Consider the following 130141-nt stretch of genomic DNA (forward strand, 5'->3'; position numbering starts at 1 on the left):
CATTGAAGCCAGGATTGATTGCTTTCCACTCACTGCCTCTACATTTAAAATGTTCATGCAGTTACAACTGCCTACTTGTAACAGTAAGTTTCCCATGAAAAGGTTAACTCATTCTTGTTTAGTCAGCACTGACTCGAATTTCAATTACTAGGTAGAATGTCAACTACTATTCTTCATCACTAACTACTGCTTAGGGTTGGGCTGGTAAAAAAGCACAAAGAAGCTCCATTTTACCCACTCCCCAGCAAACCCTCAGGGGACTGCAAGGCTGATTGCTTTCTGACTGCCATCATGGGGACTGAAGAATTCTCTGGCTGTGAGCAACGATTTTGATAGCCTTAGCCAGAGATAGACATTGTTTGAGATTTGCATGTTCTATTGTTATAAGAAGTGCTTATTCTTCCTTTGGTTTCTGGGCTATACTGTACAGCTATGCTGTTAGCATGGTACGCCATTCAGAAACAGCATAGCTGAAATGGGATGGTTAGGAGCTGGTCTGTGGTTGTACCACAGCTGCTGTTTGGCTTGCTAATGAGTGCACATGAACTTCTGAGGCTGAAGAAGTGTTATTTGCAACCACTATCCACAGGCTAGTAAGGTCCTGCTTGGAGTTACGTCTTCCTCCTTCTAATTTAGCTCACCTTAAAATAACATAAATGTGGCTTTAAACCTAAAAAATTGGTACACAGAGCTTACAGGAACAAGTAGCGTGGAAGCCCAAACAGGAACTGATTTTCACTTGGCAACATTATGTAGCAACACAGTCAATCGAACATAGTCCAACAATTCAATATTATTAGCAGGAGAAGGGGAGAATCTGATAAAGATTCTCAAAGTAACTTGGGGTCTGTAAGACAAGAAGTGTTTCTGTGTCTCATTTTTATCTCTGCTCATCTGACATGGCTTTACATAACTCTAATTTTTTTAACAGCTGAGCTACTTCTTATCTGAATACAATAGATTTTAGTTCTTAAGAGCAAGTTCATGACTTCACATTTGTGTTGGAACATACCTGTAAATAGTGATGTCTGCTTCTCAGAAGTGCATCTACCATGGCAGACTCAAACTTTAGGTACTTTTAGAGGTCCAGATATTAGTCAACTCTTCTTCATCCTTTTACAGATTTTTTTTCTCTGTGCCATGGAAGGTTATTCACACAGTAGGAGTATGTATAATCTATTATTTTTTTATGATGGCACCTTGATCGCACATGTTGGTGCTGGACCTTTGCAAAGAAACTAGAGAGAAGAGCATTTGGGTGTGATCCAGAATTTAAATCTCAACTGCCCTTTAAACAGGGAAGATGGCAAAACCAGTAGCCATATAAGGCACTGGGCTGTCTCCCAAAGTACACAGTGAGTATTGGAGAAGGGCCTCGAAGAGACCAAAGTCTCTCTGGTCTGGATTCATGTCCTAACTTGAACTTTAGACCCATAACATACTATAACCTTTGGGCCCCCTGTGTAGTAAGAAGAGTGAGATGCTTTTGCAATTATTCCTCTCACCTGATTTAGGTCCCTCTTGCTAGATGAGATACATTTGAGCATGTACTTCTTCATGCATGAGAAAGCACAAGCACCCTGAAATTACCTTATTTAAAAGCAAACCCAAAAAGCTGAAGAGTGTAGTTTGAAAAAAAAATGCATTATATCTAGAGAAGTGATCGTCTAAAGATTTCTTAGATTACAGCATTATTATCAGGAGGGATTATAGATCGGGATGTATGAAACAAATCAGAACCTCACAGCAATTGTTCTTTTTTCGTTTGGTCTCCTTCAGAAACACTTTTCTATTCCACTTCAATAAAGGATTTTGTTTTCCTCTTCAGCTAATTTCTCTTCCTTATTTCATTAATATGTGTCTCCATTGATGTCCTCAGTAGCTTTTTTTCTCCATTGAGAACCAGAAGACTGTCTGCTGTTAAACACATGCACAAAAAGATCTGAGCCACCCAAGGAGTTTACCTTTCTTTCTGATGCACTGACATTTAAAAGCTACATCCTATAACAAAGCAGAAAAACTGTGGCAGTCCGGTTACACACAGTTTTGGTGGAGTAAACACTCGATTATTCAACAATGAGTCATTTCTGCAGTAACCTCATTCTGTCATGACTATATCACATCTGCTAACTCTCCAAAGCAAAAATCATAACCTATACTGGTCTAAAACATGAACACAGCCTCTTGGTTCATACGTAACACTCTACTCCACCAAAGAAGCCAGGAGCTATAAGTTTAGAAGGGCAAAGAACTTGTTCTCAAAGATAGAAAGTCATAGAGAACAACAAAGATAATTATGAAAAAAGCTTGCCTGTTCTTTAGCCCTTCTCACAGTGTCTGGCTTCTCCATTATTCTTCAAGTCCCCCTTTGTTCTCCTATAAAGCCTTTGTGGTTTTTGGAGTATACTGTGTTTGGAACCTACCATACTTGGGGCTAGGGTTGTTCTGCTACCCTCTGAGTTGACACCCTGCCTTCTGCCGTATTGCTTTTGTTGACTCCAATCAGTGCAGAGGTAAGCCTGAGTGGAGTAGAACCTCCTCTCCATAATGCCCTGCTGTCCTCAAACCAGCTTCCACTGATGGAATGAGAACACTGGAGGCAGAATATGGCTCCTGGATCTTAATTCTGTTCAAAATGATGTGATACAAAAGAAGGCTTCTGACTGCTAGACAACAGTATTTTTGCTACACTGCTTTAACACCGGAATTTTAATTAAATGTATTTAACATTTCTTGTAACAGAAATCTCACCAGTTTTGATGGAAAAGAGAGGAAACAACAAATAAGGCTTGTGTGATGACAAGATAGTAAATTGGGAAATGGTGTAAGTGAAATATAGCCAACGTTCAGTAAATTCCTTTTTATAAGTGGCTATACCCAAGAGCACCTTTTGTATGTTAAAACTAAGCAGTGCTAGCCTGTTGAAGTGCATATGGACTACTAGTTAAAATGAACTATGATAGATGATAGTTGAATTTACTTCCTTTTTATTTATATATTGAAAACACAGGACATAAATGCAGGGAGGATGATGCAGTATTTTTGCAGAGTGTGCCATTTGGGGTATACTGTCCAAATACATGCTGCTGTTGTCAGCTGCGGAAGTGGTTGAGGACTTCAGTCAAATGAGGGCTCCAGTGTGCTTGGTGCAGTAAAGATACATACTGAATGCGCACTCTGTTATATAGCACTTTGGTCTGCCAGTAAGGAAATAATTTTCACACATCATGATTACTCCACTTATCCTTGTTCCACTCTAGTATCTATGCTTGCCTCACAATAAATGGTCTAAGGAGAGGATGGAAAAATTATTTTGCTGGATCCATTGCATTCCTGTCATGTATACACATGATGGTGGTCTGAGCTTTTGTAATGAAAAGAGTTTAAAAGAATTAAGGAGTCTCAATATTATAATCTATCCTTTGAAATTAGTTTCCCACCCGATAAGCTAGAAGTTTGTTTAAAGTAAGAGCAAATAATGGCAGCTGCTGTTTCATTTGTAAGATCAATGTTTGAGATAGTGTATATAAGAAAGCCACGAATTCATAGATGCATAATGCATAATTGTTTTCAGAAGTTCAGTTATTCATATTTATAATGTTGACCTGAAAGGCTGCAACAATTTCTCCATTAGTCATAGCAGTGTTGGCTGGACATGATAATTCAGTGGTCAGTGTGGCTACTGTGCTGCTAGCAAGCTACAGTGTACTAAATAATGCAACTTCAACCTTTCATGAAACTTAAAGGGGAAAAAAAATTCTGAATAAAAGTAGAAAAGTAAAGAAAAGGCCACGGGTATAGAGGTTTAACCACGACTTACTTAAGTATACCTGCTAATTGCTTAAATAATAGATAATTCATACAAATAATTGAATAATTAGCTTCCAAAGCCTATTTAATAATGAATTTTTTTTTTTTTTCACATTAGAAATGCTAAGTTCAATCTATGTTCCATTTGCTTTTTCCCCAGATTGGAAATAAAATGCTAATGTAGCGAAGACATACTCACAGGTCTGCACAATAAAATGTTATGGATAGCCCACCACTTGTCATGAAAAACATTATTACTTTGTCTTGTCAATGAAAAGTCCTCTCTCCCCCAACCACGTACATGGTAAAATATTAGTCACATTATATATATATCAGCACTACTGAAAGATTAGAAATTAGTACCTCCTACTCAAGATCAAGACTTAAAAACATCCTTTGTCTGTTGCAAAAATACATTTTGAGGGGGAAACACCAACTGTTGTGGAGGTTCAACTTTTATTTGACAACTCCTATTCTTTTTTCCTCCCACTTTCCAAAAGAAGTGCGTATATACATAGACATTTGCCATTTGGGTGATATGTTCTTTTTCCAAGTATGAAAGAGATGAAACACAGCCAGCATCTACTGTAAGCAACCTTTAGTTTGTTTTGCAGCATAAAAAGTTCTTTCAGTGGCAATATATGAACTCTCATTATAAACTTGTTTTCGTCATTGCAGGAAATGAGTTTGTAGCCAGGTAGTATTTTCCTTAATGACCTATGCTTGAGTCTTAACACATAAAATAACCCTCTGGAGGTACTATCTAAGCACTGTAAACTTAAAAAGGGCAAATGGTTGAGCATTTCATACTCTCTGGCCACAAGTGAACCCCAAAGCGTGGAAGGGAATTCAACATGTGCTTCGGCATATAAAGAATTTCCATTCCCTGTTTAAGACAACGAAAAAAAATCATCATTTGTCCTTACTAAATCCATGCCTGATATGAAATCTGTCCCATGTTCTAATTCAGGAGAGGAAACACCTTTCCTTTGAATGATAGAAAAATTAGATTGGAAAGGACCCCAGGGGTTTATCTAGTCCAATCTCGTGCTTGAAGTAGGGCCACCTTTAAGGCTGGATCAGGTTGCACAGGGTTTATATTGATGAGTTTTTAAAGTCTCCAACACTGGTGATTCCACAGTAATTCTGCTATTGGAAATATTCTCTGCCCTACCAAGGCTGGTAAAAGTGCAGTATGCACCTTCATAAGTGTATGTGGTCTGTGTTTTTGCCTTTTTTTTTTTTTTTTTTTGTGCACTGGTCTGATTAGAGTCAAATTCAGATCTAGTGGGAGTAAGTGCAGCCCCCATTTTTCAAAAAGCTTCCACTGACTGCAAGAACTTTTCTTCCTTCCTCATTTACATGAGACCTAGACAGATCTGATCATACTGAGGATATCAGTGCATTCTCTCCCCTGTGAAGCTTGTTCCTCTTAACACTGAAGTTGAGGATAGGCATAGGATCAGACTCAGGACATCTGGTGAAGTCTAGTTCTGTACTGAGGTCAGTGACGAAAGCTAGACTGGCTACTAAGTTACTAGACAGGCACCAAAGAAATAAGATTTACTGAGATTACTATCTCTCCTAATAAGTCACCTTAGCAATGTCACCCCTCTTTCAAATGCTGCTGGAATGGCCATGCAAAACAAAAAGCTTTCTACTACCTCTTTCCTTTTAATTCTTCAAGCTCTACTTCTAATAGGAATAACCAGAAATAAGATTTCAGTTGCCCTTTTAAAAACTGAACTCCAGACCAAATCTTTAATTGCATCATTTTAAAGGCTATACAGTAGTGTTAAGCTACATAGTAATTAATTCAGAAAGTATCTGAAAGTCTGTGCTGAGAACAGCATCTCTCACCTTGTAGAGTCAGCTGTACTGAGCAAGAAATTGTGGTTTGTGCCTCTACAGAAAACATTCCATTTGCATCTTCTTAGAGCTACCTGGGGAGGAAAAATAATGTTGTGAAGACCAGGAAATTTCTTAAAGTGCTTTACCTGGAGGTCAGTGGAATCCCATTTATAAATGATGAATGCATGAATTTTGATGCTAAAATTGTGAAGACTTACAAAGTTTGATATTACTGTACTTTTCTGTGGACAGTGACTTTTTTGAAGTGGTAAACATATTTTCCAAGAATATTGTAGGCATTTGTAACATGTATGTTTGTGCCAATAAATCTTGTTTTAAGAAACTGCTTTTTGCATCATTTGTGTTCCAAATATACACAGTTTAAAGACAGTTAAGCAGCTTCAGCTTTCACTCCCTCTCAGTGTTAAGTGCTAAAGACTTCTGAAAATTAAGATTTTCTAAATCATACTGAGTTTTTATATATTCAGTCTAATAGAAAAGAAAAAAACACCTATGTTGTAGAAACAATAATGAACTATACAAAAAGCAGGAGGGGACAGTGGTACAACTATCAAAAATTGTGAAATGGAGCAGATGGGAGAATGCCTGAAGTACCTTTTACCTTATTCTTAACTTTCTTAGTGATAACATCCTTCCCTTTTAATAGGGCACAGTTAATGCAGGGAGTTCATTGCCATGAGATACTGTTAGTTCATAAATTTGGTCTGCTTTGGACACGATTTTTTAAATGAAGAAAGAAGGATTCTCTGTGAGAGGGATACAAGCTCTCTTGCGGGTCATCTTCTGCACTAACTTGAAACAGCTGATGCTGGCCACTGGTGTGATGGCCCAATGGGGTATGGTAACTGTTGCCATCGATATTGATAGTGAGTAATTAAGCCCTTTGAAGGGACAAGAGTTGGAAGCTGCTTTTCTCCGCCTCCTAGTGATTACACCTACATTTTTGAATATATAAGCATTACTGTAACTCCTAGGCAGCTCTGCACCTTCATGCATATAGGGCATTATTTGACAGCTCTTCTAATTTTGTTGCAAAGCAACTCAGCACATGTAAAGGGCACATGCAAACACACCAAAGCCAGGTGATATCAAGATGCCTTCTTGTATGATAGTGCTTTATTAGTAAAACTATATGTTTTTCCTTGGTAACTCGTAGCATTAAACTAACATTAACATTAAATTAACTAATGCCAGGTAACTCCTGGCATTAAACTGGGGTCACTTCGAGTCTATAAGGAGGAACTGGGAAAAAGCAATCATTGATTTCAGACAGTGCATATTCTGGTCTACAAGAAATAGCAAATAAGGACTGAGAAAGTGAATTGTGTTGACTGGTGCATATGAATGTGGTCTTGAAGAACAAAAGGAAACTGATGAAAGTGAAAATGAGGCTTATGCTAATAATTAAGAGAGTACAATGGGCTAATATTCCATTAGCACTCTTATAGTCACGTTGCGTAGTTGGCTCAGTTTTTGTTGAAACAAAATGTCCCAATTTCTGACTTCTGAGCTTACAAAGAATTCTAGCAAATGATAAAACCAAGTGAAAACGAAATTATGTGTAATGTAATGGAGAGATTAAGGTGAATATGGCAGGATCAGGAAGATTATATGAAAAATCTAATGTATTTTTGCATTCTGTTCAGATAGTAGATTTGCATAATTCATGGAAGTTCAGCCAGCAAAAGGAAGGACTGCTTCTTAGGGGCTGCTAAGTTAAGTGGGGTGAAGAGCTCCGGGGCTTGCATATACTTTGGAAAGTCAATGGAAGGAAATTCAAAGGAAAAACAAACCTTCAAGTGACTGTCTTTGCTTATCCTTTGTGAGCTGAAGTACACGGAGGTAAGTGAATGAATAAAATGTTTTTAAGGGTTCCTGATGGATCTAAAATTTTTTTTTAAAGTCTCACATGACTAAAGATGGTCAGAACTGCAATCTGAGAAGAAAAGCAAGTAATCTTGAGACTGCTAGAGCTCTATATGAGAGAGGTAGGCGGTGATGATGACTATTATGAAACCAAACCATGTTTTTTTTTTGCTTTCCTAGGTGTTTCAAATCTAAGGGAACATAACCTTGTAATACCACCTGTGGTTTGTGCAGCTATCATCAAAAGCTTTTACCATATTGCAGTAGACATATTAAATATATTTTCCTGTGGGGATTTCCTGGTACCAAATACACTGAGTTATTACACTTTTAAGGCAGCTTTTAGAATGATTCTGCAGAAATAACACCCTTGCCTTCTCCCTTACCATCTGCACAGTTTAATTATAATTTAACAGCTGTTAGCTGAACTGCTTTACAAAGGCAAGTAAGCCTGGCTTTTCTACCTTCTGTTTGCCATAATGCAGCTTTACTCTGTTGAATGTAGTCAGTGGGTTTGATAATTAAACTTCTAGTGCTTATCAAATAACTGGCAGGTTGTTCTTTTTGCTAGAAGATGTACAATACAGCAACATGTTATTTACATATTCTCTGGATTAGCCTAGAAAACACCTGCTCCACAGCCTGGGAAGTCTTCTCACTACCATACAGCACATGCCTCTCTGATATAATCTGTACTAAGACATAATGCCAGTGGACTGAAAAAGCTGCATAGATCAAGGGTGTTGCCGGTATCATATAGCTCTGCACCAACCCACGCTTTGTTAAACTTCCTTCTTTATGATCTAAGAAAGCTACGGAGGAGAGAAGACAAAATTTCTGCCCAGTCTGTGTCAAATGACTGGGGAGGGGGGAGGAGTTCCTTTTCTCAGTTCAGAATCCAGTGAGATAGTTTAACTGAATAGGATGCAGAAACCAGGCATCTGAAACTAATGGCACAAGGAACACTAGGTTTAATAGTGTTTGAGGAGCTGGGAAAATAAACCAGTTTTATATAGCTTTCTAAAAAGAGCCTTGAAATATGGGATTATTACAATGTACATATTGTACTGAAAAAGAATAAGGCCATGTCCTTTCAAACAACTTTGGGGACACCTACAAGTTCCAGTTGCAAAGGTCGATCTTTTTTATCACCAGGAACTGTCTGGATCAGTTTTGCCAACCTGCCACCTGCTTATCAGGCACCATTTGATAACCACATGTACTCATGGCCCCCTTTGGTCCCCTAGAAAGCTCAGTCTGAACTTAGTTCCTGAACTGGCTATAAAACTCTTTCTAATGTCCTAGTTACTATCCAAGAAAATATCTAGTTCTTACTCTTTTGTTTGCTAATTTTCTTCGGTTTGACTAACCCATATTCTCCTTAGTCATCCTGACAGTCCATCTCTGCACAATTGCCAGCTCCATCACTTATGATCAGAGCAGCAGTCAGTGCTCTGGTCCAAGTAAAAGCTCATGAAATGCTGTATATGGTGGCACAAACATTTTGTTGTCTTTATGAAAGAAACCTGAATCATCCTCCTACAATATTAGTACTTCTCTCAACTGATTTACCTTCCCACCCCCAAGGCACCCATCCTAATTATCCTGTGTTACACCTGTTGCTTTTTTCATATTTTAGGACCAACAAAATTATCATTGGTGAAACAATAGTAAGCAATATCCTCAAGGATTAACTTGATCCAAATTTTGCTGCCTCTTCCACCAAAACAAATCCTATTGATACATCCAATGCTTAGCCAGATGACAGCTAGGTGGCCTGAGACATTGCCTATGGCAGGCAATCAACTAATACTTTGATTTCAGTCTTTTGTTTCACTCAAAAGTCTCAAAGTTTGAGTGACTTTCCCCCCCAACCGAGAGGTGCTAGTATACCAAAAGTAAAACCGTTGCTTACTGCAACTACTAGCTTAATCAGTTCTTGACTACTCAGACGTCTCTGTTCCCTTTGAACTCGTATGCCAGTAAAAATGCTATTATTTTTGAGATGCCTAGGTTTGGCAGCTAGGTGGAAAAATACAGTAGCACTCTCTGAGGAGAAAAGGCATCTCTAGGCAAAAGCAGTATCCTCAAGGTCTGTCTTTAATCTAGATTAAGAGCCAGCCCACATGCTCTTCACAGCTGAGGCTAGAACTTGAAGCCCTATGAAGTGAGAAAGCCAAGCTAGCTGTATAAGCAGCATTGCTGCATTTCAATGGTGCTGTGCCCATTATGAGTTTCCCTTGGCTGTACATAGACTTATTGGATCCCACATACGATATTGAAGTGTCTTCTGACACTATTAAGACAATGCTGTCTTACAAGTATTCCTGTGTCTAGATTTTATTAAAAAATGGTCTTTGGGAATTTAGATCATTAATACATTGTTAAGTGCAGTGTGAACTCTTCTTCAGCCTTATATAGCTGTACAACACATCATACTTACATGATGTGTGTCTGAAAAGGAAACAGCAAAAAGACACATAATCATTGAACAGGAGCCCTTCAGCACATAGCCTGTCTGCTCCTATTTGACTAAAACACGAGGGAGGAATCAAACTGCAACCCACCTAAACTGGCAGCTTCTATTACTGATTGTTTTCTCTTTGCAGACCATAGCAGAATCTGTGGGAGCTTCCAGTAGAGATTTGTGGAACTGCTCTCCCCCTTCTTAAAATGTGCTGACAAGAGGGCACATCTCTAAATACCTGCAATGCCAGTAAGCAGGTTGTCTTTTAAACTGTTTTTAATAAATAAATAAATAAATATTTGAAAAGAAGTCTTGCCTTGTAAAACTGCCTTAATGGGAAAAAAAAAAAAAAAAAAAAAAAAAAAAAAAAGAAAGAAAGAAAAAAAAAAAAAGGAACAAAGAGGTTCAGGTTTTAGCTGGCCAAAAGTGCAGTTGCCTGCTTGCTGCAGTGCCCCAAGGGAGGTTGTGCCAGGCTTGGGAGGCATCTAGCCAGCAGAGCTGTGACCAGATCACAACAGAAGCAGCCAGTGCAGGCAGCATCACCCTGTGATGGCACAGGCACTGTTATTCTAGGGAATTTATTTCATGAATGGTGCCAACATAGACTAACAGTGTCAGGCTCAATCTTAAATGCAAAACAAGTTCGCTCACAGTTTCATAAGCATTCTCAAACTTAACAAAATTTTGCCTTTGTGGTTTTGGCATTGTCTCATTCTCCCTCTCTGCTTCATCCCACCTGTTCTCTGTTTCATGACATTGAATAACATATTGTTCTCCCTCATGTCTACAAGTGCTATTACTCCTCAAATAATTTCATTTAACTCTTATGTTCACCACTTCCTCTATGGAAAAAATAAATTGGAAGATTTGTGTCTATCCAAAATAGTTGCACACTTCAACTAAGCCATCAAGGTCTTTGTATTCTCCTGATGCTTCTGAGGCTGCCTCCTTAAAAAACTCTTTCAATTCTTGTGTAAAAAACAAGTCTACAGTATAAATGTGCCTTTGTCTTAAAAGGAAAGGCTCTAAGTTTCTCATGTGTTTTAGGTCTTTCTTGTACTCTTGAAAGCACCAGAAAAAACTGCATCAACGTGGAGAAGTACCTGTTGATCCCTTCATGAAACATCTTTTAAGTCAGGAGCCAATCTGAAGCATGTTGCCTGCAGTTGTCTGTACAAAGGCTCCCTGTGTCATGTGTTGCATGGGGGTGACATCACCAGTTGAATAGAGCTACTGAACCGGTTACAGATGTAGCCTGACAGTCATAGAACAAACATGACTCATTTAGGAACATTCCTTACCTTCCCTTTTAATGACTGTTTTCACAAAAGTCACTAACTAGAACTGAGGGGAAAACAAAGAGTTCTTCAGTCAGCTCTACACAGCGTTCTCAAATGCCACTTACTTCACTGCAGGAGTACATTTGACACACACTGTATGTTTCAAACAATTTTCCCTCCACAATTACATCTCCTCTGATGATGTCCAAGCTCTCATAATGCAATCATCTCTAGCAGCAGATACTAACATGCCAGTATCAACAATACTAATGAAAGAACAGATCTATGTCCTGAATTTAAAAGCAAAAAGCTTTAAAAATAGAAAAAGTGAGTGTGTTAAGGAGATGTCATCATCCTTGGTGATGATAATAATAATAGTGTTAAGATGAGAATAGGGTTCTGCAAATAAGGAGATTTGGGTCTATCTAGTCTGATCAAAGATGAAGGCTTGATCATGTGACTTAACACCCAAGAGTGCTCATCTTCCACACTCAGTTTTCTTAACAAGATGCTAAGAAATTAATTCCCACTAGGTCTTTGCTTCTCCACCTTGTGGTATATCAATAATCACTTTGGTAAAGCTCTTTTTGAGAAAGCAGATAATAGAAATTATGTCAGGGTAAACTTTGAAAATCTGAACTTTATTTGAGACATATTTTAGCAGTATGAAATCTCAACTCCACTAATGCCAACAACACCACCACTAAAAAAATCTTGATTATATAAGTGGAACTGAGGCTTCATCTCAGATTAAGCTATTACAGCATGCAAATAGCAGCATAATTTTCTGAATATGCAATACACTAGTCCACATACTAGGTCTTCTGTTGTTTTGATTTGATTGTAGTGGACTGATCCTACATAATTAACTGGCAGTGGCATTCTAAGTTGGAAACAATGGAGTGCATTCACTTCACCAGTAACTGCTGTGTCTAGATGGGCACAGTGCAGTTTTCGAGTATATTTTTTAATGGTCTCCCTAAACAATTCTTTGGACTTTAATCCATCACATGGCTGGGGAAAGGGTTTGATGAAATAGATTTGGCTGTCACTGATATTTGCCCTAACTCCGTGTGAATTACAAGGTGCACCATCTCAAGATTTGTGGCATGGTTAGTTGTAATGGCCTCATGACATGTTGTGGAGTGTCACATCTCCGGTCTCAAGCACTGATCTGTGTTTCTAAAGGACCTGAGTCCAACTCTAATGATCAAGTTTGCAGTGAGGTAACGGCTTTTAGATAGTGACACAATGCACTTTGATCGCATTTTAGAGCTTGAGAAGAGGAGGTGTTGTCTCAGTAGACAGTCAGTGTGCGACAAGAAAAGTTGATTCATTGGTTATTAGGTTCCAGTAAAGTATAAAATCTGTAATTTAAAAAACTCTCCTTTTCTTGGTTTGCTTTCTGAAGTGCCTTGAAGATTAGCACAGGCATCCTCTCTGACTATGCTGTAACACCTCAGATTTTGCTGGTGTTCAGACCTATCTTGTTACTTCTAGAGGTAAAGACAAGGAAGGGCTTAAATTGGCCTGACTGATTTAAAAATTCTTCGACTTGCAGATAAGAGCAAACTGACAACTTGGTTTTAAAGTTATTCCATTTTTAGTTTTGGTAAAGTTGCTTAAATGCCACAATAGGTAACTTATTTTATATATATACATATATATATAAGGAGGGGAAAAAATTCTGCTGAAACTCAAATTTGCCTGCCATGCTGCAAGAAGAGATGGACTTGGACTAATTCAGGCTAGAAGAGCAGAGATAACAAAACTTAGCAACTCATTACAAGTCGTTACATTTAGTCAAAACACATGTTGCTTCTATTGCTCTTCTTAAGATGAGATAGATCTTGCTAGTAGACCCTAGAAAGGACCATATGTAGACTAACAAAGTGAAAGTATAAAGTTTTTCTGCAAAGAGAAATTATCCAATTTCTAGTAGTTGCAGGAGAACACATAAGGAAATAGTTCAGCAAACTTGTCAGGCACCAGTACTCAGGAAGATACCAGTTGCAAGGACTGCAGCAGGGACCAGCTTGTCCCAACCTGCTTTGTGCTATCCAGCTGGAGGAATGCTCCAGCAGAATGGGCTAAATGCGTTAGCACTGACTGAGGTCCTTGGGTGGGCTTTGCATCTACACTGAAGCTGACTTGGATATGCCTTCATAGGCTGTCCTTACAGTGCAGATTTACTCTAAGGTTGTCCCAAGTCACTGTTTTCCCTGCACTGTATTAACTTTAAAAAGAACAAGAATGCTATTACTGCATGAGAGCAATCAGCCTTCCTAGCTAAGTGCTGCTTTCTTCAGTGTTAAATGAAGCCAGCAAAAGCTACCAGCGTTATTAACAACAATAGCTGTTTGGTAATGCACTGTGAAAGAGAAGGGTTGGAAACACAAAATAATAATTCTAAATTACCCAGATCAATAAAAGGGCTGAAAGGCAGCTGGATATGTTTTTCAGACCCACTGGAAAAAAAGAAAAAAAAAAAAATCCTAGTGCTCACCCAGTTTTCTGCCCAGACACCAAGAAACCATGAACCCTACAGCGTTTTTGTAATTGCGTACAGGAGGTATATCTCATGTGTCTGGATTTTTAGCAAGGTAAGATTTCCTTCTTTTTTTTTTTTTTTCCCCTCTAACTACACCTTTTTTTTCCTGAAATATATTTCCTTAGCTTTCCTGTAGCACAGTGCTTTAAGATGACAGACGCATTTCCTCTAATGAGCAACAATTAGCTAATATTACTTGGGATTACTAATTTCTGCTTCCCATTTATGACCTTTAACTTTTCTCCTTTAAGGAACATAAGGTGTGGGGGTTTTGTTGTTGGTTTGGTTTTTTTTTTTGTTTTTTTTTTTTTTTTCCTTTTGACTGAATTAAACTGCTTGTTTAATTTCTTTTATTGTTTAGTTACACAATAGAAGCATTGAATTCCAAAGTACTCCTACTGCTAATGGAGTATCACGTGTTACAAGTGGACAGAATGTGTCTTATTATGATAATGCATACTATATTTTAGTGTTTTTCCTATGTAAATAAGGCTCATATGATCACTTTGATTCTGTTTGCTTGCTTGCCTCTCCCCATTTACCCAATAAATTTATTTTCTGGTGTCTACAAATGTCACAGATAGGAAGAAGTCCCAAGGATATTTGGGCCACATAATTTCCAGGAAATTATATACCAGGGAAACCAGGTAGATGATGAAAGTATCCCTAGAGCTGCGCTGAGGAAAAGGGCTGTAGTTAAGCTCATACCAATTAAACACCAGATAATCCACGAAGATGGGAAATATTTCTGCTGCCTTTGTTTCTGTTACTGTCTTCTTTAGAGCAAGTTCTTGAAGCTATTTAAGTCAAAGGGATTTATCATAATAGAATTTGTATCAATTCTTCACTATGCGGCTTTGTGGATCAGTGACAGGGTGTAAAGTGAGCTCTCCTTTTTCTTTTAATTTATTAAAGTTAAAAGAATTTCTGATTGCTTATCAGAAATTTCTGATTTATTTATTGACATGATCTGTAAAATTTTATTTACTGAAGTATCGCAAAGTGACTTTGTCTGGGAGGGACTTCTGCAGTGCCTGAAAGGCTTATTAAAATCACCACTTTGTTTTCCAATAGTGTGGCCAGGTATGTCAGGCTGCTGTTCAGGGCAGATGCTCTTGCTGAAGCAAACTCAGCCAGCCAGTATACACCCTCTCCTGAAAACAAAACCAAGCTTCCACTGACTTCAGTAGTTGCAATGTTCAGTTCAAAACAGCTCATGTCTGCATGAGAAGCTAGAAAACTAACTGAGGCAAAAAACCAGTAATGGGAAACCCAATCTGAAAATGAAGTGGTTTTAATTAAGAGACAGTCTTTCAAATGATACAGAAAGAGGCTCGCTCTTATTTAAAATTTGGCTCTGCCTTCCTCACCAACTGTAAATCACAGATCTCTAATTCGTATTCTTAGAAGGAATGCCTGATTGTCTGGCTTAAGTTATGCCTATGACTGGAATGAGGAGAGCTGTAGGTGTGTTGAAACAGATTCTAGCTGTTAGTTAGCTAGCTACTTAGTATCCAACTTCTTACAAATGTTTCTGTTATCTGCTAATGTTATAATATGTTTCTTAAAATTGAGAACAAAGTAAGGAAGAAGTGTGGCTCTGGATTCATAGTAGCTAAAAACAGCAGCGTGACTCAGTGGATCATTTTTGGGAGTTTACCTGGGAACAGGAAAGAGTGTAGATCCAATCCTGTACCAAGACTTACTTCAACATTTTACGTAATGATATTTAATAAAAATGGCATAAATGCTCATGGATGAGGAAGCCAGTACCCATATCTTGTCCCTCTGTCCTTATTCTATTTTTAAAGAAAGGTGTGTCTCTCACTCCATTTTTGTAAGAGACTGATAATGCTTCACTCTACTGAAGTGAGACCAAAAGGTGATCATAAATGTCATGGAGGTCAGTAAACTGACACAGGTCAGTAAATACAGAGTTTAAACCAATACCAAGAGCGTGACAGAAATCAGTGGTTGCAGGGAGCCAAGAGTTAGGATACACTGTGTTACAGGCCTGGCAACAGGTCATAGACCCAGATGCTTAGGGATATGTTGATGAATCCAGGTGTCTCAAGGACATCTGCTATATGTGGCCATGTTTAATCCAGAGAGAAGTGTGCCTCAGGCATCAAAAGTTGTGGAAATGTTATTCTGCTGTCTCATTGCCTTGAAAAGAGCTTTCCCATGCCCTGTCCGTGTCATGCATGGACTTGGAAATGTACTTGCTCACCAAGGGATCAGATTTAGCTGTTTAACAGGCAGAAAACTAAGAAAGCTTTCTGACAGGTCAACAAATTGAACTGGCTTGAGTACCACAGTGGGCAAAGGGAATGATCAAGACCATACCCCCATGAGTACATGGTAGCAAGGTGGTAGTGGTGGCAGGGATGGGGTGAAGAGCAACACTGTCCCACCTTGATGAAAGCAAAATGTTAGATCAGCTCAGAAACCTTGTGAAAGCTGTCTTTGGCATCCAAGTCTGGACGGATTTGAATGCTGAACCCCAGCCTGATGTAGTCTCTTTCAGGGCAGAAGAAGGTGTGTAAATCCAACACAGTATGCAGGAATGAGAAGACATTTTTTTTTGTTTGTTTGGCTTCTCTTACTAGTTCTCTTATGCTAGTCTAATAATATGATCATTTCATTTTAAGAGTCTAACTCTGTACTTCCATGTACAATAGGTCTTGGACCCTCTGTTCCAACCCAAAAGTGTTCTTCCATCCTGTTTTGTCTTGGCTTTTGTGCACGAGCAGCCGTGATGTGATCCAACCAAAAACTTCTTCATGGGATGTTTTTGGTCAAATTAGTTCCCTAATCTGGCTGATGGTACAGCTGCATAATCTCTAACTCAGTGGAGGTGGTATGACTGACCCTTTTGATGGATGTGTCAGGTCTTTGGTCACCTTAGGTAGACTGTGAAATCACAAACTAGCTCTATGAGTTACACAGGAAACTTAAAACCCCCTTTCAACACTGTGGATTCAACTTCAGGCTCTCTTCAGCCTTCTGTGAGGCTGACTGCAAAAGATCAATTGCTTATACACACTAAACAGCAGGGTCACAGACTTGTAGTGCTCGGAGCAGTATTTTGCTTCTGAAATCACATTAACAGACTTGGGAGTCAGCACTTGTAGTTACAGTGATGAGATACATGCCTTCCATTTTGTATCCTTCTAGTAATTTTAAAACCAAACAATTCCAGGCTTCTTTACATGTCACTTTTCAAGATATTTGGAACTTCAAATTACACTGAAGTTACCAACAGAAACTGAATTTAATAAAAATAACTAGAAAACAGAAAGAATGGGGACAGAATGGAAAACTGCATTCCCCAGAACTCTTTAGGAATATCTTTAGGAAGGGTTTTCTGACAGCCATACACCTTTGCAAAGGACTTCTGAGCTGCTGCACTTCTCAGGAACTTGCTGTTCAGTTGGGAGTTCTTTATCTTGGTTAAATTTCTTTACAATTGTAATCAAAGACTTTCCAATACTGTATGGATATTGCTATCTTTCTGCTTGTTAAAGTTTTACAGTTTTCTCCTATGCTGTGTAGTGCTTTTAGAAAAACCTGTCCATATATTCACTGGTAATGAGGAAACTGGTTTTTTTCCTTCTCTCATCCTTTGTACAGACAGTAACGGTGATGCCTTTTCCTCATTAGCAAAAAAACCTTTCCGGATCTTTGCAAGAATCAATGACTGTCAGCATCATTGTAAATGATGAGGAATTAGACTTAGGAAATGAAGAATTGAACGTGGGCTCCAGCTGCAAAATATTGATTTTTTTTTTTTTTTTTTTGAACCATATACAGTTCCATCAGTGCTGTGGTACAACTTGTAACAGATCACATCTGCAAATGGACAAGTGGATAGCAAAACATAGTTACTTGAAAAAGATAAGCTCTATTTTTTAACAGTAAGCAAACCCAAGCAAGTGATCACCAGGCACATTTTCAGGAAGTCTCAAATGATTTTTTTTTTTTTTTAAACATTGAAAGACTTGATTTCACCCCCCACCACTTATATGGATACTGTCAATATGTTGCTGCTTATCAGAACCAATTAAAACACTTCTGTTGAGCAAAAATTGTTTTTTTAAAATATGCTGGGAAAAGATTCAGCATTCGGTGTGTGTGTCTGGCAGGAGAAGTTCTGCTGATTTGGAAAAGTGTGAGAGGCAGGGTGAGTTTCATTAAAAAAAAAAAAAAAAACAAACAAAAAAACCCCAAAAAACAACCAAAACCTTTTCTAAATTACTTTTTCAAATAAAATCCTTGCGGTAAAAAATAGACAAACAAACAAACAAACAAAAACCACACAAAAGAGGTGGGCAAGAAAAAAAGGCCTAGCTCTACCAATCCATCTTTTGTGATTTCAGAAAAAAAGCTAGGCAGGAATGAGATTCAATAGCATGAGGTGGCTATGTATTAGCAGTGCAGTTTGAGAATGCTATAATAGTTGTACAGTTCAAAGAAAACGGCAAGGCCCAAACCTGCCTGCTTATGAATGGACCCTGCTTACGGAGATCTGCCATCTTCCATGCTGTTTCACACAGAACGGTATTTGCTTTGAGAAATCAAAGGGGGAAGCCAGGTAGAATTTAAAGCACGACAGTGCCCCACCTCACCAACCAAAAACTCCTTTGGATGAATGTTACTGTGAGATGTGGTGTGTTACATGCTGAAACAGACATACATCAAGAGTTTGCCTTAAACAGGAATGATCTTTTCTCACCATGTTCCAAGAGTTACAACTGAATACAAAAAAATAAACAAAGCTGGAAAAATCCAAAATAATTTTAATGTTTTTGTTATGATCTTTGTGTTCTTTAAAACTTTGTGTACACACACAAGCATATTTTACCCATGCTGTTATTAAAACTCTTATGCTATAGCTGCTTACTAGGTAGAGTGACCTTAAAATCAAAACAAACAATTTTTTCCAGTAGCATTTTGCAACCATTTTCTTTTGCTTTGTTTCTTAGCAGATGAGCCATTTTGTCAGTAGTAATATCCACTCCTCTAGAAGCCACGTGCCTGCCTTCTTGTTATCTCATACTGGTTGCCTGGAATAACTTGTACCTGTATACATGATTGTACCTTTCAGAAAATAAGCACAATAGAAAAATTTGGACTGAACTGGTTCAAGATGTTTTCCCCTGTTTTGGTAAGTGAAATGGAAAGTTACAAACACTAAAAAGTGGCAGGAATAGAACCTAAAAATTATTCCTCTAAGCTTCACCAAAGTAACTTTCAGTATCCTTTTAAAATAAGCAGAAGTCAAGTAATGCCTCTAGTAGTTACTGGGATGGTAAAGGTACTGGCTTTTTCTGGTGGTGGTGATTACTGTTTGCCTGCTAGAACTGGCATGCTCTGCTACAGTGATGAATGTGTCTCCTGTTCTGTTTGTTCTGGAAACTGATCCAGCCCTGGTGCAGAGCTACAGTTTGCCTCCAGCTCCTCATGCTTGCACTCTTATGGGGTGTGTTGGGGGGGTACCTCAAGGTTTTGCCTTGGGTGCAGTACCTTACTTAAAATCTGTGGTAAGAGAGCCCTTAACACACAGCCAGAGATAAGTATTTTTTGGCACATGCCATGAAAACAACATCCCATGGGAACCAACAACGTAATTCTACATCGCTCCAACCCAACCAACCCTAAAGCCGAGAACTTAAACAGAAAAGAATATGAAATTTTGCATATGGAGTCCTAACAGCAACAGTAAGTTGACTACATGGAGAATATCTAATTAGGATTAGTCTCTAAATTAGACTCCTCAGAGGACTGCAAACTAAGAATGGGATCCTGATAAGCTGACTTGAGCATCACAACAAATCCAGTTGCAGAACCTAGTCCTAATGCTTCCGCTGTCCACCCCCTCTCCTCTCCAGGAGTTATTCTACAGTACTTTACTCACAGGCTGTTTCTGTAACAGTCACAGCTTAAATATCTAGGTATCTAATGGACTTATCTGTAACACTGCAGTGAGGGAGGGAAGCAGCATTAACCTCATTTTGCAGATAAACAGTGGAAGCCCTGAAGCCTCTCTACTGTGTTACATCCGATGGAGCAATTGCACGTATGCAGTGAGTGTAAACATGCTGTTGCACCAGAGTGCTATATTCACACCAAGACTGACAGAGCTTTGGCATGTCCTCTATTTCTCCTTTGCATAGCCATGTATGACTATGAAGACGAAGCTCAGAATATGGATACGTTATCGTTAATTTCTCAGCTACTGATTGGTCTGCACAGCCTTGGAACACACGGAGACTGGAGCAGTGCAGCTCAACATGCTGAACTATTTAAGAGGGGGTAATCTCACTGCTGAACTGTAGCAACTCAAATCTCAGGTTCTCTCTCACAGATCAGGATGGTGCAGGGGCCTGAACAATGTCACAAGCAACTTTTAAATTTTTTTACCATATGATGAGAAATGTCAATACTCTCTGAATGTCTCACCTGAACAGAAGGGGAAAAGATTTAATTTTTTGGAATAAACAGGAAAAGTTGGTTCTTGTACAGGGTGTTTCGAAAAGATGTATTTAATTTCAAAGATGCATGGAATTCAAATTGGGTCAATTTTTTCAAATGCCCTGTACATTTTGAAGGGAAAATAGTCATATGGTAATTACTGTATGAGGAACTAGTTTTGCAGAGAACAGCACTCCCCTTTAATGTCTTGGAAACTCTTAGTTTAGCCATTTTTGTAGTAATTCAAACTGATGCTAACTGGATGGTGCTGGAGAAATGCGAAGCTTTATGTTCGCCTGTCCTGTGCTTTGGTTTGTGATCCAGCAACTTGTGAACACTACATGGGGTCAGTTTCGAAACTTCAGGGTGTGCACCCAGCACGGCTGGCAATACCAGGAAACGGGATACGGGCGCTTCTCCCTTATGTAAGCGCACCGGGGCCCCGGCAGGCCATTGGCTGGCCCGGCAGAGCAATCCCCGGAGGCTCCAGCTGCTGCTTCCACACCGCCAGCAGCGCGTCAACATCCCGCTGCCCGGGAGGGCGAGGCTCTGCTGCCTGGGCTGTTTTCCCTCTCCCACCAGGCCGTTAACGGCGGCGGCGCTCGGGAACCTCTCCCAGAGCGGCCTTTTCCTGCCGACAGGGCGTGAGCGCTTCCTGACCCCCTTCGGATGGCACTCGGCGGGCGGCCCGGCCGCCCCTCTTCCACCTTTCCGCCGCCGAGGGGGCCGCGAGGCAGCCGGGCGCTGTGCGGGGACTGTGCGCGCCGCTCCCGGCCAACGCTTCTTCTCTCAGCGGGGTCGAGCGCGCAGCGCGACCGTTAACGGCCGGGCCGCGCGCTGCGCTCCGCCTCGGCTGCCGAGCGCGCGGCCAGCCGCCAACGGTCCCCCCCGCGCCGGCCCAGCGGGCAAGCGCGCGCTGACGTCACGGGTGGCTCCGAAGAGGCGGGGCGGAGCCACTTCCCCCGGCGTGATGTAACCTCTGCCCTCGTCGGCCCTTCGGTCCGGCAGTGGAGGAGCGGCGCAGGCGAAGGGGAGCGGCCGGGGGCTGCGGCGGGAGGCAGCGCGGCGCCGTCGTGCCGGCGGTGAGTGCTCCGCTAGTCGCGCGGGGACGCGTCTGCGGCGGGGAAGGAGATAGGGGGGAGGGGCGGGCTGGCGGGGCTAGCTCGGAGGCGATTGTGGCTGCCGGTGGAAACATGGTGCCACACGTGAGGCTTATGTAAAGTGAGCGGCGTGCGGCGCCGCCAATGGGAGAGGCGTGCGTTCCGCCCTCGCCCCTGTCCCCCGCTGGCGTCACATGCCCGCGGCCAATGGCCGTGCGGGCAGGGCGGGCTCTCCGGGCTCAGTCACGTTTCTGCCTGTATGAAGTCGGTGCCGGGCTGCGCCGGGCTGGCTGGACGCGGTGTGCGTGGTGAGTCGGGCTCCGCTGGGCGCTCTCCCGCGACCGGTCGGGACTCGGGGGCCGCTGGCGGGGCGGGAGGGGGTGGTGCGCGGCAGCCGTAGGGGGCAAGAGGGGCTCCTCCGCCTTCCCCGCTCGCTGGGCCGAGGTTACGTAACCCCCGCGCCGGGGCTCTCCCGTTGCTGGGGAGACGGGATGGGGCCGCCGGTGGGGCGGGCAGGGCCCTAGGGGTCGGGCCCGTCGGGGAGGGGGCGGCTGGGGCTCCTTTCAAGCTGGGGAGGGGGCGGCCGTGACATTGCTCCTCCATCTCAGACCGTAGCGGAGGAAGAGGGCGCCGGCTTTGAATCCCTCCTCAGACCGGGCCGCGGGGTGGGTGCTCTGGAGGGGAGTGTGGCACGTCTCCCGCCCGTCTCAGACCGGGACGGGGTGTCTGGAGGTGGGAGACACAGACCCCTCAACTCAAGCGGGACAGGAGCCGAGTGCTCCGAGGGGCGGCTGTGCCACGCCAACGCCGCTTCCCCTGCCCGTTTGGGGCTTGGCCGGGGTGCCGAGGGACAGTGGTGCCACCAACCTCAGAGCGAGAGCGGGAGCGGGGCGGCTGTGCCCCGCGTCCGGGACGGGGTGGTGGCGCGGCGAGGCGGCGGTCGGGCCGGTGTGGAGGAGGAGGAGTGCGGCGGGGCGGCTGTGGCTTCCCCGCCCCGCGGCCGATGGGGGCCCGGTGGCGGCGGGGCCGGTCCCTCGGCGCTGCCGCGGTGCTCCGCTCTGGCGTCCCTGGCGGCCGCGGCTGCAGGGCGCGGGCTGCGGCCTCATCTGTGTGAAAGGTCAGCTGCGGGGTTGGGAAGGAGTGAAAATAGACGCGGGGAGCACCTTCGGGGAGCACACGTGTCCCGGTCCGGTGAGCATGGACCGCGGCCCCGCACTCCGCCGTTCCCCCGGGGACAGTGCTGTACGCAGCTGTCTGAGTGGCTTTTTTCACATGAGGAACTGTGTGGCAGTGAGTAGCGGAATCTCAGCGTGCTGCTGAGATGGGTGAGCTACAGGTAGAGTAGGCAACAGGTGCGATGGATTTCGTTTTTCTTTTTTCTGTGTTGCCCGTGGTTGCAAGAACGCTTTAGTTTCTTAGATCTTGTGTTTGTGCTGCTGTTGTCATTAGTTGCATGCTATTACCTGCATGATTACAAAACAGTTTATGTAAGTACAGTTTCATGCAAATAGATGAGCAGTATGGTAACAGTCAAACTGATACTTTACAGCTGACTTTTTGTAATAGGTTAGGATAGGGTGCAGCATTTCTCTGTGTACTACAGGAGCTTAAAAAGCCCTCAGAGAGGTCAGTATGAGCTCTCTGGTACATGGAAACTGAAGCACTTTGCAATTGTATTCTAATGAAACAGTAACTTGTCTGAGATAATGCACATGAAGGATATTGAAGAAACATGTTGGCTTATGTTTTTAGGCTGTGAGGTGTCTTTTTCTTTTCCAAATGTAAGACTCTGAGGTTTACTGTCTTGTACATCTGAGATTGAATACCTACCACTTAAGTATTTACAAGTAAAGGGGGAAAGGTGGAAATTCTGTAATGATTATAGTGGTAAGATTGGTCAAGTCAAAAGTAAAGAGCTCGTTTTGTATAGTGAGAAACTTTCAAGTTGTCAGCATCATTTTAACTATGGAGTTTGTTTACAGATCACAGTTAATCTTGGCTAGTTAACGTTTGTCAAAACTGCAGCTGTCTTTTGGAGCTGGATTTTGCTTATTGTCAGGGTGAAATTCCAATTAATCACAATGATGGCAGTGAGGAATATCTATTTGAATGCAAATGATTAGTTTTAGCAATGTGGGGCTGTTGATAAAACTTAAGGATGTCAAGCTGACGGTCTTGATGGTGTGGCCCTATTCCATAAACAGATCCCATTGTATATTAGATGATTTGAGGGGATTGCACTTGATGAAACTCAAACTTTCATACCTTCTAGAGTGCCTCAGTGTCCGTATGTGTCCTTGATCTTCTCAGCCTTGGGCACAGTGCTTTACACAGTGGCTGTTGAATACAAAATTTGTGAGCAGGGCCTAGAATGTGGTTCACGTTAGAGAGAGTGCCCACATTGTTGCGCTGTAACATCAAGTTCCTTCTTGCTTGTCTGTGTTTGCATGCTCTTGTGATTTTTCTTTTTGCCCTTTCTTACTGAAACTTGTATTATTTCTTCAAGGTGAGGAAGTTTCACTAGAGAACTGGACTGTGTTGTTGGTTCATCCAAGGCTTACTGTTAGCCTTCTGACTGGGGCACTGTCCTGAGGTGTGGAGCTCTTGTTCTGGACTGTGGAGGTTACTTACCTTGCTAGTAAGACATAATGGAAAAAAGAGGGCCTTTGGTCTAGAGTAGAAGAAAAAAGCTATTCCCTTCAGTTTGGATGGGTTTTTGTCAGTTTCAGGTGTTTACTTCAAGGCAGAAAGGAGAATGCTTTAGTTGGGTAGTCAGCATAAGTGTCCAACACTGTGCAGTCCAAGAGCGTGGCCTGTCCTGCGCTGTGAAGAAGTGTAGTTCAGCTTGACGTAGTCCAGAAGGTAAAGACATGGAAAGCAGGATTTTGGCTTTTGTGCACTTTCTTCAGGTTCCGCAAGTTTTCTGGTTTCATTTATGATCCAAAGACTACATGGTTTTGCTGGGCTTCTTTTTTATTTGTCTGTTAGTATGACTTGTTGTAGGCTTCCTATATTTATTCTAACACATCAATGCGGTCTGTGAAAATCTAAGTAATCTTCATTTTTATAGCTCACTCTTATTCCTTTTATTTTATTTTTATTCCTTATTCCATGGAGAGGCATTAAAGAGACAGAATATTGTGGCAGCTTTTGGAATAATACCTTTTCCACTTTTTTCCCCACAGTCATGAGATTAAAGTATATATCAACTCAGTTCATCAATTAAGCCTACTTGAGCCTGTCCCTGGACAATGCATTTTTATAGTAATAAATTTCCAATGTGAAGAATCACATTTTTTGAGTAAACTGAGATTTTGATGGTGTTCAGCCATAGTATGAGAATAGAATGAAATGGGGAAACTGATTGCAAGTAGAGTTCTGGATTTTTCCTCTACCTCAGGCTTTATTATGACCAGGAAGTGTTTGGTTTAGATATAGACTGATAAACCAATTTTATTTTTCCTGGCTTCTTGCCACACCCTTTTTTCTCTGACATCTTTACACTATTAAAATGTGCTTTATTGCAGATAAGCATTTTTTGAACCCCTTAAAGTATAAGCAAATGAATGAGTTACTGTGGGATGAGGTATACCTGGTGTGGTTTAAAAGCAAGTAGACTACAACTAGCCAGTAGAACAAGTACATTATCAGTAGTCTAGATCAACTGTACTGTTTTATATAGGATTGCTATAGCTGGCCTATCTTAAAAGGGAACATCATGTTCATAGCAGGGTGTTATATAATACTTGGCATGAATGTCCCATAGACACTGTATTATACTCATAACGTTACCACATCATAATTACTAGATAATCAGGTGTTTCAGAAAAGGGATTTTTGTGTCCAGTTTTGGTTGCATGGCCTGGAATTCCTCTATGAGGATGGTAGGTTACAGAGATTTTTGACTGTCTTGCTGCATTCACACATATCCAGTTACATCCCTATTGTGTGAGTTTTGAAATGCTTCAATATTTATTATGTTAACCCAGCTTGTCAGGCACTGAGCAGCAAATGGGTCAATTAATAGCTGTAGTATTCTTTGTGATGTAGTTTCATTACTCTGAAGGGCTTTGAATTGCTTTAGGGTACAGATGAGGTTTGATGCAGAAAATGGTGGTCTTGAACATAATGCCACTGATGTTTTGTGTACTGTGTATAAGGTATTTGTCACCTCTCCTGCTTTAACTGCTGCCTTAAACTTAACTACTGCTATAGTGGGGGCCAGGCTGTTAATGTTGCATGTGTCATTGGTAGTAAGACAAACCCTTTGGTTGTTAGTTGGTGGTTAGTAAATAGAACTCCACCTTCTGACACATAGAGCTTTTCTGGGGATCATTTCTTTTAGCTACAGGTGGGATACTTCCTTCTCTGAAGTATGTTTAAAGAACATGGGAAAAGAGAAGGCATCTGTCAAAAACAACTTCATGGGCTAATGGTTTTTAATCCCAGCCTGTTGCTGGGATTTCGTATGGCTTTGTGAAATAAGAGTGATAGAGAAGACCAAAATTAAGAAGGATCAGATGGTTTGGGTATGTCTGCAAAGGCTGTGGAGGGGCTGTGAAGCTACTCTTTAGAGCTTGTTCTATTCACACTGACAGTGAGCCAGCAACCATATGTAGTAGGAAAGCAGTCGAACACATGGGAATCCACATGCCAGATCATACGCATGGTGATCTGGTACAGTAGTAAGTGGCTTAGTAGATCACCAGGCATACTTGTGCAGCCTTCTTGTGCTCTGCCTGCCAGCAGTGCTGGAACATGGGTAGATAAGGCTTCTGTGCTTCCAGTTTGTATTTCTAAGGTTATCTTGATGAGGTCTTTATGTCTGAGTGCCTGTGCCAACTTCTACCAGTCCAGTACAGAGTCCTTCTGGTCTTCTCCTGTGTAGCCTCATCTAAGTGTTCCTGCTCTGGCAGGGGGATTGGACTAGATGATCTCTTGAGGTCCTTCCAATCCCTGACATTCTGTGATTCTGTGATTCTCTCCCTCTTGAAGGGTCCCGAGGGACAGCAGCAGTATACTAAGTTTCATGCAAGTTGCACAGCCAGTGCATATTTTCCCTGCTTATCCACATAGACAAGTGTGATTATGTGAGTTTTTGTGTGTGTGTGTTTGAAAGCTATTGTAAGGTCAACTAAAATGTTTGTACGGATGTTTTCAGCTGCTGCTGACGTACTGCTGAAGTAGTGATAATTTTAGAGGAGATTTCTGATTTCTCTGACTTTTGGTGGTCTGATTTAGACAACTTTGTTGGTAGGGCACAATAAGAAGTTAGGCTAAATTTACCTTTCTCTAGATATATGATTGTGGAGTATGGTTTTCCTTTTTCCTTCATTTTCTCCCAGTAGAAAGCAAAACCTTATTGGGTGGTGCTGAAGGGGTAGCAACTCAGCATGCTGTTTACATGACAAGTGGACTGAAATACACAGCAGGTGTGTTTCTTGGGGCAAGAGTACGAAGTTATTCTGCAGATTGTGTGAGTAGGCTGCAGAAGTTTGGTGCAAGCAGTACTGATCTACATCCTGAAAAGATGTGATGGTGGGGAAGAGAGCTCATTTGTATGTCAAAATGTCTGGAAAAGACTTTAAAATTTTGCTTCTGGCTGGTTTTGAGTGTGCCATGTTAATTCTTAATGCTTAATTTTTCATATAGATAGAAATTTCCTTGTATAGATGGCTTTTGAAAGTAGAACTGGCTTTTTAAAAGAAGAACTAAAGCTATACTGCCTTTCAAACTTCCTGTCCTAAAACAGAAGCTGTTAATAACACCTGTAATTTTTCATAGTCAAAGCTTAGTGAGACAAGATGAAGTGGTGAGGATGTCCAGTACTTCTCTTTTTAGTTCATTTTTCTTTCTATGTTCCTTATTATTTGCAGCTTTTGTATCTTAGTCTGTTTTTTGTGCTTGACTTTGTCACGGTTTAACCCTAGCTGGCAACTAAGCATCACACAGCCACTTGCTACCTCCCTCCTGGTGCAATGTGGTAAAGAATCGGAAAATTGAGAAAACTCATGGGTTGAGGCAAGACAGTTTAATGGGTAAAGCAAAAGCCACGCAAGCAAAGCAAAACAAGGAATTCATTCACTCCTTCCATGGGCAGGCAGGTTCAGCCTCTCAGGGAAAGCCGGACTCCGTCATGTGTAACTGTTACTTGGGAAGGCAAACACCATCACTCTGAATGTCCTCCCCTTCCTTCTTTCCCCAGCTGTATATGCTGAGCATGACATCATATGGTCTGGAATATCCCTCTGGTGAGCTGGGGTCAGCTGTCCCAGCTGTGTCTCCTCCCAGCGTTTTGTGCACTCCCCACCTTCTCGCTGGCAGGCCAGTATGAGAAGCTGGAGAGTCCTTGACTGCTCAGCAACAACTAAAATGTCAGCGTGTTATCAATATTATTCTCATACTAAATGCAAAACACAGTGCTATACCAGCTACTAGGAAGAAAATTAACTATATCCCAGTTAAAAGCAGGACGCCTCATGACGAGTGCTTTTGTGTTTCTGCTTAGTTTCTTTAATTGTACAAAGATCTTTAGTATATAAAGCATTTATTTAATTTCAATTACATCTCTACCATGGGTTCCTCTGTGACTTGAGCTCTTATTTCTTGATACTAATATAGCCAACTTAAAGGACAAGTACATCATGCTTGTTAGGTTGCCACGCTTTGTGGAGTGTGTTACTGATGTGGTGGCTGTATTAGTAATACTCAGCTAACTTTTTTGGTGTAGAGTCTTCCAGAGTGGAACTTTTTTTCTGACTGAAGCCTTTAACGGGATGTGAACTGCAGCAATGTCTAAGGAGCAGGATTAGTGTGGAACATTTCTAAGTGTAATACCCATGGTGAAATTCTCCACTTTTATTTAAGGAAGGAGAGCATTAGGCATGCAAATACACTGCTTAATGGAGATGCTGACAAATATTAAAGTTGAAATATGATGTTTTAGATACTTTAAATCTAGTTTCACCTGTGATAAGGGTGAAATATATGACTACATGGGGGGACATGGTAATTTTTTTCTACCTTCTGTGACAACACTCCCTCAAATGTATCCTTTTTGTTATTTTATTTAAAAGGTCAAGAATTGACGCATGCAAATATCAAAGAGTTCTGACTACTCATCTGCTTAATAATATTTCCAGTTCCACTCAGGAACAGTGTTTTCTGTTTACAAAGACAACTATCTCTTTAAATTCACATCCAATACAAAGAATTTTAGTTCACCTTTAAGAAGGTATGTATGGAAGGAAGGATGTCTAGAAATTAGCAAGGGGCAGGTAAAGGAGACTGTGTTTAGCTTCTTCACAGGATGTCTTGGCACAGTCTGCAATAATCTTATCTGCCAGGGGTATATGTCTGTGCTTGCTTTTCTTTTTTTTTTTTCTCTTTATGGCAAATACCCAAGCTGTTGGCAATTAAATTTAGCTCTGGGGCATAGCTTATTATTCAAGGTGAAGGATTAGACTTGAGAAAGACAGTTTCCCTTGGCTCTTGGGGTGATCAGTCCAGATCCACTGTGGAGACTTGAGCACAGGTGGTGGGCTTAACAAAACAATAATTATCTGAAAGGGTAAAATAAGCTTTGCTTCTGGTCTGGCAGAAAAGAGAATAATTCTTGGTAGATGGTGGAGGAGTGGCTCTAACTGCTTTTTTGCGGGGGGGAGTGGGGGAAGAAGTGGAGATTACTTTGGTACTTGGCTTGTTTGTTTGCTTGTTTGTTCTTGGCTATTCACAGGAAAGCAAATGATGAATTGGGAGCTGGCCCAGGTTGGTCAGCACAGCATAGGTGAGATTGACCCGCCATGAGGTGAACTTGCTAAGTTCAACAGCGTACCGGTGCTGTGCTATTCATAGTAAAACTGAGTTGACTTTGTCCTGTTACCTCAGGCTAACTTTTTGCTATTAATTACTCCATGGGGAGAATAGGCAGCTTTAAAAACAACAAAACCAATAGAAAAGTGGAAGGAAATTAAATTACAGTGGTACTGTGGGTGCTTCAGGAATAGAGGTGACTGGTGATATTAGTTTAGGTCCTTTTAGGAATCATCACTTGAGGACTGCAGGTTTATTTTTCCTGTTTGGCCCTCTGGGACATAGCTAGGGATGCTTCTTTTTCCCTTTTTAAATTTTTTTTATCTGCTAAGACTAACTGGGAATTTGTACTTCAGTGGTGAAATGTTTTAAGATTGTAATCTGTGGAAGAAGAAACATAACTTTAATTAAATATATGATCCCAAATTTTATTCTAGATAATGCTCATTTTTCTTAAATTTTCTCAGATGAGTGAATGGTTGATTTTGAAGTATGCTGTGTTGTTATCTGTATTATCTAAACAGTGTGCTAACAATAAATTAAGATAATGGAGATTGAATTTTTGGGATTTCTTACATTTAGAAAAGAAACAGAATTCAGTGAGTAGTTACTCTGTGCATTGCTCGAGGAACCAATTTAGAAGTTAGGTTACAATAATAGTAAATATTTGTATCAGTAAAACTTCTTACATTTGCTCTCATTTTGTATTTGTAGTCTTTATAGCTATTATTCATCTATGAAATATATATTTTACATGGTTGGACTTGTATTACATTATTATATGGATTTATGTTTCGTAAGTAATTTTTTTAATCTTGCTTGTACAACCTCCTTGTTTTTTAATAGGAATATACTGATGACACTTTCAGATTTGGAAAGATCATGATTGGTACATTCCTTAAGGTGAGTGTCTTATGCTGTCATCAAGAAAGTGATTTATAATACCAGATCTTGCTCAGTGAGTCCGAACTGATTTTGTTGTTGTTGTTGTTGTTGTTGTTATTGCTGCTTTGGGTGTTTAATTTGAGCTGTAATGTCTGAATGCTGATAAATAAAAAAAAAAATATTTGGGACATTTATAAATTGTGAAGCAAATGGAAACGGTGTGGCCTCTCTGAATCTTGAGGAAACTGAAATTTATGTACCATCCAGTATCAAGTACTAAACCTGCATTGTTTGCTGGGCAGAAGTTTATTAATAAACTTTTGGTCTTCCAGTTGCTCTTGCAGGTGTTTTGAGAAATTTTAATGATGAGGAAAATTTTAGGGAACAGAAAACAAAGTTGCTAGTGCTGCTCAGATAATCAGGGTGATAGCTCAGGGGGAGAAAGGAAAATGTTATGCTTTGGTTTAGAAAGCAGGTCATAGCTTCCAACAATATTTTTCAGTTGGTTGTGATCTACTTTCTAACAGGCTGATACTACTCTAGTCTCTGAGAAGTTGACCAGATAGCATCAGAGGTACTGACTTATATATGTTTATGTTCAATGTGTGAGAAGCTGATCACAACTCAGGTGCAATGTGTGATGGGTTAAGAAAGCAGAGTAGACAGTCAAAATTATTGTTATTGGAGCAAAAAAAGGAAACAGCTGACACCTTCAACGAGAATGGTGGAGGCATATCATCTGTGATGTAAAGAAATTTGTCCAGGTTGTCTTGTTACATGTGATCTGATGATGGGACAATATTGGCCCAAGACAGGAAAGGGAAGGGTAGCAGTTCTGGATAGTACTGTAATATTGCAATACAGATGAAATAGTAGCTAAGATTTTGAGGATTAATGCTGTAGTGTCTGATTTGTCTAAATGATTGAAAAAAATAAAGTATTTATATGGCTACAAAATGTAGCTGACAGTGTTCTCTTTTGTATGCTACAGGTGTGACTTCAGTTCTCCACAGCAAGTGAACTTGGTTGGGGTCTTGTAATACAGGTGTGTTCACTAAAGCAGGTTGTTCATTCTTTTCTAATATTTGAAGTCTTCTATGCTTGGAATAGATATGTCTCAGTGAAAAAGACCTTTTTGAGATTCCATACATAGATGAACTCTTTTAGTTCTTTGGGATTTAGACATACTCAGTCACCTGTACGTTTCCTCTGATAAATAATAGAAGATCAGAAGATTTGATGGCCTCTAAGTCTACTCAAACTGATAAAATTCCTGTTTTGAATGACTTGTATTTAGTTTCAGATTAAAATCCTTTTGGCTTAGATTTATCTTAGCTTTCAGTTATATTGTATAAAGGCTTTTAATGAGAATTTTAAGTAGTTTACAAGGACTGTTTTTTTCTTAATGTCTTCCTAAATACATTAAGTAGATGAAGCAAATGTTACACCCAATTAAAATGGTACATGCTGCTACTGTGAATACCCTCTTCAAACTTTCTTCATTTTTTTTAATCTATGAAAATGTCATGATGGAGGTCATCAAAGTAGAAAAGTGTTGTGTCACTTCATTAGTAGTCAGGCAGGATCTTACAGCTAATTTCTTGTAGATCTTGATTAGTGAAGACACTTAACTCCATCAAGGAAATACAGATTACGGGGAGATAAATTAATGTTCTTTAAGCCAGGATTTAAGTAGTGCTGAAAGAAATTCCACATTTCTAGTGTCCAAGCTAAAAATTGCAAAATCTGTAAGTAGCTCTAGATAAGGCAATTTTTAACACTTCTCATGGTCAGAGATACAGAGCTTATAATTTAAATTCTGCTTTATCAATTTATGATAGACAGCCATAAAACATAAACCAGTGTACACAGATTTGTATCACAATCTGAGACTTCTAGAACTCATATTGGCTTTGTGACACATTATGCAGAGTGGAATGTTATGAATAAGTTCTTCCTTAAGTCTGGCCAACACAAGTGTACTTTTAACAGTTGGTAGACATACAAAGTCTTAAATTAAGGCATGTTAACATGGGCTGCCTTCCAAAATGGTTGGCTTGTGATCTGAACACTGTTCCAAACGTTCCTTCTGCATGTTCAAATGAAACACTTAAAGTGATGTAATTGTTTACCACACAAATGTCTATCATCTGAACTTCTAATTTTCATTCTACTGTTTTTATACTGTTTTATTGTGTTACATGGCAGTGGAATGTACCAATAGACTTAATTTCCTAGATTTAATAGTTTTCAGATTTTCTTTTTTCTGCTGAAATTCCCAGTGTCTTTCTTGGAAAACTGTTTTTCCTAGGAAGAATAATGGTGTGGATGGACTTTGTTAGTAAGGAAACCTTTTTTTATTTTTTTTTTCCTGTGGCGGTGAGTGGGCCCTGGAGCAGATTGCCCGGAGAGGCTGTGCTATCTCCAGCCTTGGAGATATTCAAGTCATCGGGAAGTGGTTCTGGGTAGCCTGCTCTAGATGACTGCCTGAACAGGGAGCTGGCCAAGATGACCTCCAGAGGTTCCTTTTGACCTCAACCAATTTTTGTAGCAGCCTAGTAAACTCTTTAATGCTCATACCAAGCCTATAGTGATGTAGATAAGTTTAGGTCAGGTGTTGAAGTTGTATTCTAACCAAATTCCTTAAGCACTTGAAGCTCCTGTTGACTACATCAGGCATTTTGCTCTGGAGAGGTTGACCCTTTGTTCTTGGTGTCTGTGTCAGCCCCTGCAGACTATGTACATACTATACACGTACACAGTATGATACAATACCAATCGTGAACTGGAAGGGTTATTTTATCTAGTTTAGAATAGTCTGTTATTTCAAAGCTCTGTAAGACCCTACTTTAGACCGAAAGTATTTGAAATGCAAATTTTTATCTGGTTCCTCTGCTGGATGACAGTTTCATGTTTAACCAACATTTATTTGCGTAGGCATGGCATATCTATGAGCATCTCTCTGCTATCTGTTTGAAGAGGACACTGTTGGGGGGCCCAGGTATTTCTTTTATATTTTATAGTTGTAGAGGTGTCCGGACTCTGTAATGGTCAAAGATTTCCAGTAGAAGAGGATGAGACAAGAATTAAATGCATGTGGGAGACTCTGGACCTAGGCACTTCATGCTTTTGATGCTAGCTGGGAGGGAGCTTGATAAACACTTATACCAACTTTTCACAGAAAAGCAGGTAAGAAAAATGTGCAGTTGTTATGATTCACATTAGTAGATTCTTCTCCCCCACCCCCTAGGGTTTATGCAGAAAATATATTGTTCTGTGTTTGTTTTATCTTGGAACTGTGATTTCAGTCATATATATACTCACTCAGAACTATATTTTAGGTATAAGCTGGGAATTACCTTATTTGAAGCTAAGATGGTTTTAGTCTAAAACCATACTTATTCTTAAATTCAGGTTTTAGTTTCTTCACTGAGGAAACAATCTGGTTGGCAGCATCCTTGCCATGGTTGCAAGGACCCTGGCCTGGTGCTTATGGTGACCTCTTCCTGTATAGGTGCTGCTGTAAATTCATGATGGCACTTGAATGGCTTTGGACCAAGGCTGTGTCTTGGTCAGTTCCTCTGTTGTAATCAGGATCCCCTTTATAAAGATAATACTAACGTTTATTTAACTAACAGTCCTGTGTACAGGATTCTCTTGAACTGAAAGATTAATCCTTATCGACAAAGTGTGAAATGAATGCTGTGCAATTCAAATTTCATGGAAGCACTTGTGATATTCTAGATGTTGTCGGTTATTTCATTGGCGTAAAATTGACTTATACCTCATTCCTTGTTAAGAAAAAGAAGAAATGTTTTTTATGATGACTTGCAGTGAGATGATGAATCTATTAAAGAGTTTTAATTCAAGAAGCCTTACAGGAAATTTTTAAGCATCTTTTGTTATTTTTTCTCATAGTGAAGTCTGAGAATACTGCCATCTTTTTTCTTTTTTTTTTTTTTTTCCCTCCTTCATCCCTAGAAAGTGTCCTACTGAAGGTATTCTGTTAATTGTTCTGTGTCTTGCCACAAAAAAATGAAGCTCTTGGTATTGTTGGTGAAGTTGTACAGTCAGTCACTTCTTGAATTATTGTTTGTTTTTCAACATATTTTCCTAACATTTTGCTGCTATCAAGCATTTAATTACTGTCTAATTGCACAGGGAGAATGCACTCATTGTACATGGTAATTTTCAATTTTCTCTGAAATTGCATGATGAGATTAAATCTCTGCTAGTTATCTGTCATACACGAGAGAATTTTTACCATTTTGCAGAGCAATCATCCAGAAGACATGTGGAAACTCTTCTTGTTGATAAGATCTTCAGTAAAATTGAATCCTGACTATTAGAAAGGTTTCCTATTGGTGTTAGTACAGTTAAGAGTCCCCAAATATTCATGTCTGAAGGATAATCATAAACTCTGGTGGGCCTCTTGCTTCATTTGTGAATATTACTAAGTTCATATTAGTTGCAAATTTAGACTTAAATCTTTAGTTGTTCTCCTCTAACTCAGTTACTGAATTAGATAATTTTGACTCTTGATTTTTAGCTTTTGTTCTTTAAATGTCAGTACTAGACATGATAGTTTTTGTGTGAAAAGAAATCTGGAAAAATCTGTTCTCTGAATGTAACCTGATTTCTGCTGAAGCAAGATTGAGTTTAAATGTCATAGTTTCAAAATCAATTTGCCTCCTTGATGTTCTACAGTCCTTATTAAGAAGGTTTTTCAAAAGCATCAAAACCGTTATTACTTCAAGGGTTTGTCCATACATATTTTGGCATGTTTTTCTGGGGACACTAAGGTCCAGGTTGTTTCCATTGTCTTACTGCAAGATAAAAGGGCTTCTGTAGCTGATGAATAACCAGAAGACATTTTCTGTACATTTAACCTGGCGTATTAATGTCTGCATTTGTCCTTAGTGCTCAGTGGAAGCATGTTGCCCTTTACATACACTGCACCAAGATCTTAGAGAGTTCTGGTCTTTGCCAGAGTGACTTTGGGAGGTTTGCCCTGTATAGAAGAGTGGTGAGTGAGGTGCCTTTTGTGAATGAGGTGCCTTAAAATCATGCTTAACTGGTGCCAATTTAAGATTAAAGATAAGTTTTTACTTAGAGTCAAAATAGATAACCTCCCTTAAAAGTTTAGAAAAATGTAGCAGAAAAAAAAAAAAGCTTAATGTACTTCTCTCAAGATCAAACCTTAAAGAGCTCTTTTTCTGTATCCATGTGACTGTCTGCACTTGCTTACCAATCTGGGTATGAGATGCACTTTCCTCCCTTTAACTGTAGTAACAGGACAGAACATGAGACTGGGAAAGCATGCTAGCTTTTACCTTTTCATTCTTGTTTGGTTATTGATTGGAAATTTATTCAAACATATAAGCAGGATGAATGTGTGCATTTATTATGGCACTTTAACTGAGATTAGTTTCAACGTTAATTAATCTCTCTGGGATGACTGACCTTCTGTGCTCCTGAAGCATTTGCATGGTGCTTGTGTATGCATGCAGATGTTCCACTTAAGGTCTTCCTCTGTTGGAAAGTAAAGTCTAGCCAGATGCATCAGTTCTTCCCTAAAACGACAGGCACGGAGCATGATGTAGGGTCCTTGCTAGTCTGTTCTTTTATTCACAGTTATTCCAATCTGTACAAAAGATCTCCAAATTTATGGCATGTGTTACCATTGCTGCTTTTGGGTATCTTGGTGGTTTTATTTATTACACAAGCTCTTATTTTAGAAACACTCCTATCTTTCCTTGGAAGCTCCTAAAAGTCTATCACAATCTTTTTCTTGTTTCTTCCTATTTGTTGTTCCTGTATTCCTTATCCTGGTATGTGCCTCTGGCACTGAGGCTTTTGAAATTTTGAAACAGAAAAACTTTTGTGCAAGACTGACTTTCAGTGACATTAATCTTCCAGTCCTGCCTAAGAACAGTATTCCACCTCGAGGAGTTGAGCCAATTCTTTTTAGAAAGATACTCCTTAAAAGTTCAAACTTGTATCTTCTCCATTATTGGGATACTCTTTTGTTTCTGTCACTGTTGTCCTTGGGCTCCAAATTCTAGTCACTGTAATGTAGTTGTGTAGTAGGTTGGTGCAAAAAGAATTGCGGTTTTTGCATTGCTGAAATTTGTCGTTTGATATTGGAATACATCCTTAAATAAATGTGGTTAGGATATAAATAATTTTAATGCACTCTTCTCACTGTATGTGGGATTTTTTTGCTATTGACTTGCTGTTTATTGCTGTTTATTGACTTGCTATTACTTGCTGTTTATTTTATATTTATTTTAGACTATAGAAATGATGTTAGACAAAAAGCAAATTTGAGAAATTGTCTTGAGTTCAAAGTGGGTCATAAAGCAGTGGAGACAACTTGCAGCATCAACAATGCATTTGGCTCAGGAGCTGCTAACAAACATATAGTGCAGTGGTGGTTCAAGAAGTTTCATAAATGAGATGAGAGCCTTGAAGATGAGGAGTGTAGTGGTGGCCATTGGAAGTTGACAATGACCAATTGAGAGCAATCATCAAAGCTGATCCTTTTACAACTACACAAGAAGTTGCTGAAGAACTCAACATTGACCACTCTATGGTTGTTTGGCATTTGAGGCAAATTGGAAAGGTGAAAAAACACCATAAGTGGGTGGCTCATGAGGTGACTGAAAATAAAAAAAGAGCGTCACTTTCAAGTGTAGTCTTATTCTGTGCAACAACACCAAACCATTTCTTGATTGGATTGTGATGCGTGACAATATGTGGATTTTATACGACAACCTGTGACAACCAGCTCAGAGGTTGGACCAAGAAGAACCTCTAAAGCACTTCCCAAAGCCAAACTTGCACCAAAAAAAGGTCACTGTTTGGTGATCTGCTGCCAGTTTGATCCAGTCCAGCTTTCTAAGTCCCAGTGAAACCATTCCATCGGAGAAGTCTGCTCAGCAAATCAATGAGATGCACCGAAAACTGCAATGCCTGCACCCGGCACTGGTCAACAGAAGGGGCCCCATTCTTCTCCATGACAATGCCCAACTGCATGTCACACAGCCAGCACTTCAAAAGTGGAATGAATTGGGCTATGAAGTTTTGCCTCATCTGCCTTATTCACCTGGCCTCTTGCCAACTGGCTACCACTTTTTCAAGCATCTCGACTTTTCAGAGGAATGATGCTTCTACAACCAGCAGGATGCAGAAAATGCTTTCCAAGAGTTTGTTTATTCCTGTAGCATAAAAATCCATGCTTCAGGATTCGACAAACTTATTTCTCTTTGTCAAAACTGTGTTGATTGTAATGGTTCCTACTTTGATTAATAAAGATGTGTTTGAACCTAGTTATAATGATTAAAAATTCACAGTCCAAAACTGCAATTACTTTTGTACCAACCCAATAAAGACTGCATAGGTAGTTACTGTGGGAAAAGCTACAAAAGCTCTGGCATTTTGCTAGTTAGAGACAGAAGTAACACAACTTGAGCAGTTCCTGACAAAAGTTTCTGCTAGGTGTCAAGAGGAAGAAAATTCATGTGGTATCTTCTCTAGACCAGTACCTGTTTCTTTTCTGTTGGTGATTCTCTTAATTTGAATTAATTGCTTAAAGTAAAAAAACCCTGAAATCTTGACTGCCATTGAATTACTCAGCTCTTGTTCAGGGAGGCACAGGAAATGCCTCAAAAGTTATTGGGCAGCTTATATATATGTATGTGTATGTATATGTATGCATATCTATACATATGTATGTGTGTTTAGGGAATGATTCTCTCCCACCTAAGGAAGCACTGTTGACGTTTGCTGCATATACCTGGCAGAAGCTAGTGTGTCAGGGAAAGAAGGGAGGAGATGAGACAATAGATGATATTTGGAGGTGGAAAAAATTACTCATCAGTGATTTAACAGCTCAGAATTTCAAACTATAAGACTCTACATGCTAGCTATGGTGCAATTTCATTGAGTCTTAACTTCCAAAGATTACAGAAAAGACTTTGGGGAAATAATTTTCCAAGGAAAGGTTGTTAAAAAAATATTTGCAGACAGCTCTTGAGGCTGAAAATACTATGGCATATGTAATACTTTGGCTTCAGAATTCAAGAGAAGAGGTTTCTTGTCCTTAAAGACTGAAATACAAAATGTTTGCATTAAGACTTGGAAAGCTGTGATACAGTCATTGCTCTTCCCATAGACAGCACAATTTTCCTGATCTGTGTGTTACTGTAATATTGGGCTAATTATCCTTGGAGAATTTAGGGCTGTGCTAAGAGCCTTGTCTGCTGGTAGTTCATGCTTATGAACCTATCAATAGTGATTTATGTAGTTTTCTTTAAGGGATTTACATTTAGCAGTGCAAAGTGGGGTGTTTTGTTGTGGGTTTTTCTGAGAGTGGTTTGTTTTGGTGTTTTGTTTTTTTTTTTTTTTCCCTTCTAAAGAAATCATGTAACATAGTTTACTAGCAGATAATGTTGTTTGGTTATGGCAGTTTGTTTTTCTTTTGTACCTAAAGCAATTTCAAAGTAGCATGTGGTCAGAAAAATAGGTGGAAACATTTACCTTAGGCACAGAATATAGTATGAGGAATGTTAGATCTCAGCTTAAATTCCTACATGTCAGACCTTCTATTCAGGTGATGCTGTCTGTCTTTTTCCAAAATTTTCATTTTAATAATGATGGGGTTAAGTTGTGCAATTCTTGTGTGTAAGGCATTTATATAAGTGGACAAAATGCTGTATATGATTTCCAAGGTTATCTTTAACCTTTACAGGGAAGGTAAAAAGCCATTGCATTGCTAGCTGAGTACTTTGCTGCAGTACCTTTACTCACTGAATTCTCTGTAGAACTTTACAACTTCAGTTCCCTCTGAGAAATAATATTACAATACAGGTGACACCTGAGAAGTGGCTTTGTGAGAGTGGGTTCAGTTGTTTAACCAGACAGATGCTCTTATTTCTGCAATACTTGAAGTAGTAGTAAGAGCATTTCCTGGGTGAGAATGGATTAACAGATTTATAAATCAGTCCTTACCTTTACAGTAACAGGAGGTTTGTCTCATGTGCTGTCCATATAGGTATTCTCAGTGCCACCATCTATATTAATTCTTGAGCCCTTTGACGTTTTCAGTCGCACTCAAACAAAATGAGTCATGGTTAGCCCTGTGTTGGTAAGCATGGGCTGTGATGCTGCAGGCAGGATTCATAGCATGGGTACTGCTAACCAGCTGGGCTCATTAGGAGCATGTGTGGTGATAGCAGGCTGTGTACAGGGACAGAACTTCATTAAAATGTCCAGCTAAGTTAGGCGAGTGAAAGTGTGAGCTCTGTCTACCAGAGAGTTTAAATCAGCGATGAACTGTCTGGTCTAGTTAATCATTGGCCACCGGAATATGTGCCATTCTGTAATGATACTAGAGTTTCATTTAGGAGTAAATATTATTGTGTGTTCTAATTATAGATTATTTTTTTTTTTTTTAGACAAGTGGCTTACTTAGTCCAGAAAAAAAGTGTTAGAGCTACTCAAATGTCATTTACTGCCTGTATCTGATGTTCAATGCAACAGCATGACAGTGTGTCTGTTTAGTCTGGATTAGAGTACTTGAAGTGACTACATGCAGAAGAGAAATATCAGTATATTTTACTCTATCCAAAGGGGTTGTTGTATTGTTACCTATAATGAAGTACTAGTAAATAATCTTGAAAAGAAAAAAAAATTATATTTGTATACTGTTACTGATAGCTTAAATAAATGTCTTTAAACTACACTTCCTCTTTCAAATGAAAACAGATATCTTGCATATTACTTTGGCCAAACAAGGAGACAAGTAGTATTTCCTTCTGAAAAACTCAAAATAAATGTAAAATGTGTGGAAAAACAGCAAATAGGAGGGTAAGAAAATAGTTTCAATATTCTTTTGGGGTGGGAGGGTAGTTAAATCATAGTGTGTTTGAAATTAATATTAAGTTAATGTTTTCTGTTACGGGCTTTCCTTAAAAAAATACATATTTATTTGTGTTTAAAAGGAAGCTGCTGCAGTTAATATTAGCAAAACTTAGTTGCAGACTTTATAATTGACTTTGTTATTCCAGTCAGAGGTTTATTAGTCAACAGTTGTAATCTTGAGTATTTTAAAGGAACAAAAAGGAAGGAACAAACATGATTCTCTTGTTGTAAAAACAACCTTTTTTTTCCTGATGATGAATTAGCCTGTTCAGGGCTTTGCAGTGCTGTTGTCTCTGGGTTGCTGAAATAGACAAGGAAATGAGTCAGATTAAGTATCTTCATTTTATTCATAAATTTGAACTGCCTTCTAATACGACTTCTTTGGCTCTTCAGTATTAGTCTGTTCTTAATTCACTTCTATGTACGCTTTAAGTGTATACATGTACACTTTTGAGTCCAGTGCATTAAAAATTGCATTAAAAGCAGGGATCTTACTTTTCTAAACAATGAAGAGTCCGTGTCTGCCCCCCCCCCCCCGCCTCCCCAACTGGTGGTGATCAGTAGATAAAATGATTTGCAGGCTCATTTGTCTCTCAGAATTTTTGTTGTGCATAAACTGGTGGATTTGTTTACTTAGTTTCCCTGTCCCTACTATGTGCTCAATCTACCTATGTGGCTCCTATACGAAGAAAGAAATGAAAAATTGGTCAAAATGTCAGAACAGAATATATTTAAAAAAAACACCTAAAACCCTAACAACCTCCAGACCCAGTGGGGAATCCTCTGATGCCTGAATGGAATCTTGGTTTTATCAGGGTAAACTGGAAGCCAGGGAAATGGTTTCACTGAAAATAATAATTGTTGTCCAGATCCGGGCAATTAAATTGTCAAGTATTATGTAGGAGGATAAAAACCAGCTGAATATTTTCATGTTTGCTTCACTTTCTCTTTTTGTGGTGTGGTTTTTGTTGTTGTTGTTTGGTTGGTTTTTTAACTAAAAAATAAATACCTTTTCCACAATAAAACATTGTTAGGTTTGCAGTTATTAATATATTAAACTTTCCACTGTTCAAATGCTGAATATAATAACCATTGAATATCACTTATTGCTTTTAGCTTCACCAGGCAGTGAGAATCTAGCTTTTCAGCAAAGGCAAACAAGAATTTTTTTTCTTCCTTCCCTTCCTCCTCAGATCTGTGGGTCTGTACTTCCGAACAGAATTTGTACAGAGAGAAAATTCTGAATATGGCTTGATTTGCTCTTGATCTTGGCATTGTTTCTAATGCGTATCCCATGGACTCTATCAAGTTCAGAGGGTTCTACTCTAGCACTGAGGAGCAGGACCCTGAGCAGCAACCTGGTATCAGTGAAAACGTTTCTTTGTCGTTCTCTTTAAAAGAGGAGCAGAAAATGAGTGATTATTCTGGACTTGCAAATAACCACAGCCAGATGATTGCTGAAGATTCAGAAATTCAGCAAAAGCCTGAACACTCTCATGGAGTTCTTCAGGAAGATATCGAAATGAGCAGTGGATCCAGTGGAAATGACTTCAGTGGAAATGACACAAATGAAAACTACTCTAGTGGGCATGATTCTCATGGCCACGAATCTGATGAAAATGGGAAAGATTCGGCAATGCTCATGGAATCTTCAGACTGTCATAAAAGGTAGTAGCTAATATTAAATAAATTTCATTTTTTTTGGTCACTGAATGATTTTTCCATTTGAATCTAATTTCTGAAAAATAACTATGGTATAATGCATATCTTCAGACTGAACCTGAATGTTCTTTTCTGCTTAGTTAACTTCTACTCTCGTATGATGTAAATTGTGTAATATATTACAATTTATGAAGAGATCTAGTGTTCTGTGAGGCCAGCTTAATTTACATCTTTCTTCTCATCATTGTGTGTTTAATTTGCTTTATATACATATTTTCTTGTAAACCCATGTCTATAATTGTATATCAAAAAGCGTCAGTGTTTCTATGCATAAGGATGCAACTGTGCTATTTTCATCTTTTAAATCACAGCTTAGTGTACAGAGCAAAGCTACAGTAAGAAAAACCTTCTTACACAAATGTGTAAGAGCTATTAGTTTCCATTTGTCATACCAGGCAGAAGCTTTTCAAGTTGTGGGGTTTTTTGTTTTGTTGGGTTTTGTTTGTGGTGTTTTTTTTTTCCTAGATAGTCAGTCATTAATAGGAAAATATAAAACTAAAATGAACTAAAAATTGTCTGTTAGGTTTACTGATATTAACCTCTTTATATCTTTCTTTATTCTAGTTCAAGCTCAAATGCATTTAGTCTGATGATTGCAAACTCTGAACACAATCAGTCTAGCAGTGGATGCAGGTAAATTAACGTGCATATATTTTCAGTAATTTGCATGTATGTAATGCTAGGTGCTGAAAACTAAATAGTGTTGTGGTTTGGTTTTTTTTTCTTCTGGCTAAACCTGGAGGAATGCACAAGAAATCCTGTTTGATTGTCTTTCTGTCCTTAATCATTAGTATGTCCTATTAACCACTTGATTGAATTAGAGCTTTTTGTTGCTGTTCCATGCAAGTTGTGTGATAACCTTTCAAGTCATCATACTTTGTTTTGATTTGGTAGCTTGTCTGTAATTTTACTTCAAATATTGCGTCAGCTCTAGCGTGGGTTTTTTTTTTGTTGGTTTTTTTTTTAAGCTCTGATTTTTCTGCTCTCAGTTTAGTCTGAATCCCTTACCTGGGGACAACCTAGTAGTGTTTTAACATCAGAATTCACCCACTGAGTTGGATGTGTTCTAATGTCCAGCAGCCGTATAATCTGCCACTCCTGTGTTCTATTCACCAGGATTGAAGCCTCAAGTCTGTAAGGATAAACCAACATCAGCTGCAGGAATCCCTCTGTATAAACGCTGCTTCTGACCCTACTGTACTTGTTGGGGGTTTCTAAGTCAGCTTCTGATCAGGAGAACAAAACCTGATTCTGAGTATCTAACTATAGCATCCTGATGTTAAAACCCCCATCTACTTTTACCGACCTGAAAGTGTTTCTACCTGATGCAGTTCATAGAGAAGTGGTAAATTAAGATTACCTCTTCGCACCATTTGGTGTTTGATGAACTTATTGTCTGTGTCTGCCTTGCAGGCACCTGGAGTTCTTGTTCCATGCTGTATTTTCAAGTGTTGTTTAGTATTGAAGATGGAGTAAACCAAGGGCCTTTCTTAATCTTACTTTCCCATTGATTCAGTTTTCACTGCAAGATTTTTTTGGGGGTTACTTATTAAATTTCATTAATAGCTCTGCTCATAAATAGGAATTGGAGGGTACAGTGTTTTCCCTAGTTGTCAGGCACAGTGCTGGGTGTTACAGAGTAGAATCTGATGATCTTTTGGGAATGGGAGGCTGAGGAGATCTAGAAAATGATCTCTAAAGAAAACACTAAAATAGGCTGATAAAGCTATAAGATTAGCTTTTCATTCAGAGGCTTTGGATTCAATATTGATACCAACCATCTACTTAGTCTAATATCTGTTGGTACCTTTCCAGTTTGCCGGCCACATAAAGCAAAAGGAAAAGCTCCTATCTTTATAGAAGTTGCTTATTCTGTCTTCTGCAAGTCAAGTCTTCCCTGTGGTTGGCTGCTCTGCCTGATGCTACTGATATTTGGAAAAACTTTTTCAAGTTGTATAACTTTATTTTCCAAAGAGGCTTGTCTTCTATATTTGCTGCTGCTGTAAGCTAATTTGGAAAGGTTTCGTTTCTTGCAAGAGAGTCTGACTGCTCTCATGACGCATATTCAGAGAGTACAAAACCAGCAGCATGCCCAGTTGTTTCATAATAGTTTCCCTTTCTTTCCTCCTACTGCCAGCATAGAGGGTTCTTCTGTTAACAAGGCCCTGTCTTATTGCATAAGTCCAAACTGTCAAGCCCTGTTATAGATGAGATTTTAATACACAGCATGAACAGAATGTTTCCCAGGAGAGTACTATACTTTTTTGTCTTATCCCTTGCCATTGTTTCTCAGTACAAAATGACCACTGATTAAGTGAATGCTACGTTTATCGCAGTACATTGAGGTGAGCAAGAACAATTCTCTAGCACAAGCCAGCTTTGTTGCTTTCCAAGTATTTTTGGTGAAATACACCCAACACCTGTCAGATGATTGATCTACCCAAAGAACTTTTCAAAATTCCCAGAAAAATGTTCAGAAATCCTCTTGAAAATTACCTGGAAGCTGAAGCCACTTTACTGAGCACTTCAGGCAGAACAGTGCTGTTTGCCAAGACTGTTGTTTCTATGCTGATTTCTTTGATACTACCAGCTGTGACAATTGGCTGCTAAGAGAAAGACATTCTTTTAATGGGAGAGAATTTATTTTCAGGAAGGTTTAAGAAAAGCTCTAGAATTCTCTTGATTGTTGTAACCAATTTCTATTCCAATGAGAAACACATGGTGATTTTTCATTTTGACTGCTTCCTACTTACCTGCCACCCATCTTAGTCATCCTCCCCTCCCTCACCTCCTTACACATCCTTTTTGATTTTGTCAGCACCTCTCAATAATGGGGAGAGATACAGGAACTGCAAAGACAGGTGATAATTCCCTGATGTTGGCACTGATAATCTCTGAGTTTGACCTTCTATGCTGAGACAGCACTTCTGAACATGCACCTGAGAAAAGTGAATGCAATTTCTGTCTCCAGCTTCCTCTGTTCTTTACCCTACATATTTAGTCAAGTTTCCTTATTTAATATATTGCCATGCTTAACTAGGATGCGTTGTTCCAAGGATTTCTCCATTTGTTTTAACTTGATGCTCTCCCACTGCCATTCCCTTTTCAGGGACCTTTCTTATGAGAACCTGCTCGAACAGGAGGTGAAGACTTGAATGGACCTCCTGCTTCTCTCCTTTGAAGTCCATGAACATTTCTATGAGTTTGAATTTGAAAGGAACTAAGGAAAATACCACTAAAAAGGGAGGAGGGAGACTGGCAAAAAAAAAAAAGTTATCTGGTGCTTGGGTATATGTACTGTTGCATATACAGGGTATATTTTACAATAAGACTTCAGATGGTGGTAAATAATTTCATTTTAAATGATTCTAGCTAATTCAAGAATTATTGTAAGTTCTGAATGTTGATAGTAAGTACTGGAAAAGTTAATGTGGCTAGTTGTACAAATTTAGGTATGCGACAAGTTTCAGAGTGTATTTGGGCTTCTGTGTGGATGATGTGTCACTTCAAGCATTCAAATGACGTTTTATTTTTTGTTTTTAATCTTACAGTAGCGAGCAGTCCACTAAAGCCAAAACACAAAAGGAATTGCTGAAAACATTACAAGAGCTGAAAGCTCACCTTCCTCCTGAAAAGAGAATTAAAGGCAAATCTAGTGTCCTAACGACATTGAAATACGCCCTTAAAAGCATTAAACAAGTTAAAGGTAATAAAGTATGATACTACCAAGATAATGCCAACCTGGATGAAATTAAACATTTAAAATAAGAATTTAAATGTGGTTGTCTGTGTAAGGCTAAGTTTATTATGTTTGAAAACTTCTCTAAACACGTTTGCATGATGTTCCCATTTGTTGGCTCTGTTAACTTGTGTTCCTTTGGGAGCTAAAGCAGCTTTCTAGATGCTTGATATTTTACTGATATTTGTTGAGTTAGAAAATTAATTTGAAAACGATTTACAATTTTATACTATTTGGACCGTCAAACAGACCAAAAAACATGATCACACAGATGTGAGTATATTAAGATGGGTAAATTTATTTGTGTTGCTGATGAGGAAGCTCTACTGAGGAAAAACTAATTCAGAGTATTACCTAGATTTCCCAATGACTGCCTGTTTCATGCTCATGCCAAAAAAAGATTTTGTCCCTTTACTGCTCCAGGCTGGATGTTTATTGATGAGATTTTAAATTCTGAATGTAAGTTGTTTAATGTTTTCATGTAGCCAATGAGGAGTACTACCAACTGTTGATGATTAATGAATCCCAGCCTGCTGGACTCAATGTGTCATCTTACACAGTGGAAGAAGTTGAGACTATAACCTCGGAATACATCATGAAAAATGCGGTGAGTATGGTGACCAAAGTCTACACTGTGTATTGAAAATGTTTTCTAGAACTGGAATTCTCAGGCATACTTTCTTTTTAGAAGGTAGGAGGTGGTACTGAGCCAAATAACCTGAAGAAGCTTTTACCTTCCAGAGAATATTGAATAGAAACTCTGAGCCTTTGCGAACTTTGCCAACAGCACCTTGATCTGAGTTTTTTTTCTGCAGTTAGGTGGGAAATAAGGAGTCTAAACTCTTTGGCCCTGTGAATTGTACCTTGTGCTTAGAGATGATGGTGTGACATATCTCAGCATCCATGTGATATAATGCACTGTGAGACATCATTAATTTTCATTTTAGAACACCTTCTAAATTTAGAGTAACTCTTTCCAGATTTTAGTCAAGGCACATTGCGAATTGTTTTAGCTTACCTTTATCAGTAAGGGTTACTTGATGTTTCACCAGTTCTTTGTGTTAATGAGGCTAAAAAGTGGTGCAAGTGTTGGAATCACTGTGTGGTATGTCCTCTCTGGTATTTGTCTTGTCTTTGCAACTGGGGAAGGCTTATGGTGTGATCCAGTGATACTGTGTCTTCTCCTCTAGATAAGAACAGCTATGATGTTCAGAATAGTTTTTAGCAGTAAAATGATAGTCTGAACGATTTTTTAAATAATTACTATTTATTTTCCACATTCCCAGTGTTTTGGGGATTTTTTAAGGAGTTTTCCATAAAAATAATTACATATAAACTTCTTAGACTGCCTTCCACTACTTTTTTTCCTGAATCCTCTGCCTGAATGTATGAAGTTCTGAAATCAATAAAATAATGGCCTGATGGGAGATGTTCCCTGGTTTGAAGTAGGTGGTTTTTTTTTTTATCTGTGAATAGTAAAGGTTGCCCAAAAGGTTAAATAAATAGGAAGTCTAGAGTACAACTGCGGACTTTAGCCAAATATCATAAACATTGTTAAATTCATCTGAAGCATCTGGGTTTGTGAAACTGGTGTTCTGACGACAGCTCTTAAGTTTGTATATAGTGTTAATGGATAGAGCACTACATGTTATGACGCAGGAAGGCCCTCTGTGTCAAGGAGAAAACCCACGTGAAATGACACAAGTGAAGTGTGTTTATGGTTGTTTAGGACTTTTTTTCAACCTGTCTACTCATTATTTTACCAGGTGGTTTAGAGCACTTTTTTTCATTTTACAGTGGATGGACAAGATAACGTAAACATTTTTTTGAAAAATAGTTGAATTTTTAAATGTAAAATACACCTGTAACAAGCACAAGGAAAATGGCAGTTTTATAGCTGGAAGCTCTTTAATTTTTAATTTGTAAATTCATTCTGCATCATAATATTCTAGGCAATGATATTTAGAGCTTGTAATCTGGTAAGATGCTAGTGTGTCATTATGTAGTTCAGTATGTGTACTGTCTGTGTCTACTTCATAAACAGATTAACTTTATTGCTCCCTAAACACATGTGGTTTAACACTGCTTCCTTAACTTTTATTTTGAACTTATTAGTGATTTATATCTTAAGTGTTTTTCTAAGAAATAGATACTAGATTGAAGATTGTTTTAAACTGTCTAAATAATTTGAGATTTTTGGTTTTAGGATATGTTTGCTGTAGCTGTTTCTTTGATTACTGGGAAAATTTTGTACATCTCCGATCAAGCTGCTTCTATTCTCCGCTGTAAGAGGGGTTATTTCAAAAATGCCAAGTTTGTGGAGTTCTTGGCACCTCAGGATGTCAGTGTGTTCTATACTTCTACTACCCCGTATAGATTACCATCGTGGAATATTTGCAATAGAGCTGGTGAGTAGTCTCAACAGCAGATATTTTTCTGACTTTCAGTCATGCACATGCAAATACTTGAACTGATTTTTTTTTTTTTTATATCCTTTCATCCTTTTCCATCACTCTTTGAGGTTATAACACGGATGCACTATTAGAACATCTCTGAGCAGTACTAGATGTCAGTCACATTTGTACAAGTCAGCAAGGCTTGTCTGTTGGCCAAAAGTCTTCTGAATGTCACTGTTTATTGGTTCTCATGTCCGTTTCATGTAAATGAATGAAAACAAAGTAGGTATTTATGCTGAATAGTGGGTTTGCTTTCCACTCTTATTAGCAATCAAATGACCACAGTTTCTTTAAAATTTATTTTCTTCAAATATAAGGGGGATAACATCCCACCTCCTTCTTTTTAAAATGATTGATTTTAATAATGGACACCTTGATTACAATGTAGAAAGATGTATTTCAGCTACCATCACTGTGCATTCACCAGGTGGAGTCATCTCTCTCTTCTTTTAGCCTTAAAAACCACTTTAGGCATGCTAATTTTGAAGGATGATGTCTTGAGGCACTTGATATTTGTTTGTGGGAGGGTTGTTTTACTAGTGTAGCTACAGCTGTTAGGAATTGAGCAATAGCTGTCAACTGTGTTAACCAGACACTTGAAATTCAAGGTCTGCTATAAATGGTTGCAATTCCAATCCATTGTAAACTAAGTCTGTTCATCTAAGGCAGAGTATGAAACATATTTAATCTGAAAAAATCTCTGGCAATAAATATATCCGAAGTAATGCATACACAAAGCAGGTCTGAAGGGACCTTGTGAGGTCTGTAATCAAACCCCTGGCTCAAAACAGGGTCAATGGTGAATTCTGACCATGTAATCCTAATTATAGATATTATTCTGTTATCCCTTCTTTTTTTTAACATTTTCTGTAGTTTAATTATGTTTGTGTATAGCTTCACATTTCAAAAATTCAGTAAGTGGAACTATGCACACTATGCTGTTTATCAGCTGTCATAGAATATAATATCCAAAAGTGTTGTGCACTGACTGAGGTCTTTGAAAGACCAGAGCTTGCCTTGAAAATTAGTCTGTGGTCACTCTGGAAAAGGAAGGAAATAGGCTTAAAAGGTGAGAGGGAGCCTTCATGAAAAATACTGTTCTTTTGGAGGTGGGTTCAGTAAGTGGATCTGGTGATCTAACTGTCCCAATGCCTTTCTAGGTAAAAGGTCAAACTTTGGGGTCCCAGATAATCAAACACTTTTGGTCAACATTATAAAGTACAGCAGAAAAGCTGATAAGAGTAAACAGCTTGAACTGGAGAACTGTTTAGAGATATGTTTTCGGGAAAAGGCTTAATAAGCAAGCAGCTGTGATTCACACACCAGCCTCGGAATCTGAGCGATATTCAGATTTAGTTGCTTATGAAATACAATGTTTAGCAAATACCTATGGAGAATTTAGGAAACCAACTTTTTAAAGAATTCAGCCTTTATCACTTAAGGAAAAAAACTCTTGTTTTTAATATAATCTTGAAATTTTAAACTTGTTATGAAATATGTTTACTATTTCTAGAGTCTTCCACCCAGGATTGCATGGAGGAGAAGTCGTTTTTCTGTCGCATCAGGTAAGACAGTATTATAAACCTTAATGTTGTATTATGAAACCATGCATTACAAAAGTGTTTGACTTTTCTAAGAACCATATGGTGTGTAGGTCTCTTACTTTTCCATAATGTGAACATAAGGCAAAACATATGCATGTCCTCTAGTTGATTAATTCCTAGAAGGTACACAGAAAACTGCTAAGTGATTTCAGGAAGCTGCATCTTAGAAGTTGATCAGTGTTAATATTGACCTTTGCACCATGAAGGAAGATGATAAGGAATCTCCTACTGCTATGGAAAGTCTCATGTTAATTGAACTGTTGTGTTCAGCACCTGCTACAGAGTCTCTGTCATTCTAGAACACTAATGTCAAATCTTAAATTTATCTCAAGTGTCCCATGGAGAAAGATATGTGAGGGTAACTTGACTTGTCTCTTTTACAGTTACTAGGTGACACTAGTAATTTGGTTTTGATTTTCTTCCTTCTTTTCCTGCCCCCACTCCCTTTGGTTGCTTTTATTTAGGAAATGCTGGCAACTTACTCAATGTTCTTTCTTGTGCAATTTGATTTCTTGCTGCTCATTGCCTCTGGTAGCATTTCTGAAAACAAAAATTGTGGATCCTATTACTTAATTACTTCTGGAGCAAATAAGTACTTATCATTAAGGTACCAGTAAACTTTAAACATGTTGCAGACAATGCACAACTCCAGGGTGTTGGATTGTATGTACTGCAAAGGTACTGCTGGTATTATTGTAGACTCTTTTGTCCAACTAACATTGGTTCCAAAAGCTTTAGCTTTATAAACTTGCACTGTTGTAAACTTATTACAACTGAAATATTTGTGTGTGTCACTGGGTAAATGGCTGTTGTTTTCTTTACTATGCTTTGGAATTTATTAAGTAAACAACTGTTATTATAGGTAAGAATTTCTGAGTCTTTGTTCTTTTTAAATCAGGATAAATATTGAGTAAAAGAAGGTCTGTTAACTGAGGGGATATAGCTATCTTCATAAAATAAATTCATCCCTCTAAAGGGCGTAGTGTCACATATGAAGATTATTGGATCAACAAGATAACTTAATCTATTGTAGGAGGTTGTTGGGTTTTTTTCTGTCAAATTACCATTTAAAGCAATTGTGCATGATCTTATTTCAGGCAGTAGAGAGGACAATGTATTCTTGCTGCAGTTGGTATACAAAGGGTGTTGTTAGAATTAGGTTCTCTTCTACCAAAAAAAAAAATAAATTCAGAAAGTTAAATTCTTGGGTGCTATTTTAGGAGCTATCATGCAGTCCTTGTGTCATGAGGAAGTTACAATAGATAAATTAAAACTTTGTTTAGCATAAAATGAAACTGTTGAAATAATTAACTCTGTTTAATTATTAGTGCGGGAAAGGAGCGTGAAAATGAGATTTGCTATCACCCATTTCGGATGACTCCTTACCTTATCAAAGTGCAAGATCCCGAAATAGCAGAGGACCAGCTTTGCTGTGTGCTGCTTGCAGAAAAAGTACATTCTGGTTATGAAGGTAATCCGTTGAATACATAAAGACTAATTTGGTTTTCTTAAAGTAAGAACTATTCTATGTTCTGCTGCAGGAATTTCCATGTGGTGTAGCATGACTGAATTTCAGCCTAGGATAGCCAACTTATGAGCTACTGTCAGTGTTCTCAAGTTTTATTACAGTGAAGGGTAGTTGTTTCTGTTCTCTGCCCTTGCTGAGAGGCTGCAGGCTAGCAAGCTGCTTTCCTATATGCTCTTAGACTTTTAGACTTTACTCAGTATTTAATAGAAGCATGTAGCTTGAAGTATTTTACATATGCAAAAAAACACACTTGTTAATCTGCTTTTCTTTTTCTCTCAGCACCCAGAATTCCTCCCGACAAAAGAATTTTTACAACTACGCACACACCAACCTGTTTGTTCCAGGATGTAGATGAAAGGTAATTTACAAAAAATATTCTTTTTCAATTTACTGAGAAGCAAGCTATCCAGTATCTTTACAAGTATTTTTAGGATTTAATTAAGATGTCTGTGTAGAGTTAAAAATCATATGACTACTGAAAAGCATTTAACCCAAGAAAAGTACATCCCCCCCAATTTTCACTAAGCATGAAAACACATTATACTGTGGTATTTAAGTGGAAGTTAATTTGCCTACTAATAACTTGTTTGTCCATTTTTCTTTCATCTGGGGCAGATCTAGACATAAATTCAAGGAATGAACCCCAAGGTTAGGAAAATCCTGTGCCAACCATTGTCACCTGTATGAGGATTTTAGTTTGAAGTTTGATCCAATTAATAACAAACACTGTACTGCTGTCAGTTTCTGCTGGCTCAGATATAACTAGAGATGTGTCTTTTAAACAATGTAGATGTTAAAGAAAAAAAAAATCTGTGTTCTTAGTTAAAACTACAGTCTTCACATTTCTTGATGTTGTCTGTACACAAAACTGCTCAGATTGTACTGTCTGAAAACTTCACATTGCTTTGGCAATTGTGAAAGATGACTAGAGCAAGTATTCACATTCCAAAGTAGAACCAGATCTGCTGCCTGTGATCTGGAGACGTACACAGAGGCTCAGGAACTAAGGTGTAAAGCCAGCTTTCCTTTAGTATTTTGGGTTGTGTCTGTCTGGGGCCTTTCAAAGGGTGTTTAGGTGATGGAAATGTGAGGTCTATAAAAGAACAGGAGATACTCCTGCAGTTAGGAGCATACTTGGCTGAGGAGGAGATAGTAATCTCAATAAGCTTTTAAGGGCAGGGATGCACTTTGAAATATCCTGGTGTTTTGAAGACTTGACTTCACAGAGAATTCACTTGTTCCTGAGTTTAAAACACAGGCTTCCTTTTTCCTTTCTTTTCCTTTCCCTTGTTTTACTTTACATTGTTTTAATGATGATTTCTGATGGGCTATATGTGGGATTTTATTTTGGTGTGTGTTGTGGTGGTTTTTTTTGTCCTTAGTGAAAACTAAGTTGGCTACAATAGTAGCATCTGTCTTCTGAGATTCTCCCCTCGCCTTGTTTTTAAGCATTCTAAGAATGCTAAAGTTGTCTTTGTAGGTCTAGATGAGGAGGATGTCTGGAGACAAAGTAGCAGTCTAATGGATAATTTTGGATTCCTATGGTATCTTTTGGGTGGGAATCTTCATTTTTCTGAAGAAATATGCTGTTCTTGGCAAAATCTTTAACTGCGGCAGAAGAGAGGGGGGTTGGGGGAAAGGTGGTTATTGCAAAGTTTGGCTAAGCTGGAGTCAGTAAGGTAAAAATTAGTTTGTCTTCTGAGGCAATTAGTTTGTCTTCTGAGGCAAATCTGCAGAGAGGTCAGGCACATCAGTACTACTGCAGTGTGCACGTTCTTTATTAAATGAGAATTGGAAAAGGTACCTGTTGGAGATTACTGTACAAGATCACAATGGCTATTCAGTGAAGATAAGCTTGAACTTTAGGGTACAGCTGTTTTTGGCTAACTTGTGGAGACTTTGTGGATTAGCATGGAAAGTTTTTGCAGGATAGAAGACAGTGTCATGCTGACAAACTGTTTTTCCATGGTATTATTTATACAGTCTCTAGACAAAAGAACTACTTAGTCCAGGATAGTTCTGTTCTCTTCGTGGATTTTCCTCTCTCCCTCATTCCCACACATGCTGCAAGCAAACTCCAACAGGGTGGATTTACCTTTTCAGATAGGTTGATGGCACAAGGTAAAGCTTCCCTTCTTCCGTGCACCCCCAATTCATTAATTTCCAGTGGTTGCTTAACAGGAATGGCAAGATTACTGAATGGAGAGTTTTGCCTTATTCTCGGGCTTGGGTGGAGTGAGTACAGTAAATCCCTTTCTATGGAAGCTTCCTTCCTTTTAGCCTGTTGTTATAATTTATTCTCAAATACCATTTCTGAACACTCTGAGGGTTGATTACATCTTGGTCTGGTATCAGGACTTTGCTTCATTTATTTTCTGTTCTTGCAATCTGTGTGGTTGATTTTACTTTTAATTATTTAGCTCCTGAGAGCATTGGCAGCCAGATAAACATTTACCAAGGTATGCATATGCAGTTTATTACTCCAAAGCTCTCCAGTGTTAGGAAGAGTACACAAAACATACATTCTTAAAGAAAGTAGAGTCTGATATTGAACACCTGCTGTTGGATGAGAATTGTTCATAATATAAAGCTGAAGCCGTTGCCTGACTTGCATAAAATAAAGTTAATTCTGTAATCAGTATGTGTTCATGGGTTGGAAAAATGCTTATTTGTCCTAACTCTGCAGGTGGATCACTGCACAGAATAGATTAAGTAAATATAACTATTCTCCTGAAATTAAATGGATCATTCCTGTATATATTTGTCTTTAAAATGTATTAGATACTTGATGTGTGTGATGGGTGCAAGGAGTTCTGTATAGTTCACAGTAAAGTTATCTTAGTAAATGAATTTAAAGCACTTTTCCTATTTAACTTGCAATAAGAATGTAAAGAGACTTCTTATTCCATGTTTTTGTGACACTTCAAATGTCATTCTATAAAACACAAACTGAATTTGCTGCCTCTCCTCATCAGCCATTCTTATGCCATATGCGCATTTGTGTTCATAAAATTAGTTTATTAACTTAAACTCTGAATTATTTTGAGTTATTCATTATGAGGAAGCATAATGATGCTGGGGTACTGCCTGTAGTAGATAGTGAATCAAGTATTCTCAAATATAGCATTATATGATCACAGAAATGCTGGTTGGAAGGAACTGCTGGAGGTCTCTGTTCCATCCTTTTGCTTGAAATGAATCCTTGCCCAGTTCTAGATTAGGTCATCTGTAACCTTGTGTCAATAATGCCTGAAAACCTCCAAGGACAGAGATTACACAATCTGTATGGGAAACTCTTACTGTGTTGCAGTACTAACTGTGTTAACAAACTTTTCCTAACATGCAGCATAAGATTTCCAGACAGCGCTCTGCCATTGCCCATAGTTTTATGGTCTGACACCATGAAGAAAATTTAACTCCGTCTTTGTAAATCCTTTTTCCAGTAGTTGTGAAAAGCTCCTGGATAATCCCTTAGTCTCCTCTTCATCAAAACAGGCAAGCCCAGATCAGTCTCTACTCATTGGTCCTATATTTTAGATCCCTGACTCTTCAGTGTTCTTCATATCAATATAAAAATGTGTAGGAGTGGGTTTTGTAGCTTGTGTGTGTGTGTGTGGTTTTGTTTTTTTTTTTTAATAGAAGTGACTGAATTTACATCTTTATTTATAACTAGGTTAATAAATAACAGTTTAAAATTTTATCCCTTTTAGGGTAGGTGTTGTGTTACAGCATAAATGTGGAGTTTGCCAGGCTTTCCTTAAAACAGCTGGCAAAGAATAGGAACAGGACTGAACAAAACCTCTTGTTTTCTTTTACTACTTACAACATTAATTGATGTAATCCTGACTGAAGTAATTCAGAGTTGACTAGTATTTTAAAATCCTAGTGACATAACTTTTCTTACCTGCTTTGAACTTGGCAGCATTTTTAAATGTTAATGTGTCAAAATGATATGATTTGGTATGAGTTTCATGCCAGTTTCAGCTTTGTAAATTTTTTGCTCTAGATCATCCACAAGCTTTTAATCCTCATTATTTAACTAATTGCTTCAATAATAAGGCATTGGTTGCTATCCTCATTTTCCCCTAAATGCTTGATGTTTTGGAGAACTGATCTAATTCCAGTGGGTTACTGCAAGTGCAGTGTTGAAGGCATTTGCCCCATAATGCTTTTGAGGTTCAACACAACACAGATCCTGTGTCTGTGGTGCACTGTGGCTGAGTTCTTCATTAGAGCTGTCCAAATACCTGAGTATCTTTCTGCTCCTGGGCCTTCCTCAGTGAAGGGGGCTGGGGCGAAGGTGTACAGGTCCAAAGCATATTTTTGGCAATTAGCTTTCAGGGTAAGGTGCAAAGTGTATTTGTGAACTTTCACTCTTTCTCCTTAATATGAATACTTTAAGGATCAATGAAAATTATTTCATCACAAAAAAATTAGTTGCTCACATCATTACAAGTGGTCATTGATGTGCGGGAATTTGGTAACACTACTTTTGTTGCTCTGTTTTAATTAATAAGCTTGCTTCCTTGCAGCTCCTTTATGAGTCAAACTGTTAACCTGCCTGTGAGAAAGTTTTCTTGAGTCCTCGTCAACTGCCCTGTTGCTAGTTCAGCTACAGGAATCCTGTGATCCTTAGCCTTGGCTTGCAGCCCGTAGGTTGGGGTACTATTGACCTTCATCAGTGTTTTACAAGACTAAACTTCATTAATGCTCTTTTGAAATTAGGGTGTTTATCCTCTAGAAATAGGCAGCACAGAAAGGACAGAACTGCTGTAGTAGACTCCTTGATTTGGTCTGATCATGTTTTGTAAAGTTACCAAAAAAACCCCAACCATCCCACAAACAAATGAAAACCCTCTTGTTCAAGGAGTGCTACTGCTATTAATTTGGCACTGCTATTTGCATAAATTTAAACGTAACATTTTTTGTTCTCTTTGTAGGAAAAAGAGCAAAGAAAATGTAAAATGGAAACATTTTAAAGGTTACATATGCATTTATTCTACCTTTTTCTTTTTTTTCTTGTTTTTCTTTCCCCAGGGCAGTACCTCTGTTGGGATACCTACCTCAGGACTTAATAGGAACACCAGTGTTGGTGCATCTTCACCCAAATGACAGACCCTTAATGCTAGCAATTCACAAAAAAAGTATGTAATTTCTTACTGTGGCAGAAACATTTTGTTTTTCTAAAAGTTACTATAATAATAATAATGACTAAAAGACATCAGCAAGTAGGAGGTGAAAATTAATTGTGACTATGAATTTTTCTGCAAGTAAATAGTGAGTCCTTTACAACTTTATTCTTCATGCATGTAGATGAAACTGAGAAATCACTCTATTTCATGTTTGATATGAAGCATATGTGTCTGCTGTAAACAAACTGACTGTAAATGAATATTTCATACATAAATTTTTCTGAGAATGTAGTGATGGAAGTTGTCATACTTTAAATGGTAGTCTGTCTTACTCATGGAGAAGAAAATGAGATCCATTCTGGAAATGCTAATTTGTTAAACTTTGAAAACATGAAGCTATTTCTTCAGTCATCTTAAGCTTGTCATGTTCTGAAGGTGATTTTCTTGACATAGTCCAGTAAATTATGAAGGTCTGCTTATTCTAGTAGCCCAGCATTTCTGAACATATAGACATACCAGGTATTTTTTCAAATACCATTTTCCTCCTTTGCAATTCATTGTAAAATCCTGAATCTTTAAGTAGAATTGTGCAAATATTAATCTGTTTTTTTTTTTTTTTTTAAAATCCTTCATTACAGTACTTCAGTATGGAGGGCAGCCTTTTGACTATTCACCCATCAGGTTTTGCACTAGAAATGGAGATTATATAACTATGGACACTAGCTGGTCCAGTTTCATCAACCCTTGGAGTCGAAAAGTTTCATTTATTATTGGAAGACACAAAGTTAGGACGTAAGTCAAACTTTTGGGACTTAAAGATATTTATTTATTTTTATTTTCCTCAGATTTACATAGTGATCATTAAGAAAGATACAAGAGATGTTCAGGGGTAAAAAAATCACTTATACATATTGCTTTCTTTTTAAATTTGGGGTTTGTGATGTAGTAACTGCTTCAAAAAGAAATACGAAGTCCTTAAATTTCTGCCAGCAATGTCAAGAGTTGCTTCAGAAGAGGGAAGTCATGCTCAAAGCAAGTAAGGGTGTGTATTAGATTCAAAGGTTGTAGATGAAATAGAATAAGCATCAGATTCTGTTTACTATATGTAAGTGGTAAATTGGACTTGTGGTCTCTCTGTGATTGAAGTACTTGCACTTGTAATGAGCTGGGATATGTTTGGTTTATACAGAGGTCCCTTAAATGAAGATGTCTTTGCTGCCCCCAACTACACAGAGGATAGAATCCTTCATCCCAGTGTTCAGGAAATCACAGAACAAATATATCGGCTATTACTGCAGGTACAGCATGGGCTTTAATGTTACCATTTTAATTTCCCACTGAAGAAAGGGCATTTATCTTTGTGTGATGTTTTGTTTAGCTGTCTACTACTGTATGGACATTTCTGGACACAATTCTGGAAATGACTTACACTCACAATTACCAGACAAGTCTTACTGAAGTACATTAAAGGGCCAGTTGGTATTTTAAGGAGCTATGGAGTCCTCACCAAAAAAAAAGTCAAAACAAACCACCACCCAAAATAAATCCTTTTTTCCTCACATGGAATTATTAGTAACAATTTCAGTTTTGTTTAAAGCTGGCATGCTGGGATATGTGCATATATATTTTTATTGTTGTTAACAGCCTGTACACAACAGTGGATCCAGTGGCTACGGGAGTCTGGGTAGCAACGGTTCACATGAGCACTTAATGAGTGTGGCATCCTCCAGTGACAGCACAGGAAATAATAATGAAGACACTCATAAGGATAAACCGGTAGGTTTTATTTTTCTTATTCAAGTATGTGGCACAAAACAAACTTATGCTAAAAGTAAAAAACTCCTCTTTTACTACTCTTTGAAATTAGGAATGGGATAAAGTAAAAGTTGTCTTTCTTTTTTGTTTAACATGGAAAAAAACCTTTCTGTGTAGGGGACTAAACTCTTTTGGTGTAGATAAACTCTCAGGGTACTGAAGCACAGTTATAGGTGTGAGAGCTGGTGTGTATAAAGAATGTAAAGCTGTACAGTGTGTTAACTTATTTTAGTGTCTGTTATACGTTACATGTTGTGTTTCTGGGAAAACCAGTTCGATACTTGAAAGCAGTTTCTTTTTGAAAGAGAAAGTCTATAATTACTGTTTTTCAAATAAAGCCAAGAAGATAAAATGCAGTAATACCTGAATAACCAAGTGATAGTTTGACCTTGATCACTTTTTATGTTGCAAAGATACACTATATAGCATGTAATGAAATAAAATAAACTCTATTTTTGAGCTTAAAACTTAACTGTAGGTTTGGCCATTTCTACATCTAGTTGATAATGAGATATAACTTTTGTAATTCCATCAGCCTGAACAAAACAGCAGCATTAAACTTGTATCTATGCTTAACAGAACTATTCCATATGCAAAGTAAATCTGACAGACAGTAACGTACTGAATGTGGATGCAGTCAAAGGAGCTGCACCTTTTAATATCTCTAGTCATTTTGGCTTTCATGTTGTTCTTCCCAAATTTGTTGTAACTCCCCAAGCTGTGTTTAATTCTGAAAGCCAAATTTTTCTTTTTCTTAGTTGCATTGCTTACAGGCTAATTCTCCCAAATCTGATTCCTGCATCTGACCAGACTTGCCAAAATTCTGCTGTTGCACAATAAAATTCTGTACATCAGGATTTCACCAGTGATCAGACTAATTTTAAGGTAGAGATTAACTAAGATTAGGTTTACTCTACTGAGGAATCTCTGTGCATGGTATTTTATGTCAGAATTTAATAACTCTTTTCAATGATCTCCTTTCAGGAGGTTTGTCAAGATGCCCGTAAGGTAAAAAATAAAGGACAGCGTGTTTTCAGTGACAGTAAAGGAAAACTGGGATATAAGAGAGAGCCTTTTGCAGGTAAGACATTAGCAAGTTAAGTATTAGTCTACTGCACTGGTGCCTCATATAATATGATGGTAGGATTTTTTTCTAGTTTAGTTCTAACGAATGCAGCATTTTTATAAACTGAAATTATATTATGATGTGTATCTCCACTGTGTTCAGGCAAATATTGTGTTCAGCTGTATCTCAATTTATAATAGCGTAACACACAGTGAAAGCATGTTCTAGAGCTGTTGTTTTGAAGTACTTTAATTGTAGCTCAATTTTTCATACAAGTCAAACTTCTTTTGTGTGAGGTGGATGAAAGTGTTTTGGTGGTTGTCTTTCCTGTTTGTGCTGTAACCTCAGGAATTTTTAAGTTGATAAAATAAAATCTTACTAATGAGATTGAAATTCTGCATATGTTAATAGGTTATTCTTCTAATAATTGGTTATAACTTATGAGCTTTTAGAGGAATTTGCAAGAATTTAATGCTGTAATTGCATAGTAGTGATATCTCTCTTCACAGAAAAACAAGATGGTCCTGGTGATCAGGTGAAAGATGTAGTGGGAAAGGATACTGCAGTAACAGCTGCTCCCAAAAATGTGACTACTGAAGAGCTGGCTTGGAAAGAACAACCTGTATATTCTTATCAACAAATTAGCTGTTTGGACAGTGTCATCAGGTAACCAACCAGCTTGTAAATTACTCTTGACTTCTAGACTTAAGTCTTGTATATCTAATATTATTAAAACATTGTATTTTAGGTACTTGGAGAGTTGTAATGTGCCTGGTACAGCAAAAAGAAAATGTGAACCTTCATCAAGCGTTGCATCACTGAATTCTGGAGTTCATGAACAAAAAACAGCTGATAATGCTATACGGCCCTTGGAAGGTATCTCTACATCACAGCTGCTTCTTGATTGACTTCTGCTAGCGGCCGGTTGGATATTACCTCTTTGCAGAATAATGATGAGTGTAGCTTAAGCATGACCTCATAGCTGATTTCTCAGTGTTACATGTTGGTGATCTAACTTTAGCATGAAAATCTTCCTTACAACCAAAACACCGAGTAGTTGATTGAATATTTGGATTGTAGATGCAATAAGCTTATTATACCGTACAAAATACTTCAGGATTTTGAGTTTTAGGATTTCAATCATTATCAAATGTACAAAGTGTGTTTCAGAGTTGTAACTTTTAAGAATAACCAGCTGAAGAACCTAGTAGCTAATTAATTGCAACAAAAATATGCATCTAACACTTCCATTTCTTCGTTGTGCACATTAAAAAAACAAAACAAAACAAACAAAAAAACAAGAGAGGGTAAAATGCTGCCATCAGGCTGCTCTCAGTGTTGTGTGGGGCACAAGAAGCAATTTGAAGGCAATGTCCAGCCATTAAAAGAAAAGATGGGAATTATTGAGGATAGCTATCTAAAATGTCGGCTATAGGCAAAAACTTTAACTTAGTTAGGATGTAAGTCTAACACTTGATATGGTCCCTGTCTGGATGGGGAGCTAAAGTGAAGAACATAACTGTTTGGTTAGTACAAAATTTGTAAGAATGGTGAAGAACTATGCGTAAGTTAAGATACTTGCTGATTCAACCTTATTGTTATGAGGCTGAAGGGGGAGTTTCTGGTGGAATATCTCAGAAATGGGTCTTGGGAATGATCTTGTCTGTATTTCCTTTGGATAAGCTTCAAAAAGAAGATCTAATGCAGCTTTTAGAATCAAATTAGAAGGTGTCAGTATACATGGGAACATAGTGTCCTGTAGAAGGAATTGAAATGCCTTGAGAACTAGAGAGGAAGAAATTATGGAACTAGCATCATGCAATTAAGAACACCATTTCTGCTGTCATTTGGAGTCTATGCAGTTCTTGTTGACAGGAGATGATGTGGGTTCAGTAGCTTTTTGGTGCACTGATGGCTCGGAACAATGAAACCACCAATGTACTCTAGTCAGAAAAAAGGCAAACTTCAGGTCTTATGTGTTATGCCAAGCATGCTTACTAGAGAAGGAATGTTTAAATGCTGTTTTATGAGGCACTGGTATGATTTCTGCTGGATTATTGTGTATAGCTTTCAGGTGTGAAAATTTAGATAGGTGGATGCTCAGAGCAAAGCTCTAAGGATAACCAGCTAATGACAGTGATGAGTGTGCAACAATATGGGAGCTGGGTGAGACTTAATCTTAGGCTGGAAGAGGCCAGAAAGTTTCTTCCAAAATTGTGCCATGAAGGAAGAGGTAAGACCAGGAAAGAGCAGAAAGTCCTTCATTGAAAAGATCTGTCATGGCTCTGTGTGAAAGCAGAGGATTGGTTTTGGTTGCTCAGAAATTGTTCTGTTCCTAAAATGTTCTTGGTGGAATGCATAAAGTAAACAGCTCATTTTGTGTCTTGTCAAGCACAGTTTAGCCTCTACTGTTTTGCAACCGTAGGAGCATAAAGTTTGTATTTGCTTTTGTTTATGTTCAGTAAAGTATAAATCTTTTTTTTTTGATAGATCCTGCTATGTTGAAGGCATCTGGTAAATCAAACGGTCCCCCAGTGGTTGGTGCACACTTAACATCTTTGGCTTTACCTGGCAAGCCTGAAAGTGTTGTCTCTCTCACAAGTCAGTGCAGCTACAGTAGCACCATTGTTCATGTTGGAGACAAAAAACCGCAACCTGAATTAGGTATGATTTTTCTAATAAATTTTCTCCAAAATGGCAATCCTCAGAATCCTCAGATATGTGAACAGCTCATATCTATTTGTGACTTGATATTTTTTTACAGCTATAATGTTCCTATGGAATAAATAAGAATATAATTTCTATCTTAAACTTACAGCAAAATTATTACAGAACTGTAATAGTTTAAAATGCACGTACAGAGTTGTGTTTTTTTTTTTTTTTTTTTTTACTTCCTCTTGATTTATATTTTTCCTCCTCTTTCTGTAGAAATGATAGAAGATGGTCCAAGTGGAGCAGAACTGTTAGATGGCCAACTTCTTGCTCCTCCATCCAGCTCTGCACATGTAAATCAAGAACAGGAGCCATTTAAAAAACTGGGACTTACAAAGGAAGTCCTTGCAGTACATACGCAAAAAGAGGAGCAGAGCTTTTTGAATAAGTTTAAAGAAATCAAGAGATTTAATATGTTTCAGTCCCACTGCAATCACTACTTACAAGATAAACCAAAAGGACGGCCTGGCGAACGTGGTATGGGAATGATTTTCATGATAAAATTTGTATTTAAATAGAAAGTAAATCCTGTTGCGAGGACACTTCCATTTTTAGCTGTATTTTGGGGCCACTGTGAATAGTGACAGTTGCATGCTATTTTTAAAGTCCCACAGAAAAATTCCTTCTGGTAAGTCTTGGTTGAAAATTGAGAATGGAATATAGCTTTTAATGTTATAAGCGACATTTTAGTAACTAATATTTTCATTTATATCAGTTCACTGTAATATTACTGTCATGCAGCTACTTTCAAGGGACAAAAAATATGCTTTAGCATGTTTGCTTTACTGTATCGGTGCCTGTATTCCCTTTTCTTTCTGTCTTTCCATCTATCTCTTTTGCATGTTTGTGGTTTTGGGTTTTTTTCTAGCCCCTTTTGCTTTACATCCAGTTTCCACCACTCCACTATTGTGTAATCAGTGAAACAGTCTGATAATTGCTTGGTTATCTTTAAGCTAATAATATGGTCAGTGGGGTGGAACTGGCACAGACTAGCTCTAATAGTGAGATTGTTTTGTTTATTAAGACTAGGAACTCCATATGGCATTTTCAGAAGTGCTTGATACTGATCTGACTTTGTTCCTGTTTCTTTCCTGACTTGACTTGGAACAGAAGTCAGACACTGCAAAGCATTTTTTTGCAGATTCTTATCTTTCATATTTTATTTAAATAGTTGTGCAGGTCCTTGATTTAGGAAACCTGTTCTGGAACCCTTTAGTCCCCTTGTGACCTTTGTACTCTTAAGTTTTCACCTATCTAAATAAGCTTTAGACAAACTGAAGGTTTGAGCAGCTTTTAGTGCCAGAAGATATTTTTTTATGGATTTCCTCGTGTCTGTAATCAGATGAACCTGACAGCCTTTACCTAGGGAAGAGTCACTTGGTGCAGATTTCTCCTAAAATAAGGTTGTAAAGGTAGCATGCTTTTCCCCCCTCCCTCAGGAAATTATTTTTATGTCTACTTCCTCTCCTGATGGGTTTAGTTTTTTTGTTTGGTTTTGGTTTTTTGTTTTTGTGTTGTTCTTGGTTTTTTTGCTTCTTACCTTTTCAATTAGTGATCTGCATGACCTTAACTCTCTAGAAATGCTTTCAGTCATGTCCCATATTGCTTTAATTGTAATTGCTGGAGTAATTAGAAGTTAGCTCCTCTGGGAGCCACTGTTTCACAGTTTTGTGCTGTTTGGGTGATACACATTTGAGCCTGAACTGATCTACTGCTGCTCTCTTGATGGTGTGTCAGTATGGTTTTTATTACCCAGTTAGCTCTTGTGCTAGAGGTAAAAGTCAACCTGACCCATTACCGAATGCTTCCATGTGGGTAGACAAAGTCCAGAACTGGGTTTTGAGTGACTTGTAGGGATGACAAGGTGAAAGGGATCCATCAGATTGCTAATAGGATCCTTCTTGACTTTTTTTATTTTTTGCAGGTGGCCGTGGACAAAGAAATGGCACTTCTGGAATGGATCAAGCTTGGAAGAAAAATGGAAAGAACAGGAAATCAAAGCGCATGAAACCACAGGAGTCTTCGGACAGTACAACTTCTGGAACTAAATTCCCCCATCGGTTCCCTCTTCAAGGTTTAAATACTACCGCTTGGTCACCATCAGACACTTCACAAGCAAGCTATTCAGCAATGTCTTTTCCTGCTGTTATGCCTGCTTATCCTCTTCCTGTTTTTCCAGCAGCTGGGACTGTGCCACCAGCTCCTGAGACTTCACTCTCTGGTTTTAATCAGTTGCCAGACTCTGGAAGTAGTTGCCCTATGCAGCCGTCCCAGTTCTCCACACCCCTCATGACACCTGTCGTAGCTCTTGTGCTCCCCAACTATGTCTACCCAGAGATGAACAATAACGTACCACAAACACTTTACCACAGCCAACCCAACTTCCCTGCCCATTCCACTTTCCCTTCGCAGACAGTATTTCCCACACAGCCACCATTCACTACACCCAGCCCTTTCCCACAACAGGTGTTTTTTCCAACGCAGCCATTCCATTACAATCCACCAGCAGAGAGTGAAAAGGTTCCTGTCACAGAGCCACGAAATGAGCCATCCCGCTCCTGCACTCCGCAGTCAGTGGGTCCTCAAGACCAGGCTTCCCCACCTCTGTTCCAATCAAGGTGCAGTTCTCCTCTGAATCTTCTACAGCTGGAAGAAACCACAAAAACTGCTGAAACTGGAGCTCCTGTGGGTTTACATGGAGGCTTAAGTGAGGAAGGAGCCATAGGCCAAATCATGACAACTGATAACTGTAGTAGAAAGGGATCCTTACCAGTAAGTATGCTGATGTTGGTTACTTTTAAGTCTTTGCATTCTTGAACTTATCTGAAGCTGTTAATATGTAGAGATACCTAAAATGCTTTTTTTTTTTTTTCCCCCTCTTTCTGTTTTCCCATCTCTGCTACATCATTTTCAGGCCTTTCACTTGTGGAACCTATTTTTTAGTGATAGAGAGTAATCAATCAATAAAATACCAGGAGATGGACTCACAATTGTAGTTAGTAAAATCAAACTTCAGCAGACTGAATAAAACATGAAGTCCTATCATTAGTATAGTCTTAACCTCTAACAATTAAAACCACCTTGTTGTTCTTCTACATTTACACTGGGAAGCTTGGAAATACATCCTGAAACAGTTTTGTTCCATTTTTTTTTTTTTAATATGAATATGGCTGGTTTCCAGATGATTTATTTTACCTTTCTTGATACTGATCCTTAAGAGGGACGAGTGGAAGGAGACCACAGAAAATGGTATTTTATCTCTGTTTTTCTAGAGAAACTTCCAGAATTGATTGGATACAAGTGCAAAAACTTGTCACATTCTGTTGTTACATGCTTGTTAATTCATGATCTTGAGGACAAATACATTTGGTTTTCATGAAAAGATTCTCTATCATATTTGTTGTGGGAATGGCACTTATGGATACATTTTCAGGGATGTATGCATCCAATGCCATATTTTGGCTAGCATATTCTGTGCACTGTATAATATCTCTGAAATCTTACAAGTACTTCTGGCTGCTGTGGTATAACAGTGCATCTGTGACAGTCTGTAACCTACCGTGTGCTCTGAGATGCCTCTGCCGAATTAAAAGAAGCTCGATTTAAAAAAAACTTAGTAACAATTTTGCTGGCAAATTCTTTTGAATTTCCCTGAACTGTTACCTACTGTTATTTAGAAACCTGCAAAATGTAATTTTCTGTAACTTCCTCCTCACTTACTGGAAAATGAGGACAATAGAGGCATTTGTGCAGGACTGTGTTAAGGATAAAGCTATTTCTTTCCACTCTTATGTATTTTGTTAAGTTCCATCAACCATAATTTCTAATATTTAATCTTCAAGCTGACTTGCAGTGAGGTTTTGCTAATGTTAGGTATAAGCGTAGTCAGTGCTCTTTCCCTTAAAAACATACAAATAAATGATCTTGCCTAGCAAGCGTGCTTCTGGGAACACCTTCCTCCTTCTCATCATGCAGAGAGTAGTAACAGTGATGGACTGTTGATATAAATCTTTCTGAAGCAGAAGCAGGAGCAACTGCTAGTATGTCTTAGGTGACTTGGGTAAATTTGGACTTGCCCAGAAGAGTAGGGGCAGTCAAAAGTGACTAGCAAATGCTTTCCTTTACTTCCTTACTAAAGTATATATGATTTTAAAGAGAAGCTGAGTTAAAATCTATATTACTGATGGACCACTTGTCTGCCTATCAGGCCACTTTATTATTCTTCATTTGGTCTTGGCATATGTTATTGTTGGTTGTCTCTCTTTGAATAACTGTTTAAATGTATTAGAATATAAAGTGAGATCAATTAATATTAAATGTAAATGATTAGTAATGAAATAGCCTTGTTGTTTGGGTTTGGCTTTGTTAATTTTATATTTTCCCCTCCCCTTCCTATCGCTAGGCTGAATCTCTGATGGATGCTCAAAATAGTGATGCACTCTCCATGTCTAGTGTCCTGCTTGACATTTTACTTCAAGAAGATGCATGTTCAGGCACTGGTTCAGCTTCTTCAGGGAGTGGCGTATCTGCAGCTGCTGAGTCCCTGGGGTCTGGATCCAATGGCTGCGGCATGTCAGGGAGCAGAACAGGTAACACTGGCAGCAAGTGCTCTCTGAGCATTTCAGAGGAGTGGGAGGGATTGCAGACACCACTTGAACATCAAGTGCTTTATGAAAAAATCTTTATTGTCTTCAATACTCATCACATTGTTTATTCTTTATTTCTTTTTTTATTACATAACGTGAAAGTTTCGATTGTGCTTGGTTTACAGTATAGAACCTTTTTTAAGTGTGTGTAAAATAGCAGTTAAGATATTATATAGGTATGATGGAATAATGAAGAGAAAATACCATACCCTTTGTGTTTAATTTCAGGGGTTTTAATTTAAGCAAGCTAATTATTCTGTTGGAATTTAAGTTTTTTAAATGTTAATGCAGTTACCTAAGGGTGGAAGTTCCCTCTCTTTAATGAATTAAATAAGATAGTGGTTGTATTTATACTTCCAGTTCTCCTTAATTTTTTCTGTTTTAAAAAGCATTCAGATAACCTCTATATTTGACAATTGATAATGAAACTTTGAATTTCTTTTTAAAGGTAGTAGTGAAACTAGTCATACCAGCAAATACTTCGGGAGTATTGATTCCTCAGAAAATCATCATAAAACCAAAATGAAGGCAGAAATAGAAGAAAGTGAGCACTTCATTAAATATGTCCTTCAGGATCCTATTTGGCTATTGATGGCAAACACAGATGACACTGTCATGATGACTTACCAGATACCTTCACGGTAATTCCAATGTCATAGTCTTTCGTGAACTGTGTCTGTATGTTAGAAGAGAAAGGAAAGATAGGAAGGAAAGATATATATGGATCTCTGTCGCAATAGAAGTAAATTGGTTTTAATGTTTGGCTCAGTGTCAAGAGGAGTTGTTGCTTCCTTTCTGTCTTTTGTATACTACACAAGAAGTTCTCAAAAAGTAAAAATAATTTTATTAGGTTTACCTGTATTTTTAGATCAATTACCTAAGTTGAAATTAACTGTGTTTATTTTTTGAAGGTGTTTTATAGTTAGCGACTTGCAACTATTTACCTAGAAATCTTTGTAGTCTGATTAATAGATCCTGGCAAGTATTCTTAAATCTCTTGATGGTCGGTAGCATGGAAGAATCTGTACTCCCTGCCTGTTGTCCCTGTGATGACATGTTCTGTGGTACACTGCTTTCTCTCTTGTGGTTTTTTTTCCTGGGTTGTTAACTTCCACGTGTTTTTTTCTCTCCATAAATTCCCATTCAAATAGGACAAGGAAGTAGAAGGTAAAAATAATAAGGTTTCTAATAGAAAAATCTTTATCAAAAAAAGAAATCAAATGCTTCCCTGCTTCACTAACAAAAAACAGATATAGGGGGATAGAGGGTGACAAGTCTCCAGATTTTTTTTTTTTTTTTTATTTCTTGGGAGCAGTGGATGGTGTTTTGAAAGGCATAGGAAGTTTCAGTGAAGACAAGTCCTTTGAAAGGAAGAAGACAAGCTTTCAAAATAGAGAAGTGCAGGGATGATGGGCATGGGAATAGAGAACACATCCTAAGAACTTCAGAATTTTCGCCTAGATTTAAAAATACCTTGGCATTTCTTGGTTTTTTTAGCCTGAAGGCTGATAACTATAGCTGAGAATTCCAGTAGACTGTAAGAGTAGCAAAGCCTGCCAGAGAGAACATAGTATGAAATAGGATACTGTGATAAGAAGAGTTAAGCTCACTGTGAGAGTGTGATGCCCAGGAAGAGATGTGTAAAGCCAACCTGTTCTTAGGTAATGCTGTAAGGAACAGAAACAGTACTGGGTTTCTTAGAACTTGCTTGCTATTGTCATCTTTTATAGAGATATATAGCTTGTTAATGTTTCCTGTGGTGCAGGGTTTTTATAAGAAGTTTCTGAATCAAGTTGAGGCATTGAGGGGAGAGAGAACTTTGGCTACTGAAATAGGGCAGTGTTTTCTAAGTCTTCTCCCTTTCAGTCCTGAAGTTTAATCCATTCTTGATAACCTTCTTAAACATGTCTTACTTCTTCTGCTTTAGTAACTCATACGTGAATCTAGTGTCTGTTTTGAGTTGTCTCCCAGTGTAGGGGAACTTGGAACTTCCCGCAGCAGCGGGAAACTGGAGTTCTTGGTGGTTTCACTGTTGGTGCTGCCTGAATAGCTTTAAGAAAACAGCTTTCACTGTGATGAGATTTGAAAAGACAATGAGCTGGCAGAGATATATACGAAGGTTGTCTGCAAATGTAGAAAGCTGCTGAAATAACCACAACTTAGTTTTCTTCCAATATAAGATTTGTAAGCTTAACATTCCAGAACAAAAATAGTCTTTAAAAATGTTAGTATTTGTCTGCATAACCTTATATAGGCATGAAGCCCAGAAACTGTTGAAGCTCAGTTTCTTAAATACATTTTATTTTAGAGATTTGGAAACAGTGTTAAAAGAAGATAAGCAGAAATTAAAGCAAATGCAGAAACTACAGCCAAAATTTACAGAAGAACAAAAGAAAGAGCTTATTGAAGTTCATCCGTGGATCCAGCAAGGTGGACTGCCAAAAACTGTTGCTAATTCTGTAAGTTTAAATGAGTTAGTTACTTTTGCATGTATAACAATGCTTAAATTACTAGCTGCCTATGTTAATTTCCCATTGCTGTTCCTAGGAAAGCTTGGCCAGTTACACACACAAAAATGTTAATTCAAACTTCCATGCAGTGGTTTCCAGCTTGATTTAATTTATCATAAGTCATCTTTCCAATGGGAAAGTCAAAGTACTGGTGAATACAGTAGAAGAAATTTCCTTCCTATTTCTAAATTTCTGTGTATCTGCTTGAAATCCTTTATCAACACAGCCAGAAACTTCACTACATAAAAATCTCCATTTTGTGTGCAGAAATTTATGCTCATTGCTTTCTGGAAAGTACAAAATTAATGGGACTACACTGTTCCTTTTTTCTACCAGACTTCTCAGAGAGGACCCTCTCTTGCATTGATTCCATGAGTGGATTAATGACTTAAAAAAAGAAAAACCACAACAATAACAAACCACCACACAAAACAGAGCATCCTTGGAGTCTATTTTACTTTTGCATACACAAATACCTGATGGCATTCTCTTTTCCCTAAGCTTTCTATCATCTGTAGCTTATTTGCACATAAGTTGTCAAATGCAGAGGAACTTTGCAGATGAGTTTCAAAAGTCAATGTAACAGCACTGCAGTGAAATCCTAATCCTGAAGTTAGTGTTAGTGCAACATTAACACTACAGCATCCAACTTGTGTAAGCGTATGTTGCTTCAGTTTCTTAAGCACTGCAGCTGACATCAATATATTACTGCAGGGTTAGCAATCAGATGGAGGAAAAGGTGATTGGAAGTGTATGTAAAATGTCAGCATTATAAATGATCTCTGACATAACGGCTTCCAGTAGTGTAGTAAATCAATACAAGTATTTGAAAACTCATTATAAAATTATTATGTGGGGGAAAGTTGGAGAGTGGAATATTTCTGATATTTGCAGCACAGATGTAAAGGTTCCCTTGGAATCAGGGATCACATGCAAACGGACCGTTTAGAAAAGCATGTGTGTGTTTTTTGTCCTTATGAGTGTTTCTATAATTTCTTTTTTTTTTTTCTTTTTAGGAATGTATTTTTTGTGAGGACAATATACAGAGCAATTTTTATACATCATATGGTGAAGAAATCCATGAAATGGACCTTAATGAAATGATTGAAGACAGTGGGGAAAACAACTTGGTTTCCCTGAGCCAAGTCAGTGAAGAACAAACATAGCCTTTGAGCCTGTTGTTTTCAAAGCTGCTTCAAAACTACAGTGATGATCCATGAAGGTTTTAATCTTGTATCAGCAAGATGAATGCAGTTCAAAAAACCAAATGTGTTTTTCTTGCTCTAGAAGAGTCATTTGTGAATGAATCTCTTTTTAAATGGTGGCAATCTCTTCCCAATAAGGACATTGTTGAAGATGGTATAGCTTTTCTTTAAAAAAGACTCATTTTGCACTTATATGCCTCAAGTATTCTTTATAAACTATAGAAAATTTCATTGATGCCTACTGTTTTTTGTAGAGTGGGTTAATGAGTACTGAAAATCCCCTTATGTACATACGGTCCTTGAAATCTCCTTTTGGTAATGATTCAGCATTATAAATTGTTTTAAAATTTTGCTTAAAGGCTGTTTATCATTGTTCTAGTATTCTGGACCACTTCAAATACTAAGAAGATAAAACCTTCAAGCAAATCAGTTCACACTTGCCCTTCTCATACCAGTTGATCCCATCCTCTTTGTTTCTTGTAGTTTTGAATGTAGGAGCCTTTTTTGTCTAAGAGAAATGTTGAACTAATTTTGTAAGATGGTCTTGGGTGTTAAAATATTTCTGTGAATGTGTAAGAACGTATAGATGAGTGCTGACAAGTTTGTAGCCTTTTATTTAAATGGACACTACAATACTTTGGACTGTTTATTACCTTGAAACATAATTTCTGAGAATTTATACACAAGAAACCTTTATGCTTAAAGCTTTTAAAAACTAAGGCCACAGAGGATGACTGCGTGTGCTCCAGTGACTGTTAGACAAAGCTTGGTATAAATTTAACCTTTATTTCTGATTCGTTCTGTCAGGAGGTTGGCCATCAATTTTTCTGGTGTGGCTAAACCAATATCAAACTTGTATGCAGCAAGAGGGGATTAGACATTTCTTGTCATTTGAAGATAGTTCTTATAAAAAGAGTGATTTCGAGAATAGCATTGACTTTCACTATATTTGAATTGCATTATCTAAAATTTAACGTGGCTGGAATCCTTTGTCAAGGATTTGATTTTAATGCCTCTGAGATTGTATGGACTTGAATATGTGTACTTTATGTTCTTGTGCTGTTTATACCTGTTGGATGTTGGAAGAGATCACAAAAGAGCAACTTTAATATATTGGTTAGTTAAAAGACATTTAGTTGTATTGCTAGGTGTCAGCTGCCGGTCTTTGGGTGAAAAACATGGAGAAATTCCATTTACTTTGATATGTTTGTCTCAAAATATTTTTCATGGAACGCATTTTCTTTTTTATTCAGATAACATTTCTGTTCACCAAAATGTTAAGGTTATGTTAATTCTATAAAAATCTTTATCTTCACATATGAAGAGGATGTGAAGTTAGATCTGACACCACCGAAACATGCGGAAGTGACTGGTATTTGTGTCAAGTAATTTGTTATTAATTGGACAGTGTCATGAGGGAACTTGCACTGGGGACAGGTTCTACGAATAGCAGAGTGTGTGAACTTGTGAAACAAGTAGAATCACAATTTAAAAAATATCTTAAATGTAGTGCAAAGCACTACCCAGCAAGATCTGGTTCCTGTCTTTAATAGTTTAGTAAGGTCAAACTTAAATATGTGTAAATATAAACCGAATGAGAAATTTTTAAATGTTGGTGTTTGAGTCTGATGTATTAAATGTTTTAACCATAAATGGAACAGTGCAGCTATACCAACATGTTAAATATATTCCATTTTTACATGTGAACACAAATAGTTTCAATTGGACCAGGGTTTTGGAAAAAAAAAGCTTTATGTAAAAGGAGTGCATCATAATTATACAAATTATTTTCAGGGACTTCTAAACCACTTTGAAATTTGCTTTAGCATGCTTTTTTTTTTTGCTTTTTTTCTTTTTTCTTTTTTTTTTTTTTTTTTTCCAATTACCATCTTGTAACCATAACTTAGTGAAAGGAAGAGAAAAGTATATTTAGAGCATTTTGTGGATGTGCTTTCTTATGGACTTAATCTTGCATCCTTAAAGTGTTTGCATTTACAGGGTGGTATATAAATACTTCCCTATAACTTTAAATCTACATGCCTCCATTTATAGATAAGATTCTGAAGCTGTAGTTTTTCCAAACTGTTGTAAGATGATTTATTTGTGATGACACTTTGTCAACATGTCAACGATGTTTTCTGTACACTGTGCAATATATTTTGGTTTTGCCACTTGTGACTAATTTTTATGACTTCGCTTTTTAGAAAACTGGTAAATAAAACAGATATATTTTTAGTTGCCTTTTTGTTCCTTGAGCCTTCTACTCCATGTAAAAAGCAAAAATATATAAATTTCTGATAGTGTGTGAACTGATACTCAAACTGAGGAACTTAGTTGTGGCTTACTGTCCTGAAGTAAAATTGTTGCCAGCTTGTCTGACCTGTAAGTTCACTGCACAAATGGAAGACTGAATCTTTATATTGACTTGTCATTCTGAACGTGTACGAATTTACTGTCTGGAAGAGTGTGTGCAGCCGGGTTCTGTGTGTTTGTTCCAAGTCATTGTTGTCCTTTTTGCTTTGTTTAATGCCAGCTGTGGATACCTTTTTTCCTGCAGCCCTCTATGGTGTTATGCTGGTAGCTTAGAGGTAGAGAACTCCAGTTATGCCCCTTCAATTTGCTTTGTACAGTGATGATAGCTTCTGTCATGAAGCGTTGTGTCTTCTGCAGATTGCCAAAACTTGCCAAGCTAGCGTACTTTCCTGCTGATGTTCTTGGTTTATACTCTGAGAGGAGAAAGTAGTGGAGGTGTGAAGATTTCTGTTTTCTCACTTCGAGCAGTGGTGTACTGTAGTGGGTGTGGGATGCTCCTTTGGACCACTGTTTTGAGAGGTTTGGTTTTTTTAAAACACAACAATCTACTGCAAGCCCTAGTTTGGTCAGGACAGACCCGGATATGTCTGTGAGCTGCAAAATCAAGGTGTCTCTGTATCACAAAACTCTTCACCACACAGGTGAATTGCCTTCACACCAACAGTAGAATTTGTAGTGTTGTGCACTTTATTCCCAGACATGCGTATGAAAGTGCGATTGTTCAACACGTCACCCGAGTGCCTTTGAAGTCTTATGTATTTAGGGTCAATTCAGGAGCAGTTTTATGTATGTGAAGTCTGAAAACACTTTTGTCTTAATAGCACCTTGGTTCCTTGCTCAGCTAAATATGCAGAGGAGAGATGTATTGATGAAGCCTTTTACAGAACTGCAAACGTCAGTAGTGTGCACATGTGCGGAGTATCTGTGCAACTCAGTAGAGGTGTCGTGCTAGCCTTTGGGTGCAAGTTTTGACAACTGATATATAATGTTGGGAGAACTTTAAGCAATAAATTGCCAGATAATGTTTCAGTTATTTCTGGTTCTGTTAAATTTTTGGAATTGGAATAAGAGTATAAGATAAACATGGCTTCAGATATTCCTGTGCTCCACCTTGGTGATGTGCCTTCTGTCAGCACTCGTGGATCATGGCTGGCGTTACACTGCAGAACTGTGGGGAACAGCCTTTGTCAGAGAGCTTCTCCCAGCCCGGTAGCCCCTAGGCGTCACTGCTGTCCTGTGATTATGTCTGGCAGTTTTGCCACTCCTGTCTTGCCTCTCTATTCAGCTGTTTGTATTTTAGGGCTATTGAGTTTGCTATGACATTGTGTGATGTAAAGGGAAAGATCCGTGACTTGAATTTCAAATAAGATGATGAAAAAACTCATAACGATGAGCTGTTGGCACATGGTGGATGCAAATACAAACTTCATGCTTGGAAAATAGATACTACTCAGATTTTTAGTCTACTTAATAGCCATCATGAATTCGGAGGGGAAAAAAAGTGCTTTACTTACTGAGAATTAAGATCCTTGATTGTTCTTTTGTCTTTCTAACAAGAGTGGAAAGAACCTACTGCATTGACAAACCTCTGACTCAAAGAACATGATGAAATGAGTTGTGTGCTTCTGGCAAAGTGGCAAACGGATGGCTTGAACATAGAATAATGTTGATAGGTGTAATTTCTGGAAATTCCAGTGTTTATTTGCTCACGAGTGCTTAGGAGCTTGAGAAATATATTCGATCTGTTGAACAAGGTAATGAACAGCTCATCAGCTCCTTTTTCTTAGGGGCTGGGGACGAGGGCAGCATTGTTAGGGGTGGTACATGAGGTGTTCAGTAAATTCGGGATTCACTGGTGCAACTTGGGGCTGGGAGGGAATCAACAAGAAAATCAACCGAAACCAGTTTCTGCCAGGTTTCCTAAGTGGAAAAGAAGGATAAAACTGGGTAGAGACTGAGACAACTGAACTCTTAATCATGCATATTTCTGTTGGCATCTGCTGAAAAAAATGTGAGGTAGGTCAGTCTGCCACATGCAATAGCAGCGTGTGTGATGGGGTTTCATTCTACAGTGTTTCTGGCTCTGGATTGTATCTAGTAGACAAAAAGAAGCTGCTGTTGCAGGACACTGTTTAACTTTAGTGAACAATATGAAGGTATGAAAACATTTGCTATTCACTAATAAAGAGAATGCTCTTTAGCTGAAGAACACATCATGAAAGAGGTCAAATGTCCCAAGGCACCACGAATGTGCAGTTCAGGTGGCTGCCCTTTGCTTCTGGTGTTACTTGTGTAGCTCACAGGGCATGTGTTTACACCTGTTAAAGAAAAGGGGAATAAAAGCCCAACCAAACAAACCCCAAGCCTGTTGTCAGCACTGGATTAACCGAGGTGAGCAGGTGCTGTGGTGTGGCTGTGATGTATTTTCAGTGGTGGGTACAATGATTTCTGTGTAATACAAGTGCAAATAGTAGTGAGATGGTTCTCAAGCACCTGCTGCAGCTGGGTAGGTGGCTTGGTGGGGGAGGCGCCACACCATCAGCCTTAGGGGCCATACTGCTTTGCACTTAATTTGTTTTAACTAGCTAAAAGGAGACACACGTAAGGATGGATTAAAATTTCCTTGTAGTCCAGGATATGTCAAGGTGTACTTCTCTGTCTATAGCTTGTGCATTAATACAGTAAGACAGAGTATAGTTTATTTATTAGACTCTTTAAATTGTTATAATGATCTGAAAGTAAACTGCTTGTATTGCTGTTGTATTGTCAAATTCAAATCTACTTTTCTCCAAGAAAGTATTTGCTGTATTTTTTTCAATGTATTTAGCCATTGCTTGTCTAAGGTAAGGTCTACTGCCCTCCCTTCTGTTGTCACCAGCTGACTCCCTTTGAAATCTCCTGTGGCCTTTTTGCATAGGGGAAACAAAAGAAAACCAAACCTGCAAACCAGAAAACCCAGCAACCCAATCACAGAAGTTCTGGATAAATTTATCAAACGCAAATGTTCAGTTTTCTTAGCTGCAGGAAGCAGAAGGGTTGGGTGGCCTGTGCTTACCTCTGCTCCGAGTCAGCCGGACGCTGGGACTGATGTGGCTGAGTTCTGTGGAGTCCTGCTGAGACAGACTCGGTTCCTTCAGCTTCCCAGGTAAGAGCTGCATCCACGGTGTGGTTGCACACAGGCATTTGTACTGATGACTTTCTCTGAACCGTCAGGCCATTCTCTATGCTGTGATTTGGCTTCCTGCTGACCACATCTGTCCGGCCTTTAGGTGTTTGCACTTTTTTTGGGAGCCATGTACAAAATTACTGGAGCACGTAAAGACTGAAGCCAATATATAAACTGGGCTCAGTGCTTGTCCTGTTCCTGTGTTAATAAATTCCTGCCTCCGTTTCAGTTTGAATTTTGTATACTGACAAATCTATTTTCCCATATTTTGGAAAACTGTTTTTTCATGGTTCAGTTGCATTTCTAGATTTGATAAAACTGTGAGTTCATAATGAAAATGATTAATTAGATTGCAGATCAACTTCTAAGGTGTCGCAATAGCTGCAAAGCCGAGGTGCTATTGATTCAAGAGTCCTAAAATATGTAGTTTGGTTCTGCACCAATACAGAATTCTAAGAAATAACATTTTCTCTTGTAGTGGCAAATGTAGTTTACTGTACCAATCAGTATACTTTAGTATCAGATGGTATTTAAGTGAACTTTGCACAATAAAATAATACAACAATGTAATAACTATTTGCTAGAGTTGTTTCTCTTCCTGTTTGGGCTAAATGAGATCTTAAATTACTTAAAAAAAAAAAAATCTCTCTCCAAGAAATAACGGAGTGGAAGAAAAATGTGTCTGCATCAGGGTATTGAAAACCCAAGAGAGACCTGAAAGGTAACAGCCCCAGCCCCCAAACAGAGCTCCCCCACCTCTGGGGCTGCTCTGCCAGTGCCTTCTGGCCTTTGTACAGAGACTCCGCTACCAGCCTGCGGCCAAAAGCAGCATCTTAACTATTGTGATTTGTGCATTTAAAAAAGCATGTAGTGCCCATATGCAGTTGTCTTTACAAGCCCCTCCTTTTTGTGTGTTTGGAAGAGCTTCTGCCGCCTGTGCGTAGTGAAGGCTTTGTCCCAGCTGCTCTGTGCAGGGGAGGCTGAGGAGGCTGAGGAGGATGAGGAGTGCCTTTGCTGGGATCCCATTGCCAGGCAGGTGCATACCTCTCCCTAAACCCCACCTGCTGCTGAAAGGCTTTTGTTCACTGAATCCCTTGAAGTTCTTTCGCCTCCCCTCCTTTCAAAGACAAATCCAAATATAAATATGCATATTTTAGAATTGTATTGAAATTTGTAACTGCCAAAATCACATGGCAACAGTGAAGGATTCTCACATAATGTAAATAACTGGGAAATTATCCTCCCATTGTCTTCAGTTATGCACATATGAAAAGATGGTTACAAACTGCTTCAAATGGAGGCTTCTAAAGCTTTGGATGTAGTCAGGCAGTGTATTTATGTTATTTTAATAATAATGACCTTGCCTTACATGCGCAGTGAATTTAAATGAGATCAAATATAAAGACCTTATTATGAAAGCAGTTGGGTACAACATTGCTTTATTAGGCCTACCAGTCCACCTAAAGTCCGTTCCCTGGATGTACGCTGCCACTGTGAGGTGATGCTGAAGTCTTAAATTTAAATAATATAATTTTCAGGGATTTCTGGTTTGGATTTTTGAGGAAAATCTGTTTGGTTGGGTGTTTGTGGGGTTTGTTTGGTTTTTATTGTGGGTGTGTTTGTGGGGGGGCGGGGGGAGTGTTGATGTGTTGTGTTTTTCTTTTAATTAAAAATTTTGTCTGCTAGTCTATTAGCTAACCGATTAGCAAAATAAAGGGGTCTGTATCCTAATCTGAGCAAACTCTTTATAGTCTTGATTTCCCAGCAGAATGATTGAACTATACTGCATAATGTAAGTGGTTTTACAGATTTCACTCAATGACAGAATTAGTTTAAAGTGATAACATGGCTGCCTTTGTCACCTAATTGCGTGTTCATAGACCTGTGAAGTTTAGGGTGTTAACTTTTACTCATTAGGCTGACAACAGTGACTTTACAGGTAGAGTCTTTTTGAATGTATTTGACAGGAACAAAGGGTCCAAACGCTCACAAGTTGTTGAATGGTGACGCTGCCCATAGTGCCTTCCGAGGGGACAAACTGAAGTAACGCGAGGGAACATGACGATGTCTTGGCCAGCGTAATGTAAATTCTCCGTGTGTCTGAATGAGACGGCAGGAAATTAGGTCCAGGAAGTGCAGCAGTGCGATCGATCTAATGTGTTGTAAGAAGTGTTGATAAATTGAGATGGTATTTATCACCTAGTTGTTTTATACAGCCTAACTTATTCAAGCATTTCCAAAGATGATTTTTAAGACTTTTAGCTATAAAATCTGTTTTTCAGTTGAGAGGAGAGTGTGTGGGAGAGAAATCTGTATTATTTGTTCTGCAGCAGAGTTCCCAGGAGTATGGATGCTAACAGTCTTCCCCAAACTTCACAGACTCCATCAACACACATAGTAGTGACTTGAAGCGATTGCCAAAGCTCACTGTGAGTAAATTGCTGTAATTAAATGTATCCACAGCCTTCCAAACATTGTGTGTTGCCATACCTCTAAGCCTGATAGATAAGACTGGGGTTGAACCATGACACCTGGGCTATATATAGAAGGTGACAGTTTGCTGCTCTGGAAACATTTGGGTTGTTGTGCTCTGGTTTGTGACTTTCGTGAAAGAATTGGAGGAAGACGATAATAGCACAGTTCCAAAGGGCACTGCTTTTTCTTTGAAATCGCCTAATGCTACCCTTTTAAAAATAGTTTTATCAACAGCTAAAAGACAATTTTATCTTTCTCTGAGTGAGATGTAGCGTTTCCTTGTCAGAGAGAATTTGAGAAAGAGATGAAGACAAATGTCTCATGAGTTGTGGATACTTGGAGCTGTACAAACAGTTTAGCTGAATGGTGATAAGGAGCTGTTAAAATAGAGACACAAAAGGAAGGCACTTAAATCTGTGTGTCTCCATGAGCTGTGACCATAACAAATGAGAAAATTGTCAGAACAGGCAAGGCTGGAATTGCCCAGTGTCTAGACAAAAATAAGGAAAAAATGAGGAGGAGATAAAATTGATGTTTAGAGCTTTAGGCAAAGGAAGCTCCAGCTGCAGAACCAGACCCACGAAGGGCCATGTTCACCTGGGTTCTCTGATAAGCTACATTCCTGAACCACCAGAGTCTCGGAGCAGATCTGAACTCTAAGGATACATTTAGAAACTAAGTCAAATCAAAATTATGTTTCCATTCACTTCAGATTTGCTGTCTTTGAAAACCAAACAGCAAATACGTAATTGGGCCACTGGAATCTATCTATGGCTTTATTCAGAGCAATGTATAAAATGACTTTGTCTAAACAGTTTATTAATATTAATTGTTCTCTAGAGCCAAAACAAGTAGGTACAAAACATGTAAAAAAATTACTCTTTTGTTTCAGGGGAAGGACAGGGGAAGTGGAAGCCCTTCCGCTTTTGAAGGTGTGTGTTTTTTATTTCTTGCTGCTCAGATGCCATAGTTACAAGTGCTACAGAAAACAAACCAGTGGTACCAGGTAGGCTCACTCTCTGTTTCCCAGGAGTCCTGATTTCTCTGCCCATTAGTGGGATTCTAACAGGAAATGGAGCAAAGCTGAACCCTGATGTGATTCAACAATGGAAAAGACCAGATGTCAAAGTCTTCTAATTTGGGCCAGAAGGCTGAATCCTCCCCATTATGTTGTAGGATTCTGCTGCATTTCTAGGGGGAATGTACTGTGAGCAACAGTTTTGTTTTGGTTTCTCATCAGTAAGAAATGAAAGAAAGGTGAAGGCAACACACTTAGCTGGAGAATTCCCTACAAACCGATAGGTTTTCCTAGAAGTGGAGAAATGAACAGGGATCTGCAGCTAAATCCCTTAGTTCATACTTGGCCAACCATCGCTGTCATCCTGTGACAAGTACCTGTTTGTCACAGGTGTTTCAGTGTGTTGAATGACCATGTAGTGACTGTCTGTACATGCTGTATTGTAAAAGTCCCTAGCAGAAGGATTACCAGACTAAAGAGTCCACCTGTTTGTGTATACAAGATATAAAAGTAATTTACATGGCATCTAATGTATTCAAGGAGGAAGATAATGCTTGAGAATTCCCTTGGTATTGCCAGCACTGCGGGGATCCATTTTCCCAAAGCGGGCAGGCAGTCAGTATGCTTGAAAGTGTGTTATTTAGGCTCAAAAGGGGAAGAACAAAAACCGCACAGCCAAACCAAACAATACCTGAATGTGCGTAACTTTTTTCTTTCCTGATCTACTTACTTTACATGACACAGATTCTCTTTGTTTATTTCATTTCCCATCTGGCCTATGTCCTTTACGTCTTAATTTTACGTGCATATATGTGGCTGAGTCAGAGTACTCATTGCAAGGCTGCCCAAGGAGAAGTCATCTCTGAAGTGTTCAGGTGATCAAATAAAGCAAGAAAACAGAGCATATGCATCTGTCATTCACCCTAGATACCTCAACACTTGCTATTTGTGCAAAACCTTAGTATTTCACACAATTCCTGAGTCTAATAATATTTCAGTCAAAGGAAACCTCAGAACATAATTTTTTTGAGGGGTTTTTCTCAGCTGAATTGGCCAGTTAGGGAATAAAAACGCTACCTTGAGAGGTGTGTGACCAGTTCTTCATCGTGGTAATTCCGGAGCTGAATCCAGACTGATGAATAGGGGGTGCAGGGAGGAGTGTCCTAGGAAACAGCAAACAGCAGACTGGCAGTAAGAGCCTTGATTTCAGGGAGTGCTTGACAGTCTTGAGAGATGAAGAAATGCTGTGGCCTTAGAGATTCGTTCTCCCTGTTAGTCTAAATTAGAATTCTGCACTGTGGGCCCCTTCCCTTTTTTCTCTGGCAAGTAGGAAAGCTTTTTCATCAGCTCTTTTGTAATATTTCATTCCTTGAGTCTGTGCTAGAAATTGATTGATTAGAACAGCTGTAAATTGGTGTGTAACTGTATAAACCCATCAAAGACACAGACAATTTGTTGGGAAATTCTCTTTTTATCTCTTCTTCCCCCCTCAAAATACCCTGAGGTAATACTTCTCCCTTCTTCGTGAAGCCTTGCTAGAAGTATACACGAGCAAAAGGCTATTGGTTGTTGTTACAACAATTGGTGCATCAGTATAATAATATGCTAATTGCCTCTTTTAAAATTAAAAAGAAAAAAAAAAAATTCCAAGGTATTAAAGCAAGCAGGTATTAATTATACTTGTCCTCCCTGGAAATGCAACCAATAGACCTTCTAGCAACAAGCTGGGAGGTAAGAGGCTGTGTGTTGCTGCTTTGGGTTTTGTGTGATGTGGAATTATTTTTGTTCGTTTGGGTTTTTTTTTTAAGGATTCAGGAAGTAGATTATTATTTCACAGATAGAGGAGCAGTGCTTCTGGAAAGGGATGGGAATGGGAACAGACTCCTAAGCACAGAGCATCAGGATCCCAAGTGTTTGCATTGTGACTCCCTTTGTCACTGCAGTTCTCTAGCCTTGCAGCAAAGCTCTGGTTCAGCGTTGGCTGAAAGGATGTGAATCATTTTTCCTGCTTCCTGCAGCAACTGAAAGTGCAGCGTGTCCTGCTGTTCCTGAGTCACCCGAACCGGCTGTGCTCTGTGACAGCCAGTGTGGTCACCCCTGAGCAGCCGAGTGCTGCTGATAACACACCACAGCAGAGGAGCAGTTGCATAGACCTCTTGCATGGCTTGGTTGTCATCATTTTCCCCATGACAGTGCTGCTCTGGGCAGCTGCTTCTGTGTGTTTATGTAAGGTATGATGTGGGAGTAATTGTGCCCTTTGGGTCTTATAACCCACTTTTTTAGCCCAAGCACATTCAGGAGCTTTCCAAATTATGTGCCATTTGATATAAAGTTTCCCAGGAACTAGAGGATGTCCTGAGTACAATGTACAGACACCAAAGCTCCCCAGGAGCACATCCATGCTTGCTCATGGGTTGCTGTCATGGGCTTCACTGAGAACCTGTGTTGGCATATTAAGAAACTACTGATTTGATGGAGGGGTTTAATGAGGGGGAGGCTTCCAGCTGCTGTGAGAGTAGAAGCTACTCAGTAGAGATTTTCTTCATAATCCTAGATTTTGGTAAGATGCTGTGCGCTCCCTCTGCCTGGGTGAGGGGATTCAATTACACTTTTGTCTTCTGACTGGTTAACCTGTTCCTGTGAAGGACAGAACGAACCCAGACCAGGCTCAGATGCGTGTAATGTAATCTCTGGCTCCAGGTACTCTGCAAGCAACTGCTGAGGGTCCATTGAGTGGCAAAGGATTCTGTGTATGTTGTTTTGAAGTGGCCAATGTGTAGATAGATATGACCCATGTTGGGGGTCAGCTGTGAGTAACGAAGACACCGTTGTTTTATGAAGGTTGGTCATAAACAACAAATAGCATTTACAGGCCCTAAGAAGGCAGCAAATTTGCTAGGAACTTGCGTGTGATTCAGGCCTCCCTGTGGGTGCTGTGAACAACCTCACAGAGCTGGATGAAAAGTTCAGCAGGGCTGATAATGGAGTTGATATGTATCTTCTGGGCTTTTTTTCCCTCCTTCTTAATCTGTGGAACGCAGATTGCAAAGGCTGTTGCATGGTGACAGTAAAAGGATTTTATAGTGGCTTTGTATAGCACAGGTTGATTTTGATGAACTCAGTTTAAGGAGCATGAAAATCAAAAGTTTTGCCAGTGTGCCTCTCAGCTGTGGACGGTCCAAACCCAAAACACAGCGAGGCTTCCACAGGGGCCACTAGAAGCTGGAACCCATTTTGAAACATATCTGAGTGGATTTGCAGGCATGGGGTGATGCCCAGTGATTTATCCTTCCTCTCACTGGACACATCATTTTAAGGATACATCTAAAGCATGCCTCTTTGTTGGTGATTTTAAACTAGGCTGCTTTACATTGTACGTAAATGGTCTAGGAACTTTTCAGAGTTCAGCTGAGGGTAACTGAATCTGGGCAATTCCTGAAGCTGTCTGCAAATGTAGATTTGATGCCCTAGGTCTGCACTTTCTCAGTTGCAAAGAAAACTACTGACTATGCTTTCAACCTATATTTTAGCTTGAGATCAATGTAAAAACTAAAAACCCACAAACTGAGGTAATTTTATACTTAAGGAATCTAAGGCCAGAAGGGATCTGCTAATATAATTGCTTGTATGTTGTTGTTTGACAAAGTAGTTTCTGTTTGTAACCAAAGCAACTTGTATTTGCTTCTGGAAGGCTATTTTGTCTTGCATGACCTGATGACATTAAGAGAAAGGAAATTCATGGCTTCTTCTAGTGTCTAATTTCAATCTTTTTTCTGCTAATTTCAAAGAGCTTGGAGCCACTACCTAGCTCTTGGCATTAAAGGCTCTTCTTTATTGGATTAAAAGACCTTTTGAACCCATGACTTCCTCCGCGGGTAAGTATGCAATGTAACATATGTATAATATAACATATGCAGTATAACTAATCAAATTATCCTCAATCACTATGTTGTTTAACTATATTAAGCTTAAAGCCTCTTGCTGTAAGGTGTATTTTGAATGTTTTCTGCACAAGCTTTGATTTTTTTTTTTAACCTTTTTCAAATGAGAACCTTCTTCAGAAATGAGAATTGTACTTTCTGAAAACAGTAATGGAAGTACTAATGTTGTATAGGGAGCTAAAAATTCCATGGAAGGAAAGAGACTAGTTTTTCCCCTTTTCTTTAGCTCATCTTGTGCAGAAACCTGAGAGGCTTGATGTACATGGTTTAGTGGCACTATCCATTTAGATAACTCTGGGCTCAGGAGAACTCTACAAGAAAGAGTATAAATGCAACCTGGAGCCAGGCATCTCATGCAAGAAAATAAAAACATGTCTTAGAGGAAGGATAGGCTTCTGGTGAAGCCAGATGGATTGGTGTATTGTTTTGGTCCTTGAGTTTTCCATATATTTCTACATGATCTTGCTCAAGATGATGTTCTCCTCCTGGGTCCCATCCATACTGTCTCGTGTGTTTCTGTGGTCCAAGTGAGCATGGCCCAAGCTGTGGGTTCAGCCTGGTTGGTTTTATCGGCAGAGAAAAGGAATTGCTGCTTGGGCAAAAGTCCCGGCGTGTTCTGAAACCTGAACACCAGACTTGTAAAACCCATGTGTCTGCTCCAATGTCTCTGCAGGACAGAGGAGTAGATCGGGCTGCAGGCTGGTGTGTGTGAACATAGCTGTGCTCGGAGATGGGGCCATAAATTGGGAAATCCTGAAACTGGGCTCCAACAGCTGGAGATGTCAAGACTGCATGGCCCCTTGGGGGTGTTATCTGTGGGGAGTTTACTGTAACATGGTAAAGCTCTGGATGCCAGGATTAACCAACATTTGTCCCAGCACACTTTTCATAGAAATAAATGATTATATTTGTGATTTGTTTTGCTAACATTCTGCTAATGACAGCATCTAGGATGGTAAGAAATGTAAGCTCCCTGTGTTGCAGAAAGGAATGAACTGTCTGCTTAGTAGAAATCTCCCTTGTGATATGTCTGCATGCATCCCCTAACCCTGCTGCTGAGGGCTGGACTGAATATCTATTCTTCTGTTTTAATTTTTAATTGGAATAGAGATGAAAACACTTATTTATTTGGAGGGGAAAAGTGCAGAGAGCTACAGGATACTTGCTAGTGGGAGACAAAGGAAGGTGTAAGCTTGGAGAATCAGAAGGCTTGATCTTGCATCCTGGCCGGAGGGCTCTGACAAAAGACCTGGTGCGTGCTGCCAAGACGTTAGGAGAAGGTTTGAACTGTAAGTCATCCCAGCTGACCTGGTCTAACAAGAAGCAGTTTTTCCCTGCAACAGGTGTGAGTGACTGACATGCAAAGAGAGGAGAAAATGAGCTCTTCTTTCTGTTATTCTTCAATTGCATATCAAACTAGAGTCCCTCTGTTAGTGTGCTACTCCTCTCTCCTTTTACGAGGCGGTGCACTGTCAGATCAGATAGTCTGTTTGTATTACTTTGGAACGGAAAAGAATAAAGGCAGTTTCTAAAAAGAACCTGAAAAGACTTCACTGTTTTTTCATCAGAGCTGCTGGAAACCTTCCTTCCTGCTCCACTGCCCCCTCCCCAGTTCCACTCCTGAAATGCTCACCTCTTCTGCCTTTGTCAGGGAAGTGTCAGATTTGACACCTTTGCAGTAAGGTACAGAAATGCAAATGGAGAAATCCAGCAACACCTAATCAGAGGATGTAAACTTTCTGTGAACCTAATTTGTGGATTTAAAAAAGAAGCCTTATTTCTAAAATGCTACTGACACTTAAAAAGCTTGTATTAGGACTGCTTTGACCTGGCTTTCTTCTTTCAGCTAATACAGGGCTGAGAAGCGCACCAGGGAAAAGTCTGTCACCCTCTGCTGTGGTTCTTCCTAACCCCCCCAGCGCTGGGAGAACAGCTGGCTGGGCAGCCTGGCCCCCAGCTCACAGCCCCTCTGCCTGTTCCTCTGCAGGGGCAGGGATGGGATGGTGGTAGATGTGCAGGGAGCTGCGTGGGTCACCAGCCTGTGAGGGTAGCCCAGGTGTGGAAACTGCAGCTGCACCGGCAGCGATATGCACAGGCATGGGAAAGTGCGCAGGTAAATGGTACAGCCGGCTTCAGCTCTGATCCTCCACAGCAAATACAGGAAAAGTTAAGCAGCACATCTGTGATGCTATTTAGCAGAGATGCCTCTGCTGCTAACCCCCCTAAATCCAGTGCTGAACCAAAGCTGTCACTTCTATGTTGACTCTTGGCTGTGTTTCTGTCACTGAAGTGTCAGGATTTGCACTTGCTTTCACAGGACCATTACAGAGGAGTCCTAACCTGGGGGGTCTTCCATCTCATGGAAATGAAGCCAAGCTGAGCTGCCCCCAGTGTTCCTGGAGTAGCAGCAGAAGGGTCAGAGTGGCTGCACCAGCCCAGGATCAGCCCTGGATGTCACATACCCAAGGACAGGAGCTCAGGTAAGTGTCTGCAGCCCAAGGCTGCTGTGTGTGCTGTTGTGAGCCAGAGGCTGGGCTGTGACTGCTCTTGTAGTGTTAAGAAACAGATTGGGGCTCTACCTCCCTCGAGAGGGGTGTTTTCTAAGATGTTAAAAGCAAGGTGCTCTGTCTTAAGATGGTAACATACTGCAATGTGTAATGTGTGAACTGCTCCTGGTGATTACAGTGAAGTATTGCAATCTGGGCTAGTTAAGCAGGAGAGCACAGTTTCAAATGTTGTGATACCTGGGGAAAGTAGATTTATGAAAATGAACCTTTCCTTGTGCTGGGGCTAGAGCGGTGCAGGCTGAGTCTGAGAGGTCATGTTGTGTGGGGGGGTGTTACTTCTAGTGCAAGTGACTCAGGCCCCTCCTTCATTTACACTTCAAACTGCTAACCTCCCTCCCTAAAGCAGAAAGGTCACTACAGAAGCTCTCACCTCCCTCTGCTGAGCTGGTTTTGGCCCTTCTCCCCCAAGTTCAAAGGGAATTTAGCACAAAAGGGGATGAGAAGACCAAACAAATCTGATGGCTATCTTTGAATAAGAACACCCACCTCAGGTAAATTAAAGAAAATTACAAAGGAAAGGTCTTACCAGTTAGTTTCCATTTTTATTATTCCATAGGGTTGTTAACAAAAAGAAAGTTACATGTCTAGTCCCTTGGTAGTTAGGTTGCTTCCTTTCTTGCTTGCTCTATGTTTGGGAACTTCCATGTATTCAGCAACTTTACAATCCTTTTTGTTTTTCTCTTTACAATGAAAGCTCTCTGAAAGGTATTAGCATAAATAACCTGGCATCTCCCAAAACCAGGAACAGGGGAAGCATCAAGCTTCAGGTAGAAGGCCCTTAGAAACATTTAATTTTAAGGAATAATTTCCAAATCTGTTGCACTCTATTCAACTTAGCATTCAAGAACAAAAAAAAAACCCCACAAACCTCAAAACAACCAAAATGAAAAACCCCCAGTGAAACTGTGCCCCAGGACATGATTTGGCAAGCACTTCTGAAGTCAGGACTGTAGATACATGAGCAACAATGTAAATGGGAGATCAGGTAGAGGTTTGAGACTGGCATCCAGATAAACTAGCCCAGAAATCTGTGGCCTAGGATCAACCCAACACCAGAACAGCCTTGCTCATTGCAATAACTTAAGTGTCTTCTAGTACTAAACAAAAGAAACATTTGAATTCCAATACTTGGCTAACAATGCTTAGTACAAGAATTAAGTGCCTAATTACCAGCATTGTTTCCATAACATATACATTATTTTGTTAGTAGTTAACAGGGAACTGTATTACTGGTTAGAAGTGCTTCACACTCCACAATACATGCAATCGTGAATTCAGTATTTTTTATTAAAAGATAAAAAAAGCTTGACACCCTAATATACATAAAGTCACAAACTGCAATGTGCTAAAAGCAAAATGTGCATAAAGACGCTCATTTCTAAAAGGCACCCTGCCACCACTATCTTTTAAATGTTCATCTAATTCCAACAGCTTTCTAGTTTTCCTTCACTGAAGGTGAGACTCTAGACTGCTACCTAGTACAGATGCTAACCACACCAACCCCTTTCAGGGATCTTTGCTATCACTAGAACACTTAAAACTGTGCATGCAGACTTATTTGAGCTTATCATGGAGTAAACCGCCATGATTTAAAATGCACCAGGGCTTTTTCTTATGAGAAAAAGGTAGTGATATTTGGACCACTCATAAGGGCCAAGAGAAAGAGACAGGGTTATAAAATAACTGCTGTGTATCCATCAAAGAGCTTTGCTATTAAAAGCCAACTCCCCCCACCCCCCAAACCTCTCATAAAAACAACCCCTAAAGTTACAAAATGCCACACACACACACATACACACAGATGAAATGTTAACACGTTTCGCTATTAGCCTGTCAGGGTGTGACAGTGTCAGAGTGCCACTGATGCAGTTCTGCAGTGCCAGCCACACGCAGGCTGGTGTCCCCACGCTTCTTGGAGGGCTGCAGGGGACAGCAGGACGGCCGCTCTCCGCACTAGGTAGGTCTGCGTTGCCTCCTGTGCACTCCTCTATTACCAGGGTCTCCACATGGATTTGGGTAAGCTGGGTGAAGGCAGGCTGTGCGTCTGGGAAGCATCCAGTCCGTCAGTGGAGGTCTGGCCCGGCTCAGCCTCTACCTCATCTGAGTCGGAGCAGGTCTCTTCGCTGGGAGAGGGCGAGGGTGCCGAGGCGGGCAGAGCCAGGCCCAGGGAGGCCTCTGCTGCTGGGACCAGCGCCTCCCCGCCGGGCCAGGGCCCGAGGGCGGGATCTGCCAAAACGTCCGCGATCAAGTCCGGGAAGCCGCCCTCGTTGAGGGGCATGGACTCCAGCAGGTGGTTGAGCAGCTCGGCGGCCGTGGTGGCGTCGATGCCGGGGCAGCTGGAGACGAAGGTGTGCACCTCGTGCATGCACTGGATGTAGCCGGCGGCGAAGCGCTCGCTGGCTTCGCGGTGCAGCCGCCCGCCCCCTGCGCCGCGGAGACAGAGAGAGGAGCGGGGTGAGGCGGGGGCCGGGCCGGGCCCCGCCGCCGCCCCGCCGGCACTCACCGAGGGAGCGGCGCTCCAGCACGGCCTGCACACGCCGCACCGTCAGCTCCAGCACCTCCGCGTTCTCCAGCTTCGCCTGGAACTGACCCGGGGCGCCGCGGCCGTCAGCACGGCCCCGGGCCCCCGCCCCGGCCCGTCCCCGCCCCGCCGCCTCACCTCGCTGTCGGCCAGCAGCAGCCGCAGCTCCTGCAGGCTCTCGTTGATCCGCGCCCGGCGCTTCTTCTCCACCAGCGGCTTCCTCGTCTGCGGGGACAACGGCGCCGTCAGCCCCGCCGCCCGCCCGGCCCCGCCCGCAGCGGCGCCCCTGTCGCTCACCCTCCTGTCGGCGCGGGCCTCCGCGCAGCCCTCGTCCCCCCGCGGCGGGCGGCCCTTGCCGAGCCGGAAGGCGGGCGCCATGGCGGGTCCGCGTCCCCCGGCAGCGCCTCTCCCGGCCCGCGCCGCCCTACTTATCCCCTCTGATTTGCATGTCAATGCGCCCATTGGCCGTGCCGCACGGCAGCCGCCCGAGCGTTGGCCGAACGGGCCAATGGGAGGCGAGCGCTTTGTCTGCGCTGGGGCGGGGCGGGGGGTGTGCGCCGGCCCCGCCGGCATGGACGGTGCGGCGGTGCCGCTGCCGAGACCTGCCCTGCGCTCCCCGGCGCGGACTGGGCAGCAGCCGGCAGGGCGCGGGGTGCTGCAGGGTAACAGCTGCCGCTGTGACCTCAAAGCGCTGGCGTGCATCAGTCACCTCCTAAATAAACACCCCCAAAAAGCGCAACCCTCCCCGGTCTATGTGTTCAAAGCTTTAGAAAAGGCAAGCAGCGATTTATCAGCTGGAGAGCATGCTGGAGGCCATCGTTGCCCCTTGCTGCTGGCAGCATGTGTGGTTATGGCTGCAGGCAGGGACAGCCAGGCACGAGCAGCAATCTGGGCATGAAAGAGACAAATTCACCCCTGAGAGGGAAACAGCAGGGTCCAAGCCTGCACAGCTGCCCATGGGCACTGTGCGTTTGTGCTATCCCCATCAAAACGCATGGGCAGGCTTTTAAAGTTGGCTTTTAAAGTGACAGGACAGGATTTGGGTGCCTGCCCAGGACGACACCCTTGTTTCGGGCCGTGTAGCAGTACTGTGTTAGCACCGTGCCCATTCTCCAGCGGCTGGCCAAGATGGTGCCATGCAGCCCTTCCCCAGCCTGGGGGGCTGCTCACCAGCCCCGGAGGCCATGTGGAGCTGCACCCCGAATGCTCCGTGCTCCCTGCGTGCGTTGTAGCCCTCCGCCTCCCTTTGCTGAAAGAGCCGGGCAGGCCGGCTTTGTGCGGGTAACTTGATGCTGATGACAGTTGGCAGCTGCAGTTCCCCCAGCAGACTGAGGCAAATAAAAGCATTAGGGCTTGTCCTGGAGGAGAGCGACAGGTGTTCGCTCCCGCTCCTTTGTCTCCCTCCTTTTATTCTCCTCGCTAATGCATGTCATATTTTTACCGCCCGAGGAAACAGGAGACGCGTCTCCTGCTTGAATCAGCATCGCCGGCATGGAGACACACACTTGCCTCCCTGCTCATATCCAGCATAGCTCCCCTCCTGCTCTGTTATACCCCTGTTTGTTTTGCCATTAAGAACCATAGGGAAGACCCTCCGGTTTTGGTGGTACTGAGGTTTTCCTTGCTGAGACAGCCCACGTGAGCTGGTGTGCCCACAGCTGTGCAGAGCCCCAGGACCCCCTGCTCTACTACTTTTCATTGATTCCTGTGAGTAAGTTGGTGTCTAATCATTCCACATGGTCCAGCAGGTAATGGTATGTGCACTGAGAAGGGCCGGAGTAGCTCTTAGTCCCACTATTACTTAATGCAGCTTTTCATCCTCAAAGCACCGTAGCCACAGTATGCTAATCTGTGTCTGATAAAAGACCAAACTGGGATAGAGATGTTCTGCATGGTCTTCCCACAGTCGTTGCAGGGGAGCAAATCAGAGAAAAAGCTGGCACATGGGACATCCTGGAGACCCAAGATCAGACCACTCTTTTTTGTACTGCAATGGGTTGGAAATTTTAATTTCACAAAGGCGCTTCCGTTATGTTTCTTCCTTGTATTTTAAAGCAATGATGCTTGGATTTTGGCAAAGAGTTTGCTCTATAGGTGGCACATTTTGTCGCACCAAGTGGTACAAGAGTGGGATGTACCTGGCGCTGGCAATATGGAAACTGGCTCATTCATCTAGGAAAATGTGAAGGAGCTCCCGAATTCCGTTCAGCTGTGGTTCAGGTGAATCAGGACTCAGGTGATGAGACGCTGATGGCTGCTGAACAGCAGCAATGTCTCACAAGCTTAATGTCTGCATGATTTGGAGCAGTGAGGAGCCGCAGGCACAGGGTGAGGACTTCAGGACACACAAGAAGAGGAGACACCAGCAGTGGACTAGCAAAGCTTGGCCAAGAATGTTGAGAGAGAGTCAGCCATGGCTGGAACAGTTTCTGTTCTGACTTGGAGGGCACTGATGGCAAGGTATTAATATTTTATACATTGCTACCTCTTGCTCTGCAGCATATCTTTTTGTATTTTCTTTGAAAAGCTGCAGGTCAAATGAGTTGACAAATGCTGGAGCTGTTTGTGCTGAACGTTAAAAATGTATGTGCCATAAATACTGGAGCATTACTAGAGCTGCCGTTCTGGAGGAAGAAGCCACTGCGGGCTATCTGCTCTAGCCTGCAGGGATAATGTGACATTTTTGTGCCACTTTAAACAAGCTCCGTCACATCAGGTGAAACGATTCATGATAACCTCATGCATTTTAATGGACATGTCAACTGCAATCTAGTAAAAGAAAATGTTCCTTACATACCTTGTTTCATACCTCAGTGTTTGCCCATGCATGGTGGTTCCTGAAGGAGATTTTGGTAAACCCATCAGCTTAGCCGTGTCGTTCTTTCCAGGTGTCGGCTGACAGGGAGGTGGGTGGGTGCTGCTTTCTCCTGCATGGAGGGTGGGCATTTAAACTTTGCCAGAGCAGGGAGCTTTGTCCTGCTGAGGCTGGTGCTCCCACACGTGATATGTACTACAGTTTAGCCGAGGAGCAGCATGGTTTTAGCAGAGATAAGGGGATCAGTGTCTTCCTGCAGGTGTTTTCCTGCAAGTCCATGAGTAGAGCAGTATAATGCAGCATATAATAACAGGTTTTAATTCTTTTTGGATCATGCATGATCACTAATGCAGCTGCGGCGACAGTGGCACAGACATCTGTGGGAGACAATCCTGCAGCCTCAGCTACTTGCCATGTGTGTTGGTGGCTCAGGTAAGTGACAAATCCTCATGAGATGGGGGAGTCTGCCACATAATGCCTTGCACACTTCTGTTTGAGCTATCAGGTGCATTTGAAAGGTCTCCAGCTCCCAGAGAAGTAATGCAACTCTGAAAAGTTTTAAGGACTCTACAGGCAAAGTGCGCTGCTGTCTGTGGTTTTGGGCTTGAGTCAGTAGGTCACACAGGCTCTCCGTGGATAATAGAATCAGAGCACGGGATAAAGACATGATGAGCATGCACAAGGTCCATTGCAAATGCTTGAGTAGTTTCTTTCATAAATGGTACAACATCTGTTGTCATTGGAGACACAAGTTCCTGTCAAAGAGACGCGTCATCCTTATAAATATTAATGGTGCGTATAAATGGTGGTGGGTGTGAACTGTGGCGGATGTTCAGTTAACGGGTGACTTGCTCCTTACGCTTTAGTTTGCTGTCATCATGCTTATTTCTACACTAACAAATACAAACTGTTTAGGTGGCAGAGCAAGCAAAGACCTATTTTCCCCCTCCTTCTCTCCCTGAGGTCCCTTCACAAGTGTGTTGTGTACTGTAATTAGTCTCCTGCCTTGTCTCTGGTGAAAATTAGTCCCGCTCACAGAACCAAGGTAGAGGGGAACGTGCCTGGAGCTGGAAGAGCCGAGGGCTGTAGTGATAAATGAAGTGAATGAGGAAGGCTGCTTAGAGAAGTTTGCAGCATTCCCCACCAGTTTGATCCTAGTAGCCTTTAGTGCTATTGATATCTCTGCTGTCAAAAGCAAAAGTTTAAAAGGAAAATCAGGTTGAATATCACCTCTGAGATGCTTTTGGACATGAATCTGTTTGTTACTGCAAATTGTGTATGCTGCCTTGAGCACTGAGTTTCTGTTGCCCCTTTCAAAAACCATAAGGCTTTTCCTATCCTGTTTTATTTATCAGCAGGCTTGGCAGCTATGCTCGTGTTCATCAGCTGGGCCACAGGAGAACAGCTCCTGCCAGCCACAACGCTAATGAGCAGCATTCAAAAGGGTCTTATGTCCATTCACAGAAGAGCCCCAAGACTGCGTTTGCTGCCTGTGAAGGCTCGAGTTCTGCTTTGAGCTAGAGGATGGGCCCCGCTTTCTGCTGTTTCAAAGGTACTTGAGGTGATATTCAAGTGCAACACATGGTGGGGGCTGTGCTGAGTGAGTGGCGAGGACAGCAGAGCCTCTCCCCACGGGTAGAGTGCTGTGCACTGTGGGGCTTCCCCCAGCAAAACCCTGTGTACCACTTGTATTACCTTGTCCTTCTTTCCTCTCAGCATGTTGGGCTCCAGTAGGGATATGTCTACACTCACACATAATTGCAAACTGCTTCGTCTCGTACCATTTAGTCTGTGGTCCGCTGTTAGTGACTGGGGCAGGGTCCTGTGTCTTGTAAGGTTAGAGAGACTGTTGCTTGGTCACATTGTGTTTGTGGAAGTTATTTCAGGGAGGGAAGAATAACTATCTGAAGCAAGGACAGACGTTTTTACAGTGGGATTATAGAAAAGATAATCTGCCTGTAGTGTTCCAGGGAGCAGTTTTGTGATGTTTCCAGGGAAGCCTCTTGAATTTGATTTCTCTAATGTTTTTGGTATTTGAAAGTTATCCTCGTTATGGGGCTGACTTCATCATAGGCTTTATCCTGTCTTTGTAGCAGTGATGCATATGTCACTGGTCCTCCTCAGCAAGATAGTTTTACTAGTTCCTAAATGACTTACAGGCATTCTCATTACAGTACATTTTCTTCAGAGAGGCTGCTGAATCCCTTGAACACAATCCTGGCTAAGGCTGAAAGCTTTTTTAAGTGCGTGCCCTTCAGAGCATATTTCTTCTGACATGCAGTGCGTGGCCGGGGTAACTCCCCGTCTGTACCTCTGGCAATGACACTCCAAGTTTGTTGACAGGACACAGGTTTTATTTTTATCAGATTAACATGTACATAATCAGGCTCTGCACTTTGCTCCTGTGTGTTTTGTGAAATGCTTTAGAAAATGCCTGCTTTCATAGCCTCTCATGGGTTCGCATTCACATTGCAAGTTACGTATCTGTAGGTGGGGGAAAAACCCTGTGCTCTCGGGGGGTGTTTGTGAGAGCCTTTTTAGCAATGACATATTTTGTGGTCAGTTTTGGTAAACACTCATCTTTTCTAAATCAAAATAAGAAGTATTTTGCAGGCAGAGACCAATCCCTGTTACTTCAGAGTCCTGGCCCCCATTTTGGTAGCTCATGTTGTGTATAAACACTGAGTTTGACCCTATTGCAAGAGATTCCTCAGACTGCACAGATGTGTTTTCTGGAGGTATCTGTGGACAACCTGGGACATGACCAGAATAATGGATATTTGTAGATCTTGTCTTATCCATGCCATGCTCCTACTCTGGGCTGGTCATTTGTCAAAGGAGATGATACTTTATAGCCCAGATTCTTTATAATAGTACAAAAAAGGACCCTTCTGAGTTCCTGCTCTATTGTGTCCTACGGAGGAGGATGTCTTGTAACTACTCAAGTTTAGAGCGGATTTCAGCCTTGCTGTCCTACCCAGCTCATTCACTTGGCATACTGCTCAGCTGATTTATGTTGGTGGTTGAGTCCCTTAGTCCACTGGAGAAGCTTCTTACATCTGTTTTGGTGAGGAGCCATCATTTAAAGCAGTGCTGGAAGGCACCAATGTGAGGTAGCGTGAAGGGAGATTAGCAAGCGTATTTGAAAGAGGTGATGAGTGCTGTCATTCCTTCCTCCGCATTATATGTCTGCCCTTGTCTCTGGAGAAGCCAAGCCAACTTTAAGAGGACCATAATGGTTTTGAATACTTGGTCTGAGAAACAGCTCTGAAACTTCAGCTCAGAGAAACATAACCTCTAGGAGATGTTTCTTCACAGCTTTCTGCTCCAGGCAATGCACAGCTGAACCTCCTCAGCTACAGGGCAAGGGGCTGCTGCTGGCTGGAAACCCACTGCCTCTAGTTCAACTGGGAGACCAACAGGGAGCTGGCAAGTCAGTCCCAGTAAATGTTTGGGCTACTTGTGGGTGTCAGAAACAGGGTGGCAACAAAAACCTTAAGAAACATTGACAGGGCCAGTGAGTGTTACCTACCTGGCTCTCCCGTTCCCAAAGGCTCAATGGGTTCCCAAGGATCATGAATGTGATGTAGGATTGCAACATGCAGAGGAGAACTTAACTCCTCTGTTTGGACAGTCATTTTTCTTCTTTTTTTTTTTTTTTTTTTTTTTTCTGGTGCGACGTAGGTATTTGCAGGAGAATGCAAAGTCTTCCTGCTGTTCTCTGCGTGATTCTGATCATGTGGAGCTGCTCAATACTTCCACTCACCTCTCAGCAGCCGTGTGGTAGTGATGGAAGGGACCTTTGGAGGGTCGAAGTGAAGGTGCTGTGTCTCTGAAATCAGTGGAAAATGATTGCTGTTCCTGTGCTTATGGTTGTGTCAACAGAGCATCGTAGGCAGCTCATGTGACTAGAAACAAATCACATAAGCAAAACGGCTCAGGGAAGAGTGATGGAATCACAGGAAGCCAGGAACACGCAGGCTTATATTTATGCTATGCAGACTTAAAAGAGGAAAAATAATGCTAGTTCATATGATATTATTTTTTCTGGAGAGTTAAAAATGCTCCATTCTGTTTTGGGGATTGATTTGTTTTCTTAAGCTCTGGAGAAATTGCAGCACTGTCCTCTGCAGCCTGCCATGTTTTATGGAGCATGTTAGAAAGGGGTTCATTTACTTGATGAATTCAGGGCCCAGTTTAATTGGACTCTGAAATGCTAGTTTGGGGGGAAGCCATTTTATTGGCTTCTGGGTATTACTTGAAGTTCTCCAAACTCCAGTAAAAAATTCTTAGTACAGTCATAGCTTCTGTGTCCTTGCAATTAATTGACAAAGCAAAAGCCAAGTATGCACACAGGCACAAACAGGGGCTTGTGAACAAAGTGGCAGGACTAGATCCACAAGAAGTTAGTGCATGTTGCTGTGTCAAACAAAAATCCCAATGATATACAGCCTAAAACTGTAATTAGAGGGCAGCTCTGAAAATCAATGTACAAACTGAAAATGCAGGCATCTTTGGGACGCTGTCTCAGTCACTCTTATTGGTTTCTTTGCTCCCACCCCTCTCAGAGGTGGGGTATGTGGTCTGCCGGGGATGCACGGGAGCAGGGGTGACTTGTCCCCGGAGCTCCTGAGCTGTCTGGATCACAGCAAGCTCATTTGACAACTGTACTGTCTAAATCATCCGTGGATAAAAGTAGGGCAATAAAAGGTGGGAGAACAGGCAATTGATGAGATACTTGTCCCTGATCAAGTGTTTGGTGAGTAACAAGGAATTCAAAGAGCAAGATGCTGGGGAGCAAGAGTTCTGGGGTTGCAGCTGGTGACTTCTTATGCACATTCAAGTCACAAGAGTCATGTGCTGGCGAAGGTGCAAAAGGTGGCCCTTGCTCCAGGTAGTGTATAAAATGCCCTTGGCTTATAGAGGTATATAGCACAGACTTTGTCAGAGATGTGGTTTCAGGGCATAGCAGGGGAATCACTAAACCTTGGCTTTAGAGAAACCTCCAGCTCCTGCTCTGCTGACCATCTACTCTGACACCTCCCTTAGCTTTGGTCCTTGAGGCTTTTTGGCACAGCTTCGCTAGACTTCAGGATCTGAGAAGAAATCAACTTGTCAGTCCTGCACCTCTGTGCTGTGAGCCTGGTATCAAACCACTCACCTGCAAGACGTAAGCTCCAGCAGTTGGCCAACACCAAACCCACAGTTGCCCAGTCTTGAGCAGAGCCCACTTCCCATCTCCAGCACCCATAATTAGAGACAAGCCCAGAAGGAGAAACAAGGCTGATTCCTTGAAGAGCTCATTGGAGAATCAGGAAGGACAGAGCAGATGGCTTTGGTGAAGGCTCTGAGGCAGGCTTAGGCTGGGTGGAGTCAACCCTCAGGCTTGACCCTAGATGTCAATGTAAACACATTCTCTGGGGACTTTCATTATGGAAAGCATGGGCAAAACTGCAAGTCCCTGCCTGTCAGTGCTTGAAATTCAAACAGCCCAGCTGGGGCAGGTGGGGCTGAGCTGCCTCCTGCAGCTCCCTGGGAAAATCCTTGGCCTCACCTCCACAGGGACGGAGAACTCGATCAGCCCTGGGCATGGCAGGGACCTGCAGCACGGTGGTTGGAGTGCGAGGCTGCTGCAGAGCAAGGGCACCAGCAACCACAAGATGAGGGCCCTGCTGTTTGAGCGGGATGTGTGCTTGCCATGCCACCTGCCAGCCCTGCCTCTGGTGAAGAGCAATGAGCCCAGGAGGGCAGGGGGTGACATGTAGTAGTGGCAGATGGCTGTTCAAGGTGTTTCCATCTGGTGCTGTGGTTACTGCCTCTGTTCTGGGCATGGCATGTGTTTTGGCATCCTAAACTCCTTCTTTTTCATGTTTCTTCCTCCTATCTCTCCTGGACAACTTGACACCCTCTGGAGCTGAGTCAGGCGGATGTGTGGAGGTTCTAGTCGTGCTCTTACTCTACTTTTCCTCAGTCAGTTTGTTCCTTAGGTATTCTGCCAAAAGCATGTGATGTTTTTCAGTAGGACTCTTCTAGAAATAAATGTAACCAAATGGCTGCCAGAAGAAGCTGCCACAAGTTCCTGTTGGCTGTCAGGTGGGTTGTGTTTAGCAGGTACTGCGAGTGCCAGAGCGTGTGGTTTCCTTCAGAGTCTCCCCACAGCAGTGCTGACACAGTCATCTCCAAAAACCCTTCCTGTTTTCTAGGATTTTCTCTTCTAGGGAAAGTTCCTTTATTATAATAACTGTTTTGGTTTTTATGTGTTCATTTATTTCCTATGGATTTATGTAGTAGAAAAGTGTTGGGAAGACTTGAGCTCCAAGAAGGAATTTAAGCATCTACCATCTAAACACAGTGTCTGAGAGTTTCTTGAAAGGGAGATCTAAGAACTCCATGTGCTTAGCAAGAAGCTGTGTGGAAATTGGCAGTCAGAGACTTTGTATTGGTTGTATCTGAAACCCTCCCGCACCTGGAGATGATTGAAGGCTTCAGAGAAATGTCCATCCATTCGGAATCCAGATCCATCTCATAAGGGTGGGCACCTACAGTGCTCACTAACAGCACTGTGTCCCTCAGGATGGGAACTGCCTTTGCTTCGTAGTCACTTTGGTGAGTGTGGTCCTTTATCAAGCAGGAGACTTGCTTTCAATTTGCCTTTGAGGCCAGGCAAACCCACCTCTCCGGACTCTGAAAGCAAGGAGGAAAGGGGAATGTGGGCATTCGGCTGAGAGAGGGGAACTGTGGGCTCAAGTCCCAACTCCAAGGCCTGCTTTTATTAATTTTGTGCTGTGTTTTCCAAGAAAGAGCTTTATGATGTTTGCGTTCAGGCCAGAGCGGGGAGGGCACTTGGCTGGTTTACTCCAGTGACGTCCGTCTCTTTGTTGTATCAATAAAGTTATTTGCACAGAGTTCATTAGAAGGAGGAAATGATCTTGAAAGCTTCTGGTTTAAATTAGAGTTTCTTGCTCCTTTTCCAAACTGACCGCCTACCTGTGGCTCCCCAACTCAACGGGAACCCCATCATGGTGTGCAGGAGGTGCCTGGGGAGGGCAGGAGAAACACAGGTTGGTACTTGGAGCAGATTGCTGTCTGTGTACAGCACAGTGAGTAGGGCTGATGTCCTGCACCCATGCGCTTTGCATTTGAGCAGCTCATTGCTATATGATGGAGTAATGCTCAATGATCATGTTTCTCTCTACTAAAAATATTAAAAGTTCTTGTTTCATCCTAGGCTGCCCAGTATTTCACTGCAACCCATCTTCCATGGTCCTGCTGGATAGGAATCACCTGTGTAAGACTATCCAGCATCAGGCTGCTTCTGAGCTCTAGCAATGCTGACTGCTAGATTATGGATGGGACTCTGGATTTGTGCCAACAGCAAGTACAATAGCGTCCAGTTCTGGGACCCCAGGGTGAGAAGGGTTGTGAGAACATGGAGGAGGTCTAGTAGGGAACCACCAACCTGGTCAGGACCTGGGTGAGGTCCTGACTCATTTAGTCTGCTCAAGAGGAGGCTGAGGGGAATCTAGCAACATTCCATAGCTACTGGAAGAGCAGTCGAGCTGATGGATGGAGTCAGACTCTTCTAACAGTGGCAGATAGAAAACCAAGGAGCAGTGGCCACACATTGCAGGTTGGAAGGTTCAGATCAGATACTGGGAAACCCTCTCTCCCACAGGGGTGGTGCAGCACTGGGACATGTTGCCCAGAGAGGTCAGGGGATCTCTCTCCTGGGTGGTTTTTGAGGCTCAGACAAAGCTGCAGTCAACCCAATATGCTGTTGGCGATGGCCCTGCTTCAAGGAGATTTGAACTACAGACCTCCACAGGTCCCTTCCAACTAGCATGTTGGTGACTCTGTTCATGCTGGTAAGACTGTCAGCATGCTGTCAGAGTTCTCAAGGAGAACTTCTGGATCTAAATATCTGGTGGTTTTTGTAACCCAGGTCTGGATGGAAGCTATCTGCTCCAGCTCACTAGGATAATATGATCTCAATATGAAGAGAATCATTTTGGGGAGCCAGGTAGATGTGGAAACTAGTCACTGTTGCCCCCTGACCAGGAGCTGGATGTGAGGGGAGGGAGCTGCTCTGGCAGCCCAAGGTAGCTGGAGCTTTGTTTGAGCCCACTCCTAGTTTTGCAATAGAAACAAGGCAAAGTTTGCTGTGGCAGCAGAAAGCCTCTTGTTGCGTGTGTGCAACTCTGTGCATAGGAGACCCTGGAGCAGTAACAAGCTGCCTCTTTAGCAGTTGTGCAGTGCCAGTAACCAGTGGAAGTGAGGAGGGGTGTCATGGAGCTATCTTTAATATTTTTTTGTGATATACTGTGTGCCTCCAGGAGAAAGTGTCCTTCCACACTTGCCATCTAGCAAGCTTTTCTGGGAGCGATGAAGCTTGATTCCCCATGGCTTTGTGTCATCTGGTTGGATCCTCTCTCCTTCATGTCCATACTTGGTTCCTCTGCATCCCAGCAAAAGGTGAATTCCTGTTCCAGAACCTCTCACCTCAGCCCAGATGCCCATGTCCACAGAATTTACAGGAACTCATTTCCTTATAGTTTGTTTGTTTGTTTGTTTGTTTGTTTTACTTCCTTGGTCCTTTGTTAAATTAAGTGAGAGGAGCTGAACGTTACTGAGGAGGACTGACAGGCTGAGGAAGAGACTGAGGTTGCAGCAGGATTGTTTCCTTAGGGAAGGAGAAGGAAAAAGAGAGTCCAGGGAACCCAGCAGTTTATCTGCAGATCTTGAACTTAATCATCACAAATATGTCATCATTGCTGAAGTCATAATTAAGTTCAGCATTTTACTGTCAGCATAATTGCATTAACCACCTTACTTTCTTGCTATGTCTTGAAACACAGTCTGTTTTATAGACTCCCTGCCAAGTTATTCAATTTTAATGTGGTTGGAACTAGGTTTTTAAAATGCGCCTCGAATACAGTAAATACACCAAGTTCCCAAGGCCTGCCTTGTTTTTGTATATGAATGAGATCAACCAAACAAGCCAACCGTGAAGATGTTGTGCGGTTGAGCTCTACTGAGTGGCTGTGTACTTGGTGGCACGGAGCTGCCTCGGTGTCCCCTGGCTGTACCGCAAAGGGCTGCTGACACTTCAGCTTTTCCAGGAAGACCTGTACAATTTTCACATTTTTCTCTTAAAATCCAGGTTGCCAGAGGAGGCTTGTCCTCTAGCAAATTGCATTCCTTCAGCCACAATATGTTTCCACAGCATAGCCTTGTCTCTGAGGGATTAAAAAGAAATGGCTCCCAGCCCTGCAGGGGATTGCAAAGGGTGTTTGGGAGGGTGGGGGTGGTGGCATTAGAGCTACCCCCAAGAGACCCCACTTGTTCCTCGGCTGCTCAGGAGCTGGTCTGGGATGTGATTTGTCTGGACAGACAGACAACTCCCTCTGCCGGGATAAGCTGTAGCTCAGCAGGGGGCTTTTCTGGCAAATGCAGTGCAGCTCTAATTAGCCTTTGGTTGGCCTCCAGCATATGTCTGTGTGTTTGTTTGTTTGTTTTTGTTGCACTGAGTCATCTTGTAAGATACGAGCAACATGTCCAGCCAGCATCCCAAGCTGCCTGTTTCAGACATTACTCATGTTGTTACTGATATAACCATCTCATAAAAAAAAGAGGGATCATTCTCATCTTCCCCATTAATGCCTGTCTGCTTTTGAAATCCTTAAGGGAAAGAGCTGGGTTTGTAATACAGCTCCCTCTGCTTCCCCCTTTACCTCAGACAACTGCATCCTTGCACAAAGCACACAGTGGAGCTGAGGTGCAGGGGGAACACCCCCTGGTCTGTATTCCCTCCCCACGTGCTGGGATTTGATGAGCAGGGACATGGTGCTCTTCTGTCTGCTGGACCTCAGACGCCTGAGGAATGATGGTGGCCGGAGAGCTGAGGGACGTGAGGGTGTCTGGAAGGGACGCACACTGCCGGGTCCTTGGGGTGAGGACAAGAGTGATCTCTTCCAGGTTACATCTTCCAGAGACTGAGGGCTGCTGTGCGTGCTGTTTCCAATGGGACTGACTGTCTGCACCTGTGCTTGCTGTGGCGTACGGGGAGGTGAGGCTCTGAGGAGCACCAGCGCTGCCTGCTGCAGGCTGGCTCGTCTGCTTTGTTGGGGACTCCAGCACGCTGACTTGTTCTGTCTGACATGGGACCAGGAGGAGTTGTGTTGTCTGACCACGAGCTCTCAAAAATTGCATCTGTTGTTGCAGGAGGTGACAAGAGGAAAAGCAAAGTGGAGGCAACCTGCTCCTTCCAGAGATCTGCAGCAGATCATGAGGTTGGACTGCATCCCCAGATTGTGGGCTGGTCGTGAGCCAAGTGTTTCTATTGGCCATGTTGTGAATCCTACGGGAACTCCCTGGAGATCACACCAAGTAGTTGAGCTTTACAAGTGTGATGTGAATTCATTGCTACCCTTATGATCTGACTGAGTGACCCTTTGCTTGCCAGCGTATCAATGCTACTTGTGAAACCCTATCCTACATCAGGGCTCCCTTACTGCTGGATTGTTTTGTTAGAGTACTAAAATTGGATGTCTTGTCTTCTGTCTCACAGCAGCCATCTCTTTTGTTGGATATTTGTCAGCTGCTGTCTGACGTCCATCCTGCCATTCCTTCCTCTCTGCCAAGAGAGCCATTGCATTACAGCATCAGTCACACCTCTGTGTATACAACGCCACTGATAAATTGCAGTCTGGCTGGAGCAGGAGGCATGGTCCCGAGACAGCCCTTTTGAAGGTCTGCCGTGATCCCTCTCTGCTGGCTGACTCAGAGGTATGTTCTGTATTAATGTTCCTTGATCTGTCTGCTGGTTTTGACACCATTGATCGGGATGTCGTGGTGGAATGCTCAGAGCACATGGTGCATCTGGCTGGGGCTGCTTCCGGTTGATTCAGATCATATATTGGGGAGAGCTGCTCATTTGCACATTCCTTCCTTCCAGCGGGTTTCAGTCTGCTGTGTTGTTCTCTGAGGGGACCCTCCCATTTCAGTGCCTATTGATTTATTTTGGCTAAGCTGATTAAGCATAACACTTGCTTCTGGCTGCCTTCAGGCACACCCCACACTCCTTGCTCCTTTTCTCAGCCTGTCACTCCAGCAAAGCAGGGACATATCTGCAGCTTTTTTGAGGGTATGTCAGTGCAAGTAGTCTTGGTCTTGATGGGTTGGTGCCCTAAGACATGCAAGCAATGCCCAGCCAGTCTTAGGAAGAGAAGGCTCTGAGTGTCTTCCGTGTGTACATTGCTCCAGGTGTGCACACCTGGTTATTAATATCTCTGCCACAGTGCCAAATCTGAGTGGTGCTGTCAGCCAGATTTGATTGTTTTGCCAGGCCCTGTCTCTGCCGTTGAAAATCCTCAGGGGATGTTAGCCCCCAGGGTCACTGTCTGATGGAGACATGCCAGTAGTCCCAAATTCTCAGTCTGTACAGTTGCTCACTTATCACCTACTTGTTGGTATAGTGTGGAGTAATTTCTGGCCCTCTGCGGTATTTAAATGTTGTTCTCTGCTTCGCTGTACACATCAGTGGTGTAACATTACAAGGATTGACAGACCAGTATACCCCTTTGGGCTTCAGACGTGTGTAAGAGCTGTGGCCAAAGAAAACAGCCCTTTTCTGAATACAGCAAACAGAAGTTACTTGGGCTTGAGCAGACCTATTTTATAGATAGTGCTTTTGCTCTTCAGTTTGTAAATACTGTCATCTAAATATTTCCATAGACTGGAAAACGGGTGGAGAAATGACATTACTTCCCGCAAAGTCACACAGTAGACAGTTGGCAGATGCAGTAGCACCACAGCCCTGCTGTTGCCCTACCTGCTGGAGTGCATTGCTGCTGTACTTTTCCTTCTTGAGACACGGCCCATGACTTTCCCTTATGTATATCCCCTTCCCTTATTCTTTCTTCTGTCTAGCCTGTGTGGTGTGGTGGAGGGGGGGATGGATTTGGAAAGATGGAGTTTCTGGGTTCCATCTGGAAGACAGAGCTCCACAGCTCGCCCTATTTGCAAACACACTACTCCAAGATTTCAACAGACAAGCCAGCCTTTGGCAGGAATAAACCTGGTAGGTATATTCTTACCATCTCCAGTACTGGGCTAAAAATCTGCCTTCTCCCCTAAGGTGACAAACACCACCTGTCATCACGCCTTGTGTTCACACTACAGAAACCCTCATGACTCAGAGCAGTGATTTCAGGATGAAACTCCAGAGGTTTCTTCTTTATGGGCTACACATTGTACCTGAACTTTATCATGAGTGAGGTGATCCTAGCCCGTCTATCGTTACATTCCCCACCTGGAATTCACCATGCAAGCAATAGCGGCATAATAAAAGCCAACAGACAGGCTGCTTGCTTGGCTCGGCTTTGAAGTGGGAGCATTTGGCTCCTTGCCATGCTCCTGCTGGGGCTCTGCTGTGCGTCTGCCCGGACCGTGGCGCGAGCAGGCGGGTTTAGGTGCTGCAGAGCCCCTGCTCACCAGGGCTGGAAAAGTTGGCAGCCGGGTGGAAATAAAGAGACCCTGTCTGTGTCCCCATTGCAGGACACTGTGGTGGGAGCTCAGCCCCTCTCAGGCAGCAGGCATCTCCACACCCTCCTGGCACTGGTCCACAGATTTTTAATGGTTTCACCATTCACTGAACCACTTTGTGTTTTTTTCTTTTAGTTCATCCCATTTTTTCTTGGTGAAATCTCTCTCTTGAAACCACTTCAGGGCACACACTGGAATCAGTGGATCCTTTTGAAACCTTCATGCATTAGCTCTGACTTTAAATTACCTGTTGTCCCATAGAAATCTGGGCAGTGTCTGTCATGGCTCCCAAGGGGATGTATTTTGGCAGCTTTACTTGTGAATCTTCTTTTACATGGTGTTTCACTGAGTTTAGCTTCACTAAATTTAGAAGGACTTTGTGTGGACTGTACTGCTATGCACTGTAATTTGACAGAATCTGGCCTGCTCAGAGCAAACCCAGGTCATTTCTCTCTATTGCTCTTGATTTGCTTAAGTACAACTCCACCGCATAAAAGCCAGTTCCAAGGTGGTCTGAAGGCTGGGCAGCATCTGGAGCTTGGCATGATTACCTTTCACACTTGATGCAGAGTGCAAAGGAGGATGGCGGAAAAACTGATCATTCAAACAGCAGTTATAAATACCTGGGGGAACGTTAGTGAGTTTTTGTTTGAGGTTATGTGAAATAACCTCTGGCTTGCACTTTTGAGGAGAATGGGGAAAGTACTGCCTGCCTCATGCATGCTGCAGCAGGGGCGAGGGGCAGCGCCAGCCCTGCTGTGCCAGGGCTGTGGGAAAAGGGCTGGAAACACAGGAGACAAGCAAAAGGAAATTGAGTGACACCAGCAACATCACAGGGGAAATCAGCAGCAGAGCTGAGGGCATGGCCCAGCTGTCCTGCATGGTGATGTGGGACTGCGTGTTCTCCCTCAGGACACTGGAGGGTTGCTCTGCTCTGCAATGACTGTGTTTCTCCCTTCTCCAGATCCCAAACCAGAATGGTATATGCGTGCAATCCCTCTACCCAGCCCACAGCAGCCAGCTCCTGTTCAGTACAGAGATGCCAGCCACAGCCTTATGTGCCTGCACTGCCTCACAGCAGCTCAACTGGGCTCAGTTTGGCTTTGCTCAGCCCTCAGAGGCATCAGTTGCTCTTGCAATCAGTGCTTGCAGCCAGGCTGTCAGCAGGAGGTTTGTTTTCTAGAGCTTGTTCAAGTGTGATTTCAGGTTTTCTGTAGGCTTTTGCAAATAACACGCTGACTTGAAGGGAAGATGGAAGAAATGCAGCTTTCGGAAAGGAAAATACCCATGGGCATCATGTTTCGGTAGCTCCCTCCCAGAGAGCCTGGTCCACGCTGGTAAAAAGTCCCTTTGCTTGTGCCCTTCCTTCTCAGAGCCCAGCAATCACATCGAGCATTTGCCCTGGCTGCCGAGCCAGGTTATCCTGTACTCAATATATTTACCTTCCAGGCGGTCTGGGATGCAGGGGACATGCAGCAGCTGTTGTACTGTGGTGTTGTACAAACACAAGGCAGGTGTTAACTGGCATCTCGTCTCTCATATGTCGAGTGTAATTGCAGGAGCTGACACATTTCTGCCAGCTGGGCGAGTCCCTAGTGTAACCTTGTGGATATTGTATTCCTATAAATATAGATTGTCATACCGCACCGAAACACTCTCCCTGTCAGGACGTTCCCCACCAGTTACTGCTGTGGGTGAGCCCCTCACTGCACTCTGATTTCGGATGCCAGCAGGGAGGTGTCACAAACCTTGCCCACACCAAGGCTCCGCAGTGGGTCGTCCATGCGGACACAGGGAGCTGGACTGTAGGGCTTCACAGGCCAGTTAACCTCTCTGATCCCAGTTTGGAAAGGGCTGCCCATAGTCAGTATCTCAGGCTCTGGTTGCACCTGGAATTTCTGACTCAGACGCTCAGGGGTGGGATGTGGGGCTGCTCAGAGCAGGTTGTTCCTAAGTGGAGCACAACCTGTCTGGGGAAGTCTTCATTGACAGCAGTCATTCCCATGCTTGTTTTTGCCCACAGATGTGTTGTATGTGTATTATTTTTGGCCTCCCAAAGCAGGTTTGGTGGTCAGCAATGCTCAATTTACATGCGAAAGGAGGGCTTTCCAAGAGGCCAGCCTGGAGTTTCTCCTCCCCTGGCCTGCCTGTGCTGTGCCTCTTCTAGAAGACACTTCACCTCCTTTTTTGCAAGTCTGTGTTCGTGCAACACAAATGGGGAAACCACCCAGACAGCAAGTAAGGGCTCCCTGTGGGGTGAGTTGATGTAGGCAGCTGGGGAATCAGGGATCTGGTAAAGGGTTTTGTTGTGTGGACATTGGACCAGATCATAATCCCAGATTGCCAGAGACTGGGGAAGGGGTGGGGCAGATGAAGTACCAAAACTAAACTCTGAAAACAACTATTCCCCGCTGTGAATAGCCACTGCTGATGTGAGCTGAGAAGAGCTTATGGTCCCTGGGCAAATGAGGTGAGATACGCTCCTGTCCCGGGGGCATATCTGCGAACAAGGATAACATGGTGGGAGCACCAGGTGTGGCAAAATTGCTGGAGAAAATGGTCCCCGGGAGTCAAAATGGGAATTTGCCTGTGCTGCAGGCATCAAAGCAGCCCCCCGAGTGAGGGTGGGAGCCTGAGCCAGCCCCCGCGCCACGGCCAGACTCCACATGCCTCTGGTTTTCTTACTCATGCCTTAATCTTTTTATTCCCTTGGGGAAACTCATAAAAGTAATTGTAAAAGTTTTGGCAAGGCAGTAGGAGGAAAGGGGAAGCACATAGGAGATCTCTGCCCCGGCTGCTCTGTCAGTGCCAGCAGCTGCTCCCAGGCAGAGCTCCCCCTTTCTCGGGGGCACCGGTGTAGGGGTCTTATGTCCTTAATCACCCATCTGCTCTCTTTTAGCTGCACTGACTGCTCAGAAAACCTCCCCTGGGGACAGTGGAGACCATGGAAACACAATACAGGTGTCCTCAGTGATGGGCTGCTAGAGGTGGAGAGACACCTCAGGGAGAAATGCTGCTGGAGAGACCAACACCAGAGCTCATGGCCCTGGGACGGCAATGAACCCCAGAGACAGGCTCTTTGGAGAACATCTCCTTTGCTTTGAGGCTGCACCATCACTTGGAAAATGAGATGAGGGTAAATACATTTTTATATCCTACAGACAAGAGCACTGAGCTGCTGGGTATTTGATATGTCAGAGGGGGTGGTGTGGCAGCTCTCTGCCCACAGTGGCAATGGGCAGCTAAGCCTGGGGGCTCAGCATCAGGAAATGCCTCACAGCACAGCAGGCTTTCAAGGCAAATGTGACCCCTTGATTGACAGCTCTAAATCTGACGGGACCTAAAATAGGAACCTTAGCACTAGGTCTCAGAAGTTCAGGTCTCTATAATCTTCATTTTTTTTCCCTGCTTAATCCTGATTTCAATACATAGGGATTGTAATTAGGCAATCTGCAAATGGAAACAAAAATAAAGTAAGAGGGAGTGGTGTGCTGTGGAATAACAGCTCCGTGCTCACTCCTTTTGCTCTTTCCCTGGCCCACCAGAGATGGGATGCTGTGTTAGGTGGGCTCCTGCTCCCATCCAAAGTGATTCTTTTGCTCTTACATCCCGACAGGTATTTCAAGTAATGGTGCAAACAGGGAAAATTCCCATCTCTAACCTGGCTGTTAGACACCAAACACCCCTGCACACATAAATCCCACAGCTCAGAGGGTCTCCAGACCACAGGCCAAATACATGAGTCCCAGAGTAATGGTGGGCAAAGCCCCATGTTAAGAGCTCTCCTCTGTTTCTCTGTCCTCCTCCATTTCAAGCTGCCTACAACATTTTTGATCATTTACCTTGGCCAAAGCATCTTCAGCATTAAGCTACTTCTGTATTTCACCCCAGAGACAGAAGCTTCCCACTGGTAGTTGTAATAGTCCTTTGTACCGGCTTTGCAGAGGACCCCTGGATCAAACAGCCTCACACTTCCAAGCTTGGTCAGTGGTGGAAAAGGTTTTTTTGTTTGATTTTAATTATGCTGCTTCACTGCAAAATCCCTACCAGTTATACCAGCATAAAAGTGCCAGGTAAATGAAGCTGATTTTGCTTGTCTGATGTGTTGATTCCACCAGTGGATTTTGCTGTGGTGTGGAGTTTCACCAGTATAGCTGCTCCAGCAAAACTGGTAAGTGCAGGTGAGAGGAGTTGGATGTATATCAATTGATTGGCAGCCAATATGCTGTTCAGTCGCTGCTGGCTCAGTGATATGAAGAGTGAGGGAGTTTGGTATTTGATGCATTGTAGGTAAGGTATGGCCAATCCCTGCTCATACATGGAAGCAGGAGCACATGATGGGCTTCCCATCACTGGGACCTGAGTCAGGGAACCTGCTCTGTGTGTGTGGGGGGGGACCCATGTTCACGTGCCTGTACCCCATTGTACTTTGAGGTTGAGGATTTCTCTGGAGTGTGCCCCAGGGCCAGATATTTCAGCATCGAAAGCCTGAGCTGAGCTCCCTCTGAAACCCATGTCCCCCGGCATGCAGGAGCCCACAGACCATGCCATGGCCTCTCAGCTGATCATTTTTAGCACCCTCACTTGCATTCAAGCACTTTGAGAGTCATCTGCTGGGGAGGTCCCAGTCACCTGCTGCTTCAGTTTGGGTCTGGGCGGTGCAGACATGCTGGGGAAAGCATTGCTCCCTGCTGCCTCCTCATGCCCCCGGAGGAATGCAGCCTCTCCTTTGTTTAGTGTGTTCCCACGGGTGCTCTGTCGCTAGAAATGAACAGGGCAAAACAACCTTTTGAAATTACTCTTTTTGAGTTGGGGGTGAGGGGGATGCTGAAGAGGAGCTGATGCTTTTGAGGGTGCTGGAGGAGGGGAGCATGGGAATAATTTGCATTTTTATCCTTTTGCCTGAAAATGGTGGTTCTCCTGCTTTCATACCTGTGCAGTGTTCCTTCAAAAAAGGCAAGTCCCTGCATCAAACACGCTGTATAATCTCAAAGCCTTTTCATCCTGCCTGTGAATGCAGTGAATCTTTGGAAGCCTCAAATGAAACCTGCCCTGTCCTCCCACCCCACGCCAGGGCAGCTGTCTGTGCTGTGTGTGAGCGTTTTTGCAAGGGGCACCATCATCTGATCTCTGACTCTTTCAGAATACCTGGGAAGCCAGGATACAACAAAAAATGCCACGGTACAGCTCTGCTGACAGGCTGTAAGGGGCAATTTGTTGCTTGCCTCGTGCTCCATTTATTTCTCTGTCTGTGGTTGTTTCTCTCTGCTCTACTGCTGCTGTTTTTCCTCTGCTTTGGTCTGGTTCTTCAGCCCTCAGTATTGTTGACTTTATTGTGGAGGCTCTTGGAGAAGCAATTATTTTGAGTACTGGCTTTAGCCTCCTCCTGTTTTGCTGCCTTCCAATCTTTCTGTTTTCCAAGGAGTCTGACAGATACTTCTTTATGTGTATATATAGCTGTATTTGCATCTGTGTTTCTATATACCTGCATACATACACACAGAGACATGCACGCATACAGATATATATGGTGGGCCAAAGAAACCATATTAGTTGTTGAGTTACTGCCATGTTCCTTAAAGTGAGTGGGTATTACCTTCACATATTTATTGAATGGGGCTTTTCACATATTTTTGAAGCAATTTTAATAGGTGATGAGTGGAGAGCCCTAGCGTGGTAGGAGAGACACCTGGGGACTTGATTTGGCCACAGATGTCTTGTGGCTGTGAGGGAGCCAAAATCTGCTCCTCAGCCCTTTGCCTCTCTATGAAGAGGTGACAAGGCTGAAAAGAGCATTGTCAAAGCTATGGACGCACAGCTGGGACTTGGTCATCTCGCCATTGAGGAGGCAGATATTGTCCACCTCACTGTGGTTGACATCCCAGCTGTGGAAGAACTCAGGACTTCTGGCTAGGGATGGAAGAGACACATGGGTGCTGGAGTCAGCCTGCCCTTGTTCTAAACTATACACTTGTCCTTGTTAATATTTCTCTACACACTTCTTCTTTGACTGATGAAAGCCACTAAAAACAGTATTTCCAATTTCAGATAGAGTCCTGCATAAACGGAGAATTCCGTCCTCTCAAGCAGCAGCAGCTGGTCTGTCTAAGGGTGATCTCACAGCCCACATTTTCTGCTCTGCCATGGATGCAGAGGATGAGTGCCTTCCTCAAGCTCCCTGTCCTCTCGGGATCCACCCTGACCACAGGAGCAGTTGCAGAGGTATGTGGTGTGGAGTAGAACCCGTCATTCACGACAGGACCCTGGCCGGCTGAGGACAGGTAGGTGCCACCCAAAAGCATCTCAAGACTGTTGGCTGGGTGGCCCTTTGGGCAGAAGGGTGTGCCCTTGGCGGGCGGATCCCATCCCGCCCAGGCTTGTTGCCCATCCCCAGCAGCACTGCGGGATGGCTTTCTGCTCACAGCTGGAGCAGTGCCTGCCCCTATTCAGGGAAGGAGAGCTGTCTGTGAGCTGGGTGAGGCCTGTCTGATCTGCATGCCAGGAGCTGGATATAGGCACAGGCAGCTGGATGAACAGTGAAAGGTGTGTAAAATCCCCCCCTTAGGGGCCAGGATTAAAGCTGTGAAATCAAAAGCTTATGGAAACACTTAAGGCTCCATCTGGGGTAGCTGTATTTCCCTCCAAAACCAGTGGGAGTTGAGAGATCATAGGCTCCAGCTCTACTGGCATTTCATTTTGGAGCAGTTGTGTGGTTTTGAAGCAAATTTCCTAATTGTCCTCACTTTCTGCATGCTGTGTTGGTTAGTGGTGCAGTTTTTGTAAACACAAACTGGGTTCATTTTGGTGGAAACTAGATCAGAAGTTCTGTCTGAGCTTGCACCAGCTGTTCTCCAGCTGCAGAGAAGGACATGATGGTTGGAACCAGCAGCTGGCCCTCTGGGCAGATGTGAACCATATGCATGTTCAGGGGTTTGGTCCAGGTCACCAAGTCTAGCTGGAAGTAACATCCTTGGGCCGCGTACATGGTAGATGTAGGAGTCTCAAAATCAACTGCTTCAGTCAACAGATCTCCGCTGTCACACACAACTATTTGCTGGTGTAGACACTGCCCTTGAGCCTATGTGACCTTGAACCCTTGCTGAGTAGTGGCCTTAAGTGGATATTGAAGTTTAGCTCTCCAGGGACCATAGGTCATCACGTTTGTGTCCCACACCTACAACTGCAGTATAGCTTATGCTTAAGTGTTTGCAGGCTCCACACTGCTGGGGTCAGGGCTAAGTATTCCCCCTTTGTGTTGGGGTCAGCATGGGCCATCAGGAAGAACACAGGCTGCTGTTTTATACATTAGGTGTTTCAGGGAAGTGCCCAAGCGGTTTTCTTCTTTCATTTCTATCTGCTGAGACCTCCAACAGGACAGATGCTGGAGTTTCCCTGGGGTTGCTGTGGTCTGGAAACTAATTTCAGCCATCCTGGCATCCCTTGTGAAGGCCCCTGCCACCCTCTTCTGCTGTCAAATCACATCCACTGGAGAAGATCAGGATGTGGGAGGCAATGGGCTCGCTTGTTGGGAGGTGAAGGTTCTCTAGCCTGCCTGACTGCCGGCAGTACCACTGGCTGATGTTCTCAGCTGTGCCGAAACAGGGCTGAGCAACCTGAGCAGGAGCTGCACTGTGCTAGCAAATACCCCCAGGAGTGCCTCCAAGCTCTCCCTGTCCTTCAGCTACCCCTGACATGGGTATGGCAGCATAGTGGGCTGATGCACTGCTCAGCAGTGCCAGTTTCTCTGCCGCTGTCAGAGGAACAGCTGGAACGGACTACAGCTCTTTTCAGTCTTCATGTCAAGGCTTCCCTGCTCCTTCTTGCCCAGCTGCAGGTATCACCTCAACTCAAATGCTTCCCAAATGAATCAGTAGTGCCCGGAGTGACCAGGCACAGCCTCTGGCAGAAAGGGGCAGAGATGCTGAGCAGAGCCCACTACTGTGATACCGGCATTGCTTCCCAGCCCGTTGATAAGGGCTGAAAAAAATTCCTCATGAAAGAAACAAGGCACCTCCCAGCCACAAGTTAATCTTCCCAAGCATAACTTCATGTTTTCTGTTTCCTTTACGGCAGCTGCAGGAGTACAAGCATTGTCTGATCTGATGGGGAATGTGTGGTGACTTCACACAGGACCAATGCTGTGGATCGTGTGAGCCGGGCGATTTTGATCAGGTAGCAAGACCTGGGTTGACCACATCATTGCCAACACAAGGGCAGAACAGCAGGAGAACAGCTGGGTGGTGTAAGTTTGCAGGGGAGCGTGGATCAGACAAGGCTGAGAGCAGCAGGACGGCTGGGCCAGGCACTGCCCGCACTGTGGAGAAGGCCTCAGTGGTTGCAAGGGTGTGTTTGTGTTTGTGCAGAAGAACTTTGAAGAGGCAAGTGCTGGAGTTGGGAAGACAGTGGAGAAGTGATTCATGTGATGGTTGGTTGGAGAGATGCTTTTGGAGTCCTGCCTCATCTCTTTAATCTGTGCAATCCCTGGCATCTTGCTGATGCTTTTCATCTAGAGATCTCTGAGATAAATACAGTCATCACCCCTAGGTAGGAGACTGGAAAAATTCAGGTGTGGAGCAAGTAGAGGTGAGAGTTGGGCTTAGAACAAGATCAGCTGTTTTGTGGGGCCACACTTAGCTGCTGCCCCACACTAGACTGCTGTAACAGCATCAGCTCCAAAAAAACATGGGGCAATCAACACCAAGTCCAAAGCTGTGGGTGGATAAGCTGTACTGGTAGACCTGAGGATTTTCGGCAGTGTCTCGGGTCAGTGTTGGAAGGTGCTCTCTGCTCATGGGTTCTTATGGATAAGGGAGGACAAAGCCTTGGGCTGCTGCAGACGTCTTCTAGTAGGTGTGTGCTGGTGTGTGCAGTGTCAGACCATGGGAAACACTGCAAGGCACTGGTCTCCTTTTCCCCAGAGGATTTTGACAGCAACATGCCTGGTTTGGAAAACCTGTCTGTCCAGGTATTGCTTTTGTTGTGTTCAATGGTCTGGATGGTTCTTCTATCACACCTATCAAAATAATACCTCAGCACCTTTCAGGAGTGCATCAGGTGATGTGATTGCTATCCCACGCGGGTTGCTCGTTCTCACAGTCTCTCCAGTGGGAAGAATGCATATCTTAAAGTGCTTGGCTTTGTACTTTAATACTCCTGTTGGCTTACCAGTGAAGGGCAGAGGGCAGGAAGGTTTGAGGCTACGTGGCTGTTCTTGAGGGACCCAGCAAAGTCCCAGCTCCTGTGCAGGGATGCTCTGCCCTTGCTATGGGAGCTCCTCTGTCCTGAGGAGCTCAGCCATGGCTCTCCTGTCTCATTTCACCATCCTAACATCTGCTTTCCTGAACTCTGTGCAAAAGGTTATTTCTCTCTCCATTCTCAGTCCATAGGAGGTAGAAAGAAACAAATTGAGCAGTGGGAGATGGTGTGACCATGAGAAGAGGTTGCTGGGGGGAAGCTAAGCAGTTCACTAAGCTCACTTTTGCATGTGACTGGTCTTGCAGAAGGTTACCTTCTCCCTGGCATGATCCATAGTCCATCCGCTGCCTGTCTGGAACAAAAAGGAGTGGCCTTCCAGAGCCACTCTGGGGTTTTTGCTCACCTTGTAGTTTTGTGTTTGTGTAGGACTTGCCTCTGGCTTCACAGTTTTTCAGCTGGAAAACATTTTTACTGTAGCAGCCTGAGGCAAAGGGTGAGAGACGTACAAGGGCACAAGGTTCTTCCAGCAGGGTTTGCTCCATTTTCTTTGGCAGCCACCACAAATGATGCTTGTGGCCCAGAACAGTGTGAGCTCCACCTGCCTATGGGAATGCATCTCCTGGTGAGCACTGGGGCTTTGGAAAACACCAACATTTCGGCCAAAGCTGGGGGAGCTGCGCTGCGTTGTCTCGGGAGCTGGCTGTGACAGACAGCTCCTTGGGGGCTGGCTGGGTGCCTGCATGACCTGTCAGGGTGCTGGCCAGAGCCTGGGGCTGATGGCCAGGCTGCGGGAGCGAGTGTGGTCCCAACAGGGCCGGTGCAGGGGGGCGAAGCGAACGCCACACCAGGACTGCGGGATTGCCTGCGTGGTTTATGTAAAGCCTTGTTTCATACATCTGAGTAAGCCCTGTGCTTTTACATACACAGGGTGTGCCAGGAGTGTGTGAGAGCTGCTGTAAACGGCTATATCAATACAGGATAAAAGTGAAGCGGTGAGCACTTTATGAGGTGGCTACAAAAGTCAGCAAATCAGCTCTTTACAGCACAGGACAGCATTTCTGATGGGGCAGCAAGATCAGGCACTGGGTTTCTTCTCTCTGCAAACAAATTTACAGCCGAACTATAGAGGCCTGTTACACAGAGAAAATTTCCTGGCAGTGGGTTTAAATCAAGGTTGTGTTGTTATGCCAATTTGAGTGAGAAGTTGTTCTGCAGCAGACTCCTGCTGCATGGGTATGCTGAAGGAGGAGGGGTACTGGGCAGGGCAGATGGAGAGAGGAGAGGGGTTTAGGAAGCTCTTAGAGCAGGAAGGGAGAGCTCAGCAGTGGTTTCTCCATCCTTTCAAGAGAAAGCTGTTCCTGCTAAACAGCTTTCCCACAGCTGCAGAGCTTCTGCCCTGCCGGTTCCCCTGGCCTGCTCCAAGAGGGAAACCCTAGAGAGGAGGCATCATTCCCAGCTCTCCTCAGGTGCATTTGCTGTTTGGCAGAGGAGATGGGACAGTCTTCCAGTCCCAAAGAAGAGTACCTTTGAGCTCTTGCTAGAAGACCGAATCTCTCCATGGCAGCAGATGTGGGACTAAGTGAAGAATTCCATTTGCTTGATGCTTTTAGCCATGGAAAACTTCATAGAAATGCTCCAAGGTGCTTTTTAACTGCAAGTGTGTAGTAGGATTTGTGACACCTAATGAAGGGACCACAGGAGAGTCTCAGCAGCAGAGTAAGTTCCCAGGCTCTGGTAGGTCTGCGATGATGCCTTGGGCTGCAAGCCACATTCTCACCAGGGCTGTGACTTATAAATGAAACATCTCAGCAGCACGGATCTGATCCAGGGCTGGCTTCAGCTTCTGCTGTGTTATTTGTGAGTATGCGAAAGCTCTGAAAAATGTGACAGACTTTGGTTTAGGTTCTCAGCTCAACATTGCTTCTCATGAGATGGAGTATGAGCATGTCCTCATTAACACAGGAATGTATACACTGGAAGCTGTGAGATAATGGCATATATAAAGGGAAAGTGAAGTCTTTGCTGTTCTGCTGCCAGTGGGTTTGTTTTCACTTCCTTCCCAACAGCAGCACTTTGCTGACAAACTACAAGCAGTCACAACCACGGCAGCGTGGTTCAAATCAGTCTGAAAATGTTTTGCCCCAGAATTGCTTTTGCTCGGTGTTTTGCAAGAGGTCACTTGCTTGTGGGCATGGATGATTAGGAGCCCCTCCATGTGTGCTTTGCCAAAGTGAGCACTCAACAAAGAGTTCAGCTGAAAATTTGGCTCTTGTTCCCTTTTTAAGCAACGTGCTCAGCCCTCTTGGGTAAAGATCCACAGGGGCTCAGCACCACCCCTAAATCCTTAAAGAGTTTTGGCCTGGCTGCTGTGGGTGACTCCCATGGACAGACAGGACACTCTCTGCAGAGCTGTAATTTCTCTAACATACTTGGGAGCCTCTGCACTTTCCTAATGGGACAGGATTCAGTCTTGTTTCCTGAGAAGTAAGTGGGAGTTCTCCTGTTGATTTCCATGAAAGCTGATCTGGGAGTGCCATTTATATGAAGGGAGCTGCTGTGCCTTGGGTCCAGCCTTTCCCACATCCATAGCAACTGGCCTCTGCATTTTAATGCTCTGTTCACAAATATACACTTTGTCGAGGGGGCAAATGAAGCCCAAATCTGCACTGGGCTGTCCCAGCCATGCATGTGCTGGGTGAGATGTGACGCATCTTGTGACACATTTGCTTCTAGCAAATAGGTCTATCTGGCCATGCCCAAGCTGAGGAATCTGGTCTGGGTGCTCGTTTTGGCTGTTGCTGCTCTCCACATGAGGTGCAGACCTGGGTGTGCAGCATCCCCACTGTCTGTGCCTCCAAACCCCTGTGCCTGGGACGTGCAGTCCCAGCTGGGATGGGTGCTGCAGCCTTGAAGGTGCCTTATGTGGGTGCTGGGGATGGAGCCCTGAGCTGTGCTGTGGCACCCCCAGCAGCCAAGAGACACAACTGGTGGCGCCTGGTGCAGATGTGAAAACAGCGTCTGTACAGATCCTGCCGCTGTGTCCCAAGCATGTGTGATACTGCAGCTTCAAGCACCCACTTATGAGGACAGCGCTGGCTGCTCTGCATTAGCTTGGGGAGCTTTTCTGTGCCACCCTTTCCCTGGGGAGAAGGTGGTAGCAGCTCGCAATGCATTTTTGGTTTGTCAGTGGAGACGTACCTGTATTGAAGAGCAAAGTATTATTGCTCTTGTACAGTCCTGGTTTTGATAACACCAGTTGGGTTTGAAGTAAATATAGAGTTCCTATGTCAAACACAAGTAATAGCTGAAATACATGTATATGAAGTGCTATGAGTAATCTTCTGCATTTCTGAATAAATGTTTTGTTTACTGAAAACTAGTGACTCGCAATGGATTCCTGCAGCACTAGTTGGATACGTGACAGGGAGATAATTGAAAAGGTCACCATTGGTTTGAAATGAAGGCAATGAAAAATGAGTGTCTTGTACTAAAACTGTTCCTGGAGATGTTGGCCAAGTATTGCAGTCTTGCTTTTCTATTTTTAAAACTCCCTTGCCAGCTGCAATGTGACCCTTCTCTCCACACCCACAACAGAAAAAAACCTTAATGATTAGAAACAGGAAGTAATAAAACTCACTAACCACAAACTATTTTCAAATGTACAAAGTAAACAAGCAGAGATGGTGAGAAATACACATTTCCCACTGATCTCTTTTCAGCACGGTAACCATAGATGATAATTATAGTCACTGGCGATTTACAGCTTTTAGGGGGAAAGTATGTTTTTAAGTTGATACTGTCAAACCACAGTAAAATATTTTCATCACAGCCTCTCCCAGCACAACAATGAAGTGGCCACAAGTGCCATGAGATTCATTACTGGCACTGTCTAGAAGTAAATGAAAACTTCAGGCCGCATCTGCTGCTCTTGCCTCCCCAGTGATGTGCAGACCGCAGCACTGGGCAGCGGAGGTTCCTCTGGTGGGAGCAGCCAGGGGCACACATGTGGCACAGTGGCTTTATCTAAACTCAGCAACATGCATGATGATAAACTGGGAAGGTCTTTAATGTCTTTCCTCTTCCAGAATTTTGCAGTTTGCTTTGCCTGAATGATCTTTCTACCCGTGAGTATTCTGCATGCTTTGCCGTGGCTGTTTGCTCGGGCTGGCCCCAGCTCCCACCACAACCAGGATTTTTGCAGTGGGATGATTTGTACACGTTCTCTGTATTGGTGGTCACTCTGGAAGTTCCCATCAGTGAAGGGGGAAGTCCAGATTTTCAGGCAGAGGGTGGAAACTGAGGTTTCAGTAGGATCTGTGCAATCCTGTGTCTTTACCTGCCTTCTGACCCCGCGGCTGAAGAAACCTGCTGTGCCCTCACACAGCTGTGTGTAGACCAGCTGTTTCTCCTGCTGCCCTTAGGCCACCCCTTCTAATGGCTTTTCAGGGGGGCTGGATAAAAGGGAAAGCTTCACAGGAAAAGATGCTAAACCCAGAAGTGATGGTTTTCACTCCTTTGGCACATCATCAAATAGATCTCACTGCATAATGAGCCCCTCTGAACTGGGGATCCATTAATTAGTATGTGTGGTGTTTGTTTAAGAGCTCCTTGCTCTTTTCTTTCAACTGTGAGGAACTTCTAACTGCCTTTGACATTATAAAACTCTGACCAAATGTTGCTGACAAGCTGAGCAGATTCGTCCCAGTTGTCTCAGTCCAATTTGCACGGAATTTTACCTTTTGCCCTTTAGATTCTCTCTGTGATTCCCTTATACAGCTAAAGCATTCATCCAAGCTGATAAACCAAACTTCTGATTTCTTTCATAACTTTTAAGTGTTACCGTGACACAGGTGATTCTGCATGTGTGCAGACTGCTTTTTCTACAAAGCATTAGGGGCAAAATCTCTTTCAAACGCATTCAGGAAAATCCTTCATGAAAGAAGAAAACAAAAGCAGATCCCCCAGTGCTGTTTATTCAGAGCAGACAGGACAAGGCTGGGAGAAATATCAGTGGTTATCTTCCAAAAGTTTATTTAGAACTTTTAGTTATGGAAACAAAAAACGAGTCCCTAAGTATAACTCTATGTAACATATATATACACATAGCTCACTAATTGAACAGTAATGTCAGGATGTCCAGGTGGCTGGGAACAGCACGGCCAGAGTGAGCAACACAGAGAGCATTTCTACACAGCCTAAGAAGTCCAAACCAACCCTTTTTCTCTCTCTCTCTTTTTTTTTTTTTTTTTCTAGTTGCTGCAGCATTTCTACAGCAATCAGAAATGGAATCTCCTACAGCTGCACAGGGTTAATAATAAAAAGCAGAAGAGATTGGCCATTTACCCTGTTACACAATGAGGTCATCTCAGGGGCTTATGTGAGATCTGAAAGGTAAGCTTGATGCCAGGGAGGGTCCTTGCTTGTTGGCTTGTATTTTTATTAATAGGAAGTCAATTATTTTAAGAATGTAAGACAAGAAAGCTATGTAATTAATATACACTAAAGAGGATGAGAGAATTCTATACAATAATTTAGATGATTAAATAAATAAAAAAAAATAATAGCAGCCTTCTACAATGCAGGCTACACATAGGTTTACTTCGGCTTGAAGTACCCTGGTCTTTAGTACACCTACAGGAGCAGACTTGCTCCACAAGTGTTTTAAAGAAACATATCTATAAGATACATACGTAAGAGTGTCTAAGGTTAGGAAAAACATTTTATAACGCAATTTACCATGGCCTCCACATATCTAATGACCCCATTCTAGGGTTGTTATGGGAAAAATTTGGCTGCAGGACCTGTCTGGGAGGTGCAGCATCAACCTGGCTGAAAACCGACAGTGATGGCAGCTGGAAGGAATTTTTTGAAGCCTGCTTGTTCTCCGCAGGGTAGAAGCGCTCCTGTGATGGGTTTGTGCCCCGAGTGCTCCCCTTAGAGCTCAGTGAGCTTTTTGGCATGAGGAGAGGCTGCTGAGATGGGCTCGAAGACCTTAATGCTGCTTTGCAGGTGTCTTCGCCAGACCTGGGTAAGGATTTCAGCAGGTGGTTCAGCAGGCGTGCCCCGAGGGTCTTGTCCATCCACTCACAGGTGAGGAGGAGGTTGTGCACCTCGTGCATGCACTGGATGTACCCGGTGCTGTACCGCTGCTGGGCTTCCAGCCCCACTTTGGAGTCGGCTATGTTGGAAAGCAGACAAGGGGAGCTGGTGAGTGAGTAAAAGCTACTGGGTGTGTTCTTGATTAAAAGGCAGGTTTCCTGTGTGCACAGGCTCCTGGGGGTTCCTTGCTGAAGCCCACTGGGCTTTACCATCAGGTGAATCATTTGCAGGGTGAAGGTGATGCAGTGTGCAAGCCCCTGCATCCTCCTGCCCACCGCCAAGGGCAAAACTTAGATCAAAAAGCAGAGAGCAGCTCTGGAAGGAAAAACACCTTCTGTGGGTTAACCAGTGCCCAGCTCCATCTCCCCATCTAGTGGAGAAAGCCAAAGCCGAGCAGTAGCCCAGGCCTCAATAGGTTTGAAAGATGCTTTTGCCAAGGTGCCAGTGATTTAAACCTGCTGGCACGCTCATGCCCCAGTGCTGCCCACGCTCACAGGGTGGGGGGACCCGGCACTCACCCATCAGCTTGCTGCTCTGGATGTTCTGGAGGTGCTTCACCGTCATTTCAAGGATGTCTGCTTTTTCTAGTTTAGACTGCTGATAAGGAAAGAGTGCAGCAGGTAGAGGCAATGAAGGGTTTTGTACCATGCCCAGTTTCTCAAAACAGAAATCCAATCCCCCACCAGCAAAAGGACAAAAATCTGCGTAAAAACGAGCACTTACATCCAGATGAAACGCGCCCACAACAGTCTCCTTCAGCTGGTCCAAGCAGTTATTAATCCTTTCCCTTCGCTTCCGCTCAATGAGTGGTTTCCTTAACTGGCAGAGGAAAGAAAAGGAGGAGGAAAAATTTGAGTTGGTATTTTTTCTTCTTCTCCCTACTGCAGTTCAGCGAGGGCAGAGAGCCCCATCCCCTGTGTGAAGCCAGCGTGGGGTGACACGATGCTTGGCAGGGACCAGATACATATGGAAAGTGCTCCATCTCCGGCTCCGGTCACGACCTGTCCCTGAGGTGGTATCAGTTCTCAATTCTCCTGCTTCTGCTCATTTTAAGCAGAGTTTACCCAAATGAAGCAAACAGAAAGAAAACTTTCTGAGGTGGGAAAAGTAAACAGAAAAAACACCAATATGGGTTAAATTCAGAGAAAGCATCTTTATAATAATAAGAAAAACAATTGCCCCATTTCTCAGTGCCTGTAGCCCCGGCATTCACCATTCATGTGCCCAGTGTGGCTGCGGTCACAGCAGGGCACGGGGGACCTACCTTTCTCTCCTCTTTGGTGCTGGCCAGCTTGTGGGTGCCGCTGGCGGAGGCTGCGGCAGTCATTGCAATCCAGGCTGTGCCGCTGCCAGGAGGACGGGACACAGGCACTCGGGCAGTGGGTCGCTCCCTTTCCCAATGGGCTCTTTGCTGCTCCGCTGCTGCTCTCTGCTGTATTTATAACCCAGAATTAGCATGTGAAAGGAGATTTTCCTTGGCGGGACTTCTTTTCCCACATGAGGGGTCGAGCCCGGAGGTTTGTGGCCATCAATCAAAGCTGACAGGTCACTGCTTCTTTTCAATGACCACGCCAGCCCCCCCAAATGGCGACAGATGTCCAGCCTCCGACGCCAGGCTTTGGAGGGCTCTTTTGTTAGGGAAGAAGGGAAGGAAAATGGGCGCGCTCTGAGCAGCTTGCATGGCTCCTCGCGCAATTTGCACAGATTCCCAGGGAGGGAAACAATAGCGGGGAAGCGGTTGAGTTACACCTGGGAAAATGCCTGCCTTCTATGCGTCTTTTTCCCCTCTATCTCCTTAAAGCAATGTCTGTTTTTACCTGTTAACTTGAGCCCCAGCCATTTTGCTTTTTTGAAGCAGCCTCTTCATTTAATAATAGAGTACTTGAGCTAGGAGTTCCTGCTCCCAGGAATTGTTATTACAAGGTAATGATGATCGATTAAAAACTGTTGACAGGAGACACCCATAGGAAGGTAGTTCCCATCACAGCAATCCTCTAGGGAAAACATGGGAACTCTCTTTACCTCTGGAAACCCTAATTCTCCTTTGCACACAGCTGGATGTAGGAAATACGTAACTCTTCTAGTTTTTGGCTGCTGTGTAGACTTTAATATTAAACTTACAGGCCACTGCAGATGCAAACAAACCTAGAGCTGAGTTAGTTCTGTGGGATTTTTACTGCTTTGTTTTTTTCCCCTGTGCTGCAAGGACTCTTGGGTGGCTTTGGGGGGAAGGGTGTTTTTTGGTTTGCCCCTCTGAAATGCTGGTGCAGAAGCAGCTGGGCCTTTGGAGGAGATTTGGCACAGGATGAGAATGCACTTTTATGCTTCCTCACTTTTGCCTGGTCTGGGAGGGGGGAGCATGAAGGCTTTTTTTCATGACTATGCTTTTGCTTTCTGATGGTCGCTTTGCTAATGAGCAGGATTTGGCAGCGTCCTGTTGAATCCCACAGGTGAAGCCCTTTGGGTTGGTGTCAAATGTGTCACCTTATTGATACGGAGAAGAAGCAGCCGCAGTGGTTCAGAAGCACCGCGAGCCGCCCCGACCCACCACTGGGGTTTCCCAGCACCCAGCGCTGCCCCACAGCGGCAGAGCCCTCTCTCCCCTCCAGCCATGGGTGGGGATGTACCCCAGCCATAAAAGCCAGGACATCACGTCCCTTGCTTAAACACCGTGTGGGTGTGTGTTTGCTTGCGTGTAAATGCAAACATACTTGTGGCATGTCTGTACACCCGGCTGCCTGGGCTCATCGTGAAATCCTGTCCTCAGCTGTGGTATCTTCTTGCAGGCAGAGGTTGTTTGTCAGTCAAATGCAGAGCTAGGGTGCAGTTACCTGGTTGTATAAGCATCCTACTTGGCAAGGGATCATGAGGGTGAGCCTGAGACGGGCTGGTGTGGCTGTTGCACTGGGAGAGGAGGGTTTGGGATGGGAAGGTTAATAACTTGTCCTGTGTACCAGGTAAAGGGATGGGCTCCTTGTCTCAGGTGCAGCTGCACTCAGACAGTGAAAGGAGGTCCCCACCACCTCTCACATCAGCCAGCCCTGGCTGCACACAGGTGAAGACTCCTTTGGTTTTTCAAGCTTTTTCCAGCCCATGAGGGGAAGTGGCGAGTTGCCGGTATTATAAAAGGCACAGCTGAGGCATCCATGCTGCTGCATGACTCCAGCAGCTCGGCGTGGAAGGGGCAGCAGGTGGGCTGGGGTCGGGCTCTGCCCTGTGCGTGGCAGGGGGTGCAGAGTGGGGCCATCCCTGGCTCTGGGCAATCTGCTGGGGTGCTCGGGGCTGGAAGTGTCTGCCCATCAGCTGGGCACACAGCTTTTGTCTGGGTTCAGCTGGTGGATGGGGAAGAGTAGTCACCCCCTGTCCCCCCAAAAACACCCCTCCACCACCGGCACCTTGTGCAGAAAGAGGCATCTTCCCAGGGCAGCAGAGGGAAGCCTGAGACCATCTTGGCTCCTGACCCAACTGAGCATTGCAGAAGTGTCAGCAAATGCGGAACTGTCTAAAAGCTCTGAAAAACACATCCCGCGCCTGTTGGCATCGCTCCCTGGCCAGGCGTGGCTGCAGGGTGCTGTGTGTGCCCCCCCCAGGGGCTCCCCAGCACCACCAGGAAAGGTCTCTCTGGTCTCTGTGATGGTGGCACCTCCTTCCTCGCCCTCCATTTCCTCCTTGGCCTGGAGTTGCTGCTTCTGCCTCACCCTCCCTCCTGCTTTCCTTGTCCTGCAAGATGCTGCCGAGCTCCTAGGAGAGAGGGATGCTCTGTGGGAGGGTCACACATGGGCTTCCCCTGCAAAGCGGTTTCCATGAGGCACGCAGCAGGCAGAGGGGTGCTGGTGGCAAGGCAGTGGGTACTGGGGACAGATGGGTGTGATGGGGGGGCCAAGAACAATGTGGTGGCCACCGGTGCCCAGCCGTGATCTGTGCCCAGCCGTGATCTGTACCCAGCCTGCCACGGGGCAGCTGAGCCCCAGGCTTGGCGGGACGAGCCCTCAGGCAGCCCTTGGCTGGTGTCTGCTCTGGGTGAGCTCATTTCAAGGTTCATTTGTAAGACAGCACCACGGTGAAAAAGAAGGGCAGCTTTTGCTGTAAACAGTTATTTTACACCTCTCAGTCAGGGCAAAGGCCTTTATTTTGGAGGCAGGAGGGGTGTGGGAGGGAACGCTGCCCCGGCTTTGGGGGAAGGCTGACATCTGTGCTGGGGATTGTGGGGACCCAACCGGCCCATGCAAATGAGCATTAAAGGGAGCTTTCTGCAAATTCCTGCTTTCCTTTTGCATTGGCCACTGCCAGGTTTCCCTGAAAAGGGGATTCTCCTTCATCAACAAAGCCTGCCTTTTTTTCCTGGGCTTTCTGAAAAAAAAAAAAAAAAGGAAAAAGAAAAGGGTCAGCACTGCCTGGAGTTTTCTTTTTTTGCTATTTGTCTACATTTCACACCCTGAAGAAAGAAAACAACTTTTAACATCTGTTCCTGCACTTTTTAAGAGGGAAAGAAAGGCTCTTGAAAAAAGGGAAAGTGTGGCAGATGTTGGCAGGTTCCCTCCGACGCAGATGTCTTGCTCCGAAGAAAACTTTCTTTGGGGCTTGGCGGCCAGGGCTCCTCTTTGACTTGGGACACGCGACTGCCTAGCGAACGAAGGGACGTGGGAAAGTGCTGGTGAACAAAAGGGGTTATTCAAACAAACCTGAGAGCCGTGAACAATCTAATAACCAGCAGAGAAATGGTCAGCGGCCCCCAGCCCTACTGGGGAGGGGTTCAGGGCAGCCAGGGGCCACGGGATGAGGGAATTTTGCCACGTCCCCAGGGCTGTGAGCAGCATTGTCCCCTCCTTAGCCCTGCCTGCTCCTTCTGGGTCATCCAACATGGTGCTTTGGCCAAGGACCATCCTTCTCGAGGTGCTAAATGGTCTCAGCTGGTCTGCAGACCCAGCTGCGCAGGAGCTGGCTGCCCCATGGCAGAAGCAGGGGAGATGGAAGGCAGGTACCTGCCACCCTGGGCTGTCCCACACGCACCAGCCAAGGCAGTGCAAGAAACCACAGGACAGAAAGGATGTGGCAGGACACAGCATCATGGTAGACAAATTTAACTTTTAAATAAGAGGTTCTGAAAAGATAATAATTAAAAAAAAAAAAAATCCCAACCCTATTGATTAGGACCCGTTGAAAGATCCTTGTGAAACTGATTTTGAGGAAAGATTTTTTTTTAATGGAAAGCAAAAATATCGAGGAAAAGAAGTATTTTCTGCGAACCTTTTGTTCACCCTCTCCCCTTCTCTCTGGCTAGTAAAATAAAATGTTTTAAAATAAGTTTTTGCCATGAAAGCTGGTAATATTTCAGTTTAGGCACTTCATAAGAAAAGGTGAGAAGCCTAGAGAAAAGGGAGCAGAGCCAAGAAAATTCCTATAAGAAAGTAATTAATTCCAGTTTGCTGTTAAAGCTGAGAAGCTCTGTGATGATTCCTCTGATTCCTGCATACTTAGTTCTGCCCCATTTCTGTCCCAGTCCGTTTTCTCTGCAGGAAGGATGCTGCATGTCACCAGAGACCCGTGTTCCTGCCCAGGCTGCTCCCTCCTGTCTCTTGCCACTCGGGGCGATGCTGTGGACACCAGCTCACAAGCTGGCAGGACTACCTGGTGGGCAGCTGCCAGCTGGGTGGAGGGGATGCTCAGGGTGTCCTGCCTCCTCCAGCCCTTCCAGCTGTGAGTGGGTTTGCTGGGTCTGCTTTTATCACAGGGGCTTTGCCTTTGGGACACGCAGTGACATGGGGCTTGTGAAGTGAGAAGCAAAGCGTGGGTTTGGGAGCCACAGGAGTGAACAGGCGGCAGGCAGGGGCATTGGGCAGGGGAAGGCAGGGACAGTGGCTGTTGCTGGTGCAACTTCGGTGCACCCCCTGCACCCTGTGCTCCTTCCCTCAGGGAGGGGCTCCAGACCCACCTTGCCATAAACAAACACTCACCAAAGAAATTCTGTTTTTACAGGGGCTTTAGTTATTATGAATAAAGAGTTTTTCATCTGATGTTTTTCAGAAGGTCAGTTCTGGTTCAAGGCTGAGGTTTAAAAACGAGGGATGAAGCTCTCCATGAAAAGGTTTCAATCTGTGGGTTTCTTGATAGCTGTAAATCCCAAGCAGCTCATCCTGAAGCCCTGTGTTGCCCGGGGTAGTTTTCTCCCAAAATGTTGCAGCAAGAGAGGAATGTGAGGAGCAGCAGGACATACAGACACAGTGACCGGACGTGCCGGGTCCAGAGGGTTCAGGCAGTGCCTGGGCAGGCAGGCTGGCTCTGGCGCTCAGGCACAGAAACCACAGCCGCTCAGAGATTACTCACTGCTGGATTGCCTGGGGGGATCAGGCTACATCTCCAGCCTGGCCTCAGTTGGGGAACCCAATCTCAGGCTGATGCAGCATGGTCCACAGAGGGACCACATGTCCAGCAGCTTGGCCAGGACAGGATTGCACAGGAAAGGAGCTGGGGCAGATGGAGTGGTAGATTCCCCATCCATGGGAACATTCAAGGCTAGGGTCGATGGGGCTCTGAGCAACCTGATCTAGTTGAAGATGTCCCTGCTCATTTCAGGAGGTTGGACTAGATGACCTTTGAAGGTCTCTTCCAACCCAAACTATTCTATGATTTGTCTGTTTGGGGCATGGAGAAGAGCATTTGCAATTGTTTTCTATTATAAGGAGAGCTGTCCAAGAGCTCAGCCCTGATGCAGCAGATGCCATCCATGAAGAGATGTGGGATCGAAGGCACCATCAGAGCTTCCAGCAAGGGCAGCTGCGGTTGTGGTGGGGAAGGCTGCTCCAGAGACCCTCTGCATTGAAAGGTTGTATCGGTTAAATCCTCGGGGCCAGGGTGACGCTGCCTGTACCGGGTCATGGTTTTTGGCAGAGAACTGCAAGGCATTGTGGTTTGTGGCTGCGTGAGAGTTGTGTGGCAAGTGGGGAAGAGGCAGAAGGGATCTGGAGATGAGTCTTGATGTCTGTGGTTGAGTGGTGGCCTATTAAAGCAATTCACCATGGTATAGGCAGGGCTAGGAACACAGTTGAAAGTTCACCTGCTCCAGAGACACAGGTGGAGAGAGAGAGAGGACATACATGGCATTGGACAGTGCTACCTGCAGTATTTTCATCATAGGGGGAGTCCAGCTTTAGAAATGGCATTGGACATTTTCTGGAAATGTCACTGATATTCCTTAATCCAGCTCCTTTACTGAGTGCACCAAACCTTGCTAGCCCTACCTCAGCTTCCTCAGTACCAGCTGGCTCTACCACCTTTGGGAGTGGACTCTTGGGATAGGAAATAATTACATGGCTCATACCAGCTGAGTAACTCTCAGCTTTTCTTTCACAGTGCCCCTCCAGCCTTCATGTTAAGGATCAGCTGACGCTCCTGCCATTGCTCAAGACATCTCCTGTCTGGCAGGTTAGCAGTGCTCCCAGCCCCAGAGGGCGCCTTATCTACTGCTTCACAGCCAGAAAGCTGCTGCTTGCAACATGGCTCCTGAGCCAAGAGGCCTTATAGGAAGAAGAAAATCTGATAAGCCCTGTAGGTGGTGACACACTGATAAGGGTTAGCCCCTTGTGTGGGCCACAGCCATGGTACAAGGGGCAAGAGCCGGGTGTTGTGGAGAGGGTGTAGGGGGCTTTGAGTGACTATTCAGGGGGGTTCTTGAACTTTCCTCACCAGGCATCCTAGAAGTTGTTTCATTCAGTAGGGCAGATCTGGGATTTTTCACACTCTCTCTGTGTCTAACGTTACCAGATGTCCCCTGATAACAAGCCTCATCTATAATGCAGCAAGCACTTGGTTTATTCAGTAACCTTCTTGTGCACAGCAACACATATGTGGGTGCCTGGCTCCCCAAATACCAGAAACTGGGGCTCAGCTCCCCAACCCCAGCTCCTGTACATGGCACACAGCCTGTTTCTTCTTAGGTTCTCTGTTCCTGAAGCTGCAGAAGGGTCTGGGTTAAGTTTCACCTTTGTGAGACAAATATCTCTTCTGTGACTGTAAATGCGTCTTTGTCCCGGCTTGGCCACGTGCCAGTAGCAGCTTTCTTTTTATAGTACATGTGCATACGTGTACTGACACCACATCCTGACCCCCTGACACAAAATACCTCATCAGGACGATCAAGGCAGCGAGGCCATCACCGTGGATGCTCTGCGGGGAGGGTGACGTGCAGCCCGACCACCAGCACCTGGTCCTGGGCCACAGGCAGTGGCTGTTGCTGTGGGGCAACAGGATGGCTGGGGGGGGCACTGGGCTTAGCAGCAGCATTTCTTGCATGCTGCTCATTTCTGGTGCTGCAGGGCTGGGATTGCAGCACCCCAGGAAGTGGGGAAATACTTGGGGTTTTTTTCACTTGCTGGTTCAGTCTCTGTGCAGCCCGGCTGCTGAGGGGACAGCAGGACATACAAGGGTTTGGGATGGGAGGGCATGAGCCACAGGGTCTCTGGTCTTTGTGAGCCAAGTCTGACCTGGATTGTACATGAAAATCACATCCTTCTCTCTAAGCTATTTAAAAAAAAAAAAAAAAAATCTTTATTTTTATACCTAAATTTTTCACCTATCAAAGCGAGAGAAGTTTTATACTGCTTTTTGTTTTATAGATACTCTCTGGTTTTAACCTTCTCTCTCTCTCCAATTCCCCTATTTGTTTTTTTTTCCCTCTTCAGATATCTGCAGGAGCCTCTCTTTTTTTATTTTATTTCTCTGGAGGAACCAAAGGGGGTGTAGGAAGTCCTGCTAGCTCTTGGGGCACACTTGCTCAGTGCAAGAAAGACCAGAGCCCCGATGGGGTGAAGAGCAGGTGGGTGATGCTCCACGGGCTGCTCTGTGAAGGGCAAAAGCAGAGCTTGCTCTTGCTTCATCTTCTCCGTAACAAGGCATGTAAAAATAATAACAGAAACCCCACTGCCGCAACCTTTTTTTTCCTTGTCTATTTTTAACACCAGGGGCTGTGCCCTGGGTTTGCTCCATCAGAAAGCAAAAGGGGCCATGACACATGTGAACTCCCCAAGGAGTTTTCCAGAAGAACACTTGTGATCAGCTGAGTGCTCTGTTGTGTTTTAAAGGTGATGTTTCCTCCCTTCTCACCATTCCTGGTGTGTGCGTATACACACGCACAGACAGCAACTTGCTTGCACACAGAACATTTTCAGAAGATACAAATTTCACCATAGAACATAAATTAACTCTCTTTTGAAGGTGAATCCAGCTGAGCTGGGGGAAAGGGGCTCAGCCTTTCCCCAAACCAGTGCCCGGCTTGGAAGGTGGGGACAGGCAGAGCTCCGGAGTGCCCTTCTCCTCCAGAGCCAGGGATCCCATCAGGAGGAGGAGGAGGAAGAAGAGGAAGATGACAGGCACAGAAAAGCTTTGAAGAGTCTTAGGGAAGGTACCTGCACGTATTTGCTGGAGTGGCCCAATATAGATTTTAGTGTCAAGTGGTATGGCAATGGTTCCTGTGTTAACTCAGCACCACGCAGATGAGACCCCGTCCAGCTGAAGAGCAGCACTAAGCCTGTGCTGAACAGGGTCATTGCAGCAGTTTTTGGCTGTAAGAGCTAATTAATTCGTTTCTGCAAAGTCCTTTGAAGGAGTAAAGTGCTAAGTAAATGCATAGCAGCATCATCCAGAGGGTGTGGGCTTCAAAGCTTAACAGGCACTACTTAAATAGAACTGAGTTACTAAACTGGGTTAATAATTTCTTTAAAATGTAAAATAACAGGGAAAGCATCTGAAAAAAAAAGAAAACAACACCAGTTGTTTTGATAGTGGTGAGGCTGAGGAAGACTCACTAAAAGAAGCCAGCTCCCCAGAGGATGAGCAATTGTCTTCCAGTTCCCCTTCCCTGGCTTTCAACCTTAACCTGCTGACATAACCAGGAAAAACCTTTATCCTTCCATAATTTTCCATTTTAGAATTCATTCAGTAAAAGCGAGAGAATATAAGTGATGAGAAATATAGAAGAGCAGTCCTTTTGGGAAGATCGGTGGGTAAATTCAGGTTGGTGGAGGCGGTTCCTGCGGCACCTCTGCGGGAGCTCAGCCTCTCTTCCCAAAGCCTCATTAAATCTGTGGGTGACAGCCAGCCCTGGCGTGGACATGTGGAGTGTGGCCGGCTCACTGCCACGATGCTCCTTCAGGCATGTTGGGTGACCAGCGGAGCAAGCTGTCACCTACCGAGAGCACCCATGTGGGCAGGGTGAAAACTGAAGGCTCCTGCCAATATACAGAATATGCTTTTTAATTGTTTTAGCATTGTTCACAGCCTCGTGCCTTTCCTGCATGATTTAGGATTTGTAGATGTATTTGCTTCCTGTCCAGTTGAATTAATGGATATATTTTACTGTTTTATGTTTTGTTTTGTTGTTAATTCGGGAAATACGTTCTTCTATGGTGCTATTTTTCAGGGTGACTTCTGTTATTTCCTTCCTGTTTACTGAGCTGATGGAAATCTGGTTTTGACTTTAGCCATAGATTCTTGCTGGAATGGATGCTGCCCTTTATAGATGACTCCCAATTGTGCCACAGTAATAAAGAGTTTATTAAAAGGACCTGGTTCTGCAAAACAATATACCGCTCTTCTTGCTGTCCAGGAAAGGAACTTGCAATAGTTTTTTTTCCCTATGATTCTTCTGGCAATTTTTTTTTTCTTTTCTGACTGTCTTTACATGCTTACACCCTTAGTTTTTGTGATTTGCACTAATATTTAAAAAATGTGTTTAAATTTTGCAATGGCACCTTGAATTGAGGATCATAGCATCCCTGTGAGGAAAAAAACAAACCAAACCAACAAGCCCCAAAACCAACGAACCAAAAACCAAAAAGACCCAAACCAAAACAAACACAAACAAGGGAACACAAAACAAACCACAAACCCCTGTTTTGGATGACAATAAAATTTATTTGTGCTTTCTGCTGTGAATAGGTTTTGGAGGCTGTGAGTCTGTTCATAATGTATGAATTGAATAAACTGAAAGGTAACAAAATGCTCACCCAGAGATGTTTCTTTGGGAAAAGCTTCAAGAGTCTGCAGTGACCATGCCTAGCCAGGAACGAGTGAAACGCAGTTTCAGGAACAGTCACAGGCACTTGCAAAACCTGGGTGATTAAATTCAGCCACTTCAGCTTGATCCAATGTCCACGGACACACTCAGAATTCTTTTTCTTCCAGACTTTAAGTAGAGGATATCCAGTATAATAACTACAGTCATCCCTACTCCTCATATTTTCTCCCCAAAGCCTTTTCCCTTTCACTTTATCAGGGACCAGGAATCCGGGCTCTGGTCTCTGAATCACACCACGCAT

At 42.5% G+C, this 130141-nt stretch overlaps 3 protein-coding genes across 12 annotated transcripts; 1 reads left to right on the forward strand and 2 right to left on the reverse strand.

Annotated features, from left to right (window-relative positions):
• Positions 1-20681: 20681 nt before the first annotated feature.
• PER2 (period circadian regulator 2) lies at positions 20682-72411 on the forward strand. Of its 10 annotated transcripts, none has more exons than XM_082057040.1 (27): positions 20683-21402; positions 30079-30135; positions 31109-31162; positions 33055-33306; positions 36412-39987; positions 41235-41709; positions 42328-42396; positions 45315-45469; positions 45988-46109; positions 47709-47910; positions 49472-49523; positions 50891-51033; positions 51370-51448; positions 56128-56234; positions 56861-57014; positions 57412-57520; positions 57867-57998; positions 59022-59118; positions 59613-59769; positions 59852-59979; positions 61594-61767; positions 62032-62292; positions 63740-64587; positions 66218-66404; positions 66910-67102; positions 68770-68920; positions 69988-72411. In XM_082057040.1, the coding sequence occupies exons 6-27, from the start codon at positions 41336-41338 to the stop codon at positions 70135-70137; spliced, it is 4044 nt and encodes a 1347-aa protein (XP_081913166.1). In that variant the 5' UTR covers positions 20683-21402; positions 30079-30135; positions 31109-31162; positions 33055-33306; positions 36412-39987; positions 41235-41335; the 3' UTR covers positions 70138-72411. The 10 variants fall into 10 exon arrangements, with proteins under 10 accessions (XP_081913169.1, XP_081913166.1, XP_081913171.1 ...); XM_082057045.1 differs by having other exon boundaries at positions 41442-41709; XM_082057038.1 differs by having other exon boundaries at positions 39886-39987.
• A 13767-nt stretch (positions 72412-86178) lies between these two features.
• On the reverse strand, positions 86179-88612 carry LOC309441285 (transcription cofactor HES-6-like). Its single transcript, XM_082055919.1, is given in 5 exon segments — positions 86179-88092; positions 88095-88136; positions 88139-88241; positions 88316-88402; positions 88475-88612. Coding segments are annotated over 5 exon segments (759 nt in total). The 5' UTR covers positions 88556-88612; the 3' UTR covers positions 86179-87646.
• Positions 88613-118462: 29850 nt separating this feature from the next.
• Positions 118463-120156, reverse strand: LOC309441787 (transcription factor HES-4-like; the record flags this gene model as incomplete). The annotated part of the gene is made up of 4 exons (XM_082056832.1): positions 118463-118908; positions 119348-119426; positions 119553-119648; positions 120094-120156. The coding sequence occupies 4 exons, from the start codon at positions 120154-120156 to the stop codon at positions 118463-118465; spliced, it is 684 nt and encodes a 227-aa protein (XP_081912958.1).
• Between the last annotated feature and the right edge of the window lie 9985 nt (positions 120157-130141).

This window comes from Streptopelia decaocto, assembly GCF_964273445.1.
Source record: "Streptopelia decaocto genome assembly, chromosome: 6".
NCBI classification, from domain to species: domain Eukaryota; kingdom Metazoa; phylum Chordata; class Aves; order Columbiformes; family Columbidae; genus Streptopelia; species Streptopelia decaocto.

Coding starts and splice junctions, on each gene's coding strand:
- PER2 (XM_082057043.1), top strand. CDS start 41,336: ATGGACTCTATCAAGTTCAGAGGGTTCTACTCTAGCACTGAGGAGCAG. Junction 57,521..57,866: donor TATATCGGCTATTACTGCAG/GTACAGCATGGG, acceptor TGTTGTTAACAG/CCTGTACACAACAGTGGATC. Junction 67,103..68,769: donor ACTTACCAGATACCTTCACG/GTAATTCCAATG, acceptor ATTTTATTTTAG/AGATTTGGAAACAGTGTTAA.